The sequence below is a fragment of the Balaenoptera acutorostrata genome, chromosome 8 (genome assembly GCF_949987535.1).
Source record: "Balaenoptera acutorostrata chromosome 8, mBalAcu1.1, whole genome shotgun sequence".
Lineage (NCBI taxonomy): Eukaryota > Metazoa > Chordata > Mammalia > Artiodactyla > Balaenopteridae > Balaenoptera > Balaenoptera acutorostrata.
The window spans coordinates 87,504,856-87,642,333 of record NC_080071.1 but is presented as its reverse complement, the minus strand read 5'-3'; the positions used below and the strand labels follow the sequence as shown (position 1 = coordinate 87,642,333).

The 137,478-nt window shown below is 50.0% G+C and overlaps 4 protein-coding genes across 17 annotated transcripts; all 4 read right to left on the bottom strand.

Annotated features, from left to right (window-relative positions):
* Positions 1-1,316: 1,316 nt before the first annotated feature.
* EFHD1 (EF-hand domain family member D1) lies at positions 1,317-39,401 on the bottom strand. Of its 2 annotated transcripts, none has more exons than XM_007184736.2 (4): positions 39,010-39,401; positions 16,022-16,169; positions 8,957-9,091; positions 1,317-2,622 (listed from the first exon to the last, which is right to left on the bottom strand). In XM_007184736.2, the coding sequence occupies exons 1-4, from the start codon at positions 39,300-39,302 to the stop codon at positions 2,488-2,490; spliced, it is 711 nt and encodes a 236-aa protein (XP_007184798.1). In that variant the 5' UTR covers positions 39,303-39,401; the 3' UTR covers positions 1,317-2,487. The 2 variants fall into 2 exon arrangements, with proteins under 2 accessions (XP_007184798.1, XP_028022961.1); XM_028167160.2 differs by lacking the exon at positions 39,010-39,401 and adding an exon at positions 37,792-37,888.
* A 36,966-nt stretch (positions 39,402-76,367) lies between these two features.
* Positions 76,368-106,411, bottom strand: EIF4E2 (eukaryotic translation initiation factor 4E family member 2). 6 transcript variants are annotated; one of them, XM_057550977.1, is made up of 8 exons: positions 105,450-106,407; positions 98,579-98,693; positions 97,511-97,645; positions 92,922-93,026; positions 91,330-91,482; positions 91,093-91,229; positions 84,086-84,164; positions 76,368-78,951 (listed from the first exon to the last, which is right to left on the bottom strand). In XM_057550977.1, exons 1-7 carry the CDS (start codon positions 105,467-105,469, stop codon positions 84,119-84,121), a joined length of 711 nt encoding a protein of 236 aa, XP_057406960.1. In that variant the 5' UTR covers positions 105,470-106,407; the 3' UTR covers positions 76,368-78,951; positions 84,086-84,118. The 6 variants fall into 6 exon arrangements, with proteins under 6 accessions (XP_057406960.1, XP_057406961.1, XP_057406957.1 ...); XM_057550974.1 differs by lacking the exons at positions 76,368-78,951; positions 84,086-84,164 and adding exons at positions 89,092-89,357; positions 104,960-105,009 and having other exon boundaries at positions 105,450-106,411; XM_057550976.1 differs by lacking the exons at positions 76,368-78,951; positions 84,086-84,164 and adding exons at positions 89,092-89,357; positions 104,960-105,046 and having other exon boundaries at positions 105,450-105,487.
* Positions 106,412-107,220: 809 nt separating this feature from the next.
* CHRNG (cholinergic receptor nicotinic gamma subunit) lies at positions 107,221-112,849 on the bottom strand. Of its 2 annotated transcripts, none has more exons than XM_057550972.1 (12): positions 112,693-112,849; positions 112,356-112,495; positions 112,097-112,141; positions 111,817-111,923; positions 111,116-111,271; positions 110,251-110,348; positions 109,724-109,924; positions 109,434-109,548; positions 109,108-109,222; positions 108,169-108,385; positions 107,826-107,959; positions 107,221-107,542 (listed from the first exon to the last, which is right to left on the bottom strand). In XM_057550972.1, exons 1-12 carry the CDS (start codon positions 112,745-112,747, stop codon positions 107,369-107,371), a joined length of 1,557 nt encoding a protein of 518 aa, XP_057406955.1. In that variant the 5' UTR covers positions 112,748-112,849; the 3' UTR covers positions 107,221-107,368. The 2 variants fall into 2 exon arrangements, with proteins under 2 accessions (XP_057406955.1, XP_007184794.1); XM_007184732.2 differs by having other exon boundaries at positions 111,817-111,926; positions 112,693-112,848.
* Positions 112,850-116,522: 3,673 nt separating this feature from the next.
* On the bottom strand, positions 116,523-128,498 carry CHRND (cholinergic receptor nicotinic delta subunit). Of its 7 annotated transcripts, XM_057550672.1 has the most exons (21): positions 128,382-128,498; positions 128,137-128,296; positions 127,753-127,895; positions 127,344-127,506; positions 126,971-127,134; positions 126,721-126,885; positions 126,579-126,641; positions 126,095-126,201; positions 124,660-124,746; positions 124,276-124,417; positions 123,819-123,863; positions 123,169-123,278; positions 122,838-122,993; positions 122,511-122,620; positions 121,519-121,719; positions 120,296-120,407; positions 120,103-120,217; positions 119,102-119,306; positions 118,894-119,012; positions 117,978-118,202; positions 116,523-116,787 (listed from the first exon to the last, which is right to left on the bottom strand). In XM_057550672.1, exons 3-20 carry the CDS (start codon positions 127,795-127,797, stop codon positions 118,020-118,022), a joined length of 2,292 nt encoding a protein of 763 aa, XP_057406655.1. In that variant the 5' UTR covers positions 127,798-127,895; positions 128,137-128,296; positions 128,382-128,498; the 3' UTR covers positions 116,523-116,787; positions 117,978-118,019. The 7 variants fall into 7 exon arrangements, with proteins under 7 accessions (XP_057406655.1, XP_057406654.1, XP_057406656.1 ...); XM_057550671.1 differs by having other exon boundaries at positions 116,523-118,202; XM_057550673.1 differs by lacking the exons at positions 128,137-128,296; positions 128,382-128,498 and having other exon boundaries at positions 116,523-118,202; positions 127,344-127,575; positions 127,753-127,870.
* Between the last annotated feature and the right edge of the window lie 8,980 nt (positions 128,499-137,478).

Sequence of the window (137,478 nt, the reverse complement as noted above, 5' to 3'; positions counted from 1 at the left end):
GGCTCTAGTTGTCCACAGAGGGAAATGGACATTTGACGTAATTACACTGTTGTCTCCATTCCTTCCTTCCTTCTTTTTTCTTTTCTTTTCTTTCTTTTTTTAAATTAATAGATTTTATTTTTTGGAGCAGTTTTAGGTTACAGAAAAACTTAGCAGAAAGTTCAGAGTTTCATATACCCCTCTCCTCCCTCCCCCTCCAGTTTCACCTATTATTAATATCTTGCATTAGTGTGGTACATTTGTTACAACCGGTGTGCTCATATTGGCACATTATTATTAACTAAAGTCCATAGTAACATTAGGGTCCACTCTTTGTGTTACACATTCTATATGGATTTTGATAAATGTATAATGACCATTATAGCATCATACGGAATGTTTCACTGCTCTAAAAATCCCCTATTCATCCCTCCCTCCCCGCCCTAACCCCTGATAACCCTAATCTTTTCACTCCCTTCATAGTTTTGCCTTTTCCAGAATTTCATATAGTTGGAATCATATACAATGCAACCTTTCCAGATTGGCTTCTTTCATTTAGCAATATGCACTTAAGTTTCCTCCATGTCATTTTGTGACTTGATAGCTCATTTCTTTTCAACAGTGAATAATATTTCTTTTTATCGCTGAATTAATATTCCATTGTATGGATCGACCACAGTTTGTTTGTCCATTCACCTGTTGAAGAATACCTTGGTTGCTTCTAAGTTTTGAACTATGAATAAAGCTGCTATCAACATTCGTGTGCAGGTTTTTGTGCGGACAAAGTATCTCAGCTCATTTGGATAAATACCAAGAAGCACGATTGCTGGATTATATGGCAAGAGTCTCTCCATGCCTTTTTCATATCCACTTCCTCTGGTGGGGAGGTTGGGGTGACCCTACATGGAAAAAGGATGCCTGAGAATTGTAGGTCTTGGGTTTGTGCAGAAACAGAAATTATTCTCCCTGGGGAGCGCTAAGGGTGTTCTTTTAGGCCAGGGGTCTTTACCTAGGTCCCCTAAATACCCTGGAATTATACATGGGAGGGAAGGGTCATTGGCCCTCATCAGAGTTTCAAAGGGTCCAGGAAGCAAGAGAAATTAAGCTGCAGATTTTACCTGCAGCTGAAAGAATCCTCAGTGATGGGAAAGGGAAGAGTAGCTGACAGGCAACCTCAGTACTCAGAATGCCCCGGAGTGAAAGCCAAACCTCTAATCACCATTTCTAACTCTACTTTGGGGACTTGGTGTGAAACAGGAGCCTAGGCTGGACGTGGCCCCCACGGAAAACACCCTTCTCTCCCCTCCAATTCACAGAAGACTAGAAGCACATTGATGTGACGGCAAAGTCCATTTGCACTGTTTATTGAAAAAGAACAGCCGTAAGGTAAAAATGCAGATGTTTTCTTTTTTGTAGAGACAGCAGGTAAAAAAGAGAAGAAATAAATATGATGTTAGAAATTCTTTTATAAAATACAAAAAACCCCTGATATTTGTGAGCAATCCCAAGAACTCATAACATATAAAAAATTATGCTGAAGAACAGCTTCACCCCAGCACCTTAGAGCAGAGGTTGGAAACCAGCTAGATGGTGAGGATGGTCATGACTTTTGGGATTTTGAAAGGCTCTGGGTTTGTCACTTGGGAATGTCAGGGGTCTACTGTAATACAATTTGCATAAAGTCAGAGTTAACAGGAATTCTTCTACTCATTAATATTACTTATAATCATTCTTTCATTCTTACAGTTAAGTAGCACAGTATTTAGGGGTAGGAAAAAAAAGGCTGAAGTGGGAAGAGGAATGAAAAGGATAGATACAGGGGGAATGCTAAGAGGACAGGAGAAAGGTGATGGGAAGGAACAGAATCTCCTATCCTTTCACTATTTTGTGTCATCTCAGCAGCATGCCGTGCCCCCTATTGGAGAGGGGATAGGGAGTGGTCCAGCCTGGCCTGCCTTAAACCTCACCATCATCAGAGGACAGAAGATGCAAAAGCACCCGGCAGGATCAGGCTAAGAATGAGAACAGGGAAGTGGGATGAGAAACAAAGGAGAGAGGGGCATGACGGGAAGAGGCACAGAAAAGGATTACCCAAGACAATGGGCAACATTAACGTCATAGGTCTCCAGGGACTATCTCCTCTGAGGACCACCAAAGAAAGTAGTATCTGTACAAATTAACACAGCAGACCACTCTTTGCTGTGGAGTTGGAAAGAGACAAGGAACAAGCAAAGGTTGCCAAGTAGAGGCACATTCCGGCCACAGAGAAGGGCAGAGGAAGGCGAGCAAGAGAGGGACTTGAGGGGGGCAGTTGGACCCTCTGGGAGGGGCTCCCAAATGGGGATGAGAGCCGCCCCCCGCCACCCCGATGAGGTTAAGGAGTTTGCGCTGGGTGCTGGTTGTGAAGGCTTGTTGGGGCAAAGGGTCAGCAGGGGCGAGGATGCCCGGCCAGCTCTCCCTGGGGCATCTGTGAGGCACAGCTGTGGCCAGAGGTCAAGGTCAGCCCAACTATGTACTGAAAGCGGCCTTGAGTTCCCGGAAGGCTGCCTGGCGGAGCCTCCTCTTCTCTTCCGCCTGCTTCCGCTCATCTTGCTCCGCTTTTAGCTCCGCTTCAAACTTACTGGCACAGTTCAAGGCTTGGACCTGCAGAGGAACAGCGAGGACAGACCAACAGGGTGAGAGAGGAAAGAGAAACCTGGAAAGGGAGCAGCCCATCCGACAGAATTCGCTTGTCTCCAGCCACGTGACCTGGGATCCTGGTCCTGTTGGGGGCCTGACCCCCGCCCAATACTCCCTCCCCTTGGTCTTCCAGTGTTTGCTTTCTAACAGCGAGGACACCGTCACTTTATTTGCTGCTGTGTTACACATGCCCCTTCCTATCTGCTGGGGTTGGCTTTTCCACCTCAGCTTCTTTTTCAGGATTCCCTTAACATCCACGCCTATTGCCCACTTCTACCTTCCACCTTTAATTTCACAGTAATATTCTTTAGTTCTAGGGGAAAACAAAAACCAAATGAGCTTCCTGCAGGCATTTCGAATAGGATTGCATCAATCTGCCTGTGGCAAAGGGATATCTTTATAATGTACAGTTTTCCCTGATTGACTCAGTTTTCATTCAGTACTGGTTGTTTTGGGTTTTCCTAATGTTACCAACTAAAATTTTCAGCTTTCTCTGAATCAATCCTTCTAAATTTACTTCCAAATACTGAATGTTTTTTGTTGGCATTGTGAATGGATATGAATCCATCTTCAATAATACAGTATCAGATAAATCCATCTTATCCTCTATTCTAGGACTGATTCTTCTTTTTTCCTCTCTGTGTGTCTCATCAATTTGGTAGAATTTGCAAACACGTTGGGCATGTACATTATTTTTAATAAAGACTGCTAAACTGCTCTTCAAACAGCTGCTCCAGTTTGCACCCCACCATCACGGAATGCAAGCGCTCATTTCCCAACCTTACCAACGCTTATCATTAACCTTTTTCCTGTTTGCCAATCTGATAGGCAAAAAAATTGGCACCTTCTTTTATTTCCTCTTTGGTGAATTACCCATTTGTATGCTTTGCCCATTTTTCTGTTCAGTTGGGTTTTTTTTCCCTTTAATTTGCAATTCTTTACCTAATTTAGGTTTAGTCCCCCATTGTATATTTTTCTTCAGTTACTTTCCTCTAGTCTTTTGTTTGTCTTTTAACTTCAAGGTATCTCGGGTCACACAAATATTTAAATTTTGATGTCATCAAAAATTTCAACAGATACTGCTCTTTCTTGACTCTGGCAAGAAGTCCAGGTTGGAGTTTACTATCTACCCAGCCTCCCCAAGCATCCATAGAACCCTACAACCAGGGTTCACACTCCCATCCCCTAGTGTGTTGGCCTCGCCCTAGTTTACTTTCTAACCCGAAAAGGATGCCTGACCAATCTTTGCAACACACCTGTCACAGTACCTCCGACTCCCAGGACCTGCACTTCTTTTTTTTAGGACCTGAACTTCTGCCTGACACACTTCACCTCTCCCCTCCCAGTCTGTCAAGTGCTGCCCTTGGACCAAGGACTTTGTTCCTGCTTGCAGGCTGAGAACGTGTTTTTCTTAGAAGTCTCACAAGGACGGTGTCTGGACCCACTGGGAGGTGAGGATTTCCAGTTTGGGCTGGGCCTTCAGTAAAGCTCAGCCCTCCTCCCATCTCTTTCCCCACAGCGGTCATCCAAACAGCCGCAGCCTTTAAGGATCCTGCCACTCTCAGTAGCCCATCTCCTCCCTCATTTAGAAAACACAGAGGAATGCAGTCCGTCCACTCTGGACTCCTCTCCCACCCATTTTATCCCTCCCCCTTTCCCTGTGCTTCTGGAAGTGAGACCCTGGGCGCTTCATTGAACATCTCTAGGCTCAGAGGTGTACCGGCTGGTACCTGCTTGCAAGCCAGTTGTTTGATTTTCAGGAATTTTATGAGGTGGTTATTAAATATAGCCATTGTTAGGGACTTCCCCGGTGGTCCAGTGGTTAAGACTTTGCCTTCCAATGCAGGGGGTGCGGATTCGATCCCTGGTTGGGGAGCTAAGATCCCACATGTCTCACAGCCAAAAAGCCAAAACATAACAAACAGAAGCAATATTGTAACAAATTGAGTAAAGCCTTTAAAAATCATCCACATCAAAAAAATCTTAAGGGACTTCCCTGGTGGCACAGTGGCTAAGAATCCACCTGCCAATGCAGGGGGGGCACGGGCTCGAGCCCTGGTCCGGGAAGATCCCACATGCTGTGAAGCAACTGAGCCCGTGCACCACAATTACTGAGCCTGCGCTCTGGAGCCCGTGAGCCACAACTACTGAGCCCACGTGCCACAACTACTGAAGCCTGAGCGCCTAGAGCCCGTGCTCCGCAACAAGAAAAGCCACAGCAGTGAGAAGCCCACGCACCGCAACGAAGAATAGCCCCCGCTCGCCGCAACTAAAGAAAGCAGTGCACAGCAACGAAGAACCAAAGCAGCCAAAAATAAATAAAATAAATAAATTTATTTTAAAAAAAGGAATCAATAGGCTATATGGAATCTACAATTAAAATAGTATATATTTTATTATTTGCAAATTGTGTGCTACATATCTTTTATATCTGCAAAATATATTTATAATAAACTTAGGCATATATATATATGTATATATATATATATATATACATATATATATATACAGTTTGTCCAGACACCCATTTGCTTAACATTTATCAACAAACCACTGTCTAAGCTTCAATTTCCTCATCTGCAAAGTGGGTCAGTAACACCTACCTCCAGAGTGACTCTGTGTGAGCATTAGATAACACAGGAATCTGAAGCGCTCAGCAGAGGGTCTGGCCAATCATCAGCACTCACATGTTTGTCAGTCACCCCACCTGCCCATTCCTGGCCAGGCCAGAGGAGGGTTGGGGGCCCTTGTAATTACTTTACTTGGGCTCCTTCTTCTCCACATTAAAAGTCTACCTTGGGGCTTCCCTGGTGGCGCAGTGGTTGAGAATCTGCCTGCCAATGCAGGGGACACGGGTTCGAGCCCTGGTCTGGGAAGATCCCACGTGCCGCGGAGCAACTGGGCCCGTGTGCCACAACTGCTGAGCCTGCGCGTCTGGAGCCTGTGCTCCGCAACAAGAGAGGCCGCAACAGTGAGAGGCCCGCGCACCGCAATGAAGAGTGGCCCCCGCTTGCCGCAACTAGAGAAAGCCCTCGCACAGAAACGGAGACCCAACACAGCCAAAAATTAAATAAATAAAAATAATAAAATTAAAAAAAAAAAAGAAAAGACAAAAAAATAAAAAAATAAAAATAAAGAGGCTTGGGTAGGAGGGGCGCTAAAAAAACCCCAACAGTGTACCCTTCGGATGAAGGGGCGGATCTTCCCTTGCCTGAAGTCACCTCGGACTTAACAGTAAAACCCAGCTTATCACTTTTCCTCCATAAACCATTCACATTCACGGGCACGGGTCCTGTCTTGATTTTTTTAAACATCAACCCCTGGCCACACAACTCCAATAACCTCGTGGCATTATACTTTCCACCTCCAATCAAGTGGTCATAAATACTGAGAGTTCTAGGGAGTTGGGGATTCATCCTTATCTCCACCCCAGCCCCTCTGTCACGCTCTTCATCGGACCTGCAATTCTTCTCCAGCCGTCTACGGAGGCCTCCCTGAGTCCAGCCTCCCCCGGGGCAAGTCTGTCCCCACAATGCCCACCGCTGATCACATCAAGGCCCTGCTCTCCAAGCCTGGCTATGCACTGGATCCACCTGCAGAGCCCAGGTAGAGTTGGGTGAGGTCTGGGAAGCTGGTTGGCAGATAATTCTGGTGATCAGCAGTCTGGGGAAGGCCTGACCCTCAGGGGAGCCCAGAGCTCCCTGTCCAACTGCGTCCCGTATGGACAGAGGCCAGCCTCCAAACACTCGCCCCCCGCCATGCCTTGGAGCCTTTGCTCTTGCTGTTTCCACGGCAGGAACGCCTTCCCTTCCCTGATTACAAGGTGAATCCCCATTCATCTCTGAACATCTGTAGCAAATGTCAGCTCCTTTATGGCCTTCTCCCAAACTTGGGCAATAATTCCTTCCATTCGTCATTCATGCAGACATTTCCTGAGGGCCATTATTAGTCAAGCACTGTAATTACAAACATAACACACCTGCCTTTGAATCTGTGGGTGAGGAGGCAGACGTATAAACACAAAAAATTTTATTGTTATTCTTTTCATCTTTTCTCCTTGTTGTAAAAATAATGCACACACATTATAAAACCTTACAAAATTATAGAAAATAAGTTCCTCTGACATCACTATTACTAATACTTTAGTATATAATTATCCAGGTTGTACTTAACTATTTAATGAAATTGGGTTTCAAACATACTGTTTTGCCTAATTCGTTCGGGACATCTGTCCACACATAAATGCAGCTGCATCTCATTCTTTGAGAGCTGCAGGGTGTACAAATGTGTGGGTGCACCACAGTGGACTCAATTCCCTGGTAGTGGAAGTTTTGGTTGTTTCCAATTTTCCTCTGTTATAACAATAGTGTACGAAAATCCTTGTCTATACATCTATGTGCATTTTCATGAGTATCTCTGAAGGATAAAATCCTCGAAGCAGATTTCCAGAGGTGAAGGATATGAAATGTTAACAGCTGGCCCCAAACTGCTCTCCAAAAAGTTGGGTCAATTTATACTCTTACCAAGAGCGTCCAAGAATGCCTTGAACAGATAAATTATAATACTGCTTCCATTCATAATAGAGGCACCCAGAAGAGCATGGACAGTCTCAGCCCCGAGGGTCTGGAAAAGCAGCCAAGAAGAGGCAGCTCTTTAAGGTGGGTTTGATAGAATGAGTAGAGTTCTTGTGGAAGAGGCATTTGGGTGGGACATTCCAGGCAGAGGAAACAGCAGGTATTGAGGCCCAGTTGTGAAAAGACGTGGCAGTACTTGAAGAACTGTGCATAGGGGTGAAGAAGGCTGGAGCTGGGATCAGAGCCAGATTATAAAAGGTTGGGAATGCCCAGATAAGACATTCCCGGAGACTCCATACAGACTTGAGCACTCAGCATATCGAGCTACAGCAGTGTGCTGAAAACACGGTCCTGTTAACTTTGGGTTTCAATCCCAGGCCCGTCCCCAAGGCATCTCGGGAGATCTGCAAGTGGTGACTCAGTCAATGAATAGAGAGGACTCATCCCACCATCCCTCCTCTCTACTCATCATTATCAGTGTGAGTTTCTCCAGAGCTTGATTTGGTGCCTGGCATTTCTGGAACTGAATTGAACCAATGTTAAGTCATGAAGGAAGGGCCAAACCACTTTCAGGATTGGATATACGATGCTGGTGTTGAAGGTGCAGTGACTGGTCCGCCTGTCCCTGAAACTGCCAGGTGACAGCAGTAGGGGATTCAGGCATAAGGAGGCCACCACGATTCACAGTTTACATACTGGCAGAAAGATGATGGACTCTTGTCTCCAAGGCAACGTCACAGAGAAGTGAAGAGAGAGTGCTGCTTAGGGGCCTGAGCAGGCTGGGCTGTATCACCAGGACACTTTGTCTCTGGGCAAACTCCTGGAATAAGCCAAAACTCCACAAGAGTCTGGCTGTCTCCTGCCTGGAGTGGAAGGGAGTCCCAACAGCTCATGTCACATACAGAGTGCTCTCGGTGAGCCAGGAGCTTGCTAAACACTTCATACACATGAGTGCATTTAATCCTCATGGCAATCCCATTATCAACCCCATTATACAGATGAGGAAACTAAGGCACAGACAGGAGACAGGTAAGAGTAGGAGGCAGAATCTGAACCCAGGTAGCCTTATCCACTGCACTCCACTGCTGTGGAGGGGGATTCGGAGGGCTCTCCTGATCGCTCTTTCTGCCGGTGTGCCCTGTGTAGAGGAAAATGACAGCACCCAGCAGGGGTAAAATCACCATAAACGTTCAATGACTGTATGAACTTGTGAATGAATGGAAGCACCCAGAAGGGCTCCAAGACCAGGCACTGGAGATTCCTTCCCAGCTCCCAGCCATTGTCAATGATGCAAATACTTTTTCTGATTCAGGGCAAGCCACCAAGGCACCCTCCTTGAGCCCCATTATTCACTTGTTTACGCACAGGTGTCTACGATGCAAACATGCAGGTAGCTGTTCAAGTAACTCAGCTGAGGTTTGGGGTAAGGAGCGATTCTTTAGGAAAGTCTGGATTCAGAGTCCATCTGGCAGCATTGCATCAGCAAACCTGTTTGAATCTGAAACCAGGATCAAATGCATTTGCCATCTGGCAGTTTTCCTGTTTTGTTTTTAATTTTCAGATGGCACACAAACGCACTCTCATTTCCCTACAATCTCACACGATTAAGCGCTTGCTGTTTCGCTTGTCCTGAGGGAGCTGATGAGCTGGTCGCTGGCTGGGAGCTCCTGCTGGGCAGGGTGAGCAGAGGGAGGGATCGCCCCGCACAGGAAGGAGGCACCTACCTTGGCTTCAAAGAAGTCCTTGGCACCTTTGACGCCCTCCAGGGCAACATCGATCTCAGAAAGCTTCGCCAGCGCCATCAGCCCACTGTCTTCCTGTAGTTCCCCCGCTGCGGCCTTGTGGAATATGAGCAGGAACTACAGGGGAAGGTTGATTAGGGTCAAAGTCAGCATCACCAAGAGATTCGCAACAGTCCCCTCTGGCCTGAGCTAGGGTCATTATAGCCAAGCCTATTAAAAGGGGTGTATATGTGTCCGTGTGACAAATTATTTTGTCAAAGCTGAAAACGTGGGGAATTCCCTGACGGTCCAGAGGTTAAGACTCCGCCCTTCCACTGCAGGGCGCGTGGGTTCGATCCCTGTTCGGGGAACTAAGATCCCAAGTGACCCGTGCCAAAAAAAAAAAAAAAAGAAAGAAAGAAAGACAGAAACCAAACCTGCCTATTTTTCCACAAGGATGTAGGGGAATGGGCACCCTTATATCGAGTTGATGGGAGTGTAACTTGAATCAAAATTTTTGGAGGGCACTTTGGAAATATTTACCAAAGATAAAATGTTTTCACCCTACCAATCATTAATTCCACTGCTGGGAATCTATCCTTTAGAACCATTTACACAATAGTTTAAGAAGCATTGTCTGTAAAAGCAAAAAATTGGCAACATCCTAGTTAACAGCTATGAAAGAAAAAATCCAGTAGACCTGTATGTACTATTTTTTAAAACTAAATAATTCAATATTTCTGACATTTTTTAACCATTCCTATTTTCCGTTTGTGTCCCATTTTTGGTGTTAGACTATTTACCTTTTTTGGTGTTTTCTAAGAGATCTTTATAGAACCTTGTTCCAAATACTTTATGTTTCAAATACATTAGCTCTGTCACTTCCCTTTCAATTTTGTTTACAGCAAAATTTTTTCAAAAATTATCAATCTTTCCTTTTCTCTCACCAATGTTATGCTTAGAAAACCCTTCCTTGCCACCAAGGTTACAGAAACAATTGCCTGTGTTTTTGTCTACTGCCTTTATGACTTTTTTAAAAGCGTAAATATTTAATCTCAAATTTATTCTGATTTGTCATGTGAAGTTTATCATTAACCTTATTTGCTTCCAAATGGTTAGCTAGTAATCCCCACATCATTTATTGAATAATCCACCCCCTTCCTCCAGATTCAAAATGTGACCTGAATGAATTTGTCTTTAAAGCCAACTTGTACTAAGACCTCTGCAAAATAAATTTTTAAATAAATAAATAGGCCAACCTGAAAGAGCTGTCCCTGCCCCTCCCCACCCCCACCTGCACGTCCTTCCATCACCCCCAAGGAAGTTTTATGGCTTTTTACTTCCCTTCTTTAAAAAATTTTTGTGAATTTATCTATCAGACATCTTCTATCCAACTTCCATAATTTATTTTTCCATCTAGAAAGAATAAAAATTGATGTATTCCAAGTCATCCCAGAAAGAGGCTCCTCCAGGTTTTCAAGTGCCTAAAATATGTGTGAAATTTCAGTTTTCAGGGGTTTTTTTCATGACCATCTCCTCTAAAGATTGTCTTCCCCAAGAGGAAAGAACATTAGCTAAAGCAGAGTGAGAGGTAAGACAACTTCAGCACGCTTTTTCCAAATTCCAACTTGTGTCTTTTACTGCCAACGCTCTTAATCCCTAGAGGGAAGCGTGTTTCATTAAGTGAAAGTCTCGGCTTCCACCACCACCACCCCAAAACGCCTTGCCAGAAAGCCTTTCTTTGTAATTCTTGCTTCAGGGGTCCTAACTCCACCGTGGACACCGCCAAATACAAAGCAAGCGGTGAAGCAAGATGTTCCAGGACTTTCAGGTTCACGGAGGCCACCATGGTCAGCTTGACTCTACAGAAACGCCACGTTCACCCACCTGCAGCTTCAAACTCTCTCACTAGAGGCCGGCAGAGACTCAGTTTGCTGCAGACTATCTGAGCCAGAACACTGGCTCCAAAGAAGCCTTGGAAATCAAGCCTACTGAAGGAGGTGAGGCCCCCCAAGAATAGGATGGGGGACAAGGGGGCAGAGGGACGCTTGTGGTCGGGCTCTCATGGAAGAGACTGAAGCAGCCAAGACTTCAGCGCTGCAAACGTGAGCCTCGGGCAGAGAGAAGGAGTAAAATACCCATCCATCCCTCAGTACCCTGCCCATCCTTAAAGCACTTAGTTACAGAAGCCACCCCCCTCCCCATTGCTCCATACGGTAAACACAAAACAGATAGCCCCTCCATACCAGGGAGGCAGCTTAGGAAAGGTGGAGCACTGCCCCCAGCCTAGCAGCAATCCAAGTGACCTGGCGGGGAGGGGGTGTCTCTTCATCTCTGAAACTCATTTTTCTCACATCTGCAGCAGAGATGACAATGTTGGTATTTACAGAAGGACTTAAAGTATTCCTCAAGGGTCCCGGCCACGTGTGCTCACTCTCACTCTGCCAGCTCAGCAGATGACCACCAGCAGCTCTGTCCTAACTTAGGGGTCCCCCCAGCCCCAGCCAGTTAAAAAAGAAAAAAAAAAAAATCCAGCTCAACCTGAAAATGTTCAGCCTTCCCTAAAGCATGCCAGACTTTCCCATTTAATGTATTACAATCACCAATCCCTGAATGACAATTTCTCCAACTGCCCAGCCTTGTTTGTCTCCCTATTTATAGTCCACAAAGACTGGTATGTTGTAGAGAATTGGAAAGTGTCCTAGCTGTGACTCTGAGCAAAGAGGGGGGAGGGAAGGAGAAGCAGAAAACAAAGAAACAGAGAGAACTAACAAAGCTAAAAAGCAGTTTCAGACACAAGCTGTCAAACGCTTCTGATAAATTTAAGGAAATTTTTTTTTGATTGAATTTTTTAAAAGATTTTTTTGATGTGGACCATTTTTAATGTCTTTATTGAATCTGTTACAATATTGCTTCTGTTTTATGTTTTGGGTTTTTTTGGCCGCAAGGCATGTGGGATCTTAGCTCCCCGACCAGGTATCGAACCTGCAGCCCTAGCAATGGAAGGCGAAGTCTTAACCACTGGACCACCAGGGAAGTCCCAAATTTAAGGAAATTTTAAATTTCATGGCTCTGATTGATGACGCTAACACTTGCCCACATTAGTTGGAGCTCTTAGATGGCAAGTGACAGAAACACACTTGTTGGCTTAAGTAAAAAGGAGGTATTCGTTATACAAAAAGGATGTCTCAAAAACCCAAGGGTAAAATGCAGTGACCTGGAAGAGGACTGGAACAGGGAGAGGCAATGTTCTCAGGACTGAAGGCAACATTCCCTTTCGAGCTCTTGTGTCTGGACCACATGGGAGAAAATGGCTGCCCCACACTGAGTTATTCTTATGGGAAGAGCCACCTGCACAGCCCACGTGCAGTACTTCAGCCCCAGTTTCAAATTCCCAGATAGGGAATCCAACTGACCTAGTCTAGCCAGAGGTCCATCCATGGTCCAATCAACCATGAACAGGCAGGGGTGCAACCCAGTACAGCCAGAGCTGCCAGGGACCCACCCCAGAGAGGGTAAGGTGGGAGGAGAAAACAGGACCTACAGTTCTCAGTACTAACATGTAATCTAGTAAACCCCTTATCCAGCCTTTGTACAAAACTACCACACATCTGGTCTTGGAGCAATTCTGCTTTGAGACAGGTGTAATGGAATTAGTAAGGACTACAAGAAAAAGAGGGGAGGATATTAAGGCCTCGCTGTCTGCCTCCAAAGGAGAATGAGGTGGTGAGTGCCTGGAATCGGATTCTAGATCCCTACAGCTATGGACATAGAACTGCTAACTCTGGTCCATCCTTATGACTTCTTCTACATGTCTGCACACGTACATAAACCATAAATGCAAACAATTATATTTTATTTTTTAATTAATTAATTTATTTTCATGATTACTTCTTTTTAAAAATATTTATTTATTTATTTTTGGCTGCGTTGGGTCTTCGTTGCTGCGTGCAGCCTTTCTCTAGTTGCAGAGAGCGGAGGCTACTCTTTGTTGCGGTGCACGGGCTTCTCATTGTGGTGGCTTCTCTTGTTGCAGAGCCACGGACTCTAGGCACGCAGGCTTCAGTAGTTGTGGCTCATGGGCTCTAGAGCGCAGGCTCTGTAGTTGTGGTGCATGGGCTTAGTTGCTCCACGGCATGTGGGATCTTCCCGGACCAGGGCTCGAACCCGTGTCCCCTGCACTGACAGGTGGATTCTTAACCACCGCGCCACCAGGGAAGCCCTAAACAATTATATTTTATATACAGTTTGGAAATCTGCTTTTGTTCCTACTTTTTACATTGTCAACATGTGTTCTCTGGTCATCAAACACTGTGCTATTGAATACATCATCATTTTTAATAGCTCCATATATGCCATCTTCTAAAATGCCCCTCGTGTGCATATATTATTTTCATAATTGGAAGAGAAATGGTTTAAAAGAAAGATCGATTTCCTTGTATGTTGGGGGAAAGTAGCTTTTATTTAGATGTAACTCACTTCAGTTGAGTTAATCCAAAGAAAAAGAAAGGTAATACAAACTCACCAAGCACCTACTAAATGCCAGGTCATGAGGACACCTGTGATGATGGTGGAGCTGTTGACTATGGTGCCTCGTGGCACATGACCTGGATCTAGCCAATCACAGTACCCTGGATGCAATGACTGGTCCAGGAGGTGGGCATGTATCCCTATTAGGGCCAATCAGAAGCCTTCTCCTGAGACTGGTAGGGACTCTGGGATAAAGAAGCCCTCTATCCCCTGGGACAATGTAGCCTGGAGCTGCCAGCAGCCATCTTGTCAAATCTCAGGGACAACACCCTATTTGGAAAGAAAAGATGAGGTGGACACAGAAAAAGGCACATTCAAGATACGGCAAGAGGAAGACCCTGGATTACTTGTGACTAAAGCACTTCCACTTCTTCATCTCCCAGGTATGTAAGCCAATAGTTGTTTGTTCTTTTCTTGTTTAAATTAGCTAGCATTCTCTTTCCCTCACTTGCAATCAAGAGTTCTAACTGATGGAGGCATAGAAAGAGAACTTGGTTCTCGAAACAGTCCTGAGCAAAAGCTATTAACAGCCTTATTTTAAGGACAGAAAAACTGAAGCTGAGAAGTAAAATAACTTGCTCCAGTTATGCAGCTCTGTGTGGAAGATGGAGGTTGGGCTGTAAGCCTCCTTTCATTACACAAACACAGCATCGGCCCACTAGTGGCTTACAACATGTGCAGAAACCAGCAGAGTGAAACACTAAGAGCAGGAGGTTAGGCTGTGGAGTATTAATGGCAAATGCATCTACACGTCCAAATCCTGTACCTCTGGGTACAACTCCTAGAGCTGGGACCACAGTGGGGCTCTGAACTGACAAAAGACTGAATGTGAATGTCACTGAAGGCCTGTAGGCAGGTTGAGGACCCATAACAAAACCCTTTGGAGATGTCCAAGCCTCTGATGTCCACCGTCTGCGCGAAATGGCCAAGCCAGCAGCTAACCAAAAGCTAACTGAGCATCTTGGATGCAGAGAGGGGCACATTTGGGTGGCTCCTGGGTAAAACAGGGGGAGGGATTGTGTCTTAGCTCAGTTGCTGACTTGCACAGACTTTCTAAGCACCCTCAATTTCTGTTCTCCAGAGGTCACAACTTTGCCGTAGAAGTTCTTTCCCCAACCTTACCTCCAAAGCTTCGCCAAGGCATGATCCTTTACCTTCTATACTCCAGGGGTACCCAGATTGGAAAGAGCCAATGCCCAGCACGATGTATGAATGATACGAAGGAACCAAATGAGAGGCGAGGGAGACAGAGAGGCAGCTGGGAAGTTGAATGTGGTGAATGATGGGGAGAGGCTGTAACCCAGGCCCAGCCCTGAGCTGGGACCTAATTTCAGGCAAGTGCTGACCCTTTTGGTCTTCTAGCTCCTTAGCCTTGAAATGAGAAGTCTGGTACCAGATTATCCTGAGCGCTATGCCCAACACAGGTTTTCGTGATCCATCTCCATATCCGCCAGTTCAGGAAAGGAAGAGATGGAAGATTCTGGAGTTGATCTGTGGGCAGTGAGAGGCAGGGCCAGCTGGGGAAGGGACTCATGGCTGCTAGGTCAGCTGCAGAGACCCCCAGGAAGAGCATCCAAAGGCCCTATCTAGCCTGGAAAGATGACCAGTATTTGGCTAAAGTTCTCACTCTCAGAAACCAGGATGCCTGCACTCCACTCTTTCTGGAATAACCAAGGTTAAACACCAGGAGACAAGAACAGTCCTCTCTTCTCTCAACTCCCGAGGGCCCCAAAAGAGACACGACTGAAAATGAGACCACAGCAGCTGGGCTAATGTCCAAGCCTTTAGCCTGGATGGTGTCGCTATAGTTATTCTAATAACAGGTCACTGACATATCTAAAAACCTTTCCGCAAGACTCAAACACACAAAACATGGAATCCCCTTCCTTGTGGAGCTGCATCCTTGTCATGGAAGAAACCCAATGGCCTTGAGATTTATTCCCCACAATAAAAATGGCTGAGGTTTTCGTCCATTGGGGGATCAGGTGACGCCATGTGCTCTTCCAGGAAGATATCTGTACGAACACAATTTCAGGGTTTCAAAGACCAAAAAAACCCATCCTTGGACCTGTTTGGAGGGGAAGGTCCATGGGCACAAAGTAAGACCCTCTGTATAATTTCTTTTTTCTTTCTTTTTTTTTTTACTATTTTTAAATGCTTGTTATAAAATTAACAGTTTAAATATATTTTTTAAGTATAAAATTATAAAACCACCAACACTTTGCACCCACAAACATCCACAATGAATATTTTGGTGAACATCCCTCCAGATTTCTCAGTACTTACCATTTTACCCAAATGAGGTTATCCTACCCACACTGACTTTCAATCTGCTTGCTGAGCATTTTTTCATGCCAGCACTGTGGTTCACTAGCTCCTTAAATTTATTTTAAAAAGCAGAACTGTAGGTTAAATATCCAAGCAGCACTCAAGAGAGGCCAAAGCCATTTTCACTCCAGGGGATGGTAAATCTGCAAGTCCTCTCACTCAGGGCCACCCCCCTCCTCCAGGGTCTCAGGGCCAGCAGGACGCAGGTACCTCACGGAAGCTGAGTTTGCCATCAAAGTCCTCGTCCACCTCCTTGATCATGCTCTTCAGGCCCAGGTGGGTCTGGGGGGCCCCGAGCTTCTCCATCATCAGCTTCAGCTCCATCAGGTCAATGAAGCCATCCCTTCCGGCATCATACCTGTAGGTCAAAGGCAGGGCGCTGGTGAGGGATGGCCATGGCCAGGACCAAAGGACACTTGTTAATCTACCAAATGTATAATGCTTTTGGCCTTATTTACTGAAAAAATGACTCAAAAGACTCCTTCCTTGCAGTGCCCACCTGGGTCACTGCATTGGAAAGGTCCCCTCTCTCTCCTCCAACACCTCTGGGGCTCTGCGGGATATGACTCAAAGTGGGTCTTGTACTGCAGGAGTGTTTTCATGTCTTTCAACTCCTTAATTAGGCCATAAGTTTCTTGAGGATGAAAAACATGCTCGTCTACCTTGATTTTTCCCAGTTTGGGTCAACGAACATCAACTGAACCTCCTGATGCTGGACCATAGAAGAGCTGCTGCAGGGTGCCCCATGCACCCACTCTATTACGTGGAGCAACTGACAGTTCTGGAAGCCTCCCCTTGGTCACCGGCCCCTGGGTCTCCGCCGCTCCCAGTTCCACCAACCCCTCCTGTCATCCTCTGGTCTCCTGTCTCTGGAAACTGCTTCCCGCCCTGGTGCTGGGCTGTGAGTCAGGCCTGGCCCCAGCACTGCGGTTTCATGCTTTGCCCTCCAGCTCACAATCTAGTCTCCAGGTCTGAATGGTCACACCTGTGTGTCACAGATGAGCGGGGTGGTGGCTCTGCCCTCCTGGCCAAGTTTCGACACAGAGCCAGCACCTCTGCTGGCTGTCCCCCCACCCCCCAGCCACCTGCAGGAAACGAGCCCAGCCTCCCCATGGCAGGGGTCCTGGCCCTGCCCTCTACTCCCGAGTGCCTGGTCAGCCCCGTGGAGCCCTCCTCAGCCTTCTGTCCTTCTGCCCCGGTCACTCCACCACCCCCGCCCTTCTCTATACACTTGGGCTATTATGGAGCTTCCTCACAGACTCGCTGGCTCTTTTCCCGTCAAGTCCATCCCATTTTCCGCTCCCCAGAGATCACCTGTTGCTCAGGTATGAACATCATGCTTTCAGAAACAAATCCGTTCATAATAGCCCAAAGGCAGAAACAACCCGAGTGTCCACTGACAGATGAACAGATAAACAAAATGAGATATATCCATACAGTGGGATATTATATATTTACACAATAGAATATTATTCGCCATTTAAAAAATGAAATTCTAATACATGCTAAAACGTGGATGAACATTGTCAACATTATGCTAAGGTTGAAATAAGCCAGACGCAAAAGGACAGACGCTGCATAATTCCACTTATATGAGGTATCTAGAATTCATAGAGACAGAAAGTAGTTACCAGGGACCAGGGGAAGCGGGGCGTGGTGGGGGTTATTATTTCACGGGTTCGAGTTTCAGTTTGGGATGAGGAAAAGGTCCTGGAGATGGGCGGTGGCGAGGATTACACAAGAATGTGAACGTACACTGATCTCAACACTTACACGGTTAAGATGGTAAACGTAAAAATCAAATACATGAACAAACAAAACAGGCTTCTTCACTGTCTATCACCCCCCAGCCCCAGCTCCACAAAAGAAACCATCATTGTTAGGAACCGCAGTACCAGCCGCCAAGAAATGTAGCCTGTGGGCAACCAGAAATCTAACCCTGTGGGCTGGTGGTATTTTGAGGCCCATGTGGTCACGCTGGAGATGAGGCCCAGTACTCCCCAGTGTGCCCTGTTCCAGCCACAGTGGCCCACTCATGCCATTCCTCCCACCCAGAACATACCTCCACCCACCCTCCTCGGTGGCCTTTTCTGTCCCCTGGAAACGCAGAGCTGCCCCTTCTTCCTCTGATCGCTGGCAGCCCTCTGTGCCTCAGCAAACGCCACCTCCTTCAAGCAGGTCTGCGCTCCCGCTGGGCTCCCACTCCCTCCCTGCCTGGAAGGATCACGCTGCCGAGATGCTAAAGGACACAGACAATACCCCTGGAATCCTGTTGGTGAGCTCTGAGGACCCTGAAGGACAAGACAGGTGTTCCAGTGTGGTTTCTAGGAAGCGGGCAGAGTGTATGAATCACAGATGGACCAGCCCAGGATCTAGTATTATCAAGGGATGGCACTTAAAAGAGGAAGCAATGATTGCTACGGGTCGCCTAAAAGTAATTCAAGGATTGGCCTCATTTACTTGGTTTTTAACTTCTTTTTATGGATTTTTTTTGCTTTTTTTGTTTTTGGCATGCATGAGGGATCTTAGTTCCCCGACCAGGGATCGAACCCATGCCCCCTGCAGTGGAAGTGTGGAGTCTTAACCAGTGGACTGCCAGACAAGTCCCCACTTCTTTTTAAAATAACAGCTTTATTGAGCTATAATTTACATACCATAAAATTCACTCGTTTAAAATTGCACAACTCAGTGATTTTTAGCATATTCACAAGGTTGTGCAGCCATCATCACTATCTAACTCCTCAACATTTTCATCACCCCAAAAAGAAATCCATGCCCTGTAGCAGTCGTTCCTCATACCCCTCTCCCCAGCCCCTAGCAACTACTAGTTTGCTTTCTGTCTCTATGGTTTTACCTATTCTGGACACTTCATATAAATGGCATCGTACGATATGCAACCTTCTGTGTCTGGCTTCTTTCACTTAGCATAATGTTTTCAAAGTTCACCCAGCTTGTAGCACATGTCAATCAGTACTTTATTCTTTTTATTCATTGCTGAATAATATTCTATTGTATAAATATACCATATTTTGTTTATCCATTCACCTGCTGATAGATGTTTGTGTTGTTTCCACTTATGGCTGTGACGAATAATGCTGCTATGAATACTCACATACAAGTTTTTTTGTGGACATTTGTTTTCGTTCCCCTTGGGTATATAACCAAGAGTAGAATTGCTAGGTCATATGCTCATTTGCTTTTGAAACAGGGTTGTCAAGCTGGTCCAACAGAAAACTATGATGACTGACCTATTATCTCTACCAGAGTCAGCAAGCCCCCTCTATTAGGCTTCTGGGGAATGCCAGAAGGCATTAGGCTTCTGGGGAATGCCAGGGAATGCCATACAATTCAGCGGCTTGCCTGTTAGGTGTAGGGCCACCTAGGAAGAGTGCTGACTATCAGATTTGCTGGTGACACAAAGCTGGGACAGAATCTAGGCCCAAAGGATCTCAGCAAGCTGGTGACGGCCGGAACTGGGCTCTGTGTGTGGACATGAGAGAGACGGGTATTAGCCAAGCACAAGGAAGACCTTTCTGGCAAAAACAGCTAACACAAGACCTGAGGTGAGAAGAGCTCTTACAAACAGGCCGGAGGGACGGTCTCTGTTACAGGGAGTCCTAGTCAAAGTAAACAGCCTTCTTTAGTGTGGAACTTTCCAGAGCCTTCCATATGGTCACGTGTCTGAAACTTACCAGAGGGAAACAGCACCCAGACTCATCCGACCACACAATCCTCTGTGTTCAGGGATTTTCCACTGGAGGAGGCACGTCTAAGCAATCGAGTGTTCCAAGGAAAACACTTTGGGAAGCGCTCCTCAGGGCAATTCTACGTTAGGCAGGCGGCCCGTTAAACGGCCCCTATGTTCCCCTCCAGGCCGAGAGTGTGAATGAATGTCCTCTGCCCGCTGCTCAGCAAACAGTGCACGTTCCTGCGAAGTTTGCAGAGGAGACTGAAGCCACAAAGGGGGATGCATTCAAGATGTGGATCTTTCGGAGCAAAGGCAGAGGTTTGGTGTCTGAACGCAGAGAAGAAAGGAAGGAAAGTGAAGGGAGAACGAGAGCAGCTGAAAAGCTCAGGGGTAAAGAGAGGGGAGGGGGCCCCAGAATAGGAGATGAATTGGGGCAAGATAAGAAAAGGTCAGGGAACAAGGCAGGAATTTGTCCTCACCCAGCAGGGGCAGGAAGGACCAGGGCTCCCCGCTCACCTGGACCCACAGCTAGCTCAGCCTCCCCAGCACAAATGGCAGTCAAGATGGGGTCATGGCAGAGAGGGGCTCGGAGACCTTATCCCTGGCATTTCTCTGGGGTTCTAACTGAGAAGAGTCAAGAAGGGTTGGAAAACCTCTTTTAGGCCCTCAAGCCGAAACATTCTCCAGGCCTAAGAAAGAGGACAAATATGTGAGAAAGGGCCTTGGCAAAGTCTGGGTGACAGGTTAAAGGAATTCCAATTTCTTTCAATAGGCAGGAAATTTTGGTTTGACCACTTTGGTGAGTATGGGCCTGGGAGCAAAAGCACACCACCTCGGTGGGCAAATCCCAGACAGAAGAAAGGGCCAGGGGACTTCCATGGTGGCACAGTGGTTAAGAATCCGCCTGCCAACGCAGGGGACACGGGTTCGAGCCCTGGTCCAGGAAGATCCCACATGCCGCAGAGCAACTAATCCCGTGCACCACAACTACTGAGCCTGTGCTCTAGAGCCCGCGAGCCACAACTACTGAGCCCACGAGCCACAACTACTGAAGCCCATGTGCTTAGAGCCCATGCTCTGCAACAAGAGAAGCCACCGCAATAAAACCACGCACCGCAACCAAGAGTAGCCCCCACTCACCACAACTAGAGAAAGCCGCTTGCAGCAACGAAGACCCAATGCAGCCAAAAATAAATAAATAAATTTTAAAAAGAAAAAAAAAGAAAGAAAGGGCCAGGTGTCCTGCCAGGAGCACCAGTTTGGCACACGAATAAAGCCAGTGTGTGGACTGAGAGGGGATGTCTCCAAGGCAAGAAGGGCAGGAAAGAAAGGGGTCACGAGTCAGCCACTGCCTCAACTCCCAGGGACTCAGCAAAGACTGCGTCCCTTTGTTCCTGCCTGAAGCACCAGCCAAGCCCATAGTTAAGTCCTGGGAGGACCATAAATTGACCACATTAGTGGTGTCCTCACCCCTCCCCATGGAACTGGGATTTGTAATCCAGAAGTGCATCCTTCCCTCTTTAAAGTGACCATCTCTGAGGGTATGTCCACAGCCACTTCCTCCAGGGCCTGCATAGGCAAGACAGGCAGGAAAAACCTCCCAGGTCCCCCTCATCAACTTCCTGTTTCATCTGCTCCTCTCAGAGAATCCGACTACCATATGTGTTCCGTGCACACAATGGGATTCAAAGCCCCTAATAACTACAACTAGCCTGCTTTGCAGTTCCCAACACATTGTCTCATATACTAACCCTTTCATCTTTACGACAGTCCTATGAAGAATTTGTAATAGCTGCCTGCGTTTACTGTTTATTGAGTGCTCACTAAGTGCCAGGCACTGTGCTAAATCACCTGATTTAATTCAGCGGTGCTGTGAGGTGGCAATGAGTCACCCCATTTGACAGGTCGTGAAAGCTGAGGGGTGCAGTGAAGCCAATTGCTGTGGATCAGAACTAACCTGGAGCTTTCAAGCGGGTGCTCAGCTTCACGTGGGAACAGGGAAGGCAGGAAGGACCACGAACTAAGCTTCTACTATGTGCCCCTTAACTCAGTGGGGAGCCAGGGGATGGGTAGAGTGCATACACAATGTCCCAACAAACAGACCACTAGTTAACTGTGCGATTCACACCTTTTACAATTTACATCTGATGACTTCGGTAGGAATAATTGGAGCCATGTTGCTGAGTCCCACACGTGTGTGGGTTCTGATTCTGGTCTCGGAGTGCGGTATCACCGGCTGCCCTCATACGCAACATTATTCACTTTTGCCCGAGAGAATACCGATGTCTCACAAACATTTGAAGAAACGGTCTCACCAACACAACCCTTCAAATAGATTTGATCTGCTTTAACCCTCCAACACTCCTTTAAGGAACGTCACACTGTCAGGCTGACGAAGAAACCAAGCCCACCTAGGTCAACCAACCGAAGGTCACTAGGCCCAGCGAGGTTAGCCCCGGGGCATCCCCACTTGATGCCCAAGCCCACAGCCCGACCGCAGGGCTGGGCAACACCGCCACCAGACGTAGGTTTGGGGGAAGGAAGACTTGATAGCAGGTCGGTCCTTACAGGATGCCAACGTGGCCCCTCCAGTGACAGTTGACAGAGACAAGGCAGCCAAAGCTGAGGCAGAGAGGTGTCCTGGGGAAGCAAGGTGTTACACGGATAAAGGCCCTTCTGAAAGCTGTAGGACAACTTCAGCAACGCATTCCACCGTGGGTGCGCTTGAAGGAAGCTGGAGGTGAGGACCCCTGGCAGAGGCCCCCAAGGCTGGACCGGGGGCAGAGCACTCACCCTCAACCTGCTCAGAGCCCCTCTCCTCAAGTAACTGCAGCGTGAGGACCCCCTGAGACAAGGCCATCTGTGAACAGGTGACCTTACGCCAAACTTCTGGGCCCGTGGGAGAGATGAATGCGGTCGGATTTGTTTTCTTCATTCTGGAAACCCCTTTGCTTCCAGTCCTTCCACGAAAATTCCATCACATTCCTTGCAATTTGGAATCCAGCCCCATGGAAAGGGAGCAGCACCTAGAAGAACCTGCCCAGGTCGGGCCCACCTGCACTGCCCAGCTGGCAGGGCCACCCACTAGGTGTGGGACCAGGCCCCAGGGGAGTCGGGGAGGGAGCTCCAGCCCTAGGCTCATCTGGGACTCTCCTTCTCCCTACAAACCTGGCCTAAGCTGCATCGCTCTCCCCCTATTTCTTTTTCTTTTTTTTTAAAATAAATTTATTTATTTATTCATTTATTTAATTTTTGGCTGCATTGGGTCTTCACTGCTGTGCGCGGGCTTTCTCTAGTTGCAGTGAGCGGGGGCTACTCTTTGTTGCGGGGCGCAGGCTTCTCATTGTGGTGGTGTCGCTTGTTGCAGAGCACAGGCTCTAGGCGCGCGGGCTTCAGTAGTTGTGGCACACGGGCTTCAGTAGTTGTGGCTCACGGGCTCTAGAACACAGGCTCAGTAGTTGTGGCGCACGGGCCCAGCTGCTCCGTGGCATGTGGGATCTTCCCAGACCAGGGCTCGAACCCATGTCTCCTGCATTGGCAGGTGGATTCTTAACCACTGCGCCACCAGGGAAGCCCTCTCCCCCCCTATTTCTAACCATCAAAATATTTCCTTGCCCCGCCTCCCAGTAGTTTATATCTTTCAGATGCTTGCAGGCTCATTGGAGTTCCCTTAAGCCCTTGGCTCCTCCCCCTACCAACATCTTAGCTCCCTGTACGAGTTTTTTTCTATAATTTAAATTTTAAGCAAGATTTTTCTTATTAAAGGCAATCCAGGATATTAAAAAAACAAAAAACAAGAAACCTCACTCATAACTCCAAGACCCCGTATCCTTGTTTGTTTCCTAGGGCTTCCTTCTAGCCCTCCTCTGGATTGGTGAGCTTTTTCCATGTCTTTGCTTTAAAATGTCCTCATTCCCTTCATCTTCCTAATCTCCAGGATCTGTTAGGGGGAGATTCCAGTCCCATCAGCACTGCACATGGCCCCGCAGACACAGGCCTGGGTGCAAAGCCAGCCCTGCCATTCATTTGGGAGAGACGGGCTGCCGAGCCCACTGCAGGCTGACTATAACTGAGCTGTCTGTGCCTTGCAGAGCTGTAGAGGGGCCAACAGGAGATAACACGCCAGCACTGGCCCCCGGCACCCAGTAAGCAAGCAACGGGAGGGAGCTATATTTAAAAGTAGGACCTGTCTGCAGCCGTGAAGAGGAAGCAGACAACTTCCAGGGCTGCTGCTCTGAAGAGCTGCCCACACCCGCTGGCCTCAAACAGCCTCTACCATCTTTAGCATTCTGGGGGAAACCCAAATCCACAGGCTTCTGTGGCCCCTTGGGCTGAATTGCCAGGAAGCCCTTGATGAGTGACTCTCATCGCCCCGCCTGTCCTGTACGAGAGCATCACAGCTGTCTCCCAAGGGCTCACTTGAAAAGCCTTCCCAACTCAACTGATCGGGGTCATCACTGGTCAGGGGAATGGGGTGGATTGAGGCAGGATGGGCTGAGATCCCTGAACACTGGGCCCACCACCCTGAGTGCCTATGACCTGGGAAAGCCCCTGGCCTGGCCAGAGGGGCCCAGGTGACCCCTAATCCTCACCCCACCGAAGGCCTGCCAGTAAGGAGACAGCAACAAGGGCGCAGGGGCTGGTTTCCAATGTCCGCCCAGTGCTGGTCCATGAATGGCTTGCTCTCTCAGCTCCACTGTGCAGAGCCCCTGGGTTTTCTTGGTTTTCACCTCCCCAGAATAATCTTGCTATCAAGGAAGAAAGAAGCAGGCCAGCCTTTGTCTGCCTGAAACTCAGCCATCAGAAACTCCCCAGGGATCCCCAGGGGGTAGGGGGGTTCTCAGGAGGATTGCCCCAGAAAATGCCTTACTCTTAGTGTTGGGGGGAACCACCTATACCTCAGAGACCCAGAACATGGGAACACACCGGCTTTTCTCCAGAAAGGCCTTGTTTGGGAAACACGCACTGCCTTTTCAGACAGGCAGGCTCTGGCAGCCTCTCAAAGTGTGGTCCCCGGACCAGCAGCATCACGGTCATCCAGGATTATTCGAAATGCAGAATTTCAGGTCCCTTCCCAGATCTGCTGAATCAGAACCTGCATTTGCACAAGTTTCCCCGTGCTGCCCAGGCTCTTTCAACTAGGAGAAGGGCACTGTGCCAGACTATCCCCAGAGCAGGTAGCCCTTCCTGGGGCTTTCCTGCTTCTCCCGTGGGTGTCCCTAACTGTGCCTATCCAGATGAGCCTCAGGGTCCCCCGAGCCCATAGGACTGTTGTTCCTCCGTGCTTCCCTACCTAACCCTTCTCTGAGGTCCTGGTTTCCTGTATTTTGTGTAGGTCCCCCTTAGCTGTCAAATTATCTGCCCTTTCTTTCCTCCCTCTCTCCCTCCCTCTCTTCCTCCCTTTCTCCCTCTCTTTCTCCCTCCCTTCCCTTCTCCCTCCCTCCCTCCCTTTCATCCTTCTGATTTGCTGCAGACTGAGAAACCACATCTCCAAGTGTGTTACAACTGCATGCAAGGTAAGAGAAAGCAGGACCCAGGAAGGGGGACTCTGAGGAATTAAGTACAAAAGCTTGAGCCCAGAGTCGGATTTCCAATCAGGCTGCTCCCAGCCGCCTTTGTGGGATGAACGTCTGGCTCTTCGAGTCACCTGGCTCACATCTACCTGGGGCCTCTCCAGAGCAGAAGAAAAGCACAAAGACCAGTCCCAGCGGGGAGGCAGAGGTACAGACAGTTGAGCTGTGACAAGGCCGGAGCATGGGCAGAGCTGGCTCTAACAGGAGTGAGTGTGCAGAGCCCTGGGAGGGAGCCCCTGTCACCAGTGCAGTCCAGAGGTGCCGGGATGTCCCAGAAGGGGGGAGGGGGCCAGCTCCCACAAGGCATTCTGGGAGAGCTGTGTCTTCTTACGGGTAAGAAGGGCAACCCCCAAAGAGTGTGAAGCAGAGAAGTGACATCAGGTGGCTGTTTCAGAAAGACCCCTCAGCTCGATGTGCAGGATGGATTTAGGGGGGCAGTGGTGGGGGGAGAGTGGAGTGAGCAGTTGGGGGGCATGCAGTAGTCATCGCTGTGGAGAGGTGCAGGGAGAGAGAAGGTGAGCTGGGAGTGGCACTGGAGTGCAGGTGAGCACAGCTTCACCTGTCCTGTGCACAGCCAGTTCTGCGGGGACTTGCTCCTGGGAAATATCCTTCTTTTTCTGGTAAGGGGCCAACACCTTTACAGGCTGCAGGAGACCAGTTGGGTCTCCCCAGCCACAGCCTCCTAGAGTTCTGCACATGGTGTCTGGAAGTTCATAAAGAAAGGGCAGGTGGCAGGGCAGAGCTGAGTGGCCATCCCCACCCCTACAGAGCACCCACTGTGTGCTCAGGGCCCTGCAAGACAGCAGAGGGGATGCAGAGTCAGGCAGCTGCTACCCAGGCTTTTGAGACGAGCAGGGAAATCCTCTTTGTCCCAAATGCCTGCAGCGGGAGTGCACTGCACCTGCCAGGGACTCCCACGCGGATTCAGGAGGAGAGAGAGCACCAAGCTCCCCCAGCCTCGTGCTCCCAGACTGGCTGCCGTAGCTCAGCAGCGGAAAAGACCTCAGATTGGGAGGTTTCAGCTCCACGCAAACTCTCCCACTGATGCCAGCAGCCCAGTGTGGAAACAAAGCCAGCCAGCCCCCATGACCACCCTCCAGAGGAACGTGCCAGTGACAACCAGTTAATAGGCCAGGAGTGCTAAGTGCTTCAGCCACACTGAGGGCACAGATGCCAAGAACCCGCGAGTGACCCGGTAGAGAGGGACAAGCCTTGGAAAGCTTTTGACCTGGCAAGTGTAGCAGGGAACAATTCGTCTATTGGAGCCTTGCTGGGCTCCTCCTGAGGAAGGTGGAGGGCAGCAGGGGCTGGCAGTGCGCTCCTGGGGTCAGACTGTCCTGGTTCAAGGCTCCGGTGACATCCTGTGCTGTGTGTCCTTGGGCGAGTTACTCTCTGGGCTTTGTCCAGTTGCTGCCAAGATTACAGGAAGACAGATAAACTCTCAGCTTATCCGTAAGCTCATCAGTAAGGGCTCACTTTTTTAGTTTTGGCTCATTAAGAGAAATTTCTCATCAAGAGAAGGACCCTAATCCTGGGGTCTCCCCTTGGTCCTTTTGAAATCGGGGCACCTTTGCTGGGTTTGGATAAGTGCAGGCGGCTGGGGACTCGCTTGGGAACAGGGAATGGAGCAAGTGGATCTGGGAATTTAGAGTTACCGGCTATCCATCCAGGAAGGAGGGGGAGAAGGGCATCCCAGGGGACGCCCGCCCTGAGCACACCCTGATGGAGGCGATGGGGAGGCCACAAGGGCTCTTCTGATCAGGGGTGTCGAAATGAGCCAGGGTGGTTCTTTGCTGTAGCAATGGGGAGTCTTCCCCTTGGCTCCCAACACCTCCTATAAAAGGCCTGATGGGCTGGGAAACTGGGCCAGAGGTGCCTCTGGAAACCTAGTTTGCCTGGGAATCCCCAGGAGCCCTGTGGATCTCGGGGGATGGGTGCCCCCCAAACAACCCGGGGTTTCCACCCCCGGACCCAGTCAGGCCTGGTGCAGCCCCGGTAGTGACCCACACTCCCTCGACTCCCAAGCCCAGGAGCCAGGGAGGGAAATGGGCAGGGGGAGGCCCTGAGGGAGGGGGAGGTCGGGGGCTACAGGCCCAGGGGAAGCGGACTGTGGGGGGACTCAGCCGTCCCTCCACATGGAAAGGAAAAGCACCTGGGCTGCCCGCCTCTGGGTCTGCAGAGCCTCCACCCACAGCTTCCCTGCCGGTGGCCCTTCCAGTGTCCTTCCTCTGGGCTGGCACTGCCTTAAATCCAGCAGCCCTGCTAGGGGCCTGGACCTGCAGCTCCTTCAGTGGAAAGAACCTGGGGCTGGAACTGGAGTGACCTAGTTAAGGCTGCGACTGCACACCAAGTGGTCACGCGATCTTGGGGACAACCTGAGAAGGTGGTCACTTTCCTTTTTCCGCATCTCACTTACAGGCAGGTGCCCTGTGTCACGCGGTTGGTGGCACTGCCGGAGGGTACTACACAACCCCACCGAAGGCTCCTATTCCTGACAGCCCTGGGAGCTGGGAAGCTCCACTGGGGTCGTAATTAGGGCCTCAGGGCAGCTCCAGAAGCAGAGCTCAGGCCCCTCTACAGAGGTCAAGGTACCCCTGCCCTGCCTGTGGCCCTGGGTCCAGCCCTGGGGACTGAAGGAAGAAAGAAGTCAGCCACACTCCACCTTAGAGAGCGGACCCTGCTTTCCCAGGGCAAACACCTGGGAGGAGGGGGAGGGGACCCTCCTAAGAATCAACGATAATGGACGGATTGGAAACTGGGGGTTATGGGAGAGAGACTGTGGGGAACCAACAGCCCAGCAAGAATGGGGCCAGGCTGGGGCAACCAGCGAGAGAGAAGAATGCAGTAGCCAGCTGTGACTGGCCTTGAGGGTCAGCGTGAAGAGTCTGAACTTCGTCCCACGGTCCCCATCTGTAAAATGAGGGAGGATAAAAGCACCATCTCATAGTGCTTACGATGTGTAAATGCTGAGAACAGTGCCTGCACACAGTAGGTGCTCTGTAAGCAGTGGCTGTGAGCAGTGGCTGTGCTCAATACAGTTGGCCCTTGTAGGGAAGGGTGTGGGGCACATGAGCCATTTAGGGAGGGGACAGAGACCCTGTCACTGAGGCCAAGATGGACAGAGCTGCACAGGATCAGGGGCCAGCACCTCTCCAAGGCTGAGACAGAGCCCACCATGTCCCTGTGGGCGCAGAGCTGAGCCTGTCAGCAGCCAGATCTTGTTGGTAGAGGGTTGATGACCGGGGACCACGGTCCCAGGCACAGTGTTCGGTGAGAATTACCAGGTGGGGCTGGGGGTCCCCGGGAGCTGCCTAATCCCAAGGCTAGGATCAACTACAGCCCTGGGGTCCCTTGCCATTCTTACCAGGAAGGGGCGGCAGGGCCAGCCTTAGGCATGGGACAGTTCATAAGTCCTGAACGACATCCTTCTACTTCCTGCAAACCTGATCCGAGCTGGCAGAGTGCTAAGGACATACTGTCAGCCAGAGGCAGCCTCATGTAGAGACAGACCACCAGTCCTCGCCTCCAAAATCAAAGAATTTACCTTCATTCAGCAACACGGGGGGGCAGCTAGGCGGAGACTGAAAGAAAATAAAACCAGGCCTGGACACCCTCCAACACACACACCTACCCACCCACGACTTGTACAAAGGCCTCCACACTGAGAGAAGGGCCGTTAGCAGCAGAACATCAGGCGGGCACTGAAAGGAACCAGAGCCATCAGTGCAGGTGACGCGCACCAAAGATGGCGCTGGCCACATGCACTCCCGCCTCTCCACCTGGAGACCCTTCTAAAAGGAGAGGAAATCAGAGGCACTCGACTCATGATGATAAAGGGAATAAGGGAGGTTGGAAGGGGGGCTAGGGAGAAGGGGGAGGGTCCAAAGACTTGAGATGAAGAACTCCTGCTTTAACCACAGGACTCAAGGAGGCAGACACCCAAGGCCAAGGTCTCTGTGCAACCAAGTTAGTTTTTGTTTTCCTTTACATCTGGAGGGCTTTTGTTCTTTGTTCTTCGTTGTTGTTTTTTTTTTGGCCGCACCACGCAGCTTGTGGGATCTTAGTTCCCAGAAGGAGGATCAAACCCGTGCCCTCTGCAGTGGAAGCACAGAGTCCTAACCACTGGACCGCCAGGGAAGTCCCTAAGCCCTTCCTGACCACAGCCCGGCTCAAACACACCTTGGACCACCTCTCAGAAGAAGTAACAACAAGGCAGCCCTTCCAGGGTGCAGAATGTCACCCAGGGATCCCAGTGGCAGGGCACCAGCTGCCCGGCCCTCTTAGTTGGCAGGAGAAGCAGATACATATGTTGTTCCTGCTCCAGCAATAATCTTCCAGAAGCAACTCTGGGGTCCTAGGGCTCTGGGATCACTCTGCCATCCACTTCTGCTTCTGCCTCTTTTTCCCCTGGGGGCTCCCAGTCTGCCCCAGCCAGTGAAACCCCAGGCCACTGACAGGGAGAAAGGCCGAGAAGTGAGGAAAGGGATGAGCAAGACCACCGAAGGCTCACAGGGCTCAGGATTCAGAAGATTCCAAAGCAATTGCCTAGAACAGGGGCCGGCAAACTACAGCCTGCAGGCGAATTCTGCTCACCAAGTCTTATCCAGACACAGCCATGCCAGTTAGTTTAGGTTCCTTGATGTACTGTCTGCGGCTACTTTCGGTCACAGTGGCAGAGTCAGTGGCAACAGAGACGCTAGGGCCCACAAGGCCAAAACAGATTTACTACCTGGCCCTTTACGGACCAAGCTGGCCCAACCCTGGCCCAGAAGGAACTTTGACCGTCGTACAGCCTATCCCCCAGCCTCCCAAGAGCTTCCCAACCCTTCCCTGCTGCAAAACTCTCACTCCACGGAGACAGACCACACCTTCCAATGGAACTCCAGAGAAAAGGGGCTTACCACCTTTAAGACCATTCTTTTTATTTCTCAACAACTCCAACCATGAGAAAGTTCTTTCTTCTCTATGCTGAACCAAGGCCGTGGCTTCCTTTCACTGAACCCTCATTGCCCACCTTCTGCCCCTGAGGTCGAGCAGATCCCCACCAGACTTCAAACTCTCAGCCCCCATCCTCTGGCTCCAAGAGCCTCGGCCCCAAGGCCTTTGGCCCATCGAGGGCCTGAACCCCTTCCCAGTCCTGGCTGGCTGCTCCCCCCTGGCTGTGTCCAGAAAGACCACCACCCCCTGCCCTGAATGCACATCTTCACAGTGTCTGCTAGGCTAGCCGGGGTTTCTTATACATGGGTGGTGGATGGCTTTTCCAGGATTTGCATCCTTCCCTGTCAAGCAGCATCATGTTAAATCCAGCCCATTGTTCAGAGTTCGTAGAGCTTCTCGAGGGCAGAAACCCTTCCAGATCAATCTGTGTAATCCCAGTACCTGGCATGTGCTTCACTGAATGAATGAAAAAACTGAATGAATGAATAGCTCATAGACAGCAGGTGAGAAAGAGGCTCATCATTATCATCATGATGGTATCACAGGGGCAGACATTAGCAAATGTACAGACAGTGCTGGCCATGGGAGCCCAGGGGTGGGAGCGCTGGGAAAGGGGTCACAGAAGGTCCGTGCAGCCTTGGAACCAAAGAAGGATTCAGTGCGGGACTTGGGTCTGTGTCTTGGCAGGCCACTGAGCACAGGTAGAGTTTCATCCTGCAGGATGGCACAGTCCTCGCTCCAACAACTCAGATATCCCTGTATGTAGGCCTTCCAAGGACCATCTAGCATTTAGCACCAGGGGAGTCCTTCAATCACCAACACTGAAGGGACACAGAAGCAGGGGGAGGCTGCAGAGTGTGAGCCTGCAAGAGTGCACCTGATATATAGATATTCATGAAGCAGGAAGCAAATAATAGCAAGCTGTGCAAAACCTAGCGTGTGTGCTGGGATCCTACACTGAGTATCTCTTCCCCAAGTCACGGACAGGCCTGGCAGCCACTAGCTCCAGAGCCCGAGACCTGATTCATTCGACACATCCTTAGAGATCACCGGCTCAGCCACGCCGTGAAACCACACATGATGTAGCCCATGTCCACCGAGCCCCCCAAATTCAATGGAAGATGGTATTTCTATTTACTAGTTAGTCTGGGGGGTGGGGAGGTATCACAGGGCTAAGAGTATAAATAAAGTTAGAGTCCCCTGGACCTTAACGCTTTGAAACTAGGCACTTAACCAATTTTGCAAGAGAGAAAGGAAAAAGAACTTTTTTTTTTTTTGCATTATGTAAGATTTTAATAAGTCACTTGAATTCTCACAAAATGTAATGCTCTGTAATAAGGACGGTGGAGGAGGCTTCCCAGAGAAAGGTGAGGAACAAGGAATGAGGAGAAAGGAAACTCTCTGCAAAGATAAAACTGCCAGGGCTTCCCTGGTGGCGCAGTGGTTGAGAGTCTGCCTGCCAATGCAGGGGACACGGGTTTGAGCCCTGGTCTGGGAGGATCCCACATGCCGCAGAGCAACTAGGCCCGTGAGCCACAATTGCTGAGCCTGCGCGTCTGGAGCCTGTGCTCTGCAACAGGAGAGGCCACCGCAGTGAGAGGCCCGCGCACCGCGATGAGGAGTGGCCCCCGCTTGCCGCAACTAGAGAAAGCCCTCGCGCAGAAACAAAGACCCAACACAGCCAAAAATAAATAAATTAATTAATTAATTTAAAAAAAAAAAAGATAAAACTGCCAGAAACGGTGGCACCTCCTTCCAGCTCCCCCGACATCACACTCTGGGCAAAGAAAACCAGTGCTTAAACCTCTCTAAGAAATAGTTCCCAGTTACAGCGTCTTTCTGCCAGAGACCAAGGCCCCAAACAGAAGCCGGCCTGGGTTCTGGCTGACTGCCCGCCAGGAATTCAGACAAGCCCTGGGTTCTCCTGCTCCACCTTCAAGCAGAACAGTCAAATGTGCAAAATCCAGTGCAGGTGAGGGAATTTCAACTCTAAGGTGGATCACCGTGCACTAAAGACACAGTCAGGAGAGTCAGAAGCCCTCGCCTTTCTCTAAGGGGGAAAAAATCACTTAACTTCCAGTTATTCCCATCCACCTTTCCCTGTGTATAAGGCAATTCACTCAGAAGATACAGATAAAGATCCACCTCCCCAGTAAACCTCCCTAACAGGGCTCCCTTTACCCCTTTGGCAAATTCCCAGCCCTCCAAGTCCACACCCCTTCCTCCCTCCCTCAGAGAAAAGTCTAAGGAGGAGAAAAAGAAACTGGGGGTGGGGGAGATGAGAAATGAAGAGTTCCAGGGCAGCCCTGCCTTTTCGGGGTTCAGCAGTGATGGGGAGTCAGGTCCTGGCAGGGCGTCCATGATGTCATCATTTCCGATTCTGATAAAAAGACAACTTTCCCACAGCCAAAGGCTCCTCTCCCCACCCTCTCTCTGGGGCACTGAAACACAAGCTTCTAGTATGCGGCAAGAACATCACAGCTGCATTTTAAGATGCTGTATTTGGGTCCGCCCTTAAGTGGCTGCCCTCATTACCTCCCTTTGAAAGGGGCCTCTGGATAAGCCCAGGGTAATTAAAATTTCCTGTCTAACCTTGACCGCTCCACCAGCTCGTATTACAGCCCTGGACACACACTGTAGAGTCAGTTTCTTCGGGGCCTTCTCACTCTCCGTTTAAAATCAGGCCACTATTCTCTTGGCCCAGCCTATCCAGTAACACTCTTGGAAACGGAGAGTGAACTTTCTCTGGCGGGTCTGGTGACGCCTCTGGCTTCCCACACTCATTAGAAAATTCTCTCTCTTCTATAACACACCAGGCTCATTTGCGGTAGGTCCCAACAATACAAAGACAAATAAATGACCCCCGCTCCAAGAAGCTGATGTGTTCACAGGCTGGAAAGGATCCAGGGTTTTTTAAACCTTGAAAATGTAAGAGATCCCTAAGTGAAATACTTTTAAATAGGAAAATCAAATTTAAAAGATCAAAGCACGTTTTGCAGTGTCTGCATGAATCTATATAGCCCCGGACAAAAAGAACAGGCGTACTTTGTTCTGGTCAAGTCAGGTTCTGAGTGAACTCCAAGGCGACATCAGAATCTGGATCTAGAAACGGATTAAAAGTGAAATTCTTGCTGAAAGTAAGTGCACTCCTGGCACAAGTTGGGGGTTTTCTATTGGTTTTGTTTTTTGTAGTTAGATGGCAACTCCATTTGAAATAGGGTTAGGCTTTGAGAAGACTGATCCCCCTTCTGTTGAGGATAGGAATCATTCTGGCTTTGGTTACATCCCAGACCTCCTAAATCACCTAAGCAATCTAAAGTGGTTAAGACTCTGACATGTCATGATGCACATAGACAGAGCACCTCTGCCCAGGGGCAGTAATGGGTTGAAGAGGGTCCCCCCCGCCAAAATTCATAGCTATCTAAAACTTCAGAATGTGACCTATTTGGAAATAGGATATTTGCAGATATAATAAATTGAATTAAAATGACGTCACTCTGTGGCATTCCCTGGCGGTCTGGTGGTTAGGACTCAGCATTTTCACTGCCGTGGCCCGGGTTCGATCCTTGGTCGGGGAACTAAGATCCTGCAAGCCACGCAGCGTGGCCAAAAAAAGAAGTCATACTGGATTAGGGTGGGCCCTAAATCCAAGGACTAGTGTCTTTACAAGAAGGCCGTGTGAAGACACACACACACAGGGAGAACGCCATGTGACTATCAAGGCAGGGACTGGAGTGATGCGTCTGTAAGCCAGGGATGCCAAGAATTGCTGGCAACCATCAGAAGCTAGAAGGGGCATGGAAGGGTTCTTCCCTAGAGGCTTTGGAGCGAGCATGGCCCTTCTGACACCTTGATTTCAGATTCCAGCCTCCAGAACAGTAAGAGAATACATTTCTCTTGTTTTAAATCACCAGCTTGTGGTCCTTATTACAGCAGCCCTAGGGCACTCATCCACTCACCCAGAAGTAGAACGAGTAAGTCCCCTCAACAGAGCCCTGGGGGCAGTCCCAGGGGGACTAATTACCCACCAAGCGGCCACTTGGGACTGCCCCCAATTACCCACCAAGCGGCCACGTCTCCGCTCCACAGCTCAAGCTGCAGGTGAAATCAACTTCAAAGGAGAAACCAGACATTGCAAAGTGTTTGTAAATTATTTAACAAAAAGGACAACGCACAATTTGCACATCCACCAAAATTATGGCTGTGAAAATTAGTGCCTGAAACTTACTGGCCTCACCATGGGCCAAGCATTGAGCTAACTGCTTCATATACATGAATTTATCTAATCCCCACAATAAACTCACAAGGCAGGTACTTTTCTATCCCCACTTGACATAAGGGGAAACCGAGGCACAGAGCTTTTCAGTAGTAACTTGCCCAAAGTAACCTTCCAAGTAGCAAGTGGCAGAGTTGGGGTCTGAACCCAGGAAGCCCGCCTCCCAGTTCATGCTCTGAACAGCCTCACAACACTGCTTCTGCAATGGATAGAATGTGGAAAGCATGGAAAACAAGTTGAGATCTTTCACATGATTTTTTTTTTAATTTATGCATAAAAACCAAAGGAAAAAGAAAAAGACACATTTCAGCTGGGGGCAGATGTGTGGCAACGAGCAGCTGCTGACTGGACAGGGTGATGGCAGAGTGACACACCCACAGGGCAGGAAGACGAGTCGGGGAGGGGTGGGCATGCCCAGGGCTTCTCCAGGAAGAAGAGGCAGCTGGGAGGCTCCCACAAAGGGGTCTGCTTGCCCAGCCCTCAGAGAGTGGCCAAAGCATGCGCAGAAAAGGTTCAATGCAAGAGTGCACGTGGGGAGCGGGATGTGAGCAAAACTTAGGTTTTCAAGAGGACCTACCCAGATGTAGTTTTGTTTTTTTTTAATTTTTTTAAGTCATGCCGTTTTTTTAAAAAAGTCAAGTAGGACAGCAGGAAGAGGAAAACATGAAAGAGGGCCAGCAGAAAAGCTGGGCCGGGCTGTGAGCAAAGCTGGGACCTCATGAGTTCGTCAGCTGCGGAGGGCCAGCTACGGGACAGGTGGTACTGCCAGGCCAACGGGTGGCAAATCCCCAAATGCCAAGCCCCACAGCAGCCTTCTCGGGTATGAGGGGGCCCACAGCCTACTGCAGCCTGGGCAAGGGCAGTGGGTGCAGGCAGCCCCCAGGGCTGGCGAGATCGGCCGAGCGGGTCCTGGAGCCGGCTGGCCGCCTGGAGCAAGCTCAAGGCAGCAGGACGGCAGAGAGTCCAGGGGGTGGCAGGGGGCCTGGTCTGACTTAATGACCATAGGGGGCCCTCCGTGAGATGAGGGGTTTGTCCATCAACTAGAGTCACCGCCACGTGCCAGGCACCGAGGATGGATGAGGACCAAAAGCAGAGCTGTGTCAGAGATGTCCAAGTGACAAAATCTCCCAGACTGCGGAGTCCCTGACCCTGGTGGGGTGGGGAGAGCAAAGTTTCAGCTGCCTCCCAGGTGAGGAAACTGGGTGGAAGCACCTGAGGGGAACCCCATCGGGCTCAGCTGGAGGAGGCTGGGTCTGGAAGCTCAGGGGGGGGACCGGGTGTGGGTAGCAGGGCAGCCTGAAGGCACGGCAGGGCGGGAAGGGTTCTAAACATGGACATGGGGCCTGGAGCCAAGGGGGGAGGACAACCTTCAGCAAAAGGCCCCTGTTCCACGTCACATGCTGACTTGGCACTGGCCACCCCCTCCTCTCACTCAGTTCTCACCAAACCCTTGAAAGAAAGGGTTGCCCCCGTTTTACAGATGAAAAGACAGAAGTGGTTAAGCAACTTGCCCTTGATCACAGCTAATGACCCTGGAATGAGGGCTATAGCCCCACTTTCCTCAAACTCATGATGGATAATTGGGTCTCTCTTTTTTTTTTTTTTGGCCACACTGTATAGCATGTGGGATCTTAGTTCCCTGACCAGGGATGAAACCTGTATCCCCTGCAGTGGAAGCACAGCGTCTTAACCACTGGCCCACCAGGGAAGTCCTAAGATAATTGGGTCTTGATACTAGGTTTAAGGGGTGGGGGGGCCTTTCCTAACCACTGTTGGGGGAGATATCGTTCCCCGAGTGGCCCCTGCCCCTGGCAGCCACAGCAGCTACCTGGCCCTCATGGGAAGGTGGTGCTTTTACCAGCAAGAAACTAAGGCTTCGAGGGACTGTGTAGCTTGCCCAGGGTCACAGGTCCGAGGCCCTGTCTGACCCTACGCTTGTGAGGCTCCTCCTGCCACACTGGTGTCTCCAGCCACCACTGGGCCGACTCTAACTCGAGCAGTCTTGCCTCCCCTGCCTTCTAGGACGTGGGGGGAAACCCCCAGGAAGGTTTCTTTGCAATGACTCGTGCCTCAGATGCCACTGCCTCATGACCGGAGCCGCCATTCGTGCCTCAGGACACTGGAGGCTGAAGGCCTGGGCCTGCCCGCAGTCAGGTCCGGGATGGAGCTGTGAAGGCCCTTCACAGTGAGCAGCGCACATCCCCCCTCCTCAGCAAGAGCCCCACCGCCGGTCCCCCTGCTAGTCTCCGGAGGGGTGGGGCACGTGGCTCAGGCCTGGCCACAGCAATTGGTTCAGAGCCAATAAGAAGCAATAGCAAAGCTACAAAAGACACACGCGCAGTAAGGTCTTTGCTGTGGTTACTCTTCCCACTGGACTTGCTGGAGCTGCTGCGGCCATACTGCCACCACCAGGGATAAGCCACCTGAGAATAGAGACAACACAGAGAGGAAGCTGGCTTAACAGAAAGAAATTAAGCTCTGATGGCATCATTTGAGCTCCCTGATCCAGCCATACCTGACACCAGTCCTTTTTCAGTTTTATGAACCCATTAATCCCTTTTTTGTTTATGCCAATTTTGGTTGCAAGTGACAGAAAACCCAACCTTGACTTGTGACTGACACAGTAGCTCTGGAGAAAGAAGTCTCGTGCTCAGGCTGGACTGCCAGCTCTGTGGGACCCCAGACCACACACTGCCTTCCCTTTAGCTTGACCCTCTTCCAGGATCTGTTTCCTCACCAACGCCACCTTGCTTGGTCTCCCAAGCCCCTCTGATTGTGTGGACTCCCTTTATTACTCTTAGGCAGCCAACAAACAAACAAACAAACAAACATCCTTTCAAAGATTGTTCTGCAGGGCTTCCCTGGTGGCGCAGTGGTTGAGAATCTGCCTGCTAATGCAGGAGACACGGGTTCGAGCCCTGGTCTGGGAAGATCCCACATGCCACGGAGCAGCTGGGCCCGTGAGCCACAGCTGCTGAGCCTGCGCGTCTGGAGCCTGTGCCCCGCAACGGGAGGGGCCGCGATAGTGAAAGGCCCGCGCACCGCGATGAAGAGCGGTCCCCGCACCGCGATGAAGAGTGGCCCCCACTTGCCGCAACTAGAGAAAGCCCTCGCACGAACCGAAGACCCAGCACAGCCAAAAATAAATAAATAAATAATAAATAAAATTAAAAAAAAAAAAGAGCACTGCTAAAACCACTGTTATAAAAAAAAAAAAAGATTGTTCTGCAGAAAAAAATAATAGTAATAAAAATAAATGAAAGAAATCTGAATCACCCCAAAGTGATTGGAAGAAGAAGGTCCCCAAGACGCCCTCTCTGAAACCAGCTTGACTGGGAGGAAGTGCTGGGACCTGGGCGCAGCCAGATGGGGAGCAGTATGCCAGGAAAGGCATAACCCCAAATAAATCAAAGGGGCTGTGACGCACCATTCACTATTCTGTCTCTGCCCCAGTGCATTCTTTTGCCTCAACTCAGCCTTCCTTAATGGCCCAAATTAGACCTACCGGGTGTTAACACCAGAGATCAGTGTCTGGAAGCCAGGGACGGGGAAATCAGCGTGTCAGGGAAGCGGAGAAGATGCGGAGCCTCCGGGTACCAGCCTCTGCTGACCTCCGCACAGGGGCTGGGGCTGGACAACAGCCCAGTCTCAGGAAGGGGCCCAGGCTCCCGCCACACAGCGCCGGTCAGAGCGCCTTTAAATAGAACCTCCACGCGGGAGGACAAACACATTCCAAGCGCATTTTAAACCGCCCCAAGCATGACCTGGCCGGCGGCCTCCGCTCCCCCAGGCATTTTTCCGGTCTTGGCCCAATTCTGGAACTAATATTAATAGCTCAGTTAGGAGCTTACGGTGTGCAAAATACTTTCTGGCCTTAAAAGGCAGGGACGATTACTTCCCCCACTCTCCAGATGAAGAAACTGAGGCCCAGGGAGCTGCCAAGCTACAAGGCCGACTACTGGGGGTCTCTCTACGCTGCCTCCACCGCCCGATGGGGCTGACACGGCAGGACCGGAATGAGCCCCCGCCGGACCAGCTGCCAGCTGCCTTGTCCGGTTCCGGAAGGGCGCCTCCTGCCCAAAAGGCAAGAAGGGGGAAAACAGCCAAGGCGACGCTCCCAAGAGGCTCCCCGAACGTGCTCGCTCCAGGAACGTACTGATCTTTCGTGAAGAGTTTAACAAACTCCCAGTTCTCAGTCTCTGTTGGTACATCAACCCCCGCGCGGCAGCCAAGGATAAGTCTCCTCCTTTGTTTTAAAAGATAAAGGACAACGAGGCTAATTTCTCCCTCGGGAGATAAACTTGGCAGGTGAGGCGCGGCGCGTCTCCGTTTCCTAGAAGTTGCGCCCTGGTCAAATCTCGGAGCCAGCCCGCAGAGGGGGCGGGACCCGCCGTCGGGACCCGGGAGCCCCGGACTCGGGCTCGGCTGCCCGAGGGGAACTTCTGACCTGGGTCAGGGAGAACGGCGGCTCCCGCTCTCGGTGTCCCAGACCCCGCTGGATCCCCCCCACCGCGCCGGGATCGGTCGGGGCGCGCTGGATCTGGGGGGCGTTGGGTTAAATGCTAAAGACACCCTTGGAACCCCTGCACTATCCCACCCTGAGTTTCCCCTAAGCGGGGCCCGGGACTCCCAGCCAGAAAGACCAACCCACCGCCACCTCCCCCTCCCTCCCGGGCTCAGGGTCCCCGGGGGCGCACGGCGCAGGACGCGGCGGAGAGCTTACAGTTTGAACATGCTCTCCAGGTCCTTGATGAGACGGCGGCTGAACTCCGGGAACTCGGAGTAGGGGTGGAAGACCTTGCAGCGGCGGGGTCGCGCCGCGCCCTCGTTGATGTCCAGCCGTCGGTTCAGCTGCGCGCTCAGCTCGGCATCGGCTCTGGCGGTGGGCGCCCAGGCGGACGGCTGCAGCTGGGGCTCGGGGACTGGGGCGGCTCGGGGCGCAGGCGGGAGCCCGCCGTCCACCTCCTCCCACTGCAGTCGCCGCTGCAGCTTGCTCGCCAGCTCCTCGCTGGCCATGGCCGCGGTGAATCCGGGGACGCGGGGACTGGGCTGACAGCGCGCTCCTCGCCGACTCGCGACTCTGCGACACTTCGCCAAGACGGCGGGGACCCGGCGGTTGGGTGGAACCGTGGGCGGGGGCGGGGGAGGGGGGAGGGGGAGGGCGGGGCGGAGCCGCGGCTTTAAGGAGGCGCTGGGGCTCGGGGACCGCCCGCCCGGCCAGAGGCCACAGGCCACAGGTGTCGCCGCGTTCCGGGGACGTCGACCCGCTCTCCACTACCCGGGGCTCCAGACCGGGAGCTGAGCGCCTCCCGGGACGACGAGTGGACCCTCGGATCAACTCTGACTTTGCCGCCCGCTCCCAGGGAGCCTAGGGACCCTGTGGTCCCCGGGGGAACGGCACCGGGAAAAGTTTCAGTACCGTTCTGGCGGTTCCTTTCTCGTCCCCCAGAAGTGCCCAGACTGGAGCCGCTCGCGGCGGGGGACAGACTGGGGGTGGGGGGAGCCGAGCGCCTCCGGATGACACCTACGCGCCCCCAAGGCTGCGGGTGGCACCCACTGGTCGCGAGGTCTGGGTGAGGGAGGCACCCGCAGGGGGCGCGGGGAAGGGGAAGCTGAGTTTCACTCACTGAAAAGAAATGTTTCCAAAACATACTAAAAATACTAGAGACAAATAAGCAAACCAAAAAAAGAACAAGCAAGGGAGAGAAACTCGTGGCTCTCCTGGTGACAAGACACCAGCGCCACTTCGGGGGCTCTGGCTTTTTCTGTGAAACGCAAGAAAGCAAAGAAAAAGAAGCTTGAAAATAAAGAAATAAATCAGCCTTTTTAACAAGAGGGTAAAAACAAGTACAGTCGTCACTCCCCTAAGGATGGCTGTTACATCAGCCAAGCCTTGAGAAGAATCTTGTAAACACTGATCCGCCCCTGCTGGGACCACTCTGTTCTGACTGCCTCAGGGACTGCTGACCCAGGGCAGGCCTGCATCACCCGGCTGTGGGTGCCTGAGACCCAGGACCAGCCTTTGGCACGCAGGCATGCAGGGCCCGCACAGGTCCTGCCAGGGATCCTGAGCGTCTGTAGAGGCCTAGTGAAAAAAAAAAAAAAATATATATATATATATATTTTTTAATTAGGGAAAATATTATGTTTTTAAATAAAGTGATCAAATAGAATCTTTTTAACATCCCTACTAAACAATTTTATTCGGTTTTATAAATGGCCTTTTTTACATCAGATCTTATGCTTGAAATGGCAATTGAGGGACCCCTTCAAATACACCACAGGGCGCTACCCTTCCTGACCTGGTGATGGTGACTAGATTTGCTTTTTTTGTCATTTGTGAGCACTTTATGTGACATTATTTCACACACATACACCAAAAAAAGAGATTTAAAATTCTTAACACTCTACATCAACAAGAAACTTTACATGAATAGGCATTAAAAAATGTCAGCAACCGTTTTACATGCTAAAATTTACCACAGTTCACATTAAATTTAAAGACTCTAATAGCTCTTCCTTTTCTTTCATTTATGATTCAAGTATAACGTTGAAAATTCTCATGTTCATGAGAATGGATTTTGAATGCAATTCGACTTTTTCATTTAGGTGCCTCCAAATGAGACAGAGCTTTTAAAAAAAAAACAGTTTTATTTAGGTACAATTGATACACAGAAAACTGCACAGATTTAATGTACACAATTTGATGCACTTGGACATGTGCAAACACCCATGACACTATCACCACAATCAAGGTAATAAACATTTCCATCACCTCCAAAGGTGTCCTTGTGTCCCTTTGGTTTTTGTTTGGGGCATACCTTTGGTGAGAACACTGCACATGAGGTTTACCCTCTTAACAAATTTTCAAGTACACAAGACCATACTGTTAACTACAGGCTCTGTGTTGCGCAGCGGATCTCTAAGGAAGCACTCTGGAGTAACAGACATGTGGCATACGAGCTGTCCCCCAGGCACCACTCAACAGGCACATCACCTACAAGGGGCAGAGTTTGGGGGCTGTGCCCACCAGGCATCCCCAAGCCTCTCTGCCCTGAGGTAAGAGTGGAGGAGGGAATGCCTCCTAACCCCTGGCACCAAAGCAGCAGGTACCCAGAATGCTCACCAGGCAACAACTGGCCACCCCTAGGGAGAAAATTTCAGTATCTCACTAGTGACCCAAAGTGAGTCACAGTCACGGCCAAGACTGGAAACCCTGCTTCCCATCTCCCTTTTTCCAGTGTCCAGCTGGGTGCCTGACAAAGAACTCAAAACGTGATTGCTGAATGATGGGCCAATATCAGTACTACTGTGCAAATATGACCCATGTTTTATAAAATACATTTCTATGTATAGAAAAAAAAAAAAACTAAAGGGAAAGGGACCAAATTATTAACAGTTGTAAATGCTAGGAGTCAAACCATTTTCATCAACTATTTTAATTCTCAGTTCCCTGACTTTTCTACAATGACTATATGAAACTGTTATACCAGAAAACAAATGTTATTGCTTGCAATGGTGAAGTACGAGAGGGTGGATATTGTAGCTGTAGAGCAGGGGAAAGTATTGGGTTGGCCGAAGAGTTCGTTCAGGATTTTCCATAAGATGTAACAGAAAACCCGAACGAACTTTTTGGCCAACCTAATATTTTTGCCTGTGTCATCCCATGAGCGCGTTTATTTCACTAATATTCCTCTGGGATGGCTATAGGAGCTTTTGCATTTCATAGGGAAAATCAAACGTGTTTTACCCGCAAGACTTCTTTTTCAGTTCTCTATTGCTGTGTAACAAACCATCCCCAAACCTATGGCCCAAACAACAAATTTACTTTGCTCATGAATCTGCAATTTGGGCAGACCTTCATGGGGAACTCTCTTCTCTGATACACTTGGCGTAAGCAAGGGCAGCTCTGAGGCTGGGGTCGAGAATCATCTGAAGAGTCATTCCCTCCCAGGTATGGGGTTGATGCTGGCTGATGCTTGGCCCTTGCTTGGAGCTGTTGGCTAGAACACCTACACGTGGCCTCTTGATATGGCCTGCGCTTCCTCACACCATGGTCACTGGGTTCCTAGGGCGGACTTGCAAAGAGGGAGAGTCAGGTAGAAACCGTATCACCTTTTATGAAGTAGGCTCAGAAATCACATAGCTCAACTTTATTGGTCAGAGCAGTCGTGAAGGGGAGAGAACACAAATCTCCACCTCTCAATGGAGGAGTGACAACATCATCGAAGAACAGCCTGTGAGATGGGATATGTACCATTGTGGCCATCTTTGGAAAATACAATTTGCCAGTCCTCCCTCTGAAAATCCCTAAAGGCTTGAGTCTATTGTGGTACTGTGGCATCCAGACAAGAACAGGTATGTCCTTCAGCCCTGATGTGTTGGCACAATTCTCTGGGCCCTCCGGAAGTGCGGCCCTGCAAGTCACAGAGAAGTCAGAATGAAATGAAGTCCAGAAAGGGAAAAGCCCTTCCAAGAGGGCAGAAACCCGGGGCTGCGTCCACCTCTGGAGGCATTCAGTCTTACCTTCGCATTATCAACTTCTTTAATGAGTCAGAATCTCAGGGCTTTGGTATGTTTTGGAGGAAATGGTTTTGTCCTTTAAAAATGAGGTAAACGTTAGTGCCAGGTGCTTCTTCTAAGTCTCTTCACGCCCTAGCTCACTGAATTGAGAATATTCTAAAACTGGAGAGTGGAGGTGGAGTCAAGATGGCGGTGCGGGAAGACGTGGAATTAGCGTCTCCCCACAGCTAGGGCACCTGCTGGCCGCTGTTGGGGGACTGACGCCCAAGGAGATGGGAGAAACCCCACAGTGCACTGGTAAGGGTAGGATGTAGAGGGACTGAGCAGGGAGGAGAAGTGGAGGCCAGACAGGATTGGCATCCCCGAGGCTGGGGAGATCAGCAGGCGGGAGGGGCCCTCCGGGAGGAGCGGAGCGCGAGAGGAGTGGAGGGGGATTGCCCCGCCCACTCGAGCCCAGAAAGCCTGCTGGGCTCCCAGGTGAGGTCCCCTGCCCTCTGAGACCAGGGGTGGGGGGCACGCCTGGGCCCCTTCTGTTCCTTGAGCCTAAGCCCCACACCCCAGGCCCCCAGGGCCTTTTCCAGCCCTGTGGATCCTGAGCATTGGCTCCGCCCACTGCCCAAACCTCGCCCTTGCTTAGACCCCGCCCTCCACAGCCAAGGCCTTTTCTCCCTCCTTTTTTTTCTTTTTTTTCCCTTTTTTTTTTTTTTCTCCCTCCTCCTCCTCTTTACTATTGTGGTACTGTTGTACCTTCCAGTTGTTGACTCATCTATATTTTTATTTTTATATTCTTCCTAACATATCTGTTAGTTTCCTAGTCTAATTTCATTTTTTACTTTGTTATTGTTTTTTTGTTTGTTTTTTTTTTGCCGCCCCAGGCAGCTTGCAGCATCTTGGTTCACGAGCCCAGGGTCAGGCCGAAGCTCCTGAGGTGGGAGCTCCGAGTCCGAACCACTGGACTAACAGAGAACCTCAGACCCCAGGGAATATTCATCGGAGTGAAGTCTCACAGAGTTCCTCATCTCAGCACCAAGACCCAGCTCTACCCAGTAGCCTACAAACCCCAGTGTGGGAAGCCTCAGGCCAAACAACCAGTAAGACAGGAACACAATCTCACTCATAAAAAAATAAATAAAAAATGAAACGGCAAAAAAATATGTCACAGATGAAGGAGCAAGGTAAAAACTGACAAGACCAAATAAATGAAGAGGAAATAGGCAATCTACCTGAAAAAGAATCCAGAGTAATGATAGTAAAGATGATCCAGAATCTCGGAAGTAGAATGGAGGCACGGATTGAGAAAATATAAGAAACGTTTAACAAAGATCTAGAAGAACCAAAGAAAAAACAAACAGAGATGAACAACATAATAACTGAAATGAAAAATACACTAGAAGGAATCAATAACAGAATAACTGAGGCAGAAGAATGAATAAGTGAGCTGGAAGACAAAGTGGTGGAGGAGCAGAATAAAGAAAAAAGAAAAAAAGAATTGAAGACAATTTCAGAGACCTCTGGGACAACACTAAATGCACCAACATTCAAATTATAGGGGTCCCAGAAGAAGAAGAGAAAAAGAAAGGGTCTGAGAAAATATTTGAAGAGATTATAGTTGAAAGCTTCCCTAACATAGGAAAGGAAATAGTCACCCAAGTCCAGGAAGCACAGAGAGTCCCATACAGGATAAACCCTAGGAAAAACACACCAAGATACAAATTAATGAAATTAGAACACTACATAACACCATACACAAAAATAAACTCCAAATGGATTAAAGACTTAAATGTAAGACCAGACACTATAAAACTCTTAGAGGAGAACATAGGAAAAACAGTCTTTGACATAAACCACAGCAAGATCTTTTTTGACCCACCTCCTAGAGTAACGGAAATAAAAACAAAAATAAACAAATGGGACTTAATTAAACTTAAAAGCTTTTGCACAGCAAAGGAAACCATAAACAAGAGAAAAAGACAACCCTCAGAATGGGAGAAAATATTTGCAAGTGAAACAACAGAAAAAGGATTAATCTCCAAAATATACAAACAGCTCATGGAAGTCAATATCAAAAAACCAAACAATCCAGTTAAAAAATGGGCGGAAGACCTAAATAGACATTTCCCCAAGGAAGACATACAGATGGCCAAGAGGCACATGAAAAGATGCTCAACATCACTAATTATTAGAGAAGTGCAAATCAAAACTACAATGAGGTATCACCTCATGCTGATCAGAATGGCCATTATCAAAATATCTAGAAACAATAAATGCTGGAAAGTGTGTGGAGAAAAGGGAACCCTCTTGCACTGTTGGTGGGAATGTAAACTGATACAACCACTACGGAAAACAGTATGGAGGTTCCTTAAAAAAATAAAAATAGAACTACCATATGACCCAGCAATCCCACTACTGGGCATATACCCTGAGAAAACCATAATTCAAAGAGAGTCATGTACCACAATATTCATTGCAGCTCTATTTACAATAGCCAGGACACAGAACCAACCTAAGTGTCCATCGACAGATGAATGGATAAAGAAGATGTGGCACATACATACAATGGAATATTACTCAGTCATAAAAAGAAACGAAATTGAGATATTTGTAGTGAGGTGGATGGACCTAGAGTCTGTCATACAGAGTGAAGTAAGTCAGAAAGAGAAAAACAAATACCATATGCTAACACATATATATGGAATCTAAAAAAAAAAAAAAAAAGGTACTGATGAACCTAGTTGCAGGGCAGGAATAGAGAGGTAGACATAGAGAATGGACTTGAGGACATGGGGTGGGATGGGGAAGCTGGGGCGAAGTGAGAGTAGCATTGACATATACACACTACCGAATGTAAAACAGTTGGCCGGTGGGAAGCAGCAGCATAGCACAGGGAAATCGGCTCGGTGCTCTGCGATGACCTAGAGGGGTGGGATAGGGAGGGTGGGAGGGAGGCTCAAGAGGGAGGGGATATGGGGACATGTGTATGCATATGACTGACTCGTTTTGTTGTGCAACAGAAACTAACAGTATTGTGAAGTGATTATATTCCAATAAAGATCTATTAAAAATAAATAAATAAATAAATAAAAATAAAATTAGAGAGTGATGATGGTTTTACAACTCCATGAATATACTAAAAACCATTGAATTGTATACTTCATAAAGATGAATTTTATGGCATGTGAATTATATCTAAATAAATCTGTTATTTTTTAAATGATGACAATAAGCCATTACATATTAACATGAATAATATAAGTGAGAAGAAAAACATTGTTTTACATTTTTGCATGTCTTTAATCTCTGCCTTAATAGAAGACACTTGGATATCACATCTGCTTCTACATCTGATTTGCTGCAATTTGTTGCTTTGTTTGCAGTATGTGAAGAAAATCCAGGCTTCCACAGATGTCTGGGAATTTAGTTGGATATATAATTGGAAAAGGGAGGAGTATTTGTTCAGTCTTTTCAGATAATTGTGGTTATCATTTTTCTTTGTTACTACACCAAAACTGCTAAGTGATAGTTTCCTGAAGTTTAAATGCAACATGGAAAGTGGAAGCATCCAAACCAAACTCTCCATACTCTGTTACATTGAAATCCATCACTCTACCTTGCACATTTAATGGGGCCTTGATTTAGGCATAACTTTGTACCATTATGCATTGGTCATGTTGACACATTTCACTTATATGATAAAGTCCAAAATTCTAACTTTTGCTTGGAACTCAGATGTTATTATTGATAGCAAATACTACCAATTGTTTCCAGAAGGCCCTCAATTACTTCTTCCTTTTCTCCAGGGATGTCTCCTTGAGGGCAAGTTTCAGGTCTTTATTTTTCTTTGGGAAACCCTTAAAGTGACTCACCTATCTGTCCCCAGGCTGGCTGCATCTTCCCAAAGGAAAGCCCACAGGCACTACCTAAATGGGTTTTCTCACCTTTCTCTCTAGCCCAGGCAGTACAAAAAGAATCCCTAACCACTCCTTGCCCTGCACAGCTGCCAGAGAAATTCCTGGCAGAGAATCAGGCAGAAAAGCTGGGGAGTATTTTAAACCTCAGACTCCAGGTCCCAGGGTGGACCTAGAGGCTCCGACCCTCAAGGGAGGCCTGGTCCCCAGGCTCCTTTGGCTCCAGGCATCCACGTCTGTGGCCTTGGGGACTTGCCAGGGAGCTCCCAGGGGTGTCGATGAGCTCAGACCCAAGTTCCCTGGGTGGCCTCAGCTCCCTGTCTGCTCAGAAAGCAGAGACGCCAGGCTGTAGTAGATGCTGCTGAAAGCGAAAATAATTCACTTTCCTATTTCTCACCTGATGGAGCAGCAAAGAACTATGAGTGGGCGAAAATGAATTCTACAGGGTTGGAGGAGAGGCAAGCCAGACCCTCCCACAGCTCTAGGGACCCCTGGCTGTGACTGTCAGATCACCCACCCTGCCCTCTCTTCTCCCCACGACGCCCATCAGGGATGGCCTTCCCTCCCCCTGCTCACCTAGTCAATCAAGTCTTGGTTCCACCCCCTGAGGCCGTTCAGATCTCTCCCCTTCTTCCTTGAATCCAGCCAGAGCTCGTCTCTCCGGAAGGGCGATAGGGGACAATGCCATCCTCTGAAGCCAACTTAACTCTCTGCCCATCTGTCCTCCATTCGCTCACCCAGGCAGGAGGAACTGGTCTAAAACAGTGCTGTCCAATAGAAATAGAATGCATACTTTTTTTTAGAATGTGTATTTGGTATTTTAAATTTTCTAGTAGCAACATTTTAAAAAGTAAAAGTAAAAGAAAACAGGTGAAATTAATTTTCATAATATATTTTCTTTTACCCAATATATGCCAAATATTATCATCTCGACAGGTAATCAATGTAAAAAATGTTAATGAGATATTTTACATTATTTCCTACCAAGGCTTTGAAATTTGAGGTGTATTTTATACTTACAGCTCATCTCAGTTCAAACTAGCCATATTTCAAGTGCTTGATAGCCACGTGCAGTTGGTGGCTACCATCTCGGATAACTCAGGACTAAGGCAAATCAGAGGGGTCCCTGCTTCCTGGCTCTGACCCTCAGCTGGTGAAGAAGTTCTGCTACTGAGAAGTTCCTGTCTGGCCTCACCTCTGGCCTGTACTCCCACTGATTTGAAATAAAGCCCCCAACACCCCCCCACACACACTCAACTTGTCCCTAAAACAAGGTACTCGGATCCACCCAGATCTGACCCAGTGCTCCATGGACGCTGGACCTGAGAATAATATCCTAAAATAAGACCAAACTGTGCCACTGGTCCCAGTTCCCGGTCTCCTTATTTGTTCCAGTCTGGGGCCCTGTCAGTGGCTGCAGGAAGCTGGTGGGAGTGGGTGGGGCTGCCCTGCCCCTGCAGAGGGGGCACCTCTGAGGTTCAAAGGTTTGCTTGGTTGCCAGGCACCTGATGATAAGAGCATTTCTTAAAGAGTTTGGGGATATTACACTTCATTTGATCCCCCAAGTTCTCTGACAGTCTTTACATGTAGCACAGGGTAAGATAGGCTTTTGGCTATCTTATCTAATAATAATAAACTATTTTGGCTCTTCCGTTTAGACACAGAACCAGGAGCCCTCAGTCATGGGGGCAGAGGTGGAAGGAGGAGAGCAGTTGTATAAATGCTGGCTCTGTCACTCAGCGGCTGTGTGACTTTGAGTTAGTTACTTAACTTCTCTGAACTTCTGTTTTATCATATATACCACAAAGATACAGCCATCGTCAGAGATATTGCAGGTTTGGTTCCAGACCACTGCAATAAAGCGAGTCACATGAATTTTTTGGTTTCCCAGTGCATATAAAAGTTATATTTACACTATACTGTAGTCTATTAAGTGTGCAATAGCATTATGTCTAAAAAAACAATGTACACACCTTAATTTAAAAATACTTTATTGTGGGAATTCCCTGGCGGTCCAGTGGTTAGGACTCCATGCTCTCACTGCTGAGGGCCCGGGTTCAATCCCTGGTCGGGGAACTAAAATCTCGCAAGCCATGCAGCGCGGCCAAAAAAACCCAAAAAACTTTATTGCTAAAAAATGCTAACCGTCCTCTGAGCCCTCAGCGAGATCACTGACCACAGATCCCCATAACAAATATAACAATAATGAAAAAGTTTGACATATCGCGAGAATTACCAAACTGTGACACAGAGACATGAAGTGAGTGAATGCTGCTCGAAAAATGGCGCGAATAGACTTGTTCAAGGCAGGGTTACCACAAACCTTCAATCTGTAAAAAACGCAGTATCTGCAAAGCACAGTAAAACAAGGTGTGCCTATAATACTACCCACAAGACATACAAGGCAGTTGTGATGCCTGATTGTAGGTAAAGCACCTAGCAGGTGTTGAATTAATGTCACCCTTTTGCTACAGGTGCAGCACAGGTGGTGGCTGACGGTGGGGTTGAAGGAAAAGAGCCCGAGCCACAGGGCAGGCCCAGGCCCTCCAGCTTTCGCCAGGGCACCGACTAAGCCTGTTTTTGCGGGGGTGGTGGTGGAGGGGGGGCGGGGGGGCGGGCTGGGGGGAGCGTCTTGCAGCCCTCACCCACATTCCGGCTACGCAGACAAGCAGCTCGGCCCTTCCTGATTTCAAAAGCCTACACTGGCCAGCGTGATTTGGAGACACCAGGGAATCACATCACTTCCACACCAATGATTTCTACTTCGATTTTTTGAAAACCTTGCTCTTAGCAGCTCCTTTACCCACTGCAAACTGGCCGTGCAGCTCAGCGCTTCCTGCCTCTCTCTCAGATAACCCCCCGCTGCCCTGGCTGCAGACTCCTCCAATATTCTTGTGCATTTCAAGTTTTTCAATAAAAAGAAAAACAAACTGATGAAAAATTGGGCAATGGGTATGAGCAAACTTACCTAAACTGGTTTGACCCAGTTCAACTCAGACTTTACTTGGTGGGTTAGCGTTTTGGTCAAAGAAGTTTGGGGTGGGTGTTAACTACTCCCCCACATTCTTGTTATCACTTTGTGAGGTAAGCCAGCCTTAGACCAAATTCTGCTAAACGTAAATATATTTATTAAACTAACATTCCCAGCAAGCAGACATAGAATAGCTCAGACAACCTATTCTGTAAATTTGTTGAAGTCTCAAGTCCTGGCCCTTGGCCCTTTTAGGAAATCCAGCCACACCCTTCACCAGACGCTAACACACATCCTAGAGACCAGATTCCTTGTCTTATTTATAATCAGCATCAAACAACCAGAAATCCTCCTAATTCAATGCCTGAAAACTGGCTAATTAAAAATCAAGCCTTAGGACAGGTTACAAATTTTGGTGGATTCCTATGTCCTATGCAGTATGGCGGGAGGAGGGGACGGATTTTACACTATTTTAAGGCAATCCACATATCTTGAAAACAATACTTTTCATTTCACCAATGAGAGCCCATTTTGAACATTCATCAATTTAGTCAATGAGCCCCTATATTCACCAATTTTTTTTATGAGTCTATTTTGTTTGTGTGTGTGTGTGTTTGTGTCTTTTTTAATTTAATTTTTTTTATACAGCAGGTTCTTATTAGTTATCTATTTTATACATATTAATGTATATATGTCAATCCCAATCTCCCAGTTCATCCCACCACCCCTCCATCTTGCCACTTTCCCCCCTTGGTGTCCATATGTTTGTTCTCTACATCTGTGTCTCTGTTTCTGCCCTGCAAACTGCTTCATCTGTACCATTTTTCTAGGTTCCACATACATGTGTTAATATACGATATTTGTTTTTCTCTTTCTGACTTACTTCACTCTGTATGACAGTCTCTAGATCCACCCACGTCTCTACAAATGACCCAATTTCATTCCTTTTTATGGCTGAGTAATATTCCACTGTATATATGTACCACATCTTCTTTATCCATTCATCTGTTGATGGACATTTAGGTTGCTTCCATGACCTGGCTATTGTAAATAGTGCTGCAGTGATCATTGGGGTGCATCATGTGCCTCCTGGCTTATAGAGTTTCTGCTGAGAAATCAGCTGTTAATCTTATAGGAGTTCCCTTGTATGTTATTTGTCATTTTTCCCTTGTTGCTTTCTATAATTTTCTTTGTCTTTAATTTTTGTCAATTTGATTACTATGTGTCTCGGAGTGTTTCTCCTTGGGTTTATCCTGCCTGGGACTCTCTGCGCTTCCCGGACTTGAGTAGCTATTTCCTTTCCCATGTTAGGGAAGTTTTCGACTATAATCTCTTCAAATATTTTCTCAGGTCCTTTCTCTCTCTCTTGTCCTTCTGGGACCCCTATAATGCGAATGCTGTTGTGTTTAATGTTGTCCCAGAGGTCTCTTAGGCTGTCTTCATTTCTTTTCATTCTCTTTTCTTTATTCTGTTCTGAGGCAGTGAATTGCACCATTCTGTCTTCCAGGTTGCTTATCTGTTCTTCTGCCTCAGTTATTCTGCTATTGATTCCTTCTAGTGTATTTTTCATTTCAGTTATTGTATTGTTCATCTCTGTTTGTTTTTTAATTCTTCTAGGTGTTTGTTCTTTAATTCTTCTAGGTTTTTGTTAAACATTTCTTGCATCTTCTTGATCTTTGCCTCCATTCTTTTTCCGAGGTCCTGGATCATCTTCACTATCATTATTCTGAATTCTTTTTCTGGAAGGTTGTCTATCTCCACTTCATTTAGTTGTTTTTCTGGGGTTTTATCTTGTTCCTTCATCTGGTACAAAGTCCTCTGCCTTTTCATTTTGTCTATCTTTCTATGAATGTGGTTTTCCTTTCACAGACTGCAGAATTGTAGTTCTTCTTGCTTCTCACACCAATGTTTTTTAAAAAATATTTCTGACATCATTAGCTAATTAGCAAGTCAAGCTTCAGTTACTGATCCAAGATATGGGTAACAGGAAGACTTGTATTAGCCACATCTAGAGTGACATCCTTCTGATATCGTGTTGGCTGGTATATCTGGACTATGTGTTCTTTTTTTAAAATTAAGGTAAAATTCACAAAACATTTTGAAGTGTTCAGTTCAGTTCAAATCAAGCAAAAGTAACCTTTAGTGTCAGAAGTTGGGGATGAGGGTAGGGGGAGTGACTGGGAGGGAGCCTAAGAGGGGTTTCTGGTAGTGTTCTATTTCCTGATCTTGTGGGTTACTATAATATATGAGTGGTTCATGTTGGAAAATTGCCTCAAGCAATACCCTCATGATTTGTATTTATGTGTTGTAATTTTTTGTATTTATGTCTGTGATGGTTTAACAGCATGGCCACAAATGATTTGACACACCTCCCATTGAGAGGGTCTGTGTCCCTACCCCTTGAACTTGGATGGGCTCGTGTGGCTGGTGGACCGAAAGAATATGGTAGAAGTGATAGAACATCGCTTCTGAGACTAGGTCAAGAAAGGCCATGCTGCTTTCACCTCACCTGCTGGGAACACTCATTCTTGCAACTCTGAGCCCCTGTGCAAGAAGCCTGGTTACTTTGAGGCTGCCAGACCGCCTGCCACCTGTAGGGCTATAGTCCACAGGCCCAGAGGAGCTTGTCCATCCCATGTGCCACACATGTGAGTAAAGAATCATCTTGGAAGCAGACTCTCTGGCCCAGCTCTTCCAGCCCCAGCCATTGGGGTCACCCCAGCTGAGGTCTCAGATATCTTGGAACAGAGAAGAACCACTTCCCCTGTGCCCAAACTCCTAATTCAGAGAGCGCATGAACATAATACAATGATGGTGGCTGTTTTACATCACTGTTTTTTAAAATTGTGGTTAAAAAAAAAAAACACACACACACACACACAACATAAAATTTATCATCTTAATCATTGTTAAGTGTATAGTTCAGTAGTCTTAAGTATATGTGCAACGGATCCCAAAATATTTCATCTTGAGAAACTGAAACTCTGCACCCATTAAACAACTCCCCTTTCCCCCTCACCCCTGTTCCTGGCAACCAACATTCTACCTTCTGTCTCAATGAATTTGATGACTCCAGAAACCTCATCTAAGTGGAATCACACAGTATTTGTTCTTTTGTGACTGGCTTATTTCACTTAACACAATATCCTCAAGTTTCACCCATGTTGGAGCATGTGCCAGAATTTCCTTCCGTATTAAGACTAAATAGTATTCCATTGTACGTAGAGACCACATTTTGTTGACCCATTCATCCATCAGTGGACACTCGGGTTGCTTCCACCTTTTGGCTATTGTGAATAATAACGCTGCCATGAACACCACTAAGTTTTGAGGTGGTTCGTTACACCATAGCAAAGAGCTGGAACAACATTGCGCCTCAATAAAAGTGTATTTTAAAAAAAAAAAAAAAAGACAATTAAAGATGACTACACTTTAAAAAAGTATTACCCAGCAAAGCATTCTTACAAGGATTAGGCAACATGCAGACGCTCAGGGAATGCAGCCCTGTGACTTCTTGAAAAAACAAAACCCTTCCGTGCTGGAGAGCACCATCCAGAGATAAATCCAAATAAACAAGGCTAGGCATGGAAAAGCTATAGAGGAAGGTCCGGTGGAGAGCACCAAGTCTACTCTATTATAGACACTAAACAAGAGGGGGAATCATGGTTATTCGGTTGAATATGTACACTATAAACCTGGAGGTTTTAAGAAAAATTATGTAAATAATCAAATTATTTATAGCCATATAATTACATATGTAACACTATAGATAGTTATACATATATATACATGAAAAAGGTGGGATTGGGACAGAGCTAATTTCTTCCTCTAAATATCAGAAAATCAATCCATTGTATCTACTACCAAACTATGCAGGGTTTTGGTTTGTTTTGTTTTTAATAATTACAAACACAACAACAACAACAAAGAACGAGTGATTTGTTCGGAAGGGGATTTCCTGTACAGCACTGTCTTCAAGCCCACACCACCCTGAGGTTAGTGGTATTTGCTCACTTTACTGAGGTTCAGAGAAGGTAAGCTCCTGCCCAAAGGCGCACAGCTGGCAGTGGGAGGGGCCCAAACGCAGGGTGTCTCATGCCTGATCCCGACTCCAACCCTCCAACTCCATCCCTGCAGGCTTGGCTGCCCCTTCCCCAGCCTTGGAAAGCTCTCTCTTCTGCTGGAGTAGGGAAAATGTCCAGGACTAGGTCTTAGCGGGCTGAGTCAGCTGCTAATTTGAGAGAACTTGGGAAAATGGCCTTCTAGCTTCAGCTTCATCTCTAAGACAGAAAGAACGATCCTTTGCTTTTCATTCATCAATAACAACAATTGAGGGCATCCTCTGTGCCAGGCCCTGGGTCACAATGGGGCAAAGTGCTGTGATGGAGACAGCCCAAGGAAGTGCTGACACCTCGGGGAGACCTCCGGAGGGAGGAGAGACACTGGAGCTGATAGCTTGGCAAGGACGGGAGGGCGTGCCCACCAAGGAGGGCACAGACAAGGCAGAGAAGTGAGACCCTCGTGGTGGGTGGCAAGTTACCCCTGCCCCTGGTAATCCGGATCCGTTTTCTGCCACTTTCCATTCATTTGCCTGTTCTAGAATTTTATATAAATGGAGCCATGTAGTATGTACTTTTTTGTGTCTGGCTTTTTCCATTCAAATTGATTTTGAGATTCATGTGTATAATCAGTCTGGGTTTCTTCTTACTGCTGAGCGGTAGTGCATTGTATGGATACACCACAATTTACGCATCAGTCATGATGAATGCTATAGACTGAATGTCTGTGTCCCCCCGGAATTCATATGTTGAAACTTGACCCTAATGTGATGGTATTTGAGGGTATTTATGTATTCTGGAGACAAGTCCTTTGCCAAATATATGTATTGTGAATATTTTCTGCCAGTCTGTGGCTTGCCTTTTAATTTCCTTATTGGTGTCTTTTGAAGCTCATGCTTGTTTGTTTGTTTGTTTTAATAAATTTATTTATTTATTTATTTATTTATTTATTTATTTATTTATGGCTGTGTTGGGTCTTTGTTGCTGTGCACAGGCTTTCTCTAGTTGTGGCGAGCGGAGGCTACTCTTCGTTGAGGTGTGCGGGCTTCTCACTACGGTGGCTTCTCTTGTTGCGGAGCACGGGCTCTAGGTGCACGGGCTTCAGTAGTTGTGTCACGTGGGCTCAGTTGTTGTGGCTCGTGGGCTCTAGAGCGCAGGCTCAGTAGGTGTGGCGTACGGGTTTAGTTGCTCCGTGTCATGTGGGATCTTCCCGGACCAGGGTTTGAATCTGTGTCCCCTGCATTGGCAGGCAGATTCTTAACCACTGCACCACCGGGGAAGTCCCTCATGCTTGTTTTTATGTCAATAAAATATCCAGTGGTGATCATTTTGTGATGTATAGAAATATCAAATCACTATGTTGTCTACCAGGAACTAACATTGTATTGTTGGTCAATTATACTTCAAAAACAAACAAAGAAACAAAGTCATAGAAAAAGAGATCAGATTTCTGGTTACCCAAGGTGAGGCGTGGGGCGAGGGAATTGGATGAAGGTGGTCAAAAGGTACAAACTATCAGCTCTAAGATAAGTACTAGGGATGTAATGTAAAACGTGATAAATATAATTAACATTGCTATGTGTTATATATGAAAGTTATTAAGAGTAAATCCTAAGAGTTCTCATCATAAGGAAAAAGGTTTTTTTCTTTTTCTTTTATTTTGTATCTATATGAGATGTTGGATGCTCACTAAACTTATTGTGGTCATCATTTCACGATGTATGGAAGTCAAATCATTATGCCGTACACTTTAAACTTACACAGTGCTGTACGTCAATTATATGTCAATAAAACTGGAAGAAAAAAATATCCAAAAGAGGGAGAAATTCAGTGCAGGGGTGATGCTCCAAGCCCAGCTGATTTGGGCATTACTCAGAAATGAGAATAAAGCAAAGCTGAAATGACACGGACTCTGACGTCCTAACTCATGTCTGGTGTTAATGTTTCCTCATTTGGAGCCCTGGCAGGTAAAGGGTTTTACCTTTTACTGCTCTTCTGGACACCTGGGAGCTGGCCTGAGGAAGCCTGCACCCGGTTGGGAGAGCAGGGCCCCCAATTTCCCAGACAGGCTGCCCCCTGCTGGAGGTCATGGGGAACCACATGGCAGATGGTTCCCTGAGTCACCGGGCTGGTTGGTGGGAACCCCCTGGGCATGGAGGCCTCCTACCTGCCCCTTCTCCGGATGCCAGCAGAGGTTTCCTGAGGACAGTACATCGCTGGGACAGTTCTTGCCTCAGGGGTTTCAGGTTTAGTTCTTGGAATCTCTGAGGTTTAGGAGGACAAACAGAACTGCTCTGCCCAAGGAAGGGAGATTCAGATGCAGAAGTGGCTCCAACCAGCCGGTGAGTAGCTGGGAGCACGGCTGGCCCACCTGCCTCCCTGAGTTCTTTGCCACTGCATTCCAACCGACTGCCACAGGGTGTCTGCATCTGGGGCCTGGCCTTGACACGATTTCTTCATCCCCCAGGTGACTGGAGCCCTCTAGCTATGGAAGATCTTGCCACGAAGGTCATACATGTGATGGGGGGGGGGGGGTCCGGGGGCAGGGGACGGCCCCCTCCCAAGATGCCACTCTGGGCCAGGTTGCAGAGCAGGTGTCCTCATCTGGCTTTAGGGCTCTGGACAGACTCACCGAGGCAGCTGTCTTCTCAGGATGGACCCCCCTGCACTTCCAGGATGCATGTGGGATCAACGGGTCCCTGGAAACCCAGTAGACAGGGTGGGTGTCCTGGTCATACTAGTTCCCTTGTCCCTACAGATGGGGTCTGGAGCCTCCACCCCCTGGGTCTGACTGGGAGGTTGTTGATTCATTTGACAAGATTTACTGGGCATCTACTACGCACAGATTGTCATAGGCACCTGGGCTGCTTACTGCTAGTGGTAAAAATAATAAAAGCTCCCGTTCAACCAACACTTACTCTGTGCTGCATGCTGCACATGGTACTAGGATCTTTACGTATATGGCCTCACTTGATTTCCCAAAAGTCCTGCAGGCTAGGATACGTCTTATTTAATCTTCCCAGTAGCCTGGTAAGTACCGTCACCCTAACCGGAATCAGACTCTCTGGAGATGGAGACTGGGAATATCTGTTTTATTTCCCCCAGCTTGGGGTTACCAAGGAGGCGGATCCTGTGCACCCTAACTTTAAAGATGAGGGTCTGTGCGGTGCAGAACTTGCTCAGGGCGTCTCCAGCCCTGCGGGTCTCCGCACTCGACCCGCCCCTCAGGAGAGACCGCTAGAGAATCAGGAGCAGAGCAGGAGGGAGAGCGTGGGTCCCCCTCTCACTAAAGTTCCAGGTGAGTCCGACTGCGGACTTCTCCACCTCCACCCTCATGCTAGGGTTGTAGGGGGCTGCGAGATCTTACAAGCTTCCAGTTACCAATTCTCTCGTCTACAAGGCAAACTCGAGTATGGGTTTAAAAGTGAAGAGGATTTCAAATCCCGCCAGGCAGGGGATTTAGAACTGAAAGTGCCACCTAGTGGCGGCAGCGAGGAATTACCGCGTCCCTACAAAGCTACAAGAAATTTGCTAAGAGAGTAGACCTTAAAAAAAAAGAAAGAAAAGAAAAAAGAAAATTATGTGAGGTGATGGATGTGTTAATAACTAAACGGGGGATGCTTTCACAATGTATACATATATCAAATCACCACAATGTACACTTTAAATGTCTTACTATTTTATATGTCAATTATACCTCAATAAAGCTAAAATTAAAAAAGAAAAAGAAAAAGATTGTCTGGTTAACGTCGAAAATTACAGCCTTTCAAAACTGAAAGGGGTTTTAAAGAGCACCAACTACAACCCTCCCATTTTCCGTCTGGGGACTGTCTCACTTGTAAGGACGATGCTCTCATGGTCGTCATGAAGAAAGTGAGTGATAACACTTTGGAGAAAGGCCTCTGCTAAGACTAAATCATCAAAAGGAAGCCAGACAGGGGCCCGAATATTATTTACCTGCGCTTGGTATGCTTTCCTGAAGCACACCTAAGGCTGAATCCAGCGAGTTCCGGTTCATCAGGAGTTTGAAGCGCCCTCTTCTGGGTACCAATGGTTTGTCAATGACACTCTTAAAATTTGCTTCGAAGACCAAATAAAATTCATTATGGCCATAGCATTTGTTCATTCATTGAGCAAATGTTTATCATGACACCCTATGCAGGCATTGTGCTTCGTGCTGGAGATTCAAGGAACACACAACCTCAGTTCTTGTGCTCAGGGCATTAATGGAGGAGACAGATATTAATAAAACATTCACATAAATTCACACCAGCTGTGATAACTAGCCAGGATGAAAGAACAGGGAGGTGACAATGTATTACAGGGGACGTGACCTGGGAGGTTAGGGAGGGCTTCCCATAGAAGGTGACATTAGTCCTGAAGTGGAAGTTTGGAATTAAACAAAATGTCAGGCAACAGGGCCTGATGTGGAAAGACTGAGCCCCCATCCAGCCTGGTGCTGAGGTCACTGCAGGGGAAGCTGACCTCAGTGCACTGGTAGCTGGAAACAGTTTACCAAGAGGGGTAAGAAACAGAATCCCGTTTCCAAGTTTCATCAAGGAATGTTAATAGGAGCTCATTTTAGGATGGGAATTTGAAAAGTCCTATCACCTTTTGTCATTTCTGGGTCAGTTAATATAATCTGATTTTTCCTCAGGCTAAAGGCAACCTTTTACTTCTTATTCTTTTTTTTTTAATCATTAAGTCTATTATTTATTTATTTATTTATTTATTTATTTATATTTGGCTGCGTTGGGTCTTTTCGTTGCTGCGTGAGGACTTTCTCTAGTTGTGGGGAGCAAGGATCACTCTTCGTTGTGGTGCGCGGGCTTCTCATTGTGGTGACTTCTCTTGTTGTGCAGCACGGGCTCTAGGCGCGTGGGCTTCAGTAGTTGTGGCACGTGGGCTCAGTAGCTGTGGCTCGCAAGCTCTAGAGCGCAGGCTCAGTAGTTGTAGTGCACGGGCTTAGCTGCTCCGCAGCGATCTTCCCAGACCACGGATCGAACTGTGTCCCGTGCACTGGCAGGTGGATTCACTGTGCCACCAGGGAAGCCCTTTACTTCTTTTTTTTTTTTTTAATTTATTTATTTAGTTTTGGCTGTGTTGGGTCTTCGTTTCTGTGCGAGGACTTCCTCTAGGTGCGGCGAGCGGGGGCCACTCTTCATCGTGGTGCGCGGGCCTCTCACTATCGCGGCCTCTCTTGTTGCGGAGCACAGGCTCCAGACGTGCAGGCTCAGTAGTTGTGGCTCACGGGCCCAGTTGCTCCGCGGCACGTGGGATCCTCCCAGACCAGGGCTCGACCCGTGTCCCCTGCACTGGCAGGCAGATTCTCAACCACTGCGCCACCAGGGAAGCCCTACTTCTTATTCTTATGGCAAGTAATTTTTTTACTGGATGTCAGACATTGTGAGATTTTTGTTTTGGGGTGCTGGGTGTTGTTGTGTCCCTTTAAAGAGTGTTGGAGTTTTTGTGGCAAGCAGTTAATTTATTTGCAGATCACTTTGATCTCTTAAGACTTGTTTTTAAGCTCTTTCAAGATTGGTCTCTCCTTTACCGCCAATTTAACCCACATTTAAGCTGTGGCACTTCTGGGCTCTCTACCCAACACCCTATGCGTTCAATGAAATCTCTTCACTTTGGCGGATGGGAACTCAAGTCCTAGTGCTTATGAGCTTGGGGAATTGTTCAGCTTATGGCTCTGCAGTAATTGTTCTTTCCCTGGAAGGTGTTATTGTCTGGCCCCCCCAAAACTCGGGGGACCCTATGAAGATTTCCAGAGCTCTTCATCAGCTTCTCCCTCCTCCTGCCTGCTCTGTCCTGTCAGTTCTAGCTGTCTTGACCTCCCCAGATTTCCATCTCTGGCGCTTCAACTCAGAAAGATTACTGAGCTCTGCTTGGGTTTCCCTTCTTTGTGCCAGTTTGGATTTTACCTCCAGGCAGAAAGCCTAAGACAGGGTAGGACTCACCTCATTTATTCCCTCTTCTCCTGAGCTGCCTGCTTCCCAAGGCCAACCGAGCATTTTGTCTAGTTATCCAGTTGTTTCTGACAAGAGTGCGTGGGAGGACGGTCTGATGCTCTCAGGGCAGGAAGCAGAAGATTCTATTCTTCACTGGAGCCGGAGCCGGCAGTTCTGTCCTCTAGTTGTTTTAACATTTTAATGTAAAACAGCTTTAAAGTTACAGAAACGTTGCAAGAACAGGACAAAGAACTCCTGTATGTCCTCCAGCTGGAGACCCTATTCACATGTCACCAGTTGCCCCAGTAGCATCGTTTAGAGCAAAGGATCACACATGGCAGCCAGCTGTCTTGCCTCCGCAGTCACTTTCCAACTGAGTCAGCCCCTCAGTCTTTCTTTGACTTTCAGGACTTTACATTTTTAAAAGAGTCTAGGCCAGTCATTTTGCAGAATGGACCTCATTTTGGATCTGTCCAATGTTTCCTCGTGGTTGGACCCAGGTAACGCGTATCACATGCACTGTGTTCTCTCCCTTGTAACCTGGTGGGTGACGCCTGAGGTTTCCTGGTCGCACAGCTGGTGGCAATAACTTAATCCACTTGATGAAAACAGTATGTTTCCGGGTTTTTCCAATGTAAAGTTTCTTTTCTTCCTTTTGTATTTAATAAATGTTTTGTGGGGAGATACTTTGGGACCATGTAAAACCCTGACCCTCACTCCCTTTCACCCACTCATCTTAGCACACTTGCGTGTTTCTTGCTGGAATTAGTTCTTCTATGGTGGCTTCCAGAAGCGATGTTCTCATGTCTGCACTGCTTCTATCCCCGCCATGTCATACGCTAGATTTTAATATGTACCTTAAGGTCGTCTGGGGGGGGGGGGTTTGCTACTTGAAGAATCATTGAAAAGTGAAAGAAATTATCGTGCAGTTAGTCAATTGATGTCTCCTCCGCTGACGAGGAGTCACGGATGAGGGAGCCAGAGGTCCAGAGCAAAAGCGGGAAGGGGGTGAGCTCCATCTAAGCCTGTTGAATTGTGGGTGACAGTGAAATCTGTGTCTAGTGAGAAGGTGGGAAGAGGAGACGAGAGCCTGGACACCCCAGGTGACACCCATGTAGCCCACGCTCAGCCGCCCCCGAAGTCCGGCGCCGCTGGATAAAGCATCGCTGGGGTCTCTTTGGTCCTCAACCGGCTCTGATTCTGTTCCTGCGCCGGGTGTGCGCTGAAATGCAGCAAAGCAGAAAGCGACCGCCAGAGGGCGCTGCCACGCCCCTTACATTCCGCCTTGTTGCCCGAGACTCAAGCGAAGATCTTCCGCTGGCGTCAACCTTTGATAGCGATGGCGGCGGTTCATTGATCCCCACCACTTCCCGGGCACTGCGCTGACTCTCCGGGACTTTATAGTTTATTTGATGCTAAGGGAACCTCACGGCGTAGGAAATCGTTACCTTTCCAGACGACGACCCAAGGCTCAGAGCGGTCTAGTGACTTGCCTGAGGTCACACAGCTAGCAAGCAGCAAAGCTGGCCTGACCCCACAGGCTGTACCCTCCGCACCTGCCCTGCACAAGCGCTTCCAGGGACTAAACTTCCGTGTTGAAGGTGTTTTTCTAGATACTTAGGAGTCATAGACAAAAAAGTCACGTCCCTATGGTAAAGGAGGGTGGGCGTCACAGTCTTCAGGATTTGGTCCCTAATTCTTTAACATGCCCCCAAGACTGGGGGGGGGGGGCGCTGCAGCTTAGTGTTTGGGTGTCTGACTTCATCACCAACTGAGTAAGAAAATGGGGCAAGAGAAAAAAAGCAGGACAGTGAGACATCCAGGGAGCTGGGACACACCCTGGAGGGAGGGGTCTGTTGAGGACATCGAGGTGCCTGGTGCATCCCCACCTCTTCCTATGCTCTGCAATTAATAGATGCCCAGTCTGGTAAATTGCTTCCTTTCCTGGAGCCTCAGCTTCCTTATCTGTAAAATGGGATCACAGAACTTCCCTGGTGGCGCAGTGGTTGAGAATCTGCCTGCCAATGCAGGGGACACGGGTTCGAGCCCTGGTCTGGGAAGATCCCACATGCCGCGGAACAACTGGGCCCGTGAGCCACAACTACTGAGCCTGCGCATCTGGAGCCTGTGCTCCGCAACAAGAGAGGCCGCGATAGTGAGAGGCCCGCGCACCGCGATGAAGAGTGGCCCCCGCTTGCCGCAACTAGAGAAAGCCCTCACACAGAAATGAAGACCCAACACAGCCAAAAATAAATAAATAAATTTAAAAAAGAAAAGATGACTACCATGTTAAAAAAAAAAAAAAAAGGGATCACAATTGTCTGGCTATGAGAGCTTGGAAGGATAGAATGAGATTATGTATTAAAGGCATAACTACACATTGGTTTCAGTGCTGGTAAGAGAATGTATGGGCACCAAGGGGAAATGGCAGCTGTGAGAAACATGCCCAAGGAAACCAACATGTCCAAGAGGGGCACCAAGGTTTCTGAGTCCAATTCATGCAGGCTGAGAGGGGGTTTCTCTGTCTTGAGGACTGTGGGAAATGCGAGACTGGAGATGAAAATGATACAGTTATCTAGCTGGAAAAGCCCAAAGAATCAACCACTTTCTACACAAACACATGCCCTACAAACTCAAAAAACATTAGAACTAATAAGCTGGTTTTCAGTAAAAGGTGGTTATAAAGGAGAAATTTGCAAAAACAATACCCATTCCCTCCACTATATCAGTTTAAAATATAATGAAAAAACATCTACTCTCAATAACAACAAGATATAAAGCACCTTGGAATGAATTTAATAAACATGTATAGGACCTAGATTTAAAGGTAAACAAAAATAAAAGTAAACAATAAAACTTTGCAGAGAGACAGAACAGACTTGATTAGAGAGGGATACAGAGCATGGCCTTGAAAATAACATACGATGTTATTAAAATATTCAGATTTTAATTCCATGCTCAGTTTAATCACTACATAAAAATAAATTCTAATACATGTATGAAAATAGTCAAGAAATTTTTGAAAAAGAAGAATTATGATAGAAGACTTTCTTACTGTTACTAAAACATATTTTTAAACTATGGTTATTAAAACCATGTGTTATAGGCATAGAAATAGCCATTCAGATCCAAGGAACTGAACAGAAAATCCATAAGTGGGCCCACACTAATATGATAATTTAATATGTGATAAGGGAAGCATTTCAAGTTCTTGGGGAGAATGCTTAACAAATGGTGTTTTAAAAAACTTGGCTAACATGATAGACTGAAAATAAGGCTAAATGCCTATCTTATATCTGAAGCCAAATTTATTCCAGATTTATTAAGAATTTAAATGCAAAACAAAAAACAAAACAAAAAGCACCAGTTTTACTGGAAGAAAATATATTATAGGTTAAAGTTTACATAACTTTAAAATAGAACTAAGCAAAAGCTAACATCATAAAGAAAAAAACTGATAACAGGTAAAAATTACCATAAATGAAATTCAAAAACAAATGACAGCCTGGGGAAAATATTTGCAACAGCTATGACAAGAGATTAGTATTTTTAATCTCTAAAGAGCTCTTCAGAAATCAATAAAAAATGTTTATTTTAGTAGAAAAACTGTCTCTGGGCATAAGTAGGCAATTTACAAAAGAAAAAAATACATGAATACCCAACAAATACAATGTCCAAAATAGAATAATATCATTTCTTGCTTATTAAATTGGCAAAGATTTTTTAAAATAATAGTAAGACCTAGAGTAGAGGAGTGTGTAAGAAAACAGGTATTTTCTGGGGCACAGTTTGCCAGTGCATGTCAAAACCCATTCAAAGGCATGTAGAGCATGTTGTGATTCCCAATATCCCTGACATCCCTGTCCTGTACTGTGAAGAAACCAGGGGTGATCATTTTAATCCAACTGGGATAATCTCACCCTCTTGCCACAGCAATTGGCCAGGTAACCCAAACTGGTTTAGGTTTGGCCACTTTACCCTAATCAAGCCAAAGAGACTCAAGGAAGATTTGCTGGGGCTACTGGGATGGAAGATTCCTTGTTCTTTAGCAAGAGCTCCTAGACTTCTGCTCTCCATCCTTTTCTGTAAGGAATGGAATACATTGAGAACCCTGGAAGTGCTGCAGCCATTTTGCCACCATGAGGGATGGTGCCAAGAATGAAGCTGTCCTGAGGGAGGCAGAGTGGAGAGAAGAGGATTGGGTCCTTGATGGTATTGTGGGACCAGTGAATCACAGCAACCCTGAAGCCTGCTCTACCTCTGGACCTTCTGGCTTTGTGTGTCAATAAATCCCCTCTATTGTTTGGTTTGGGTTTCCCTAGAAGCAGGCCTAGAGCAAGGATTCAGTGCAAGGCAACACCAATAGGAGAGTCTGGAAGTGAGACAGGGGAGGGAAGTGTGTTTTATGAAGCCACTTCAGGGAGGCACATCGAGTAAATACGCTTAAATGTAACTGTTATTAAAATTAAGGCAAAAAATAAAATAAAATTAACGCCTTTGGTGACAGCAAAAAGTTGGAAATAAACTAACATCCAACCACAGGGACTATTGAGTACTACACAACAAATTATTACATGGCCATCAAAAAGCCCACAACACGGGCTTCCCTGGTGGCGCAGTGGTTGAGAATCTGCCTGCTAATGCAGGGGACACGGGTTCGAGCCCTGGTCTGGGAAGATCCCACATGCCACGGAGCAGCTGGGCCCGTGAGCCACAATTGCTGAGCCTGCGCGTCTGGAGCCTGTGCCCCGCGACGGGAGGGGCCGCGATAGAGAAAGGCCCGCGCACCGCGATGAAGAGCGGTCCCCGCACCGCGATGAAGAGTGGCCCCCGCTTGCCGCAACTGGAGAAAGCCCTCGCACGAACCGAAGACCCAACACAGCCAAAAATAAATAAATAAATAAATAAATAAATAAGAAAATCCTTTAAAAAAAAAAAAAAAAAAAGCCCACAACACTGCAGAAATGTAACCATTGACAGAAAGATGTTCATGATACATTGTTAAATTAACAGAGGCCATTACAAGACAAAAAGTACAATTGTGCCAGTGTCAGTTTCCTGGTTCTGATACTGTGCGATCTTTGTATAAAATATTACCACTGGGGGAAGCTGGGGGAAGGGTGCTCCCCACCTCTCTGTACTATTTCTGCAACTCCCTGTGAGTCTACAATTATTTCAAAAGAAAATGTGAAAACAAGAAAAAGAGGACCTACAGAATAATCCCATTTGTTAGAGATCTCTAACATGTATATGGTAAAAGTTTCACACTTGGTAGTAAGACTGTTTTTCTGAATAAGTGAGATGATGGATTTTTCTAGATCCTTTTTTTCTTTTTCTTTTTTTCCCCCCATCTCTTTGTACTTTCTGTAATGGAGCAGTTTTAGGTTTACAGGAAAAATTGAGCAAAAATTATAGAGAATTGCCCTCTATCACCCTCCCCAATTTTCCTTATTTTTTAACATCTTATTTAGTGTAGTACACTTGTTACAATTGACAAGCCAATATTGATACATTATTATTAAACAAAAGCCTCTTGTTGTACATTCTATGGGTTTTGACAACTGTATAATAAGTGTATCCACTATTACAGTATCATAGAGAATAGCAGTTTCACTGCCCTAAAAATCCTATGTGCCCCGCCTCTTATCCTCCTATCCCCTCCGCAACCAATGATTTTTTACTATCTCCATAGTTTTACCTTTTCCAGAATGTCATAGACTCACACGGTATGTGGCCTTTTCAGCTTGGCTTCTTCTACTTAGTGATATGCATTTAAGATTCCTTCATGTCTTTTCATAGCTTGATAGTTCATTTCTTTTTATCACTGAATAACAGCCCATTGTATAGTTGTACCAGTTTGTTTATCTAATGAGCATTTTTTTAAATAAAGGGGGAAAGAAAACCCTTCCCTTAGAAAGGGGTATAAAGCACATTTGAGGGAGATGAGGGAGAACAGAAAGGTATGTTCAGAGAGGCACCATATGACATGCTGAGCGCTGGTGAGGACGGAGCACAGCGGGCATGCCAGGGCACAGGCATCAGGTTGCCTGGACTGGAAAGGGGCCTGCGGAAGGAAGGGCACCAGCAGGAGGTACTCAGCGGGAGCCCTGGGCCTCTGGGTCCCGGGAGAGAAGGCGGAGGCATGACAGGTGCAGGAGTGGTTAGATCTTATGTTGCTGCAATGTTGACCTGTGTATTGAGGAATTTCCTGCCTAGCTCATGGTGGTTTTCAAACCACTTGTCTACCCCTTCCTGGCAGCTGCAGTCTGGAAAAGCTCATCACCGAGCCATCGTTTTATAAATATGCTGCAAGAATTTCCCAGGAGGCCAGGGGCTCAGAGCCTGGACATTTAGCACCTTCGTGGCCAAACTGGCAGGCTGCTGGTTGTCGCTGGTGCTAGGGTGTAATTCACCAGCCAACAACAGCCTGAAAGCCTGATGCCACTGCATCCCCAGAACCAGGGTAGCTGCGGGAGGTGGCAGAGTAGCTGTCTCCTCAGTCCTGAGACTCTCATATCCAGGGATGACTGTGGCCTTAAAGGCCATCTGGTCTACCCTTGGGTGTGCCACTGGGATCTCCACAGCAAACCGTCTCTGTCGTCTACCCAGAGGCCCTGGTTTCATGGCACAAGGCCATTTTCCACAGTCAGTGAGACATTTGAAGTCATTCAACTGCCACTGTTCCTTTCTCCAGACTAGAGGACTTCCGTGGCCATCCTCCTCTCCCTCAGACTCTCCATCTGCATTGATTAGCCCTGTGTATAGGCAGCTGAAGCCTCTCTCCTTCCAGGGAATCGAGTTCAGGTTTCCCTAGCTCGGTTGTGAGCACACCTCCTGTTTCCTGCCTGGGTTAGCGCCGGGGGATCCATGATTTTCTGGGCTCTTGTCTGCACCCATGCTGCTGGACCAACCCTTTCCATGCTGGGGACAATTTAATCTTCCTCTATTGATCTCACACTAGTTTCGCCGTGTTCCTTTTATGCTCTGATCATCAATGAAAAGATCCTTTCTATTGCCCATAGTCATTTTGGCAAGCGTCCGCTCATTTGGGACTTCCATCTTACCAACGGTTGTTCTAGAGATCCAGTCTTGGTATGGTGCCCTTTTCCTGCCTTTTCCCCCCGATATGGTTGACCTGTGACCACGTTACCAAGCCTTAACTTGGGAGAAGACAGTCTTACCACTGGCCCATCAGCTGGTGGGGTGCCCCCTTCATTTTGGACTCCAGCCTCCTGTCTTGTGTGGACCACCCAGAGCCCACTGAGGAAGGGGGGGATCAGGTGGGGCTCCTTGATGGGCAAAGTGGGCTATGCCTTCCTGGGGCTCCCACCTTGTCCCCTTTCTGCAGGTCCTTCAGGAGCCACACCTGCTCTCTGGGGCCCCTTTCCTTACCACCTGCTACATTGGGGCTCCTCTTGCTCCTGGTGACGGGGGTCCCATTCATCTTCATAAGCATGACCTTTTATTTTTTTTGGCTGTGTTGGGTCTTTGTTGCTGCGCGCGGGCTTTTTCTAGTTGTGGAGAGCGGGGGCTACTCTTTGGTGCAGTGTGTGGGTTTCTCATTGCGGTGGCTTCTCTTGTTGCAGAGCACGGACTCTAGGCGCGCAGGCTTCAGTAGTTGTGGCTCGCAGGCTCTAGAGAGCAGGCTCAGTAGTTGTGGCGCACGGGCTTTGTTGCTCCACGGCATGTGGGATCTTCCCAGACCAGGGCTCAAACCCGTGTCCCCTGCACTGGCAGGCGAATTCTTAACCACTGTGCTACCACTGAAGTCCCAGCACGACCTTTTCTGACCTGAGCTCATGGAAATATTTCCCTCGTGTCAAGTGGGGCTCATGTTCATTTATTGTCAGTCTGGGAACCTAAAGCACTTACAGTCTGTGTGGTGACATAGGACTAGCACTGGGGAAGGTGGAGCTTTGTGCATGGAAAACAGGCAAAGTATACCTGAGTATCAGGCCTGCGGGCGTACTCCCTGGTGCTGGCACTGATGGAGCTGCCGGAACCTGCTCTGGAGAGCAGGAACCCGGGACTCACCTTAGAGCGAGATCTGGGCATTGAAATCAAGCATCACGCCTTGGGCAAGTTCTTGGGCTTTTTATTTTGAAATAAATTTAGATTTATGCAAGACTTGCAAATATAGTACACAAAGTTCCCATATACCCTTCACCTGGCTTCCCCTAATATTAGCATCTTACATAACCATGGTACATTGATCACAACTAAGAAGTGAGCATTGGTACGTTACTCTTAACTAAACTTCAAACTTTCTTCAGATTTTCCCAGGTTTTCCACTGGTGCCCTTTTTTCTGGTCCAGGATCCCACATTACATTTGGTCATCATGTCTCCTTCATTTCTTCCAGTCTGACAGTTTCAGGATCTTTCCTTGTCTTTCATGATGCTGACACTTTTGAATAGTACTGGTCAAGTATTTTGGTATTTTGTAGAATAGCCCTCAGTGTGGGTTTGTCTGATGTTTTCTCATGAGTAGATATGTTATGGATTTGGGGGAAGAAGACATCAGAGGCGAAGTGTCCTCATCACATATCAGGGTACATGATGCCAACGTGACCCAATGATTCTATTAACCTTGATCATTTGGCTTAAGAGGGTCTCTGCCAGATTTCTCCACTACAAAGTTACTATTTTTTCTTTTCCACACTCCCTAATTAGAAGGGAGTCTTCCTTCCTCCCTCCCTCCCTCCCTCCCTTCCTTCCTTCCTTCCTTCCTTCCTTCCTTCCTTCCTTCCTTTCTTCTGCACCTCGTGGCCTGTGGGATCTTAGTTCCCTGACCAGGGATTGAACCCAGGCCCTGGCAGTGAAAGCGCTGAGTCCTAACCACTGGACTGCCAGGAATTCCCAGGAGTCACTAAATTCAATCCACACTCATGGGAAGGTGAATTAAGCTCTACTTCCTGGAGAACAGGTATCAAACATTTGTGAACATATGTTAAAACCACTGCTGTAATTAATAAATATTTGGGGGGGGGGCGATATCCTGTTTCTCCTTAAAATTGCACACAGTTTTTAGCATTCATCACTATGAATCACTACAGCGAAATAATGGTGACTTCTATTCCCCCCATTCCTTCTATATTCATTATTAGGAATTGTTCTATAAGGAAGATGTCCCTTCTCCCTCATTTATTTATTAATTCAATCATTTATTTGTATTAGTATGGATCCATTAATATTTCTTTTATTCTTTGCATTATAGTGCAATATTACCTTATTTTGTTGCTTAAATTTTTCCAGCTTTGGCTAGTGGGAACTCTTTCAGGTTGGCTCGTATGTCCTTTGTTCGTTTTAATAGACTATGTTTTTTAGAACAGTTTTAGATGTATTAAAAAATTGAGAAGATAGTAGAGAGAATTCCCATATTCTCCACACTTAGTTTTCCTTCTTCTTCTTCTTTTTTTTTCCCCCCTTTCTTTTTTGGCCACACCATGCAGCATGTGGGATCTCAGTCCCTTGACCAGGGATCAAACCCACACCCCCTGCCTGGGAAGCACAGAGTCTTAACCACTGGACTGCCAGGGAAGTCCCCCAGTTTTCCATATTATTAACATCTTACATTACTATGGTACATTTGTTGCAATCAATAAGCCAATATTGACACATTGTTATTAACTAAAGTTCACAGTTTATTTGGATTTCCTCAGTTTCTAGTTAATGTCCCTTTTTAAATCCCAGGATCCAACCAGGGTCAGTCATCTTGTCTCCTTAGGCTCCACTTGACTGTGGCAGTTTCTAGACTCTCCTTGTTTTTGACAACCTTGACAGTTTTGAGGAGTACTTGTCAGGTATATTGTAGGATACCTCTGTAGTGGAATTTGTCTGATTTTTTTTCTTAGGGTTAGACTGTGGTTCTGGGTCTTTGGGAGGAAGACCACAGGGGTAAAATGCCATTTTCATCATATCGTATCAAGGGTACACACTATAACGTGACATACCTGTCGATGTTGACCTGGATCACCTGGCTGACATCATGTTTATCACGTTTCTCTCCTGTAAAGATACTCTTTTTATCCCCTTTCCATACTGTACTCTTTGGAAAGAAGTCACTGTGTACAGCCTACACTTAAGAAGAAAGGAGTTATTCCATAAATTAATTGGAATTCTTCTCCACAGGGGATTTGTCTATTGTCCTCCATCTATTTATTTATTAAATAATTTATTTATATCAGTATGGACTCATGGATATTTATTTTATACTTTGGGTTATAATCCAGTAGGACTTTTTTGTTGTTCAAATTGTTTCATCTTTGGCCATTGGGAGCTCTTTCACTCGGCTCCTGTGTCCTTTTGACATACCTCCATTAATATGAGATTTTGCATGGTTTTTTAAAAATACTTTCCTACTTTCAGGCACTTCAAAATGCTCCAGATTCATCTTGTATTTTTCCTGCCTCAGCCCTAGAATCGGCTGTTTCTCCAAGGAGTGTGGCTCTTTTTACTGAATAATGGTATTTAGATGCTAAGATCTGACTGCAAGGTGTACTTGCTGCTACTGGTGTATCATTGCTTCTGGTCCCTCTCAGAGGATAAAGCCAGGGAATATATATATATTAACACATGTATACACACATATCTATTTTTATTTCTGTATTTATGTATGTGTGTATATTACAGTAAACATGATTTCATACTGATATTTCCTACACTACAGGGTTCCTTCCAGCATCTCATCTGATTTTAACAGGTTTTATTTTTATGGCAGTAATACATGTTGGATGCTGCAGGAAGGCTGTAGTAAACTGCAGTTATCCCCAGTGACTTCATCTTCAGTCTTTCATCTCGACATGCCCTTAACCTGCCAGACACTTTGCTACCTGACATTGGTCTCACCCATCAAGATGAGTCGACATGCTGCCAGAATGACTCTTTTGAGCCCCAGCTTAGGCCTGGATCCACCCTGAGGCTGCACATAATGGAAGCTAAGGACTAGGGAATTAGGTTTGGCCCTGCTCTGGGGCCTGTTAGCATTGTGATCGTTGAGGCATCAGGCAAAGTTTGGGAAACCCATGTGGTTAGGCCTAAGATGACCCGACAGGGTCTCTTGGTCCTCTCGGTCTTGTTTAATTCACGCTCCCCCATTTCAGTATAAAGTAAATTAATAGGGACTTAGTTAGAACAGTGATTCGTTAGAATCTTTGATGCCTGAGCCGCGACACTGGTGAGTATAGTGCACCATTGGGGCTGAGATGAGCGGAGTTAAGAGATGACGTGGGCAAGCTTCACTACCGGCTTTGATCTTCCTCTGACATCAAAGCCCACACGCATCTCCCCTCCTTCGTGGTTCCTTGACCTCCCTGCCCTTCTCTCTTTGCCGTCATCTGGATCGCTCTCTTTCTGGAATCCTGTACCTGCAGCCCTTCCCTTCTGATCTTCTTTGACTCCTACCCCACCTGCTGTTTGGCCTCACCGAGGCCTCCAGCCCTCCCTGTTACTCTGCCGTGATTCACTTTCTTCCCTGCAGGCCTTAGGCCCGTTGGCCAATCACTCCAGTTACTGGTTGCCAGCACCCTTCGAATCATCTGCAAAACTAGAGCAACAATGTATTAATTCCCAGTGAACAAAATTCAAAAGCAGAAGTCAACAGTCTCACCCACTGCTTCAGGATGATGGCTGCCGGCAAGACCAGGGAACCCGATGAGCACGAGCCCTTTGCTGCCTTGCATCTGCTGTAAAATGCTGTCTGTGCACTGTCAGAAGCAGCGCTGTGTGGAATACCACGCAACGACTAAGGCATTTTGTAACTTTGCTTTCAGCAGAAGTTTTCCGGGCAGCCAGCATCTGGGTGCCTGCTCCAAGCCAGCCCTGTTCAGAGATGGAGTAGCCCCTGCTGTCACAGAACCCACACCCAGCAGGAGAGACGGACAAGGGCACTGGCATAGACCCAGGGCTGTGGGAACACAGGAAATGCCTGTAATTCAGACAGAAGTGGTCCTGGAGGGCTCCCTGGAGGAAGTAGCATCCAAAGGGTGATAGAGGTGGGCCAAGTGTGGAGAGATGTGTACGGGCCGCATAGCAGGAAGAACAAGGGCATATCCGGGGCACCCCAGGGACTCAGTCTGGCCAAAATACGACCAGGGAGGGTATTAAAGAAAGAAATACAGGCAGGCCTTCAACAGTACCAGGCTTAGTAGAGTGAGCCACTACATGGGTGGATAGCAGAGGGTGTTACAGGGGGAAGTGGGGGGAGCACACTGATTAGATGAGGGGAAGATGCTGGGGGTTGAGGCGAGACGTCAGGTCACCAGAGGCCGGGGCATAGCGGGAGGCAGGCAGGGAGGAAGAAGGACCAGTCACCCGCGCTATGTGAAGGGTCTTGGAGGCCAAAGGGACAAAGTGGGAACCGTCAGGAGGCAGAGGGTGTGTGCAGGGGGTGGGGGGAATGAGCAGACACAAGTAGCAGCGGGATTAGTGACAGCAAGGAGCCTGGTGATGAGTGAGCAGGCCAGCACTGCAGCCCGGGGGGCCAGAGGGGCACTGCGAGCCGGAGAGCAGGGAGAACAGACCTGAGAAAACAGAGACCCCCGGGAGCCCCGTGCTTGGCGGTGCCAGGCTAGCCCAGCCACAGATGTGCTCAGCCTTTGCAGGACTCTCACCACCTTCCAGGAACTGTCCCGTGCGGGAAGTGAGCGGGGCCCAGGGAGTGCAGAATGAGGCCAAGGTGGAGACGGGCCTCCGGCTCTTGGGCCACCAAGGTTAACAGTCCTCTTGTCAGTGACAGGGGAAGATGGACTGGCCAAGGGACCTCTGATTGATCCACTGCCTTCTTGGGCTCGTGAGAAGAGCCCAAGTTCAACCCGCGTTTCTCTGTCCTTTCACTTTCCTGACTGAGTGTGTGGCAGGTGAGGGGTGTCCCGAGCCCCCCAGCCACACAGATGGAGGTCAGGGTGGAGATCAAGTCCCAGGACACAAAACCTCACTGTCTGTGTTTATGGGGCAGAGGGGCGGGGGGGGGGATTAGGTAGAACATTGGGTGTTTGCTCTCATGGTGGGGGTATTGCTTCCCAGGCGGCTAGTGGAGCGGCTCTGATGAGACAAGGGGCCTGGTGGACTAACATGGAGAGAATGATTTGGGCAGAGCGACTTTGCAGGAATATTCACGATTGTGGAAACTGAACGGAGATGCTGAGGACCTACATGGTGTGGTCTGGTGTGAGGCCAGTACTCAGGCTTTTTTTTTTCTTGGCTGCACCCCATGGCATGTGGGATCTTAGTTTCCCAAGCAGGGATCCAACCCATGTCCCCTGCATTGGAAACGTGGAGTCTTAACCACTGGACCGCCAGGGAAGCCCCACTCAGGCTTTCTTGATGTCAGAAGGATGGTGCAGGATGAGGAAAGGGTATAAAATGTCACCTGACAAGTAAACCACTGTGCCCTCCTGCCCCTCACAGGGACCGCAGGGGAAACTACCCTGCACACTTATTCTCGAGCCTCTGTGGCCAGCTGGGTGGGGCCTCTCACCCCTTGGGACCACCCTGCAACAGCAGGGGTCATTTTATAGCCAAAGGGCCCGGGTGTGCTCTGGAGACCATCGTTCTTATCCATCCAAGTAACTGCAGACTGGGCGAGCCCTCCCTCCCCTGCCCTAGAAGGTTTAGGAGCTTGGGACTCAACTGACCCAAGGTCAAACCCCATCTCTGCCCTTGCATGACATGCATGACTTTCTGCAAGTTGCTGTCTTTCTGCCTGTTTCTTCATCTGTAAAATGGGGACCATAATAACCTACCCATAGGGCTGCTGTGAGACTAAGTGAACTATACACATAAAGCTATCACAGCGCCTGGCACTGAGAGCGTTTAATAACAGGTACAATTTTCTACATGCGATACCAATCTCACCCAGAGGGAACACCTCCAGCATAAAGCCCACCGGTCGTCTCACGTCTGCATTTTCAAAGTCCGGGTGCATGAAGGTTACTGACCCACTGGACTGGGCCCAAACTGACTACATTTGAACCGCAGATCCTCCGGGAGGCCTTCCTTCCTCCCTGGTCCCCCAGGATGCTAGAGCTCCATTCAGTTCTCCCACCACACTCTGCACACCTCACTTGCTGTGTTCTGGAGCTTCTCCCCTCCAGCCTGAGCTCAAGGGTACAGCCCAGACTGCCTATTCGTCTATCACCATAGCCGCGACACTGCCCAGCCACTGCACCCCCCACCCCCAGGAGGCGAGTGTTTATGGATGAATGTTCTGAGGACAGCAGAAGCCTCCTGTGGGCTCTGTTCTCCTGCAGCTGACACATCAGCTAGCTGTACTTCTATGAATTGTTGCAATGGAGATGGGTTATTTGTCCAGGATATTTGAGCTCGAGTCAAAATGATCTTGGAGGTGAGCTCAGTGTAACGGTCACGTGGAACTAGGCTTGGGGGATGTGACACTTAACACCAAACAGGACTGTAGCCAAGGGAAAGTGGACCCCATGGGCAGAGATATGAGATGAGAAATACCAAAATGTGGACAATCCAGGTGGCCAAAGCTCAAAGAAAAGAAACAGGGCTGGATTTGTTCCATTGCCCTTTGGCAACCATGAAAGTCAATGCATATTCTGGATGTGGATTTGCATTCTTTGCCCGTAATGCTTTTCCCATCGTGACCATCTGTGGACTAATGGAATGCCTTATTCACCAGCATGGTATTCCACATGTTACTTTTAATTGAGAAACTCATTTCACAGCAAATGAAGTGAGGCAATGGACTTATGACCCTATGATCCACAGGTTTTACATCCTTCACTGTGGCAGAAGCAGCTGGGTAAACAGATTTGGTATGGCCCATTGAAGACTCAGTTCCGGCGCCATTTGTCCTGAAAGGACAGAGGTGTCTTAGAGGTTGCAGTATATGCTTGCACGAGTCTCTCCCATAACCAGAATCCACGTGCCCAGGAATCAAGGAATAGAGGTGGGAGCGGTTCCTCTCACCGGTCTCCTCAACAAGGAGGTCTGCGCCTACCAGGGGACACAGAAATGGCTCCATTGAACTGCAAGTTGCCGCTCACCTGGCTATTCTGGGCTGTTCTGGACACTGAACCAACAAGCGAATAAGGGGATTATTCTACTGCCTGGGGAGCGTCCTCAAGGGGACACCTGGGCGCTGCTACACAAAAGGGGTAGTGAGGACCGGCTGGAAGCCAGAGAGGCCTCTAGGGCCTCTTTTAGAAGTAGCAAGAATGAATGGAAAACTGTAGTAAATAGAGGCTGGATGGTTAACTCGATCTTTCAGGAATAAAGGTTTGGATCAACCATACCAAATCAAGTATCCTGACCAGCTGAGATCCTCGCTGAGAGCGAAGGAAATAGACTCCGTAGTGGAAAAGGAAGTTATAAGTAAGTATCGGCTCCAGCCTCATGATAGTTACAGACTCTACATAGTCTTGCTTGTTATGTGTAAACACACAAATAATTTTCCTCTTTCCTCGTCATTTCATGCAAGTTTTGGGGAAGTTTTTCCCCTTTAGTTTCGTTGTTCTATGCTCTGCTCAGATGAGCTTGTGACTGAACTGGAGGCATCAGCGTAGCCCAGAGACCCACGCTCACTGCTGAGCATTACATTTCCTGTTTGGGGAGCGGCTAAGACCGTCTTACAATTAGTTGTATGTTGGGCAGAAACCGAGTTGCTTTTGTACTACTACTGAAGTCCAAATACGTGTAGAAGGGTATGTATGGATGCCGGGTGGCTAGAGGGGAGGACTGTACCAATGATTAAGCCCTTCCCTCTCAGTTTCACACTTACTGTTTTTAACTGTTTTTGTGATACTGGGCATAGAACTGGACACAATTCTACTTTGGCAGCTGGCAGACCATTGGATTCCCCCAGCAGGGTGCACTTCAGTGCTGGAGGAAGGAAAAGGGATGAGCTCCAGCCTCACCTCTGCAACGGCGCGTGTTCCCACAGCTTCGGCGCGTGCTCCCACAGCTGAAGCCGGCTGCCACTCCCAACAAGCTCAGACCAGCTTCCTTCCGCCCTCAGACACCAGCACCACATGAGCAAATCCATCCCCAGAGGCACCTCCCCCTGGAGGTGCTACTGCCTCGGTTTTTTCGTGTCTCCTTTAGGCCTTTCTAACGACTGAGTCAACAATTCTACCCTATTGTTAAAATAACTTGCATGGTTTCTGTCTCCACTCGGACTGTGACTGATACACACGGAAAGGAAATTTCTATCTATTGAAATGAAGTCTCGAAACTACAGTTTCAAATCTTCCATCAACAGTCACTGAGGCTCTGCATAAGTTTCATTCTCCCGTGTATTTCACATGGGCACTGGTCATTGGAATGCCCCACGTGTCCATTTTTGGGCTAAATAAAACATTCCAAGCTAAGGCCTGGGGTGATTTCTTACTTCCAAATCTAAACCTTCCTTTGAACTCCCCTCCATTCCAATATTCCTCATCCCAAATTTAGAAGAATTAGAATTAACAACTATATTTTGATATTAAAAATGTAAATTGCTATGGCAACGACTAATATCAATTAGAGAATAGTTTTATGATACACTTACGTCAATGATACTGCAGTGTCTGGACTATCCCACGTTATTTTGTTCTGGAATGTGTTTAAAATGAAGACCCACGCACTGAAGGGCAGAAGCAGTAGTAACAAACGACCAGTGTCCCCATTTCCATTGCATTCAAGAGTCCACAACCAGGTTCTTGCCGATATTCTCCATTTATTACTGCAGTAGACAATTGCTCTGAAAGTGCAACACTGACTCACTCTTGTCACAGACTCTGCTCCTCCACTGGCTAATACCTGGAAATTCATTCTGGGAGCATCGTGGACCACAAGCTTCTCTCTGGGTGGAAAATTATTGTCACTGCCAATGTCACAGGGAAACACACACACACACACACGTGAATAGAGGGATAAGATGAGAAGAGCCCTGGAGAGGAGTGGGGACCAGTTTCTGAGGGGTCCTGGAAACAGCCTGCCTGCGCAAAGGGGACAGTGACGCCCCACCTCCCAGCAGCAACCTGACACGTCTGCTAGGTTGGCTCTGGTGCACCTTTTCCCCTTCGTCTCTAGAACTGGTGATACCGTAACCGTAACTGTGTCCTATCTCAGTGTAGCAGAGGCGCATGGAGTCAAAAAGAATTGAAAAGACCTCGCAAGCTAACGTAGAAAACAGGTGGTTTGGAAAAACTGACTCTTCAATCCCCTATTTAAAGCTGTTAGGCAGATCTGGAGAGCTCTGGGGGTAAGATGCTGCCTAGCAGAAATAACTCTTGTTCTAGCCAGCATGTGTTTGATGCGAAAAAAATAACTTTTGAATACTGCAAAGAAAAGGTTGGGGGGGGAGGCATGAGCAGCTCTAGAAAACACAAGAGATTAAAAAATCTGAACAAATGAGATCAAAAAAAAAAAAAAGTACACACAAATACAGACAATACACCATAGCACTCGGCCTAACGAAACCCTCACTCATGAACACGTTATACACATATGCACCCACACTCACACACTAATCATAGTCAGGCAGATGCCCAAAGGAGGGCAAATCCAAACATCTGCTCTCTTTGGAATTTTCATGGTGAATCTGAGTTTAGGCAAAAGTGAAGACCTCCCTGGGTCTAAACTCGGAAGGCAGCCTTTGCTCCCCATTGTAGCCAATGTTGCTCCTGTATCTGTCGGAGCCCTTCTCAACTGTATGGGCACTAGAATTTATTCTTCACATTCCTGGAGTTTAAGTCACTGCTAGATCTTATCTGATCTAACTTCACCTGTAATGGAAGCACCTCCCTTTTGGCTCTATACTCCCCTGTTCTTTTAGGAAAAAACATCCCAAGACAGTGGTAATTCCAGGGTGTTCAGGAGTTGGAAAGTAGGAAGACAGTAATATAAATACAATAAGGAAATGCCTGTTACTCTCATGATTTCTCTGAGACCAGGTGGCTAAGGCCCCCTGGCCTGCAAGGATAGGTTTTAGGAGAGGCCTTAATTTAAGGTACTGCGATCTCTGCTCACAAGAGCCAAGTAAGACAGCGCTCCTTGGAGGTTGCCGCAGGACTGGTCCTCGGTACTTACTTCAACCCTAGGTGCTCTTTGACCTCTCTGATTTCAGTCCTTCTGGAGTCAGATCACCCAGCTTCTCTGATGTGTGCCTGCCCATTTTTAGAGCCTGCCTGCAGCAGCTGCAAGGTTTCTGTCCGGGCATCCTGGATCGGCACACATCTGCTAACACGTACACTGGGTGATGAGGACTGAGAGCACATTTCTCCAACCACTGCAGACAGGTACAGCCATGCACAGAAAGCCATCCATCGTGGTCACCTTTTCTTCAGGTGTCCCAGTTTCTGGATCATAGAATTCACCATATTGTGTTAATACCTGGCAACGACCAGCTTTTGCTTCCCTTCCTCAATCAGAGGCATGCAAGAACCCACAGAAACAGGCTGGACACACAGGCCCTGCTCATCTGGGAAAACGGTTTCAGAAACTGCCCTCAGCTCCTAATCCTGTACTTGGAACCTCTATTATAACCTAGCTCCTCATGAAACTGGATTCTGCTCCGGTTTAATTTATGAAGTCATACCTTCTAAGCCGCCTTAGTGAAACCAGTGTAGCCCACTGGATTAAACTTCTACGTGCAGCAGTGCCTAAAAGGAAAGCGTCCCACAGGAGGGAAGACTGGAGGGCATAAGGCAGGAGACAATACAAAATCAGTAACACATCTTCCGAAAGTGGTGGGCTTGGGGGAAGAGGGGCGTGAAATAAACAAAATGTCCCAATAATTTAATGGCAGATCTAGAAGACAGCATTTATAGCTATTCCGGGACTCTCCAACAAAAAGCTTTTCCTGGATGCACAGACATTCATAATACTGATCACGCTCAGTCGACAGCTCTGGCTTGTACACGTGGTCACGACGCCCTTCGTACAGCAGAGGAGAGCACGACAGGGTGCCCGGGAGGCATCTGGACAGCACACAGAAAAAGGAAAGGCTGAACTCCCCCAACAGAACCCCATTAAAAAAAAAGTTTGTCTATTACAAAGTCACGTTTTCCATTTTTTCCGCTTTATAAAGTCAGCGATGCTGGAGGGTGTCTAGCGGAATCCGTCCTCCAGGAATGAGTGCAAAAGGGGAGCACAAGGCTCGGGGACGGCCCCTCCGTGAGCAGGTGGAAGGGCCAGCCGGAGGCCTCCCGTCCGCTTCGGACAAACACACACACACAGAAAAGGATTATTGCCAGCTTGTGTACTTTCACAATGTGATTTTTGTATTTCGAAAGCTTGAATTGTCCCTGAAAGAAAAAAATGGGAGAAAAGAGAACATTCAATACACAGGTCGTCTCAAGGCAACACACACACACACACACACACACACACGGAAACCTGGCCTCAGCAGCTCTCGGGCCCTCCTGACACCCCAGGACCTTCCTTCCTTGCTCATCTGATGCCAACACAGCAACCTGCCTCCCAAGTCCCTTCAAACACTTGGACTCAACTGGTTGCAATTACAAAAGGTCAGAAACAACCCAAACACGTGTGAACAAGGGACTAAAAATTAATTAATAGGGGACTAAATATTAATGGGATACTGTGCAGCTTAAAAAAAATGAAAGGAAAAGAAACTCTCTACTAATATAGAAAGATTGCCAAGAGAAACTGATAACATTAAGGTGCAGAACAGAGTGTGGACATGATATGCTACCTCCTGTGTAAGTGAGGGTGGAGGAAATAAGGCCCATATCTGCCTCAAGGAAGTCATACATAATAAAACGCTGTTACCTGGGGTGGTGTGGTGGCAGGGGAAGGGACACTGTGGAAGCTGGTGGAGAAAGAGTGGGACGGAAACCTCTTTCTCTCTTACACACGCACACGCATTTTTTTTTTTTAAATTGAACCACAGATTGTATTACATATTCAAAAAAATCAACCAACCAACCAAAAATCCCTTGGTTCAAAACTTATAGCTGCTTATGAAAGGATATTCCAAGAGGTGAAACCTGAGTACACTTTACTTTAGAAACTTAGCATGTGCACACACGCGTGCATGTGTGTGTGTGTGTAACAGATCTTGTGATGTCTTCTTAGTTGCCTTCTAGTGGATGCAGACAGGTTTGGCCGCCCACTAGTAACCTCTCCTGTTCCAGCCTAGAAATCCAACAACACCTTAGCAGTTCGCATCGCCATTTTTAATCCTCAAATCTCAGGGTTGGAAGGGGCTTTAAAGGTCACTGCATCTACTGCTCTGGCCCAGTGCTTCAGACTTAAATTTGTCTGAAATTTTGAGACAGAAATTCTCATTAACCTGATTTTGGAATGATTTCTTCCATTTAATTTTAATGGAACATTCTAGAAGCTTTGGTTTTAACTGACCTGTCTTAAAATTGCTGCAATTGGTTGGGTATCTGGCAATTGGTCCAGAGTGAATTAATACTGACGAAGGAATATGCTCAGCCCAGCCAAACAGCAGTTTTCTCCTGCTGTTGGCTAACAGATTCTCCTCCATGATGGTGGCAGGCTGACAGTAACTCAGAGCCCTCACTACACAGAGAGTAACTGCAGACAAGTACACTGAGAGGGAAACTGGATGGAGCTGGCGTGGGTGAACTCTGGCTGGGAAGAAACTGATGTTATCTCAAAAGCCCACTGGTATTTTTTTTTTTTTTTTTGTAACTGACATGCATGACCATGCAGCCCAGTGATCAATGCTATTGAGAATTTCAGTGATTTCCATCTAAGGAGTTGAAGACTGAACACAAAGAGAACTTAGTGGGGTAATCATCTTTTTAAAGGGCCTTTCAAAAGGGCAGACCCCACTGAGGGGCCGCAAGAAGCTAGCAAAGAATAAGAATGCATCTGATCATAAGACAGAGAAAAGCAGGCGTAACTGAGGTGTGCTATTTGAGTCCCCCCTTAGGGACGCTGTGCTGTGATAGAGTCTGCACAACGGAGCACACCTCTAATAACAAAGAAGTGGTTAGGAAGAAGGGTTTGCTGCTTCCTTCTTCCCCTTTGATGCCACCTCTGCCCCCACAGATCAACTGGATCACAAAAGTCAATCAGCAGGGAGACTAGAAAGCCAGGGGTGCGGGAAGGTAGAGTCAGAGAATCTTCTGACTGTGGGAGAATTATCTGTCTCATCTGGAGTAAGAGAGATGGCAGGCAACTATCTGGACTCAGCCCTTTCTGCTGTTTAGTGATGTAAAGAAGAGAATCTTTAGGATTAATCATCACCATACGCAGGCCACCTACGTTCTGGAGAACTCCTGCACTGTGCTGGGGCTGGGCCAGAACAAACCCTCCCGGTGGCAGGTAAGCTGAAGGGCTCTATAACACCTTCCCACTAAGATATGTAATACTTATTCTAATTCTGTTGCCACAGATCTCTTCACAGTCAGAAATCTCTAAGAAGTCAGAATCATTCTAAGGGTTATTTGTAAAATGGAAATGGGGAGGGACAGAGTAACAGAGCCAGAAGAATCCAGCTGAGTTTTTCCAGAGTCTGATATAAAGAAAAACAAAGAGCAATGAGGGTGGGCAACAGGCTCCTGACAATGACAGGCTGAAGCAGGCGGGTGGCAGCTGGCGGCTCAGGTCCAGCCTTTCTAAAAAAAAAAAAAAGTGGGTTGAGAAGAGCTTGGTGCCAAATTTAGTCTGAGGAACGTGTTCACCTCAAACCAGCTGGGAACTAATCCTCGGGTATGTCCCTCACCCCAGGCTGCAGGGCACAGAGAGATCAGGAGAAAGGGAGAAGGCAGACAGGGAGTGGCAGAGGCCACAAGCAATTTTTCTTTTTAAAAGATGGGCTTCTCTTCTTTTAAAAGCAAACTAAAATTTAGACAATCTAGACGGAGCTCCGGAAAGCTAGGCCCTCCAGGCACCTAGCAATGTGCAGACTATTGGGAAGGTTTTTGGGTTTTGGTTTTTTCAATGGCTTTCAATGATATAACAGATCGTTTAGAAGGAAATGATAACATTTTTACATCACGGTCTTCAGGGAATCATTCTCTGGCTGTTCAGCTGTCCGGCCCAGGCCAGCTCTGGCTTCCTCCTCTCTCCCTCCCTGCAAAGTAAATAAAATTGCAAACCCCCTAGGTTTACTAGGGCAAACTTCAATCTCTCATCTCTACCGAGTGACCATACCAACTTCATTCGCCATCAAGAGAGACCACTGCTTCTGTGCATGGCAGCCTAGACATGCAGGGACTCAGAATCTACCCCACCTCCCAACCGCCCCAAACCAGCAGCTAACCGGGACTTCTACTGAAGCCATGGTTAAAAGGGCAATGTTTATTTGTAATGGTAATAGAGGTCAAATGACATAGTCCTAAAATATTAGCAGCCACATGTAATGTCACAAAACATCAGACAAATTGAGGAAAAGTATTTGTGGTTCAAGAATGATTGAAATAGCAGTTTTTAATTTCTTCATAGATAATGATCTACTTGGAAGGGAGAAGAGGGAGGGAGGACAAGAAGGCTGAAGTTTGGGGCCTCTAAAATGGCAGCTCAAACCACCACAAGCTGGGTATGCGCATCTTCTTGGAACACCCCTTTTACCACTTACAAGGTTAAATCAATAAAGGTGAAATATGAAGTCCTTCTCAAGTCTGTTAGGACAATGAAGTGAGCTGGGTTTTTTTTGTTTAGACTCTAATACTCCTCTCATTCTCCCAAGTCTGTGCTTCAAGGAGAACACCTAACACATGAATGCGCCCTTCAATCTGCCCTATAAAAAAGATATGGGGGTGGGGCAACAAAAAGAACAAAGAGACTACAAAACGGCAATTATGCAACTTATGCAACTCTATGACTTTTCAAAGCAATTCAAAGATCTTTTTCCTGGGGAATTTAGGGTTAGCTAAGGGGAGAGGGAATAATTTTAAGTCTTCTTCCATTCTGTCTATTCCAATTTCATTTTAAAGCTTTTTTTTTAATGGAACCTAAGATGCTGTTGAATTTTAAAGGTACCACCATTAAGAGGTAAACGCTGCCAATTAAACTGACAAAAACCTTTCCTATCACATTCACTGTAAGCATTCCAATTTTAGGGATATCAAAAGCAAAAAAAAGAAAAAAAAAGAAAAAAAAAGGAATCTTAGGATTAAATATAGTAATGCTATTAAAACAAATCCATTATAGCACCAGGCCTCTGGAAATTTAACTGATTTATTTTGAATATCTGCTGCTTTCCAGCCTACAAATCAATGTATCAGTATTAGAGCTGATACATGTTTTTCATCCATCTCAGAATTCTATATTGACTATACTTTACAGAGAAACTCTTTAAATTGCAACTTTGAAAATCTAATGTTATCATCTGAAAGCTGAATTTATAATAAAGGAATTAAACTACTGAAAAAACAGATATGAGGGCATGAGTGTATAGGAATTCTGGGACTGTTTATTACTCAGACCCCTGGCCACCCGCTTCTGTCCCTCACAGTGTCATGCCATCTCTTTAGCCCAGCTGAGGAATGCCGGTCTCCTTTCCTTGAAGAGGCCTCCCTTCCTCCCCGGGAGAGGGGAGTTCTGAAGCAGCTGCTACAGCTGACATGCTCTTTTCCACCTTAGAAAGTCTCCATTTCTTAGGGGTGGGTTTGGGGCGGGGATGGTTACTGTCTAGGAATGTGCTCTCGGGTCAGGCACATGCAGATACTGTCCTCTTATCCATTCCTCTCATCCAGAATAAATTTACCCAATTCAACTCCTTCTGCTAAAGAGACAGACATGGACTTGGAACTCCCTTAACTGAAATACAAATATTCTTAAAGTGAATGCTTCAGTTGACCCAGCCTTCGCTATCCCAGGGCCTCTCTCTGCCAGCAAACACGTGGTGGTCTAGCCACAATACAACCTGGAACCGTGCCTCCTACGCAGCCCTGACATCTACCCTCAGTTCACTTTAACCGCTGAAACTCAGAAGTTCCATCACTTGTTTCCTCACAACTGACAAACACCACCAGCAAACGAGACATACCTCTCACCTAACCCATATTGTGGCCTGTGGAACTGTCCTATTAGTCACAGAACACTGTCAGACGGCTTAAAAGTGGCCACGTCCGGGCCAAAGAAAATGGATCTCTGGTCCCTTTATAATCATGGAATGTTGGCATCCAAAGACACCAGAGACATGTTAGTCCATGGAACCTCATTTTCCAAATCAGAAAACAGAGGTGTAGAGAGGCTCATCGACCTGCCCAGGGGTTCACCAGGAGACACGTGACCCAGGGAGGATAAGCCAGTGGCTGTGGACTCAGTGGTTTCCTCTGAGACCGCGGCATCAGTCAATGAGGAGCGGCTGGAGCAGGCTCAGCGCTGGCAGAGGCAAGCCTGGGGGCAGGTGGGGAGAGGGCATCCCCTTGGGAAGAGGGGCCTACGGCTGAGAGGTATGTCACAAGGTTACAGAGAAGGTAGACAAGGCCCTACCCTGAGTGTGAGAGACAGAGGGGGAGCGTCCGATCAGCGGCCGCTGCTGTTCACCAGGCCATGAAACTCCTCCCAGGCCCTGGCAAACCAGAGACAAAAAACACAATAGTACATTCAGATCAAAGGCTTTTTAACAAAGAGAGAACAGACAAGATAAACCCACACCCCATTTCAGATACCCTCAAGGTCAAGTGGAGCCCACCGATACCTGGAAGCACAGCAGTGAGGTTCCCCTCCTAGACTTTCCTCTCAGCTTAGCAGGGTGGCCGGCACCTTTCAGGGGCAGCTGGCACTTCTCCTGGCTCACGCTACTGGCTAAGTCTGGCCCTCACTACTCCCTAGAGGATTTGCACGTCCTTCTAGCCACTCCTTCAACAAGTCTACAGGGGAGACCAGTGAGGTCAGAGCTAAGCTCACCCACCATGGGAGACACCTCCAACTCCCTGAGGCGAAGGGCAGCAGTGCTTTCTGCCTTGGGGACGTGAGGACCGGGGGCAGAAGCTATCTTTCTTCATCAGGCCTCACACTGACGGTAAAGGCAGGTACCCAACAGCATTACAATGTCCAAAGACGCAATGAGGAAATTACACCACTTTATCTGCTTTCATATTTCCAACCTTCTGACCCTTCTAAACTCAGACCCAAATTCTTATCAGGTTCTATCTGTTTCTGATAATACCCAAGTAACTATTATCTTAAAATTTAAGTTGTATATGTCACAGCAGCTCAAAATTTCCAAGGGCCAATGCTCAACACAACTTTAATGCTTATTAACTTAATTTAGAAATCGGAGTTAGGAAGGGATAAGAAATGTGACTGAGGGTAGAGTCTCTCGGAATGATGCTCCACAAAGACCAGGGCCTTGGTGACTGCTGGCCAAAAACCGGGAGAAAGCTAGATCCCCTGTGTATCCGGAAGCCCTAACGTACCTCAAGTTTTCTGAGAGGAGCTTATGTCCTTCCTTTTTGCCTTAACCATTTTTCAGCCACTTAGGGACAAAGTGTCAGGTAACTTCCCTGGGAATTATATATAAAATGGGTAATTTGGTGCCTTTAAATCTAAAATTCCTTACTGTCAATTATTCCATTCTTGGTTTAAAGGGGTGATATACCCATGGTGACAACATATAGGGTTTAATGTGCTAAATTATTAGCTCACTACAGGTTTAATATTATGACCACTAAAATATATTTTATCAGTAGGTCTCCTACAGATAGCTTTTCTTTTTTTAAATAGGAAGGGATTAAATACAGAGACCTGGCACAACAAATTCATTCTTCCAGGCAATATTCACATCAGTTTCATTAGTATTTCCCTCTTGTAAACAGCAGCATTTATAAGTTAATGATGTATCTCTCGGATAAGAGATTGATCTGAAGTTAATGGTTTCTTCAGAGAGAGTATTGCCAAAATACTGATACATGTATGTTAACTGAAGGAAAACAGAAGAGCACCCAATAAGCATGCCAGTCTTTATCAATTCACAAACTCAGTTTCCACAGAAAGACATCTGCTTCACAGCTCCTTCTGGAGAGATGGTAACGTGATGAACTTTGAGAGTCCACGAGTGATGTCAGAAGGTCATTTCACTCTTCACTCCAAATGAAGGTAAGGAGAAAGCAAAATCTGACGCTTGGGCAACGACCCAGGAAACCCCTCTCTTGCTCTAAAGGTGAGACTTAAATTCTATTTAAGCAATTTAGGTGTCAACAAGAAATTACATGGCTGTGTTGAAGCTTCACCTCATGTATCCTTTTGTTTCCAGAAAGCCCTACACTAGTCCAAACCAAAGTTCTCTGTGTCAAGAACCTTCAGAAATATGGATGTCAGAGTTCCCCTCTAATCCAGTTTAGTATTAAACTGCCCTCCCATTTTCTTCAGCAGTATTTTCTTCGTATGTAAAAACTTCAACATGAAGAATGTGGGCAAAGAAGTTTCCTCATATGGATTCAGTGGAGATAAAATAGCTGATCAGAGTCACTGGTACAATCGCTGGTTCTCACAGGCCAATGCTTGACTAAGAGGCAAATCAAACGCCTAAAACTAGGTGCGAATGTTCTAGCTATTTTCCATCTGGCATCCCAGGCATATTAGTAATATTAAAACTTGTTTCTTTTAAAGGTAAAGAAAGAACAAGTTAAATGTTAATACTGTCATGTAAATTGAGTTTCTTAAAAAAATATATATTTTTAAATTACCATGAGATTAATAGAGCCTACAGGGCATTCTAAACAGATTCAAATGACAGGATAACAATGAGTCCTTTAAAGACCACTTTTTACCAGCTCACTTACCAGAAAGCAAATTCTGAGAGCAGAGATCTCATTTCTGTGTAACTCTGTACTTGCCCCTACTCTGGCCCAAACCTCAGTTCACAGCCTTGCACTCAGCTGGCCCTCATACTCACGGACGAACTTGGCCTCCTGCTAGTCTGGGCTTTACCTTGAACATCAGCATGGGGAAACATTTCACAAATGCAAAGCCCAGCAATTATGCTGGTATGACCCAGTGCCACCTGGCTATGATTTAGCCATGGCAAGAGAAGGGATGGTTCCTGCCTACGAAGTTCAATGTTTAAATACAATGATATCTAGACGTGGTGAAGTCCCCGTGATTCGACCCATTTCTCCTCTATAATAAATGAATAAAGAGAAGTCACCTACCCTCAGCTCTCTCTGCAGAGGGGCCTGGTCAGTCTTCCCAACACTGTGGCCCACTGAGTGCAGCTGGCCCTGTCTTCCCTCTCCCATTCCAGGCCAGAGGCACGAAGGGACTCAAGAGACTACTCCAAAGAGGAATTTCCTCACAAAAGGCACTGCTGCTCTATATGGCTCTGGGCCCCAAGTCTTATCCTGGTGGTCTCATGATTCTGGGTTGCAAGTCTGGCTCTGTTATGAGATTGTCCTCAAAATGGCAGATACAGTGAAATCACTTGATGCCTGCAAGGACCCAAATCTCTAAAATCTCAGCTACGTTGGCCTCATTAGAAAGAGCCACACCCCTGAGCTAACACTCAATTGAACCAGTTTCACGTTTCTCAGTGGGACCCGCGTGCCCTTAAGGGGCTAACTGTTGGCAGTAAGCAAGGGTACGAGGCAGGACCCGCGCACCCTTAAGGGGCTAACTGTTGGCAGTAAGCAAGGGGACGAGGCAGGACCCGCGTGCCCTTAAGGGGCTAACTGTTGGCAGTAAGCAAGGGGACGAGGCAGGACCCGCGCGCCCTGAAGGGGCTAACTGTCGGCAGTAAGCAAGGGGACGAGGCAGCAGGCAGCACCCCCTCTGCAGCAAAGCAGCTCGTCACGCCCTGTGCGCAGCAGCGTCAGCCTCTCAGGAGCGCAGCAGGGAAAGGCCACAAGCAGCGTGATCAGGGGAAGCCTGGGAAAACCAGAGAGCTGAAAAAGGACACTGGATACTGGACTGAAACAGAGCAAGGTGGAAGTACGCTTGACTGAGAAATCTAAGCCACCTCTAAAAAAATTCCCCTCACCATTTCCAGGAGCCCTAATCTCCAGAGTAGGAGGGAGAGAACTGCTGGCTCTTTCTTCCTCATTTCCCTTGAATTCTCAAGCCCAAGCAGCTGCTGTTCCTTGGCTCAAACAGAGCCACCCCTGTGGGAGAGCCACAAGGAGCAGAACAAAGCAGAACAGTTCCGGTTTCTGTTCAGATGTGGCAAGGATCACAGGGGTCTCAAGGTCAGTTTGGTGCTTTCTGATCAACTCTTCTTTGGAAGGTGACATCAAGCTCATCCCCTGGACCAGTTACATTAGCTGAAATTAAGGTCAATACATGTAACATTATAGTGGAAGGCAAGAGGGAAAGGGCCATAGAAGGTAATTCTTTGACAAACGCTGAAAACAGAGAGAATAGGCATTTCCATACATCAATAAATCTCCATCTTCTAGGTCCTTCAACCAATTTGGGGTACGTAATAGAAAAAAAAGCAATGAACGAACACCTCCAGGATGCTGAGCCCAGGGCGCTTTAGTCCCAGTGTGTGTTCTGTGGGATCCCAGGCCACATGGAGCCCGACGGTCAGTGAGGATGGTAGAGCTCAGGGTGCTGCTGCCATAATGGAAGAGCACAGCCACTCTGGCAAACTCCACGTTATGCCCACAGCCACCTTCACAGGCGCGATCAGGCAACCTGGCCTAGTGCGGGCAAGTGTTTCATTTTTGGTTTTGGTGGTAGCTCCTAAGAAAGCCTAAAGTAACGTAAGGCTTGCTGAAATTCTACATGCAGGTTAGGGGCCTGAAGGCCAAGCTGTAGCACATACACGCCAAGCCACAAAGCACATGAGAGGCTGGTACGTGCTATGTATGGTCAGACGCCCTAAGGAGCACACTCAAGCAGGACAAAGACATCTCCCCACCCCGGGTCCTAATGCACAACAACCCTGGGGACTGGGAGGAAGGGAAGGGCTGGAACCTTGAGACCGTGCAAGCAGGGCTAGCTCGAAGAGGAAGATGATCTGGCTCTAAGGGGAGAGCAGAAGGGAGAAGGCTGGCATAAGAGCTTGTGGCTTGGGCGGCTTTGGCACAGTGAGAAAACCCCATTAACACAAAGCAAGGAAGCTCTATACGTACAGCCGCACACAGACGGAAGCAGGGCTTTACCTCCAAGCAAGAGATTTCTTTGAAGTAAGACAAACAAAGTCAGCAAAGCAAAGGCCAAGGATCCCCCTTTTCCAACCTTATGGACTTTCAAGCTGAACTCTAAATCAGAAATCACTCTGTTCTGGTCATCAGCATGACTAGATGGAAACTAAAACTCAAATACCAAAAAAATGGGGTCTCATTTTGAGAGCTAGAGGTCACCTCATCATGTCGGACCTCAGCAGAGCTGGAACAAGATACCATGTGACGCTACACAGTGGGCTTATGGAAATGAGGCTGCACTCCCCGGATGGCCCTCCACGGAGAAGTCTGTGCCATTCCTTAATACGGTGACAGTCAGGCTGAAAGGCCGCTTCTCTGATGCACCATAAAGAGCAAGAGCATGAGACAAGCTAGTTTAGCACCATTTATTAAGTGATCTCAGCTGTTGTCGTAGCTGCTGCGCGTCAGCCTGTTCTTAAAACATAAAATGCTCTTCCGATTCCTCTTGTCCGGGGCAGAAGGGTCTTCCAGGTAGCACGCCAACAGAACAAGAGACTCCGATGATGCCAGCTTCAGTGATGGTGCCGTCCAGAGAGGCAGAGGGTCATGGCACATTCAACCGCGGCTTCCAGAGGTTTTGAAAAAGGAGCCTTTGGGGGCCCAGCCTGCCTGGCATTCTAGTGGAAGTGTAAAATGTTGGCACGTTGGGAGAGAAAGAGAGGGAGACGCGAGGGAAAAGTAGCATCTAGGTATCAAGGAGGGTTTTCTGGTCCCTGTAGCTGCAGGGCTGGAGTACTAGGCAGACCTCTGGATAAAGCAGCAAGCAGCAGACTAAGGCAATAAGCCCAAAGGCTCTCCTAGACTCTAAGGACTTGTACGTGTTTCTACAAAAGGCAGGAAGAACTGCTTCAGGGTATTAGAGAGGGAGAACAGTGGAGAGGGGAGAGTTGAAATACCTCTTTCCCTTTCCTATCCAGGCGAAAAGGTTGCTTTTGCGGGGGATGGGGGTGGGGAGCATTTGGGAACCTTGAATGTAAGAGTCCTAGAAAAGGTAGGTGTGGGTCTCTCCAGCCTAGACTGAGTCTGGCTGGAGGGCAGAAACTACTTGTATTACAGAACAAAGAATAGGAAAAATCTGCCTAGAGAAAAACAACTCTGACCCGGGACTGCCGAGGCAAGCAATCAGGGTCATGGCTAGCTAGTAACTGTTGGTGGCTACAATGCGCCACACCCAGCCATGTGACACAGACCACCTCCTACGGCAGCATTCCCAATTAAAAACTGGCGCTTAGCTCATTTAAGCCAGTTCCACCCACGGTACGATCTGTAAATTCAGGGGAAAAAGATTCCCAAATGGTCTGCCTGCTAAACACCATGGCTGGGCTCATTACTAGTAATGCTTTTAATAAGCAGGATGGTGATATTATTACTAATGATGACAATGACAGCAGTAATACTTGGCCCTGTAAGCGCATTCTCCATCTGAGGACCTTCAATTACAAAGATTAAATCAGCCTCAAAACAACCCTGTCAGGTAAAGCGTTATTATCCCCCATTTTACCGATGGGGAAACTGAAGCAGAGTGGCAGAGAAACTTTTCAAAGGCACACATTGATATTTTAGAGTCAAAGGAGAGAACTAAACCTCCAAGTCCTGACTCCTAGTTGGCTCGCTCTCCCTCCAGTTGTGAGAAAAATCTAACAGCCACTCCCCACAACGTTTTCACAATAACCTGAATTTATTTATGACATTCAGTCACTGAAGGAGCAACCCTAGCCAGTGATTCTCATTTGTGGACGTCCAGCTCCACTTCCTCGAGTCTTAGGTAGACTGCAAAGCTAATTTCCCCTTTGGCATCCATGCTCCCCTTAGATTCTACTCCCACAGACACGCTACTCTGCTTCCTCTACGAGTTCAGCTCTACACACAAGGAAATGGAGTCATCACTCCTGATACGAAGTCAATTTCCCAGGACAAAGAAAACAGACTGAAGCTAACAGGTTAAAAAGACATGCAAAAGTGGAGTGAGGGGCAGACAGGGAGGAGGGCCTTACTGTTCAGTGAAATTATCTTAAAAAACAGCAAGAAAAAGAAGAGCACTTTGTCTTTCATTTTACGACAGTGGTTAGTGCATGAAAGACAAGACAGCCTGTGTAAATTAAGCCAGCCCAGGCAGTGCAACTGGGATTCTGCAGAAGGGCGCTCTCTCATACAGAGCACCCCACAGTGCAGGTGGACAGGGAACCTCGCCAGCAAAGGACTGCCACAAGTGGCCAGAAGCACTAGGGGAAGACTGGTCTGTCCCTTCTCCTGAAGTCAGTCTCCGTACGACCACATTCCTCTGGGCCCAACTAAGGACCTACTTTTGCTAAACTTAGGGACACGCCCCCCGCAAGCCCCCACAACACATACTTGATGCTGTCGGTGTGGGTTTTGTATTCCATAATGGTGTTGGGAGGTAGGTTAAGCACTCGCCGAAGCGTATCCCGGATGCGGGCTGTGGTGGCTTGGTCGCTGGCAGTCTTATTCCATATTGAAATAATGTCCTCCTACAGGAGGAACGACAGAAAGAATCATCAAAGCAAATCGGAGGCAGTGAGAAGAGTAAAGGCAACATGCGAAAGCAGACCTGCCCGTGGGGTGGCTTACCTGAAACCGGACAGAGACCACAGCCCCACAGATCTCCTCCCCAACCATGAACTGTTCCCCCAACATGGCCAGGATGAGATTCTCCCAGCAACGGGATGCCAAGCCCTTCCGCAGCCGAATAATCCACTTGCCACCATTTTTATTTGCATCATCCTGTGAAAAGAGAGAAAGCATTCCAAGTTAACATATGGTTTCACAGCTCTTTTGCTTTTGCTTTAGGGCCAATGATCCCTTGATCACTAAGAAGTCTTGTTGCTTCCCAATTATTCAACTCTATAGGAAAAAATGGCCAAACGGACCCTTTAAAAATAATCCTCTCTTGGGAATTCCCTGGCGGTGCAGTGGTTAGGGCTTGGCACTTTCACTGCCGGGGCCCCAGGTTCGATCCCTGGTCGGGGAACTAAGATCCTGCAAGCCACTGCATAGCCAAAATGATAATAATCATCATCATCCTCCTCTTTTTTCAGAACTACATCAAAATGAAATGATGTCAGATTTCAAACACAGATCACTCCTTACTTCATTCGCCAGAAGTTTATCAAGAGTCACCATGTCCCAAATACAGACATGAAGCCACAGTCTCTACCTAGATCCAGTCTAGTGAAGAAGATAGACAAGAAAATTAATTACAGCAGTACAGTCTGACAACCACTGCTGTAACAGAGATATGCATAGGAAGTTCAAAAAGAACAAGACAGAAACACCCAAGAAGAGGAAAACATTTAAGCCGGGTCTTGAGGGACACAGGAGTTAGCCAGGTAAAGCAGGTGAAGGGCTCTGCAGGCATTGGGAAGAACAAGGCAGTGTGCAAACTCTGATTGTGAGACAGAGATGCAAAGAGGAAGGTCTAGCTACAGTGAAGGGAGGATTTAGAGATGATGGGTGACAAGTCCTGAAAGGTAATTAGGTGCAAGATCATGTGTGTGATGGAGAGCTGCATAAGATTTTTAACTGGGGTATGTGTGTGTGATCCCGTTTGTCTTCTAGAAAAACACTCTGGCATCAGAATAGAGAAGATGGGTTACAGCAAAGAGATCATAGAGCTCAGCTCTGGGTCTCTAGTTGCTGCTCGTAAGCTTATTTTTACTCACTTTAATCATAAGTACCCTATGGTAATATATTACACACACACAAAACCAGTTCTATGGGAAGAGTAATTTTAAAAAATCCTCTAATGTTGTTATAATACCATTTTAGTGATAAAACAATCTTTGAAAACCATCCACACAGACAAACAATGGAATCAGCGCCTTTTCCTAGAGGTCCCGTTTCCAAAGGACCAAATAGTGATGCAGCTTTCAGAGAAGACTTTAAAATACTTTTTTAGAATTAAAAAAAATTTTTTTTTATCTTTTGGCAGCACCGCAAGGCATGCAGGATCTTCGTTGCCCGACCAGGGATCGAACCTGCACCCCCTGCAGCGGAAGCGCACAGTCTTAACCACTGGACTGCCACGGAAGTCCCGAGAAGACTATAAAATACTTTTAATTTTGACATGGCTTTTAAAAAAAAACAAACCAAACCAAACAAACAAAAAACCCCAAAAACAAAAAACTTGCTCAGAAAAGCAGTCTGAGGCTTTCAGTTCTCACCTCCCACATGGGTTTAATTCCTTCTTTGAAGAGATGGAAGTCACTGTGGCCTGTCAGGTCCCCGGGACGTACCATGTGGCTGTAAAACCTCCAGAACTGCTCCACCTGCAGAGAGAAGATAGCAGAGTGAAAAGATGTTTCTTATGCTTCTTTGAATGAATGTGAGATTTACTTAAGAGAAGAGCATAAACACGGAAGACACTCTGCTAGAGGCTCTACTTTCTGGAGGTTAGGTTTTCATTCGGGGGACTGTGTGGGAAGGAAGGCATGTTAGAGGAAAGCATACTGTGTATTTTGATAAAAGAATAATGTAATATTGTTGATACAAGAATAAACTCTTTAGGTGAGAAATGCCAGCCTCAGCTAGGAGCCTTAGTTGGTCAATGTCAATACAAACTCTCCTGCAGAAGTCACAGGATAATCATCACACGGTGTAAGAGGACCTTGTTTTTACACAATAAAAACCACTTAAGGGCTTCCCTGGTGGCGCAGTGGTTGGGAGTCTGCCTGCCAATGCAGGGGACAAGGGTTCGAGCCCTGGTCTGGGAAGATCCCACATGCCGCGGAGCAACTAAGCCCGTGAGCCACAACTACTGAGCCTGCGTGTCTGGAGCCTGTGCTCCGCAACAAGAGAGGCCGCGATAGTGAGAGGCCCACGCACCGCGATGAAGAGTGGCCCCCGCTCGCCGCAACTAGAGAAAGCCCTCGCACAGAAACAAAGACCCAACACAGCCAAAGATAAATAAATAAATAAATAAAAATTAAAAAAAAAAAAAAACCACTTAAGTCTTGAGACAGATTAAATGCCACATAACCTCAGCCTGAATGTATTTCTTTAGACCCAAATCACTTAAAAAAAAAATACAGTATTATTTTTTTATTTTTTATTTTTTTTTAAATATTTATTTATTTATTTATTTATGGCTGTGTTGGGTCTTCGTTTCTGTGCAAGGGCTTTCTCTAGTTGTGGCAAGCGGGGGCCACTCTTCATCGCGGTGCGCGGGCGTCTCACTATCGTGGCCTCTCTTGTTGCGGAGCACAGGCTCCAGATGCGCAGGCTCAGTAATTGTGGCTCACGGGCCTAGTTGCTCCGTGGCATGTGGGATCCTCCCAGACCAGGGCTCGAACCCGTGTCCCCTGCATTGGCAGGCGGATTCTCAACCACTGCGCCACCAGGGAAGCCCAAAATACAGTATTATTAACTGTGTGCGTTAACTAGTCATTGTGCTGTACATTACATGCCCATGACTTATTTATAACTGCACTTCTTGATCAAAGATGTCTACCATCAAATATAGCATTAGCTACAATGAAATACATTTTATTTCTGTTTAGTTACTGAGCGTTAAGTGACAGAATCAACCACATGCACTACTCCATACCATGGTGCCCTTGATAAGGCCAGGACGGTCCAAAAACCAAGCAGGACTTAGCCTCTCACTTAAGGTTTAAGTCCATTTTCTTAGCTAGAAATTTTCTCTTTGCTCCTCCTCCACAGTCCTGTTAGAAAATTAGACATATTTCTCTATACAATGTATGCTTATTTATATTCATCATGCTATTTCTGTTTCTCTCACTAGTGATTTGCTAGGAGAGATTACTTCCCTATTCCTCTGCAATTCATGGAGAATAGCTACAAAGTACTGGCCAGTGAAGTGCACACTTTAGGAGGAAAGAGAAAATGTGGAACAGTCTGAAGAAACAGTTGGTATTTGCCAAGACACTGCTGGCTCTAAATTAAACATGAAGCAAGATTCCATAATGCGCAGCTGAAAATAGGTACCAAGCAGACAGAGACTCAGGTCATACTCCCAGATCTGGATAGCAACTGAGGAGAAACAGACCTCAGACTGTGTGAAATGGCTGTGCCTTCCATTCCTCTAGAGAGCAGGAACATGGGAAACGTCTCAGGTTACAAAGAAATTAGGAATGAATGCCATCTGTAGGACTTCAATGCAGTGTTTCATCTCAGCCACTGCCTTGCTTAATTACACCCGGTGATTTGGGACAGTGAGTGGTCATATGCATACAATGAGCAATAATCTTTTCCCACCCTAACACAGTGCAAAGAAATGAAGTATGCCTACTAGAAACCTTGGCTCACTGTGAACCAGGACTTGAGGGGGTGGTGGGGACAAAGTACACCAACCACTCCCAATCCTCCAATTGAGCATTGCTTTATTAACCGTTTGGTCTCCACCAATCTTAAAGCCATCCTATATAATCTTATAGCCAGAATCCTATATCCAAACCATGAGATGAAATAGTAAGCAGATTGAGAAAGAGTATTAAACTTTTATCTTTTTTCCTTCTCTTAAGGCAATTTTCATTTTTGGAACTCCCAACTGAAACCAAAAAATAAACATTTAGACCCAGAATATGAAGTGCAGAAAAGACCTCAGAAATCATCTCAACTACCTTCTTCATATTATAATTGAGGAAACGGTTTCAGAACTTGCCCTAGCCCACAAAGTCAAGCAGTAGAACAGATGACACTTGTGATCCCCACGTCCAATGCTCTTTCCATTTCAAGACATGGCTTTCTTAGTTACCTTAACTTCAAGAACTTTTTAAATGTTGTCAAACACTAGGATTGAGGACAAATGGGAAATACTGCTTTGGCATCATTGGTTTTACAATGCAATTATTTCTTTGTGAGGAATTTAATATTGTGAGGCATTTCCCAATGCCTTGAATTACATGACAGTGGTGAGTATAAAGAAGCATTAACCCAAGATGAGCTGATGACAAACTGTTCAACTCAGCATACATGCCCAAAGAAAAGAAAACAAAAACCCTCCTTGAGCAAGTTGGGTAAATTCATATATGCCTTTCTTAAGAGGGAAAGAAAAATGCTAGAAATAGTTATAATTATGCTAAAATAATTGAACAAATTCCTGAATGAAAACTTACTCCCCAGTTCAGTTTCTTCTCTGATCCTCTGAGCGCTTAACCAGTTGTTCACAACATAATGGCTGCCATTTTACCTGTAATGTCTAGCAAGCAATCAAAATTTCCGTGGATTCAGGAATGTTAGGACTACATGGATATTTTTAAGTTTAATTCTACTGTTCTCTCTGCCAAGAATTCCTCTTCTTATCACATGTTCAAATTCTTTAAATTCAATCTTAAACCCATCTCCTCCCAAAGAGGCTTTCTCCAAGCTGAAATTAATTCCTTCCCTCTGAACTCCAAGAGCACTCTAGCCATGCCTTTCTTACAGCACTTCCCACTTGCCTCCCTGTATTGGAAATTCCTGGGCATGTCTTATTTCCCTAAGGGCAAGGTTTTTTATTCATTTTAGAACCCTATTAGTGCCTTGAATTCATTCAACATTTCTTGAACCAAATATGTACCAGTGCACAAGCTATTTTTAATAATTCAAAAAAGCCTAAATTTACTGGTGGTAAGAAAGCACAGGCCAACTAAAACAAGATCTTTCCTTTTGGCTGAAATTATATCAACTCAGCATAGTAATCAGATGATCTGATTATCAGTTATATATGCATATCTGATTAATAATAAACAGATAAATATAGCTTCTTCTAGTAAACAAACATTTTTAAAACTTGGAGCCTCCTGGCATGCATTTTGGTATATGGAAGAGTAAAAGAGTATAGGATTTGGAAGGTGGTTTTTACAGCCTACCCAACTTGAGTTTCTATACTGGTTCCTGCACTTAATCAAGTAAATTATCACAGATTTCAGACTTCAGATCAGATACTTAACCAAGTCTCATTTTTCTCATTTGTAAAATACGGATATCACTGACCTCATAGGGCTATCGTAATGATCGAAGGAAATCACACAAAGTGCCTATTATTGTGTCCTCCTCTTTACTAATTTATCGTAAAATTTATTTTCTATTATAGTTTTCTTTTCCAGTGTCTGCATTTTAAACAGGACAAATACCTCAATAATTTCAAGAAAATAACAAATCCTGCATTTGATTCGGCCCAGAGATCGACTGTACTGCACCTACAAAATATATAATAATCTTCACTGAACAAGACTGGTTTTAGTCGCAGACAGCTTCTCAGGGTGCACAACTCTAGCTACCTGTGAGGGAGATAAGACAGAGTGTGGGCTCTCTGTACTGACAGTACCCACAAAAAATAGACTTCCTTTTCTTTCTGAACACAGAAAAAAGATGCTACTTTATGCATAATCACTAACATATCCAGAACCCTAATGGGAGATTATTAAACACAAAAACTCTAATTTTATTCTCAACTTTATTGTCAAGCTTCATGAGAACAGACACCACGTACTATAAAATTCTGTATCCCCCGTGACACTGCGCACAGTAAGGACTCAATAAGTATCTACTTGAACAAGCCTGTGTTTCTGTATTGTCCCCTTCTGACCAGTTCCACAATTCACATACTTATTGATACTGACGTATGTTACCTATGGACGTGTAATGAGAAATCTAAGAACGAGCCAATCTGACTTCAGAGACTCAGGTCAGTCAACTAAGGAAACCAGAATCCTAAGTATGTTACCAGGAGGGTATATAGACACAACGATGTAAACATAGGCATGAATGTACTACCAAGGCTCACTACATTAAACCACCCAGTACTCACAGAGGCAAAGGTGCCAATCTGTTTGATATTCTGTTCGTAGCTCTGTGAGCTGGTGGGACGGCCAGGGGTTCTCCTGGAGTACCAGAAAGTGTAGTTATACTGCAGGGGGTGCTCCGCTGGCCCAGGGACAACAGCCTGTGAATTAAAGAAGGTGTGTTAATCTGGGCATTTTTCACATGCTCTGAGACTGAGAAAACATTTTACAGTGTCACCCCTTACCACCTCCACACTTAAAAAGGATACATCCTCAATTACCTGCAGTGGGCTCAAGATTCTGCTGACACGGTAAGTTAGTGGTTAACTGACTCTAAGTTCCTGTAACATTCCCTCTATTCTTAATGCTTTCATAACTTTCTAATTCCTATCACAGATATTTACGTTTGTATCTTATCTCAACATATTCCCAGGCCACGTCGGCCTCCTCCATGACACCCTATCACTTGCTGGCTAACGACACTGGGCAAGCTGCTTAACCAGTCTGTGCCTCAGCTGCTTATCTGCAAAGTGGGGAAAATAACAGCCACCACCTCATGGGGCTGCTGAGAGGATCAAATTAATTAACAGATGTAAAGTGCTTAGCACCATGCCTGGCACATAGTAAGTACTCAATAAAGGACAGCTACTAGTATTACTGGTACTGTTAAGTGTAAACTCCTTCATCCACAGTCTCACCTAAAATGGCTGCATCTGGAAGGTACTCAATATTGTGGGATAAATCAGCTCAGACTATTACTAACTAAACAGTCAAAAATTCTAAGTGCTGTGCAGGATTTGAAATACTGAGCAGCAGCTTCTGAAGCAATTAACATCCCTGTTAAACTCCAGGGTTTATCTCCCCTACCTCAGGCTAGGAGAATGTTGGAAAGCAAGGCAGCATCTCAAGATCATGTGGCAAGAGAAAAGTTCTAAGTCCCAAAATGAACTCCAGTGATTCAACAACCTTTTCTGAGAACAAAATCAGATATTACAAAAGAGGATGCCATCAAGTTAATCTGCATCTTCCAGATTTCCCAAGACAACCAAGTCTCAAGTCCAAAGGCAACCACATCTATGCAGCACAAAACTTACCTTCCTCTTGCCGCTGCTCTGACTCTTGTCTCGTTCCGTTTTTTCCTTCTCACCATCTTTCTGTGTGCTGTTTTCTTCATTCTGATCATGGTCCCCACTGTCGTCATCTTTCAATCTAAACGGAAAGGCAAAACAACATTACCCCATGACTGAGCCGATTCCTGCTTATCTAACAAAGCCACCAGGTCAAATGAACTACCATGAAACCAACCCAAAGTCACTCAAAGATACAGGCAATGAGGTGCACATGAGATGAGAGACAGCAAAGGAATGCAGAATGGCAATTAGGAGGATTAAACAAAAATGAAACTGCCCATCAGTTAACTTGTGAATTCCAGAAAGCACCACATTCTAGTTTTCTAAAAGGCTGCACAAAGAAGCGAGAGGTAAACGGTGAAAGGGATTGTTTTCTTTGCCAAAAATAGTCAATAATGAGAAGAATTTCTGGATTAAATAACTGCTTTGGCATTTCAAATGAAGTTAAAAAACTTTTCTTGCCACTTCTTCTAACCATCTTTCCTACCCCTCCCCACTGCTACTGCTTTAGTTTAGGCCTTCTTCCCCTGTCATCTCAATTACATTGCCACCAGCATGCTCTTTCTAAATGCAAATCTAATCATTTAACTTCCATGCTTAAAACTCTCAACTGTCCCTTGCCCTTTGATGTCCACCATGCAGGATAAAGTACAATGAAATGTAAGATCCTCTAGAGTCTGACTCCTGTCAACTGGCATCCTCCTTCCCTCCTCCCACCTGCCCAAGCGACCTATACTCCCCCATCTGTGTTATTTGCAAACACTACCCCCTCGGCCTAAGGTACCACTCCTCCCACATCTGTTTTTCCTACTAGAGGGGGCCCTTAGAACAGTGTCTTATTAATCTTTGTATCTTCAGCATCTAGGACAAGATGCTGCCCTAACATGTAGCACAAGAAGATGCTGAATTGATGTTAAGTGAAAAGAAAAAGAAATTAAAGAAAGGAACGTCTTCTTGCCTTTTAAGTCAAATGTACTTTAGGTGCCACCCTTTCAGGAGCAGTGAAACCACCCTAAGTGTTGTGTAGTGGTTTGCTATGATTTCAAATCCACTTATTTATGACTTAAATGAAGGTATCTTAATCCACCTGCTTAAGACAAAGACAAAAAAAAAAGTTGTTTTTAGAAGTAAAGTTGTTTTGATGTAAGAATGAAGTGTGTCAGGATGTCACCTCATCTGTTGTCATTGATAAGCACTAGCAGCTCACCTGCTGAGTGGCACCGCTGGGCCTTATCAATAAAAACAAAGAAGGAACTATGGCGAGGGGACATTTAGACTATAAATACTGAGAGTGGGTGAGGAAGATCCAAGCGTTTCTGTCCGGGCAAAGCTATCCTTTGCTGATCGTGCTCTCTGGAGATCTTGAGCCACTCGCTCCTGGTTGGCAGTGATGTTAAACCCTACAGCAGTCTCAGGAAGACAAGGGACATTCGTTCCTGCTGTGGTCAAGGTGACTCCTTTAGCAGTGGTGGCAAACTGTGTAGCGGCCCCACAAAGATCAGCCTGCCCATCAACACCAATGCTGTAGTTTCCTAGCAATGTGCTCTAGCAACAAGTGACTTTTATTTTTGAGCTGGCAGCTGGACTTCAGCTGTTGGTTGGCAAAGCCATCTCATCCAGTACCAATTCATATAAAGGTACAACTGAACTAAATTTGGACTTTATTCCTTTCATCTTCCCTTGCCCGGAACAATAGTGTGATTAACCTATCATTGGTTTGGAGTATGGTAAGTTATTTCTTTATCAGCTTAATAAGGGACATCTGCATGCTATTGGCTTATGAAATTACTGTAATTCCCACACTGAATCTGTGGTAAATAAACTACTGGCAAAGAAAATCTGTCTCTGAGCATAATTTGCCACCCCCCAAAACACAATACTAAGGCTTTCAGTGAACCTAAAGTTCACTGGATCCAGACAAAAAGATAAATGGAAGGTGAATTCACAAAGATAGTAAGAATGCTGTTTAGTCTAGAGCTGAACCATTAACTTATAGATCTTTTCTGAAATCACTTTTCCGCCCCTATCCAGTCAAATGGAATCTGGCAATTCTCAGGAAAGGTACTAGAAGTGGTCAAACTGTAACTCAGATACAGGAATACCTCAGAGATATTGTGGGTTTGGTTCCGCATCACTGCAATAAAGCAAATATCACAATAAATTGAGTCACGCAACTTATTTGGTTTCTCAGAGCATATAAAAGTTATGTTTCCACTGTACTGTAGTCTATTAAGAGGGCAATAGCATTATGTCTTTAAAAAGTACGTATCTTAATTAAAAAATACTTTATTGCGAAAAAATGCTAACCACCATCTAATTACACAGGGTTGCAATAAACCTTCAATTTGTTAAAAAAAAAAAAAAAAAGGCAGTATCCGCAAAGTGCAGTAAAATGAGAGGTATGCCTGTATTACCTTACAGATGCAGAAACATGCTGCAAAGTATTTTGTACTGTTTTTCTTTTTGCCCATGAATCCCCAGTGCCTACCACATAAAAAGCGCTCAAACGTTAGAATGGATGGGCTGGGCTCGCGCTGGGGTGCCTGCTGTGCCCACTTCACAGCCCTAGCTGTAGAATATACTCCCGAGACTGTGCACAGTGCCATGACCGCCCCCAACCCCACCCTGGCAACCCCACCCTGGCCAAGACGTGACTGTGAAGGGCGCCAGACTAAAGGGTGGCCCAGCCTGGCCAATAAGCGATGCCTCAGGGGCTTGCTCAAAATTATGAGTCAATTCCTCCCCCAGCTTTTCATCCAGGAGGTGAAAGATCATATGGATTCAGGAACTAGGGCAGTCACATGAGTCTCATACAAGAAAAGCCATGAGGGAATAAAGACAACAAGCAAGAGCACAGAAAGTCAGTAGGGGTAAAGGGAATGAGCAGATGAGCAGAGAGTGGAAAGGAGAATGGTTTTGTCTGTGATGCTGCCATCTCTTTCGCTTGGTTCACCCTCCCTGGACTCCTGGGAGACCTAATGGTGCTTACAATGCCCCTTCCCCTTCATTAAACTTGAGATGGTCTGGTTTCCTTTTCAAGAGGAACCTCTCTAGCATGCAAGTCCCACAACATTTACAAGCACACTGTGTGTTTAAGAATACCTATGGAATACCTGACACACAGTTTGACCTCAGCATGGTACAACAAACTCCTTTCCCTCCAGTGGTCAACCTACTTGCAGTCCCCAACCTCACCCCTCTGTTGTGTTCATCACCTGGTCTCTGCTCAGAGAGCTCCTCTTCCCCTACTTAACTTGTCCTTCAGGATTCAGACTAAGAACCACTTTCTCTCTTTTTTAAAAATATTTATTTATTTATTTATATTTTGGCTGCATTCAGTCTTCGTTGCTGCGCACAGGCTTTCTCTAGTTGCAGCGAGCGGGGGTTACTCTTCGTTGCGGTGCGTGGGCTTCTCATTGTGGTGGCTTCTCTTGTTGCGGAGCATGCGCTCTAGGTGTGCGGGCTTCAGTAGTTGTGGCACACGGGCTCAGTAGTTGTGGCTCACAGGCTCTAGGGCGCAGGCTCAGTAGTTGTGGTGCACGGGCTTAGTTGCTCCATGGCATGTGGGACCTTCCGGGACCAGGGCTCGAACCTGTGTCCCCCGCATTGGCAGGTGGATTCTTAACTGCTGAGCCACCAGGGAAGTCCAGGACCACTTTCTTTTGAAAATATTTCCTGCTCTCTCTCTAGGATGAGTTGGGATTCCCTCTTCTGAACATCCCCATATGTTTGTACTTGTCCCAGCTGTACTGTCATGGCCAGTTTTTTGTCTCCTGATTATGAACATTTCATGAGTTTTTTTTAATTGCTTAGGCCCAAGACAGCTGCTAATTCTCTTCTTTAGGGCATACCACAGGGACTCACATCGTTTCTCTCTTCTCAGTTCCCAACTCCCCACTATATCCTTTGGGGTCCTTTCCATTCAATCTTGGTTAAAGAGGGGCACTGTCACCCCAGCATCTTACATTTTTCTAGCCCCAAGCGAAGCATATAAATGCCTTTCTTTTTAGTGCTTTTGCTGCTAACCACTAGGAAACAGAAAAATAACGAAAATAATTATGCCAGAGAAGAAACAATGCTACTGTGATCCCTGGACCCCACCTCCCGACTCCCTTCTAAGATAGTAAATGGAAACCCTAATGGACCTTCATCTTATGCTGTCATTTCTTGAGGGTGGAGCTAAGCAACCACTCTGCTCTTTGAGCCTACACTTAAGGCAAGTCATTTGCATCCTGTCTTCCAGAGGCTACTCTTACCAGCCTGAAGCTGGATGTGAGCAAAGACACAATCCAGACAGAAAAATCAGTGCTCAATACACTTAGGCAGGCAATTAGCATCTGAAGCTGTCCAGGCTGAGTGGCACCTAATTAGCTCACCAAGCTTCTGCCCAGGTATGTCCTCATACTCTAACTAGACGATTCACTGCAGGTAGGAACTTGGTCTAATTCATCTTTACACGTCCAGCATCAGGCAGTGGCAGAAAGCAAACACGTTTAATGAATGCATTTCTAAAATCAAAGCAATACAAGGCAGACCAGGATGAATGTCGACTAAGTGGTTCAGACAATAATTAAGAATGGGCCAAGGCTAAGAAAAAAAGAATAGGGACAAAATCAAATATGGCATCTACATTTGAAAACCAAGCTCAACACCATAGGGACTGCAGTACAGTGAAAGCATCTTAGGCTTTTACATATGAATAGGATCAATGGCAATGGGAGCTAATGACTTGATGGGGGGGGGTGGTGGCAGCTATTAGTTTAGGTCCATAGAAGGCCACACAGAAAAGGAGACTAGAGCTCCTCTTTAATCTGAGCCCATCAGATTAGACTACAGTACTCAAGTCCAGGCACGGGACTTTTAGGACTCTGGCAAACTGGAACATGTCCTTAGGAGCCATGTGGTGAAGAATGCAGAGACCAAATATGCAGCCGTGGTCTAAAAACTGCACACTTTTTTTGCATGAAAAACAAAGACAACAAAAACAAAACTAAGGGCTGGAGTGCTGTCTTCAATTGCTAATTTCGAACGAAAGACAGCTTTGTTTTTTTCCTGCATAGCTAGAAGACAGATGTTCAGTATAATGAACAGTTAACAATTAGAACTAATTAAAAATGACCCAGGTTAATTTTTGTCAAGATGTGCTTGAACAAATGTTAAACAACAAACCTGGGTTTGAATCTCACCATATGGCCCTTCCTGTTGTTGTGGGCAAGTTATTTATTCTCAGAGAGTCTCATTTTCCTTATCTGTAAAAGGAGGTAACATGAGCCCCTTACAGGGTTGTTAGAATTAGTAGAAATAATATGTGAAAAATAGCAAAATGCCTGTGGAAGCCATTACTGCCACTCTTAAATTAGCTTACTGCAAACCTCCAAATGATCTGGGTAGGGCTGGGCCAGATTACCCATGAAGCGCCTTCTTAAAATGAAATTTTGATTTCTTCAATTCGGCGGAGAAAGGGGTATAGGGTTGGCAGAAAGCTCCACTGAGGCAGGACTTAGAGCTGAAGCTAGGAGTTGCAGGGCTTATGACTGTGCGGGGGAGGAGAAGGTGGTAATTAGTATAGGGATGAGCTCAGCTATGCAGTGGACTGCAGAAGCAAACTCCCAAAGACTTTTTTCAAGTAGCAGAGCCCTCTCAGCAACCAGGAAGCATTCCTGAGGAGCCGCCAGGAGTGCTGGAATCCAGGACCTCGGAATTTGCATACCAGCACTCAAGGTACCGGAAAAACTCCAATTTCCCATCGGCAACAGTGGGTCACAACCTAAACTAATAGTAATTCCACTTTACATTTGTAACTTAAATGTAGTACTTTTTATATCTTAAAGTACCTTTAAGCATTGCCGAATGTGATTTGATGCTTATCACACTCACTGCAGCAGCAGAGCACTAACCACTAATGCGGTTTGGGTAACAGAGGCTCAGAGATTGGGTAACTTTCTTAATGTCAAATAACTGGTAACTGGTGGGTCTGAGACTGGAAATCTAGGTCTTCGGAAAAGAAGACAGATTTACTGGACTACTAGAAGAAAGCCAAGACATAATCTACCTCCAGATACAATCGCTGCAGGGAAATATAAAAAAATATTTTGCATTTCCTTTCTGCACCTCCCAACTGTTTGATGCTGGAACTAGAAATCACACAACAGACAGGGTACATACAGAACTGCAGGAGGAGGCAATAACAAGTATACCCGTTGGGCAAGAAACTGAGCAGCTCTTGGAGAGTGTGTTGGAAGAGGGGAAAAGGAGGGGGAAGAGAACGGAAGCAGGAAGGAGTCTCGGGAAGATGAGAATTCCGTAACTGAGCAGCCACTGCGCTGAGCGCGGCAGCCACGTTACCTCATTGCATCTTCGCAACTCTACGACATGGGCTCTGTTACCGTCCGCACCTTGCGAATGAGAAAACTGAGACTCAGGAGAGATGACCTGCCTAGGCCAGAGGGAATGTGTGAGAAAAGCTGGGTTCAGAAGCAGAGCAGCCAGGCTGCGGAAACACCCAAACCTCCGGTCTCCGCCCCTCCACGCCGCTGGCAACCCGCACCCGCCCGGCAGGGTGTCCGAAAATCTCCTTCCAGGCGGCACGGCCCCCTCCTCCCGCCCGGACCCCGCACTTCGCTCTGGGTCCGTACGACCCTGGGGTCCCTGAGACCCCTGCATCCCTCCTCCCCAACCCCCTCCTCCCCGCCGGCCGCCCAGGCCCGGCCGGCCCGCAGCCCTAACCAGGAAGGGAGGCCGGTGCCGCAGTTTGCACCGCCGGCGGTCCCGGCGGGGGCGGACGCGGGGAACGGTTGGGGGAAGGGGCCCCGGGAGGCGGCCACGCGCCACTCACGCGTCGAACTTGTTGTTCATCCTCTCGCCGCCGCCGTCGCCACTGCCTCACGGAGTGACTTCCGCTCCGCCAGGTCCCTCCGCCTAGGGTCCGACCACTTCCGGTTGCGCGGGGCGCAGCGGAACGTCGGCGCGCTGGCCGGGAAGGGGGCGGGTATGCCAGGACGCAGTCGTCGGGCGGTTCTGCGGAGCTGCTCAGGTTCGGTGGCCACGCGGGCTGCGGGCCTCGGCTCTCCCCCCTGTGCTTGCCCGCCGCCCGCCCGCCCTGCCCAGGGGAGCGCGTGCTGACCCCCTCCCGCGGCGGGCTCCGAGAAAGACAGCTCCGAGTAGCTGACGGCGCAGACTCTGATTCAAGGCTCCCGACTCCAACCCCAGTGGGGCTGCACGATCCTGGACTCTCTCTTAACCTCCCTGAGGCTCTTTCTTCTTTGGTACTGGCCATACTATACTGTAGTACCCGCCTCTTCAGGTTGCCGTGTGGATTGAACGAGATAATCAGTTTCAGGCGCTAGACACAGTAACCCTTCATAAGTGGGGGCTGTTGTTAATCTTTGCTTACTTGTGCCAGGAGCTACAGAGCTGATCTCCGCCTTCTGAGGCAGTCAGGTTGAGAGACTCACTCCAGGTGACTAAGCTAGTAGAGGGGCTTACAGGAACCAGAGATGGTCCCACCGTCATCAAATTGCCTGACGCTCCAAATACTGCTGGTGATTGATCCCCAAAGCCAGCAACCCTGTACTTGGGGGAGGTCCTCTCCCCCCACAACAATGTCCCATTGTCAGGTCTTTATGTGACACTTTAACATTTTTTTATCACTTTCACCCACACCTTTGATCCTGTGATGAGGGGAGATAGGAACTGATATCTGTGCCCATATTTACAGATGAGGAAACAGGCTCAGGGAGCACAAATGACTTGCCCAAGTTGTCTTGTCACCAACAAAACTCAGGCCCCAGTTACACTCTCAAAGCATGGCCTTACTCCCCGCCCCACCCCCACCCCTGAAAGACCCCGGCCCTCATTTCCTAAGTGGGGCAAAGGGAGGCTGGTCAGTGTCTCCTCCCAGCCTCCCTGCCTCCCTGCCTCGCTCTTCCTTGAGACCAGTGCAAATTCCCTGGCCTTTGAGAAGAGAAGGAAGAGGCATCCGTTTTCCAGGCCATAGAACTTTCTTAGAGGGTCTAAGATTGGGTCAGTGTTGGGAATTGTGGACTCCAACCCTTATTTAGCCATCATTGTTCTGGGATGCCCCTCTTACTCTAGGCCCCAATTTGCCCATCCTAAACATGGGGGAATAGTGATTCTTGCTTATCCATAATGCTGTGAGGAGCTCTTAACAATGAAAAAAGATAATAAAACTCATACAATGTTTGGTGATCGATGGCAAAAAAAATGCATCTGAATGGAAAGGTCACTGGTGCACATGAGTATTGGGTGCTTACAGCCCCAAGAAAGTAGGCAGATGCCAGCTGGAGTGGGCTGCTCCCCTTCTTTCGATAGAGCATTGGCTGCTACTCTTCACTTCTCTCTTGACTTCCCTCCTTTAGGAGCCTGCAGGGAACTTGTAAAAGGGAAGGGAGGCCCAGGCCTGGAGGGGTAGGACCTTGCCTAGTTGGGGATAGGATAAAACAGAGTCCTTAGGACTTCAGAAATGATGGGGGTTGATAACACTTTGCTCAAGTGAGGGGAGTGCCAGGAATAGCAAGCCAGTGCCATGTAGGTGCTGATCCCACTAACACACTCTGCCAGCATCCCATCCCCAACCACTCCAGGGCTCCAGCTCTGTCTTTTTATTTCCCCAGCTTTCCTCAGGAACAGTTGGCTCACATGGCCCTGAAGGGTGCTTCCCAAAGAGCATACTCATGACCTCAGCAGCAGAACACAGTTGATAAGACTCCACATGGCTAGCAGCAATTGGTTGGCTCAGTCGGACGAGGGCAGGTAGGAGCGGGGGTCTCCAGGGAATGGCAGGGCAGGCATCCTGTTGTAGTGGGCCATGAGGAAGATTCCAGCAGTGCCACAGACAAAGAGCGAGAGCATGACCAGGAAGCAGACGCGGTCTAGCACTCGGCCCACCAGGAACCACTCCTTGTTCCCCTGAGGGTGAGAGGCAGGGGATGAGATGACCAGCGGTGGCACCAAGCTGGATCCCTGTACCAACCTTGGCCATCCAGCAGGCCTCCGTTCTTCATTTCCTTGAGCCCTTCTCACCTACTTCCAGGCCTCAACCTGGCTTCTTCCACGGGCCTCTGGCCCCACTCGCAGTTCCACTTTTTCCATCCTATTGCCCTACCATGGCCACCCCACTCATCCTGCCCCATCTCAGGTCCAAGTCCCTCACCAGGTACTCAAACCCCAACCCCACCCCTGACTGGCTTACACTGTCAAAGTGGCTCTGCTGGTACCGGGCGCAGGCAATGAGGTTGCAGGCTTCCACACAGGCTTGGATGGCTGGGGCGGCCTGCTTCAGGCTGCCACACCACTCCTGGCTCTGCCCTGACTCCGGGCCTTTCTCTGTGGAAGAGAGAGAGTAAGGTTTGGGAGTAGAATGGAGGAGAAACAGTCTGAGAAAGTGGCCTCTCCTTAGAGACCCCAGCCCCTCTCTCCCCAACCTGGACACTTGCCCAACACTCATCTGCTGTGCCTGGCACCTTGGCCAACAGACCCTTCCTGTCTGAAGTCCTTGGGGAGGAGTGTCCCCAGTGTCACACCCCCTGCCTCACCTAGCTTCTCCAGCGCTGCCCTTACTAGCCCATTGCGCTGGTGCTGCCGGAAGAGGAGTTCACTGCGGGGCAGGCAGAGGGCCACCTCCTCCCCAGCTGTGATTGACCACCCCGTGGAGGAGCCATTCTGTAGCCGGGGCCGGGCGTCCTGCACAGCCGCTGGGGCCAGCGGGCGAACGTGCATCCGCAGCAGCTGGGGCAAGAGCCGCAGGAACACCTGAAGAGGGGATGTCATGGGTGGCTTAGCTTAGCGGCCAGCAGACCTTCCTGGTGGGCGGCCAGGCTGGGCTTCAGAGCAGAAGGTGATGGTCGGCACGAAGGGTTCATGCTCTGGGGGCCCGGAGGCTGCACTTCAGGGGCAGTGGCTTGGCCCTGGTACAGCTTACCTGTTCTGCGCCAGACACTGAACCTGGGCCCCCAAACTTTTGTGCACATAAGAATCACCAGGGCACTTGCTGGAAACACAGGTTCCTGGGCCCCACCCCTGGCCCAGGATGGCTGGGGTAGGCTGGGAATCTGCATTTGTAACAAGGGTCCCAGCTGACTGCTGCAGGTGGGCTGCAGATCACACGGGCACTGGAGCCAGACTGCCTGGGCAGAATCGGGCTTCCTCCACTTTCTAGCCATGCGACCTCAAGTAAACTATTTATCCTTTCTGTGATTGTTTCCTCATATGTAAACTGGAGATGATACTAATACCCACTTCACAGGGGATTTATGAAGATTAAGTAAGTTAGTATACGTAATACACCTGCCACATAGTAAGCGCCTGATGTTATTATTGATCCATTTGGGCATGTGCTTCTAGATGCACATGGGGCAGGTTAGCTGCTGAATGTGGTAGGTGAGGAATATGCCCAGGGACAGGAGTGCAGGGGAAGGTGCATGTAAGCGGAAAGGGCAGGAGGATGCTGGAGTGGGCGGGGGCGGGGAGCTTGCCTTGCGGACCCCTCGAGCCATGGAGTGTGTGTGTGGGGACCGCAAAGACACGTTGAGCACGACCACAGCATTCACAACAATCAGGATGGTCACCACCAGGAGGAAGGTCAGGTACCTGCCGGGGTGGGGTAGGCAGGAGGTGGGGCTGGCCCTTCGACACTCCACCCCGGATAACATCCCCACCCATAGTGGCTGATTCCCCCAGATCCCTTGGGGTGATGGGCTGGCATTGAGGATGATGGGGATGGGGGTGGCAGGAGGGCAGTACCCTGTGTTCCTGAGAAGGGAGGGGAGGAGGTGGGCACAGGCATGAGGACCGGCCTTACTTGCTGATGAGTGGCACCGCCTGGGAGGTCTCGGGCACCTTCTTGGCCACAAGGAAGAGGAAGACAGTCTGGGCCAGGAGCACGTTGATGGCGACGGTACACTTCTGACCACCCGCTGCCCATGACCAAGAGGCCTTCAGAGCGGATCTCAACCTCCCCACCGTGGGGCACCCCCCTCCCCACAAGGAGTCCGTGTCCCCGGTCCCAGGTCACGGTGCCATTCTGCCCTTCCAGCTATCCCTTGTGCCGCCGGCCGGGGCCATGGCTCCCCTCCCGCAGGCACTAGGTACCCTTGGCAGGAAGGAAGTAGATGAGGATGGCCACAGAGGAGATGAGTACACAGGGCGCAATGATGTTGATGACGTAGAAGAGGGGCTTGCGCTGGATAAGCAGGTAGAAGACGACCTTCTGGTGGCCGGCCTCCTCGGCTGCTGCCGCCTCATCCAGCAGCATCTTGGCTGGCCGGTGCCGGATGGCCCACTCTCCATTTTCTGCGGGCAGCAGGCTGGGGTGGGCACAGGGAGTGCGGGCGGGCAGATCCCTGCAGCCCGTGTGACCCAGCTACAGAGCAACCAGCATGTGCCCAAAGGAGCGCCACTGAGGGATGGGAAGAGTGTGGGAGGATGGATGCTTGATCCCCCTCCCGCCAAAACTGGAGTAATTTTCATGGGGAACATCAGAGGTTTGCTGGACCTTTAAATATATGTATTTTGTGGTTTACTGTAGTTTTCATCTTGTGTTACACGGGAGGGGGCGTGATCTCAGGCTGGCCCTGCCCGCACAGCCAGGTCCAGCAGGGGCCTTGGGTGGAGGTTACCTGTGAAGGCCTCGGGGTCTATGAAAATCCACTCGATGGTCTGACCATCTTCCTGGCTCAGCTGCAGATTGATCTCGTTGGTGCTGTAGGTCTGGGACCTGGGAGACGGGGAGGGAAAGAGGATAAATTTGAGTGTGTGTAGACTCACCCATGAGGTCACATAGACCATCACCTGAGGGCAACTGTGGGCCGCTTTGCCTCAAAAAGTGCAGCCAGGAATTTCTGAGTTCTCCACAAAACCCTGGTACGAGATGGGGCAGGGGCGGGGAGTCAGGCTCCTTGGGGTCCGGGGAAGTTTGTGTTGAAGGACCAGGAGACCGCAGCTCAATGTGCTCCCCTGGGGGCAAGAGCCCAGGGCCACCCCGTGTTCCTCCCTCCCACCGTCTCCAGGGCAGGAGGGGCCAATGGTGAGAACAGAGGAAATACAATGTGTACCTCTCGGGTCTGCTTACTGAGGAGGGTCTCAGGAAGACTGTTCCTCTAAAATCCGGGGAAACCCTCTCACAGACCCCCTTTCCCCCTTTAATGGACGAGGATACTGAGAGCGCCGTCCTCTCCGTGGGGCTGTAGGGCATAGCGGTCTAGTGTGGGTGTGCATGTGTGTCGGTGTGTGTGTGCCTTCTCGCCCACCCATCCCAGTCACTGATGTCTCTCCTCCGGGCACAGGCAGGGAAACTGAGGCAGTGAAGGAGGATGAGTGAGGGGACCGAGGCTTAACAGGGAGGGACACGGGCATCTTCAGGCATCTGGGCCTGAGACAGACGCAGAGGCCCCAGGGAGGTGGAGCCAGGCCCCTGGGTCCCCACCCGACCAGGGCCCCTCTTAGAGCGGCTCCCGAAATCCCCACCCCAGCCAATGGCCTTACTGGAAGATGAGGGAGCAGTTCTGCCAGTCGAAGGGGAAGTAGGTGACAGAGATGGGGCAGGAGGAGCGGAAGATGGCGGGCGGCAGCCAGTAGACGCAGCCGTCGGGAGACACGAGCACGTTGCAGTAGAGGGCCACCTCGAATACGCCGTCCACGCTGCGCACAGGCCAGGCCACGTGTGGATGGGGCCCGGGGACACCAACCCTTCCCAGCCCGCCACACCCCTGCCCGGTCTCCTCCTGGCCTGGGGACCACTCCTCCCCCAGCCCCCTCCCCGCCCCCCTTCCCCACCCTCCACGCGCCAGGCTCCCTCGGCCCAGCTCCTAATCGCTGCCGCTCTCCCAAACTCTCTTCATTAATGGTCATGACAGCAACTGACAGCGGTTAAGCTCCCACAGAGTGCCAGAGCCAGAGGGCAGCCCTTCCCGTGCCTGTCCTGTGGGCTCCCGAGAGAGCTGTCCTCGTCCCCACGTTAGAGGGACAGCGGCCCACCCAGGCGGCCCAGCCCGGAGGTGGTGGAGCCGGGTCTGGGGTCAGGTCTGCTGGCCCCGGGCCCTACCCTTAGCCCCCGCGCCCCAGTGCCCGCGGTGTCCCCAGGCTGCACCCTCTGTTCGCCTGCCTCTTTCTCCCAGAGTCCTCTTGTCCTGCTGGGCCCGCCCTTGTGTCTGTCTGTCCCCCCGCTGCCCACGCCGTCTCCTCACTTGTTCTCCAGCACGACGTCCGGCCGCCACACCATGGTGGACGGCACCCGCAGCACCCACAGGCCGTCGTAGTCACGTGGGTCCCAGCGCAGGCGGTAGTCACACCACTGCTGCAGGGGGGAGGGGTTGCCAGGCCCCCCGACCCCCAGGAATGGGGGCCCAGCCCGGGGGGGCAGGAGAGGCAGGGATGGGATGGGAGGGAAACAGGCAGCTGTGAGGGCCTTGGGGCCCCAGGGTGGGAGCTGCTAGAGGAAAAGAGGGCGGCAGGGCGGCTTCTTACCATTTCTATCCAGACGTTGGTGGTGAGGGCCTCCTCTCGCTCATTCTGGGGGTGCAGAACAGAGGGCTAAGCCCCCAGGTGGTAGTCCCTGCAAGACCCCAGCCTCTTGGGCGGCCCCCATGGGAGTTTTCCAGCTCCCTGGTCTCTCCCCGGTGGGCCCTGCCGGCTCCCGGCCACCGGAGCCAGCCCCTTCCTCTCCCCCCGGTCCTAGGGGCAAGGTGGGATCCCCTCCCGCCCCGTCCTACAGGCCTGTGCTCACCAGGGAGATGAGGTTGGTGAGGGTGAGCTTCAGGCTGACGTTGACCACGTCTGAATCGTGCTTGGCGGGCCTCAGGTGGGGGACGTAGCTGTGCATCAGGTCCCCGAGCAGACGCTCCTCCTGGTTCCGGCCCTGGGCTCCTGCGACAGACAGCGGTGAGCCTGGGTACGGGGGCTTTGGGGCAGAATGAGGGGGAGGCCACAGGAGGGTGTGACATGGAGAAGGAGGGAACCGGGTGTGGGGGACAGGCTCCAGTAGCCCCCCAGACCCTCCATCCCCTGAGGCCTTGGACCCCTGCTCCTGGCCCCTCCAGGCCCCAGACCCCCTGTGTCCACACCCAGGCAGACAGCCAACAGTGGCAGAAGGAGCAGCGGCCTCTGGCCCCCGTGCATAGTGCCACAGCTCTCTGCAGTGACAGGGGTGGGACTGCAGCTCCTCAGGACTGGGAGAGAGGGATGCAGACTCTGGGTCTCATGTAACAGCCCACACTCCCTCCCCAGCCAGCCCAGCCAGGCCAGCCCCACCAGCTGTCTGACCACAGCGCTGTCAGCTGTTCCAGGATGGACACAATGCCGGGCTCAGGTTACCCGGGCTGGGGAGAACAGAGGGGCCCTGTCTGCCCCAACAGAGACGGTCCAGCCTCCATCCCCACTCTCAGGCTCAGCCGACCCAGTCCTCCATCCATGTTCCAGCCGGGGGGCTGAGGACACAGCCGGGGACAGATGGGTGTGGGAGAGAAAGGCAGAGTGCTGAGGAAGGGCCCCGACCGAGGACCCTTCCTCCTGCCCCCTCCAGCGGGTCAGGATCTGGGGAGGTGTGAAGGCCGTTGGGTAAGCATGTTTTGTACCTGAGTTTCTCTATGACATGGTCCCTGACATCTTCATGGGTCACTCCACTAGACCGAGACACTGGAGGGTCAAGTGCCTATGGGAGAGATGCACTGGGGCCCCCAGGCAATGACACCTTAATGCAAATGAGGGGGTCAAGTCAGGGTTCTCTGGTCTTTGAGGCATGGAACTCGGGTCTGGTAAGCTTTAAAGGAAGGAGAGCCAAGGAAGATTTGGAACGCAGGCTCCAGGGAATAGGACAGCCCCTGAATAGGGGCTCCTCAGTGGGGCCTCAGTATTTATTAAATCATCCACAGATTTACGGAGTTCCCAGTGTGTGGCAGGACAGCTCTAGGCCAGGGGGACCCAGGGATGAGCCCGAGCCGCTCACAGGATCTCACAGTCCAAGGGGGGCAGGCAGGCAAGATCAAGGTCGTGGCCTCTGTAGAGTCAGATGACGGGACCTAGAGGGGCCAGAAAAGCAGCTCCATCCACACTGTGGTTTGTGGTCAGGGGAAGAGTGGGGCTGAGGCTGATCTAGGAGCCGAGGGCCCTGCTGTCCGCTGGCCACCTGTCTTCTGACCAGCTATTCGAAGCAGACAGGTCAACATGACCCAATACGTGGGCAAGACGGAAAACACAGGTTCCCATATGTGCCGCCCACCCTTCAGCCTCCTGTGGGAGAGGGTGGTGGAGGCCTCTGAGGGCTGGAGGGAAAGCAGCATTTGAGGACGTGTCCCCCTCCCCCCAAGCAAATGGTGTCTGTGGCATTTTAGCATGTGTCAGTAAACTAGAAGTCAGCCCACGTGCCCTGTCCTTGGAGATCCAGATGAGGTTGGGTCAGACCCCAGCCCCCTGCAGCGGGGCCACAAGTCTCTGCTGTCTTCTCCAGGACTTTGTGGTGGGCAGGGGGATGACAGTGGTGGCCCCTGTCTTCCCTGATCTACCTCGGTCCTTGTGTTCGGTCCTGCTCTGGGCTCCACACTCAGTTTTCCTGGACAGGCCCGCCCCCAGTACCCCCGCAGACTTCGCTCTCACCACGCATCTAGCTGTGTAGCCCACTTTCCCTGGAGTATACAAAGCCAATGGCTCCTTCTCCCCACTTTGCCCTCTGGTGTCCCCTGGACTCAACTCCCTCACCCATTTTGCGGAGCAGTATCTCTCCTCCTCTCTGCTCTCCTCCAAGACGGCTCTTTGCCCCAGATAATTAATGGCTTCTGCTAAATCATGGACCACCTATCGCCCTCCCCCTCCACCACCCCAGGCATAGGTAGTCAGATGACGCCCGACATTTCTGACTTTCTCTTTCCCCTTCCCTACAAGTGTCTGGGAGGGAAAAGGAAGACTCTGGAGGTTGAATTCCCTCTGGTAGGAACTGTGCCACCTCCCTCTGGATGCAGATTTTATTTATTTTAAAGTTTTTTTGGATGCAGATTTTAACCCCTGTTTTCTCCCCTCCTCTCTGCTCTGAGAGGTCCCTTTGGTGTTCTCAGGGGGGTGAGGCATCTCTGAGGAGTGGCAGTTTCGGCCCTGGAAGGGTTAAGGGGGGAAGTATGGGGCCCATTAAGACAGGGGCCCCCAACTCAGGCTGCGGACCGGTACCGGGCCATGCGCTGTTAGGAACCAAGGCCGCACAGCAGGAGGTGAGCGAAGCTTCATCTGCCACTCCCCGTCACTCGCATCACCTCCTGAACCATCCCACCCCACGCAGCCACCGGTCCGCAGAAAAACTGTCTTCCACGAAACCGATCCCTGGTGTCAAAAAGGTTGGGGATCGCTGCATTAAGAGAAAATCTGTAGTCCTCACTCACTAACAACTTTGCCGCCTTCTACTCCAGAGGCTGGACAAGCAAAATGCTTGTTTCCCAGGCTCACTTGCAGATGGGGTGGCCGTGTGATAACATCTTGACCAATGGAGTGTCTGCTGAAGTCAGCTGAGGGGCTTCAGCGTTTTCTTCCTGATAAAAGGGTCAGAAATCGCTTTCCCCTTTCCTGCCTTGAACATGACGTGAAGTGTGGAGCTGTGGCAGTCACTGTGCTACCTGAGGCAACAAGCCGGAGGACAAAGCCAGCACGCTAAGAGGGAGGGCTGGGCAGAGAGCACAGAGCCGGGTCCCTCATAGCTTTGTGGGGCAGCTGAGCCAATGCAACAGCCACCATCTTGAGATTCTTACTATGTGAGAAAGAAAGAGGAAACATTATTCTTTTAAACCACGGTTCTCTGGGTTTTTCTGTTCCTTACAGCCCAGTGCATTCCTGATGGATTCATCGCCCTTTGAAAGAGGGTGGGTAGCCCTGCTGGCCTGGGGAGAGTGTGTAGGGACTCCCTCTGGCTTCATGGGAAGCTGGCCCCTGTGGGTATGACGTCCTTGGGAGGGAAAGAGGTGGGGTTCCATGTCACCCAGAGGGTGGACCAGTCCTGACAGCACCCTGGGGCTGGAGTGTTGGGGAAGTGGGTGCTGTCGGGGGACCCACTGTGACCCTGGGAACCTGCTAAAGAGGCACCCTTGGTCTAGTGGGGCATTGGGGGTTGTCTTCTCTGGAAGGTTTACAGCCACCTGAGCAGGCTTGACACACTGAGGCCTCACCAGTGGACTGTGTAAAACCTGCTGCCAACAGCGTCACCGTGTGGCGAAGCAAAGCAACGACAGTGGTTGAGGGATCAGATCTGGGCCCTCTTGTCTCTGGGCACGAGACAGGGACACCCCCAGAGTTGGTGAAAAATTCCAGGGAAGACCCGGACTGCCTGCTCATCTGAAGGGTGTAAGTCTAAGCTAGTTTTCCTATTCAGAGGGGAAAAAATTAAAGACTTGTACCTTGAAGTTTCAGAAGGTTCATATTGGAAAGCAGAAGTAAGTAGGGTCAGTTTTGGTTTTAAATGGTTTATCTTTTCTTCAGTTCCATGGGAAAACCAAACATTTTGCCTTCTATATACCTGAGCTCATGAGGTCACTGATTCCCTCTGAGGGACGTGGGTTCAGCTGGGAGACTCAAGCCTGCACATCAAGGAGGTGAAGAATCAGGTCCTCCAACCTGCTCCACTCCCCTGTCAGTCACCACACCAGGCTTGGATGCAGGAGGCCCTTGTGAGGGCCCCAAGGGCCTGTCCTCAGTGACTGAGGCCCACGAATGAGGAATGAGATAAATAACCACCCCTAAAATTTGCAGGACACATGTAACTACCTTTACTCTTACTAGCAAATTTGATCTTCAAGACGCCTCATGAGCTGGACTTATCCACACTTTGCAGATGAGAAAACTGAAGCTGAGAGATGAGAGGTGGTTCGTCCAAGGTCACACTGCTAGTGTAACAAACCACCCCAAAGCTTTGTCTCTTAACATGACAAACGTTTAATATCTCACACAGTTTCTGAGGGTCAGGAATCCAGGAGCAGCTTAGCTGGGTGGCTCTGGCTCAGAGGCTTTTGTGGGGCTGTGATCTCATCTGAAGGCTCCACTGTGGCTGAAGGAGCCACTTCAGCTGGATGATCCATTTCCAAGGTCACTCACAGGGCTGTTGGCCGGAGGCCTCAGTTACTTGCCATCTGGACCTCTCCACAGGGCTGCTCATCATGCCCCTGGCTTCCGCAAAGTCAGAGAGCCAACTAAGAATGAATGAGGGAGGGAGAGCAAGAGAGAGAGAAAGAGAGAGAGAAAGAGAGTGGCTGCAATGTCTTTTATGACCTGATCTTGGACGTGACACAGTGTCACTTCTGCCTCCTTCTATCAGTCACACAGACCAATCTTGGTACTGTGTGGGAGGGTATGAATGCCAGGAGGTGTGGCTCACTGGGGCCACCTTGGAGGTGGGCTACCACACAAAACTACATCCTCCGGCTCCTGCAGCCTCAGCCCTTGGCCTTTGGGATAGGACTGGCGGGGGCTCCCTTTGGGGTGGAGTTGCCAGATTTAGCAAATTAAAATACAGGATTCCCAGTTAAATTTGAATTTCAGGTAAACAATGAATCATTTTTTAGTATAAGTATGTCCCAAGTCTTGTCTGGCAACCCTATTTTGGGAAGGAGGAGTAGGTGCTCAAGGGGACAAGCCTGGGGGGATTGCTGAGTTCTGGGGCTTTAGGATGGTGCATGTGACCTGAGGTTGACAGGCTGACCTCTGGCCTCTGTGGATGCTGAACCTGACCCTTCCACCCCCATCCTCAGCTTCCCGGGGGGGGAAGATAGAGTGGCCAAGGCAGAAAGGGCTGGGGAAGGCCATTCTGCAATCCTGATGCTCCTGAACCCGCCAAAAAACTCCTTCCCTAGTGGGCCTGGAGAGAGAGGCATCCCCAACCTCGGCTCCAGGTGGGGCCTCAGAAGCTCAAGACTAAGGGGTTGGCGGAAGGAGGCGGCTGGAGGAGCCGGGAAGTAAAGGCCCAGGACCCCACCTGTTCCACCCCCACTTGGGGGAGGGGGAGGCAAGAAGATGTCTCTGCCTTCCTGACCCCTCACAGAGGGGTCCCAAAAGGCCAGCCTGAGTGGCATCCTCCCTGGTCCCTGAGCCACCCCTCTGCCTCCCCCCAGATCGTCCTGCCCCACCCCCAGCCGACGTCCACTCTCAGGCCTTCTCCGGTGGCTCCTGGCTTTATGTGCAAAGGAACCACTGTTGAGAATTAGGGCTTCCCCCTCCCTCCCTTGACCTCAGCTCATCTCTGCCCCAGCCTGGCAGGACCAACTGGGCTCAAAGTCTCAGGGCTGGAAATTGGTCTGCCCAGGAAGAGCTGGTTGTTTCCCAGACACCCCTGTCCACACAGCTATCCACCCCACCCCCTGTACATCCCTTTCAGGCCAACCACCTGCCCTGGTTGTTTGGCCAGGCCGGGGAGGGCAGGCCCACTCTAGATGAAGCGCTTGTCCTGCTCCCGGTAGGAGAAGGGGTCCCCAGGGAAAGGCTGAGGTGGAGGCTGGTTGTAGGCTCCCTGCAGGAAGATCCAGGCTGTGCCCACCACCATGATGGGTGTCACCACAAACAGGCAGAGTCGGTCCACTGTGCGGGCTATCCGATTCCAGCAGTCCTTCTCCTGGGGGCAAGGGTGACAGAGACAGTGGGGTAAGAAGGGCCCTCAAACCACAGACTCACACCCCAAGCTGGGGCCCACGGCCTCGGCGTATCTGTGGGGTCTGCCTCGGGCTTGCAGCAGATGGGATGTGCTGCCATGTCCCCAGCAAGGGCCCAGGCCCACCTCCAGCCACAGGCGGGGCTGGTCATTCTGTCTGTCCAGGAGACAGAGAGCAGGCCCACAGACTCCCTCCCAGCCTCTCAGTGCTGCCACTAGCCTGTATGTGAACTAGAAAAATATGCCCCTTTGTCAGGGGAGAATTTTTTAAAGTTGTATAGTACTGAACAACCATATAAGGCTGCCTTTTAAGTGTCTGGCTTTGTCTGGAGTATCAGGCTGGGAGTTGAGCAGGGACAGAAAATGATTGGCAGCTGGGAGAAGAAAGGGACCCTAAGGGAGGTCCAGAGTGTGGCCCCAACAGGGCAGAGCTGTGTGCCTGTGTGTATATCTGAGTGTGTGCCTGGCCCCGCACGCGGCTGTGGGATTTCAGGCAGGGGATCCCCCTCCCCGAGAGGCCTGGAATCTGCACCCACTGTGAACTCCGTCTAAGTTGGTAGGTATCTCTGAGGCGAACTGTGCCCCCTTAAGATAGGATGTGCTTGATCAGTGCACTACTCGAACATCTGTACACAGCAACCCTGTGGCTACTCACCTCATTGTAATTGTTCTGGTCCTTCATGTGGTTGACGATGAAGTTGGCCCCATCCACAGCTGGCTTCAGCTCACTGAAGAGCTCCTGCTGGGCCTGCTCAGAGCCTACTGGGGGCCGACCTGTGGACACCAGGCCAGAGGTGGGCATGGGGCCTGCCCTCACCCCATCTCCCACGGATGGGCCGAACTCCAAGCCATTAGGGACCCACGTGCGGTGGTGAGGCGCCGGGCCAGCCCATGACGCTCTGACTGCTTCTCAAACATGAGGTCACTTCGGGACTTCAGCGAGAAGTACTCCTCTGCCTTGGAGATGTAGCCCAGCGAGCTGCTCCTCCGGATCAGGGTGCCAGGGCTGGGCCCATCCTCTGCCGGACGGGACATGTGCAGGACCTCAGGCAGGGTCTCCAGGAAGAGCTATGGCAGGTCAGAGGGGCCACTTTACAAACGTGGGTCACCTTCACACATCCAAACATCTGTGACTCCATTCCTGGCTTGCCACAAAGTGCTCCCCAGTCTGACGCTGTCATTTATTCTTCTGATCCCCTACTCATGGACAATTAGGTTGCTTCCAACTCTCTCATTATAGCATGGAGAAGAACTCATTTGTTGAAAATGAATTATATATGAAAAAAAAAAGTAAGAAAAATGCCCCCAACGCAGAGCTAAGACCAAAAAAGTTGCTAAACTATCCTCAGCTGTCCCCAAACAACCAGGTGGCCCTGCAGAGGCCAGGAGGCAAGGACAGTCCCCTTCCTGGGCACCCTGCCCCCACAGTGCTCACCTTCCTTTGAATCAAGGTATAACAAACACACAGTTGACTCAACAAATCTTAAGCATGTAGCTAGGTGAAATTTTACAGATGCATTCATCTGTGTAAACACCTCTCAGGTAAGATAAGAACTGTATCTCAAAAATGTTCCCTCCTGCCTCACCCCCATCAATTCCTCCCCACACCCAGAGGGAACAACCATCCTGACTTCTAGCACTAAAGATTGCTTTTGCCTGTCCTTGAACTTCACAGAAAGGAAACCTTACAGTCTCTTTAGCATGGGGCTTCTTTTATGTAATATCCAGCCTGGGGCGTGGGGGGCAGCAGGGGCACTTTTGCTGCCAGGTAGCACCCCCTGTCGTGTGTACCGCTGTGGCTTCACCCGTCTCCCTGCAGCGAGGCACGTGAACAACCTCCAGCTTTTGGCTGTCGAGCCCTCACCTTCTTGACTCCCTCAGACAGCACGTGGGTGCTGGGCGTGCGGAAGTGGATGTTGAGTACGATGACACAGATCACCACGACCATGGTCACCAGCACCATGCCGAAGAGCAGGAACCTGCGGGCACAGGTGCAGCCTGGAGCCCCCGCCCGGGCGAGGAGCGGGGTGGGTGAGGCAGGCAGGGACGGCACTCACTTGCCGATGAGGGGGACGGCCATGGACGTGGCCGGCAGCCTCTTAGAGATGAGCAGTAGGAAGACAGACTGGGCCAGGAGCACCGAGATGGCCATTGATGTCTTCTCGCCACCTGGGGAGCCCATCCTTAGCTGTGACCTCTGGCCCAGGGCCTGGAGGGTCCCACGGTGGCCCCTGCACTACTGTTCACAATGCCATGGTGCCCTGGGCTAAGGAGCTGCCACTTACTGCTAGGTGACCTTGGGCAAGCAGACTAACCTCTCTGTGCCTCAGTTTCCTCAACCATTAAAAGCTGGGAGGCCAAAGTGAGAGAGTGTGTGTTAAATGCTCAGACGCTGCCTGGCACTGGGTGAGAGCTCAAGGAACCCCTGCTTTCCTCGTTAGCCAATCCCCTGCCACTCAGCCCTCCTAAATCACAGAACTTCTCTGTCCCTCCCCCGCACAGGAAGCCCCAGGGCATCCTCACACCCAGATGACATTCCTGCTCTCAGCCCTTTGCTCCGAGACCCCAGCCCAGCACTGCCCTGCTCTTCCCACCTGCGCCCCTGAGCGTGCTGTGCAGTGCTGGCCCCTGTGGTCTTGGGTCCATGGCCCTGCCCCAGCGCTGCTTCTCGGTCTGCAATGCACCTCACAGCCAGGTTCCAGCTCCCACCCCACCGCCCCCAGGCTGCACTCCTAGTCTTGTAGTTTCTACCCTGTCTGTCAGGGTCCGGGGTGGGGTCACATTTGTCTCTGGAACTCACTGTGCCCTGCTCGTAGTAAATGTCCTGGAGCCAAGTGACCACAGATGACATGTGCCCTTCTAGAACCAGGTGTGTGTAGATTGCACGCCCCATGCCCTGGCTTCCCAGAGACCTTGTTATCCACCCATTGGCCCAACAGCCAGGCCCACGGTCACACAGTGGTGACCACACAGGCCCGATCTCTGCCCTGACAGAGGGACACTTTTGTAGTTCTCCCTAGGGTCCTTGGGAAGCCCATCATGAGAGGCAGAAGGGAGGTCCAAGAGGGATGGAACCCCCAGGGGCCCTGTCCACTTGGGGGATGTCTGACAGGGTCACAGAGCCCTCCCGCTGACAGGCCACGTGCCCCTCGTTCCTGGACCCCGGGCAGGGAGCACCAGGAGTGGTGACCCCCAAGTGGCTCCCAGGAGGAAGTGAGGGGCAGGGCGGGGGTGGCCGAGCTCAGGGGCCCTCGGGGAGGGGGCCGGGGGCTGGGCTCACAGTCTGCAGGCAGGTAGAAGACCAGGTTGATCATGAAGGAGATGAGCACGCAGGGCACCAGGATGTTGATGACGTAGAAGAGCGGCTTGCGGCGGATGATGAGGTAGAAGGTGACGGCCTGGCGGCTGGGACTGTCCAGTGAGGCACTGGGGTCCACGTTGATCCTGGCCGGCCGGTGCACTATCTCCCACTCCCCGTTCTCTGAGGGTGGCACATGGATGCCTTGGGGTCAGGCCAGGCAATGGGGCCGGGGGTGGGGTGGGGTGGGGGGCGGGCCTTGGGGCAGGCCGGGGGGTGGGGGGTGGGGGCTGGGTGGAGTGAGCCAGCCCAGAGGCGCAGCCAGGCCTGTTGGCAGGGGCCTGAGGGGCTTGGGAGTGGGGTGGGGGCACGGAGGAGTGTTCACGCTCTGTTTCTGGGTATCTTTCCCTGGGGGTTGGGATGGAAGTTTCACTCTACAAGGGGGAAGTTTTCCTCTGGGACCGATTTTTTTTTTTCTCCTTGGAAAAAATAGAAGTTGAGGCCATATGTGGTTCAAATAAGGAGGCTTGGGGATAACAAGGCAGTGAGAGTAAGAACCCTCCTCCCCATGATGTACCAGCCTTGGGACCAGCGGGATGTGGGTCTCCTCTGACAGACAGGGGCAGGCGGTAGGGCCCAGTAAGAGATCTGAGCCTGGTCACAGAGAGGGGAGGGGACAACATACACACCATCAGGATGACAGCCAAAGCCCCAACCGTCCCCTGGGCCCTCTGGGGCGAGGAAGGCTAACCAGCCCCCTCATCTGTCGGCCACACCATCCCCAGGGACCCTGCTCAGACCGGGAAGGGTCTGGCCTGTCTGTGTCTATCTGCACGCCTGTGTCCCTGTGTGTCCATGTCCTAGGTGTGTGTACACACACGTGCATCTCTGGGGTGGGGATGTCACTGTGACTGTATCCGTGGTGGTGGGGGGGTCTGAGGGGCCAGCCCACCCAGCAGCTGCTGCTCCGGCACCTGTGAAGCCCTCGGGGTCGATGATGATCCACTCCACGGGGTAGTAGCGGCCATCCTCTTCATCCTGCTTCAGGCTCAGGGTGATCTCCTTGGCCGTGTACTTGAGTGAACTGGGGAGGGTAGTGGGCAGAGGGTGGTCCTCAGCCGCTGGCTGGTACCACCGATGGGGGAAAGGCTAGCGTAGGGGGTTCACGGGTGGAGGGGGCCACGGTGGGGCTGGGAAGCTCTAATCCGGACAGAGCAGGGGCCTCTGCCTGAGGGTGTTTACCTCCCTCAGCCCCTGGCGGGGTGCCCTGGGGGGAGGGGTGGCTGGAGAAGTGGGTGCACCTGAACTTGAGGGAGCAGTTCTGCCAGTCGAAGGGGAAGTAGGTGACGGAGATGGGGCAAGAGGAGCGGAAGATGGCGGGCGGCAGCCAGTACACGTAGCCTGAGGGGTAGATGAGCACATTGCAGGAGTAGGAAATCTGGAAGGAGCCGTCATTGCTGGGGGACAGGGACAAGGGCCACAGTGAGTGCTGGCCAGCTGGGAACTGGCCGAGCTGGGGGAGGCAGAGGAGGGCGGGCAGTCAGAAGCTTGGGACTGGAGGGGGAGGCTCAAGATGCCTAAGGGAGGGAGGCAGAGCGGTGGACGGGAAGCCAGGGGGGGCTGCGGCTCAACTTGTTCTCCAGCACTATCTCTGGGAGCCACACCATGTCAGAGGGCAGACGCAGGACGCTGATGTTCCCAAAATCTTTGGCATCCCACTTCAGCCGGCTGTCTGTCCAGCCCTGGAAGCCCAAAAGAAATGTCAGCAGTGGGCTCTGCTGTTGTCCGGGCTCCCCCGTTCCCCCCGCTCCCCGACCAACCACTTCCCTGGGGGAAGACTGGACAGGGTCTGGGGCTGGGACAAAAGAGGTTGGGGGAGGTGAGTACAGAGTCAGGACTCAGGTCTGTTGTGTACAGCCGTGTAGGATGTGCACTGCACCGCTAAGGCAGCACTATTTCCCTTGTGGACATAGAAGACTTACGTCTGTATTAGGAGTTTCTGACAGGTAGCACACAGTGTCTTCTAATAAAATCAAGATACTGTGACAATTTTCCCTAGGTGAAGATTCTAATCCACAGAAGCCTCTATCTGGGCTTGTGGCAGCACCAGCTGATGGGAAGGGCAGTCGGGCCCGGGGTTTGTCTGTAGGCAGGAACCAGTCCCTCCCGGAGGACAGTGTCTGACTGAGGCAGGTTGGGGATCCCCAAGCAGAAGCGAGCACAGGCGAACCTGGGCCCTGCACCCTCCCCACCCCCAGCTCTGTGCAGGATGTTCTCCTTACATGCTCAATCCACACGTTAGTGGTGAGGGTCTCTTCAACTTCTTTCTGTAATCAAACAGGAGGACTGTCCCGCCGGGGCCTGCACCTTTTCACCAGGCACCTACTCTCGGCTGCCACCCAGGGGAAACTGCGACAATGGCCTGCCCCCAGCATTCAGGAGTGGATGGATAGACCAGGAAGCAGGGTGGGCATATGGCCTCTCACGTGTGTCATGGGTGTGAAACGGGGGCACCCAGAACTGAAGCTGGAGGGAACGGGGCATCCTCAGCCCAAGGCCTGTGGGCAGCACACAGAGGCATGAAGAGGGCCCGAGCACGTTTCCCAGGGAGAGGAGCTACCAGAGGCCGGGATGGGGCCTTGACCTTCCTCCATGGCCATCCCAGGCCGGGAGACAGCCAGGCCTCCAGGAAGCCATCCCTGCCACTGTCCCCCAGCCCAGCCAGGAGGGGCCACTCACCAGGGAGATGAGGTTGGAGAGGGTGAGGGCCAGGGTGACGTCCACAGTCTCCTCTTTGTGCGCCGTGGGCCGCAGCTCCTTGTCGTACTGCTTCTCCTCAAACAGGTGCCGGATCAGCCGCTCCTCCTCGTTCAGGCCCCAGCTGCCTGGGGAGGGTCGGGGACAGGGGCCCGGGAAGGACGCCGCCCTGAGGTCCTGCTGGGCCTGGAGCGGGCCCCGGGGGGTTGGCCCCTCCAGGGAGGAATGGCAGTGGGAAGTGGGGAGGTGGGCCTGACACTGGGAGAGGGAGCCCCACGTAGGAGGGGACGGGAGGGGAGCATGCCGTGGGGGACCTGGGTAGGGGTCCTGAGGGACCCTCCAGGGAGGGGTGATGGCCACTCTTACCACACACGACCAGGGCAGCCAGCAGCCCCAGCGTTAACACGGGCCCCTCCATCCTGTTCCTCTGACTGGGTCTTGGGTCGGCCGCTCCTGTCGGCAGGGCTGGGGAATGTGGGCGGGTGGCCGAGGGGACAGGTGCAGGGTGGGGGGTGGCACCAAGGGAAGAGGCCGCCGGAAGCGCAATCTGACACCTTGAGGCTCTGTGGCAGGCTGGAGAAACTGGGGCAGGTGATGCGGGCGTGGGGACAGGGACTGGCCAGCCAGGCAGGAGCCCAAGGACACGAGGCGAAGATCCCAGGCTGGGACTCCCCACCGCTAGTGGTGAGGGTGGGGGCCGGGTGGAGAGGCGGGACATTGGGGGCGGCACTCGTCAGCCATGGACAGCAGGGTGGTGACAGGCGGCGGTACTGCCATTTCTTGGGAGGTCGACCGATACGCTGAGATGGGGGGGTTCTGCCGCCCCTCTCCAGTGTCTTTGTGACCTCTATCAACTAACTGCTTCTGGAGGCTGGGCCCTAACCCCAGAGATCCCATGTCCACCCACCCCAGTCCCATCCTAAGAAAGCTCTGGAGTGGTCTCCGTAGATCATAAATAATGTTTATTAAAGCAGTTGTGATCTTCCGATGGTACATCTGGGGAGGTACGTTGGGCCCAGGACCCCTTCCCCCAAGCCCCCGCCCGCACCCAACTCTGGCCATGACGGTTTCTCATCATGTTCCCTGGACCCTCCGCAGGCCCTGGGAGCAGTAGTCCTGACCAGGGGCTGCGGATGGAGACACGGCTCAGGGCCACCTGGCTGGGGGAACCTGAGGGCTGAGTGGGCGGTGCCCCTTCCTCCCCAGCCCTTGGCCCTGCCTTGAACCCATCCGGGGTCCCTAGGGCTCTGCCTCCGCCAGGGCTGCCAAGCGGAAGGCCTGTAGGGCCTGCACCAGCAACCGGGGAAGGCTTTGTGCCAGCGTGGCTGGCTCCAGACCCACCAGACCGCCAAAGACCACGTGCCGGCCCCCCAAGCCTGCCCAAACCCAGGCTCGGAAGAGCCCGGTCAGTGTCTTGGAGCCCAGGTCTGCCAGGACCTGCAGAGGGAGGAGACAACTCAGGGGCTCACAACCCCACTCTTGGTCCCCTTCCTCCTTGCCCCCAGAAACTCTCACTCAGACCCACCCCTTCCCCAGTCCCCTCCCCCAATCCTGCACACTTTCTGCTCGCTTGGACACCTCCACAAGCTCCTCCACTCACACCTCCCCCCACTCCTTCACACCCACCTAGCACCCAGCTCACACATAGCTGCCCTCCCCATCCCCTTCCCCTTGGGCACCACCCACTACCTCCACCCCAGGCTGCTGGGGGAGGGTCTCTCCTGTCTCCCTCCGCATCAGGGCTGACCCAGGTTAGCCTTCCGAGGCCACTGCGAAGGGTCTGGGAAGCCTGGGAACCCACCTCGTGAAAGTCCATGGCCAGGCGCTCGGAGGGGACCTGCAAGATCCAGGCATGGGTGCCCTGGAGGGCAGCCAACTTCTGCCACAGGGGCTCCAGCCCAGGGCAGCCTGCAGGAAGGGGAGAGACTTTGGGAATACGAGGGAACTGACACTAGCATGGAGCCGGGGTGGTATTCCCACCGGTGCCTCTGGACCCCTCCCAGTGGGCAGATTTCTCCTCCCGCTACAGATGGGGCGGCCGAGGGGCAGCCAAGGCTCAGAGAGGTTAAAGGATAGCACAAAGCCCAGCATCTGTTGACACTGATGAGGGCCCAAAGTCACAAGTTCCCCCAAAGAATCATCCGCCCTGCTGTGAGGGAGGGGGAGAGCGGGTCTGCCCGCGGGGTGAAACTGCCTCCCAGCGCAGACCCCGGGAGAATCCCCTACGGCCCTCGGCCCGCCCTTGGCCTACTCCACTGGCGACCGCCGGCAGGGGGCGTCATTACCGTTCGCTTCCCCGCGCTGCTCCGACCTCCGCTTCGGGAGCCCAGGGCCTGCCGTCCGCGATCCTGGGGAGCTGCAGGGTTAGGGGAACGCCTCGGCCGCGCTGGGGTGGGGCGGGGGCTGGGCTGCGAGGGCTTGGGGTACCTGAGTGCAGCCGCTGCTCGCGGGAGGGGTGCCTGGAAGGATCCCGGAGCGACGGAGCCGGCCGAGCCAGGGCCGGGGCCAGGGGCCGCGCCCCCGGGCGCGGGCCGAACAGCTCCTGGGCGCCCCGCAGCAGCTCCAGTAGGGTGTGCGCCAGCGAGCGCAGCTCTGCGGGCGGGACAAGGGTCCGACCGGTTGTCAGACGTGGGCCAGACCCTCGGGCCCCCGGCCCAGCCCCAGGAACGGGACTGACCACATCGCCGCCGGCGCTGCAGGCACTGCTGGTGCGCCAGGCGCGCACAGGCGCCCGCGGGCCCCGGGCACAGGTGGGCGTAGAAGGCACAGGGCGGGGCGGCATCTGCCAGCGGCTCCTCCGACGGGTCCCAAGCCAGAAGCTCCCTGCAGCTGGGCTCGCGGCTGAAGGGGGCGGCTGCGAGGGGCGTCAGGGGCTAGCCCACTCCACCCCCGCTCCCCGCTTTAGGCCCTAGCCCCCAAAGCCCTCCCCGGGAGGAAGATAGGCTTTCCCGACGCAGGAGGCTGGGGGTGGCGGCAGGGTGGAAACGGGCTCGTCCCCGGGCAGTTTGCCGGACACTCTGGGGAGGGGGGAATAGGGTCGGGGCGCTCACCGCTCATCTGCTCCTGGAGCCAGTCCTTGAACACAGCCACACGGGTGTAGACCCCAGGCTTCCCTGGCTCCCCGCATCCGTCCCCCCAGGAGGTGACTCCGTACAGTACCTCCCTGGGGCGGGGGCCAGGCTCAGAACAGGTCAGGGGGCCTCCAGAGTCACCCTGCGAGGATCCGAGCCAAGAGAGAGGGCACTGCATCGATCCATGTCACCCTCAATGACAGCCTTATGCCTGGCAGGGTAAAGCAGCTCTGAGCTCTACTGGGGTTACCACTCTTGGACCCATTTTAGAGATGAGGATATAGGGGCTCAGAGAAGTTGAGTGACAGCCTGATTGTAGAAGGAAAGGAGGCCGTCCCGCCCCTGAGGAGTGGCCCACTACTACCCTCCGATCAGTCGGGGCTCATACCTGGCACGAGTCAATGCCCCCGGCCAGGTAGCCGGCACAGAGCATGCTGCTGGGGCGCAGCCCTGGCCCCAGGGCCCTTCTGCAGGTGTCGGCGCTGAGCAGGGGCACACGGGCTTCCCTCACCGCCTCAGCCTCAGGCCCATCTACAGGGAAGCAGTGGAAGGGGCTCAGGCCTGAAGGGCAGGGGTCCTGCTTCTAGGGTCTCCCTCCCCCCACTGCCCTCCTTGACTCCCCCCCCCCTTTGCGAGATGGGCAGCATTTTGTGAAGACAGCTGGGTGTAGGTCACAATTCTTACACCCCAGCCTTCTCAAACTCCATCACCCCAGCCCCCCAATCTTCCCACGCACACGCGCGGCTCACCCAGGCCCTGCCCTGCCTAGTACCTTCGATGAGGGCACCCCAGCCCGCGATGGCGCAGGCGGTGCCTGCGGGGGGCTCCTGGGGCTCTTGGGGCAGGCACACGGGGCGCGCCGCCCCTGTCGGGCTCACCGGCGTCCACAGCTGCACCAGGGCCAGGTCGTTGTGGAAGGTCCGAGGGTCAAACTGGGGAGGGGGTGGCGGCGCAGCGTCAGCGCGGGTAGGGGTGGGGTGCTGTTCCCAACTCAGGGCCTGGGGGCTGCCCTCTCACCTTGGGGTGGGGCAAGATGCGGTTCACCGGCACCTCCTCCGCCTGCTCCCCCCGGGGCCCCTCGGCCAGCGTCACCGTCCACAGAAGCTCGTTCGGGGCGCTGCGGCGCGAGCGGCGGGAGACACGCAGCACAGGGATGCAGAGAGGTCCCCTGGAAACCCTGCCCTCCGCCCACGGGCACCACCCTGCGAGCCCGCGCGCACCACCCTGCGAGCCCGCGCGCCGGGCTGTTTCTCCGCCTGGGGGCGGGGAGGGCGGGCCCGGGAGAAGCCGCGACGCCGAGTGGGGAGAAGGCCCGGGACGGTGAGCCCCCGGAGAATCCGCGCCCTGGCTGGGCGGCCCGGGCGCCTTGAGGCGGGAAAGGGGACGGCCGCCGCCAGGGGGCAGCAGAGACCGGTCCTCGCGCTTGGTGCCCGCCAGCCGACCCCGGAAGAGCGGGAACCCGCATTGGGGATGCGGGCTGGGCAGGGGCCTGGGGCCCGACGTACCCCGCGAAGCAGTGCGCCGCCGTGAGCACCCAGGACGCCGCCACCAGGACGCCGCCGCACAGAGGCTGCCCGCCGAGTTGCAGCCTCACCAGCCAGGGCCAGGCCCCGGGCGGTGCCGCGCTGCCCCCCACAATGCGGCCTTGCGCCCGCGTCACGTTGACAGCGCCCGGGCGTCTCTCACCACACGGCCCTAGAAAGGCCGAAGCGGCGTCAGGAGGAACGAGTCCCGCTCATCCTCACCACTGAGACCCCTCCAGGGTCCACCCTGTTCTCAGCCCTGCCCGCCTCGAGCCTTTTCAGCCTCACCTGGCTCAGGTGGATCCTGGAGGAGGGGGGCGCGAGGCCCGGGGCGCCCAGGTGCTGCTGAGAAACAGACCTCTGAGCCTCGCGGACGGCCTTCAACTCTTCTCCACCCCAGGCTGAGCCAGAGCCCTCCCGCCACCTCACCCGGCACCCCATGCACACCTACCCCCCCCTTACCCTGCCCAGTAGCACTCAGGGTCTGTTTCAGCTGCCATAAACTTCTCACTGTTCACCAAATGAGCCCAGACTTATTTGTTCCTGCCCTCCTGCCTTTGCACGCACTGTGCCCGTGCCTGGTGTGCCCTTTCCACTTGAGGAGACCTTCCTGAGCATCATCTTGGTTGCAGCCTCACCCAGTCTCTGTCCCCAAGAGGGGGTCAAGTCTGAAGGGAGGGGACGGGGTGGACGGGAGAACGGGCCCAGGGAAGTCAGCGCCAGCTCACCAGGGCATGGGGGGGTGTGATTGGCACAACTTCGGCACTCATGCAGTCTGTGCTGGATCTCCATCACCACCCGATTTACTGCCCACTGGGCGCTCCTCTGGGCAGCCTGCAACACTTTCGTCCCCTGGGCTGACAGAGCTGCTAGGACATGGGGCACAAGTCATGCACCGTGGGGGAAGAGCTCCTCCGCCTTGCCCCAGCCCTGAGCCCTGCCTTGGGAGACCCGGTGGGGAAGCAGGTTGGGCTCCAGGAGCCCTGGGACAGAATGGGGAGGTCAGAGAGCCCCATGGCCCCAGGCCCCAGCACACAGAGCAGACGGTCTCAGATTCTCAGCCCGAGATATCTCTGTAATTTCAGCTGAGCTGGGCTGGAATCTTTGAAAACGGCTTTTCCTTAAAAACCTTGAAAAACAGCACCCCAAAGGTATAGATATTACAGAACTCAGGCTTACTGACACAAAATAACCATGGCCGAGTTGCCCACCTTGGGGTCCAGATAGCCAAGGGGATGCCGCCCTGGGCCCCTTCCTCCCTGCTAAACCCAGAACCTTCTGGAAAGCACGCCTTTTGGCAGTGCTGCCGGCTCCCCTTCCCCTTCCACCCTCGTCCTCCCCTTTCCTCTCCCACCTGTGTCTTAGTTCCTGGCCCCTTCTCCCAGCAGGGTGGGCAGAAAGGGCCAAAGGTCCTTGTGAGTTGGGAGGGCAAGCTCACGTCCCCCTGCCCGAGACCCACTTGCTCTGTGCTCCTCCCGCCTCGGCCTCTCCCTCAGAGCAGCCTGGGCTCACCTTGCAGGGTGCTGGGGGGCACGCGCGTGTACAGTGGGTGCCCGCGGGCAGACCGTGGGTCTGGGAGGGGCAGCAGCAGCAGCAGCAAAGCCAGCAGCATGGTGACCGGGAGCCCCGGCAAGCGGCCCTGTGCTCTCTTCCCCTCGGGGTTCACCCTCCAGGCGTTATCCTTTGCTGCCTGCCCCTGGGCGCTCAGTTCTTGTTCCTCAAATCATCTGGTTCTATTCTTTTACATCAAAATCACCGGCTTCCCTTGGTCTGTTCCTCACCTGGCCCTTAACTCCCAGGAGCCCACAGGGGAAATGGGGCTTGGGGGGCTATATAGAGGACAGACTGGGGGGGAACACGGGAGGGGGGCCAGGGTTGGGGGGAGGGAACGGGGTAGTGGGCTCGACCCTCACCTTTGAAGTCTCATCATCCGGGCTCTGAGGCCCCCCTTCTGTCAAAGGAGCCCTTGTTTCTGCGGCTCCATCAAAGGGGCCTGGACAGGCCAGAAGAGCTGACGGTTGGGCTGGGGGCCAGGCAGAGGGGGGCTGGTGGGCAGGGGCTGGCCCTGTCTCCAGGGCTCAGAGCGGGGGGCGGGGGGCGGGATTCCCATCTGCCCCTCTTCCCCGAGGAGTTTACAGCTATGCTGGGGGCAGACGGTCCTGGAGGGAGGAGACAGGGGGTGTCTGAGGGTCCTCAGCAGCCCCAACCCCTGAGGAGGTGCCCGAGCTCCCAGCCTCTCTGCCCCTAATTGCTTGGCAGTGTCCCTCCCCAATGTGGCCATTTCTAAAGATGATCAAAGCGCCCTAATTAGCGCAGTAATTGCCGCACTGGGGGTAGTGGGGTGGGAAGAAGCAGAGGCAGGCGGACGCTGGAGTGGCCCAGAGAGGAAGGCGGGAGATGAAAGGCCCCACCAGTGGCCCAGTTTGGGAAGGACAGGCCCCAGCCGCTTCTGCTGCTCTCCCAGACCCCCTGCCCCTGCGCAGGGCCCACTTGGCCTGCCCAGCATTGTTCTCAGTTGCTATGACCCTGATCTGCCAGGAGGGAGTCTTCTGGAGTTTCACGGGAAGGGCCACAAACGGGCAGCTCTCCTGGGACCAAGTCCCCACCTGGGGCAGAGAGAAGGTGCTCTTCTGCCCCTCAGAGAATATCCTGGGGCCAAAAAAAGAATCCTGGTGCCCCAATGCATGCTGGTGACCCCAGGGTGGCTTTGGCAGGCCTGGTCCTTTTTCAGAATGGATCTCTCATGATGTCACCTCGGTAATATTGTCCTTTCTTCTCCAGCTCTTGCTCCGTCTGCCCAGGTGAACGTGCCCTGGTGGGAACCTCTCCCCGCTTTAAAAGACAGAACTGCAGACCTGCAGAGATAGCCGGAGTCAGGGGTCCCACGGGGGTGGTGGGTGAGATGCAGAGAGGGGGCAGCCAAAGCCAGCAGCTTCTCCAACCTCTTCCTTCTGTGCCACTGTGGGCAGCAAAGAATAAGCGTGACTTCTTTTTTCCTCCCTGAAATTCTCTTCCTACCTGGATGGCTGCGAAGACCCATCATTCTGGTTCTCCCCAACCTCTCTGGGCACTGACCACAATGAGGCTCCTACCCCCTGGAACTTCACTGGGTTAGCCCACCCACCCAGTGGTGTGCTGGGGTCAGCTCAGACTGGCTCCTGAGAGCCAACTGTCAGCATCTCTTCCCAAGTCTGCATTTGGTGACATCACGTTGGTAGCTTGAAATCAGCCATGTTTGGGAGTATTTACACCATGGGAATCAGCAAATGCTACAAATCAGAGCTCTTTTTTCCCCCAGAGAGCCAGTCCTTTGGCATTTATCAGCACACCACTGTACACACAACTTTTTCCCTCTCACCGATTACCACCACACCTCATAAAGGTGATACCTCTGATTCAGGAATGCCATGAAAATACTGTCTGAGTGTGGATTACTGTGAGTGAATATTGTGAAGTTGGAAACTGTATTCATCAGAATATCTATACATCTAGATAGGATGTATATCTAGATGGGGAACCCATAGGCGAATGGGGTTTGGGGCTTTTAATCTGTAATCTCCAAATTCTTGGCAAGAGGGTGTTAGTTCAACAGATCCTGTATTTGAAACATAAACAAAGGTTTGAGAAAGTGTCCAAAGGAAAATTATCTGTGGGACTTCCCTGGTGGTCCAGTGGCTAAGACTCCACGCTCCCAATGCAGGGAGCCCGGGTTCAATCCCTGGTCAGGGAACTGGATCCCACATGCCACAACTAAGAGTTCGCATGCCGCAACTAAAGATCCCGCATGTGGCAACAAAGATCCCTCATGCTGCAACTAAGACCCAGAACAGCCAAGTAAATATATAAATTTTTTTTTTTAAAAAGGAAATTGTCTGTGGTTCCAAGAGAGAGCCATCAAGGTAAGGGACCCAGAAAGCAGAGAGGTGGGTGGGAAAGCCTAGCAGGCCTCGATGGAGGCCAGCAGCTCAGAAGCATCCTCCAAGCTCTGCCCATAGGTTCTTGCGTTCAAGATAAAGAGATCAAGGCCCAGAGCAAGCCCCTCACGACGGAGGACACTTTGCCTGGGGAACTCCTCGGGGAGTACACTTCTGCCCATTCAGCACCTAAGTCCCTCAGCTGCTTGGATTCTGCCAAAGCCAAGTGAAGCAGGCCAGGGCACCAAGACAGAGCCTTCCCGCCCTGCCTCCTGGCTTCCCTGCTGCCTCCACTGGTCTGTAAGGAGGGGGAGGAGCAAGAAAACCTGGAGCTGCTGGTCTAGGTACTGCTCCTTCCACCCCCAACTCCCCTCAGGGTAAAAGCCCCACCCCTGCCAAAGAACAATGAGGGACCTCACAGCACAGACTGCAATTCCGCTCAAGCCCCAGAGCTTGAGCTCTGCCTCAAGCTCCTCTGCCACTCCTGTACCCATGACTGGGTCACGAGCCCACCCCTCTCCTCTGTCTAGACCCCGCCCCAAGTCCAGGTCAACTTCATCCACTTCCACAGGCCACCTCTTGAGAACCACGTCTAAATCCACATTTCATGAAATGATTGTGTTTCTTATTGGTGACGGGTGCACTTGTTCCTTACCTACATCTCTCGTTGGAATGTGACGGGGAGGCCTTCCGGCCACTGTCCCAGCTGTTCCTCTCATCTCTGTCTCGTCACCCCCTTGTATCTTCTTTAGAGCAGTCACTTCTCTGTTGCAAGCTGTCCAGCAGGGCTCTTGCCTGTTTCAGAGGCTCGGTCTCCACAGTCTAGTTGAGTGGGCAGTTCCCCCCTCTCCCTGCCCCACTGCAGGGCTCACTGCCGGACCCCTGTCCGAATCCATGCTCCCTCACGGCCCCTCCTCCAAGTGGATCAGACAAAAGGACAGGGGAGGTGGACCTCTGGGGTGGCACAGTGTTGGTGGAGAGAGTGTTTCCCTCACAGCTCCAACCAAGCGGGAAGGAGGGCTGGAATCCCCGGAGGAATCAAGGAAACCCTTGCTTAGGAATCAGGGAGCCGGGAGAGGGAGAGACTGGCATTTCAGTGCCCAGTGGAGGTCAATTCAGCCAGAGGACTCGCTGACCAGCTGGGGCCTCCAGAAGTGCTGAGTGGGGAGGGGCCCATACCCACTACCACCTCTGAGGTTCCTGGTCCCTAAGCATTTACAGAGGGCCTTCCACTTGTGCCCACAGGCCTGAGGGTTGGCCCCAAGTGTGAATGAGACTGGTGGCTTCAGGCTTTGGACGGGTATGAAGGGAGTGATGGGTATGATGCTGCCAGCTGTATGTTGCTATCACCCGTGTCGGGCAGGCAGGACCAGCTGCACAATTTGCTGGGGTCCCAGTGCAAAATGAGAACGTAGGACCCTTTGTTCAACAATTGTTAAGAATTTCAAGATGGTGAACATTAAACCAAGTGTGAGGCCTTGCTGAGCTCGGGGCCCTGTACCCAGGGACACTGCCCTGAGGGGCCCTTCCGTCAGCTGGCAGGTTGGACCCCTGGCACTGCTCGTTCTCAGTGAAAAGGAGCTACGGTAGCCTTAGGGTCTCGACTCTGGTTCTCCCTGGCCCAGGCGAATCAGGAGCAGATGGCCCTTTCCTTCTCCCTATCCCAACACTGAAGAACGGAAGGTGAGGGGAGACCCCTAGTCACCCTCCCACCCCCACTAGAGCTCCTGAAGCTCCTCCCAAGCTCGGGGAGGGGAGAAGTGATTTTATCAAGCCAGAGCCTGGAGTTTCAACGGACAATGCCCCGAAGGAGAACGCTCAAACCTGGGGGGAGGAGAACGCTCAGAATCTGGCCCCGTGTTGGGAAGAGAGCTGCCCCTTGCAGTGGGAAAGTGACCTCTGCCTGGCACAGTCGAGAGCAGTGCCTGGAAACCTTAAATTGTTTCAAATCTACGTCCTGCTGTGTCGAGATTCCCCAATAAGCTGGTGAGAGCCATCTGCTGCTGCGAGCTCGGTCCTTTGATGTCTGTCCGCTGCGGGGAAGTAGGGCTTTCCATCTCACCCCGGTGGTCTCCCCAGCACCTAGAACAGAGCCTGACACACTGTATTTGCTGAACAAATGAAGAAATGATTACTGGCCCCTGTTCTTGGTCCAGGGACTGGCACATTCAACTTCCATCTGTGCAAAGCAGTCCCGGGTCCCTGGGTACCCCTCCTCCCCTGTCAGCTTCTCCCCATCAGCTCCCTTTCCACGCAGGGGGTGGGGCCTGGACGGTGGCCCATTCTCGATCAGGCCCGCATTCACTCTGCCCAGTCCCATCCCTCTCCCTTGGAGTGTGGGTCAGGGGGAAGCAAAGCACGGTTGGGGGCCGGTAGGAACCGGCACTTCACACGGTTATCAGTTATCTCTGAACTCAGACAGAAGCGGCTCGGGGGGCCATCCAGCCAGCAGGCGTCAGAGCTGGGTTCACCCCCTCTCCTGCTGCTCCCCTGTTCTTTCCTCTTTGCCTCCTTGTTTTTTCTGGGACTGGGGGCAGGATAACGGTCCAGGGTGTGGGAGGGATGCAGAAGGGATTCAAGGCTCTGTTGGTGACATCTGCAGCTCCTGCTTTCTCAGCCTCCCCTCCAGGCCCCAGTCTCCAGCCTGGGAGGGGAGCCGGCCTTGTCTGCTGACCCTTCTGCCCTGAGTGCCCTCGGAGGCCATAGCTGTTCCACGTCATCCATTCCGCAGGTAGGGGCAAAGTCTCAGCCCCAACCTCCCACTTCAAGAAGAGGGAGGGAGAGAACCTTGGACCTTTTTGTCGATATCTCTGGAAACCCCCAGCAGGCTCTTGATGTGGGCCAGCCCCGCAGTCTCTCTGCTGGCACGGAGCCCTCTCTTGTATTCAGAGGAAGACGTAGGGGGGCCCTGGACCTCTGGAAATGGTGAGGAGAGACCCGGGCACTTGCCACCCTGGGGCAGAAGCTGCCTCTTCAGGTCTCTACACTTATCCTCTGGGGGAGGACCTTACCCTACCTCCCCCATCAGGGTCCTCCGTGCCATGGATGTGCTCGCCCCTCCCCCACTCTAACCACCCTGACCTCCTGGACCATGCCTGGACCATGGGAGTGGACAAGAGGGCAGCCGGAGGGGAACTAACCCAAGAGCTGACCAGGCCACCTTTGAGAGCAGTGTCCCAGGACATGATAGTGGGATCCGCAGCTATGCCTGCCACCTCTGCTGGCCAGAAGTGGCCGGCTAGGCAACAAAAGCGACCACGAGCTGGCTTCTGACTCATTGGAATTTGAGGAGAGGTTGAAGTTGGGCTCTCCTTGGGATGACAGGCTGCTCCGGCCATGATTCAGGTCTCAGGCCTGTGGTTCTGACTGTACCTCTGGGTGACTTTGGATGAGTCACTTTCCTGTTGTGAGTTGGATTTTGTTCCCCAAAATATATGTTGATGTCCTAGCCTCCAGTACCACAGAACATGATGTTATTTGGAGATAGAGTTGTTGCAGACGTAATAGGTTAAGTGAAGGTCATACTGGAGTAGGGTGGGCCCTTAATCCACTACGTCCTTACAAAAGAGAAGAGACACACGGGGAGAAGGCCATGTGACAACGGAGGCAGAGACTGGGGTAGCTGCAAGCCGAGGATTGCCGGCAACACGGGAAATAAGAGAAAGGCGTGGGGGCTTCCCTGGTGGCGCAGTGGTTGAGAATCCGCCTGCTAATGCAGGGGACACAGGTTCGAGCCCTGGTCTGGGAAGATCCCACATGCCACGGAGCGACTGGGCCCGTGAACCACAACTACTGAGCCTGCGCCTCTGGAGCCTGTGCTCCACAACAAGAGAGGCCGCGATAGTGAGAGGCCCGCGCACCGCGATGAAGAATGGCCCCCACTTGCCACAACTAGAGAAAGCCCTTGCACAGAAGCGAAGACCCAACACAGCCAAAAATAAATTAATTAATTAATTTAAAAAAAAAACAAAAAAAAACTCCACCTCCTAATACCATCATCTATGGGGGTTAGGATTTAAAAAAAATAAAATAAAAATAAAAAATAAAAAGAGAGAGAAAGGCATGGAACAGATTCTCCCAAACAGCCTTTGAAAGAGCATGACCTTGCCAACCCCTTGATTTTCTTGGCCTCTGGCTTCCAGAACTGTGAGAGAATAAATTTCCACCCAGTCTGTGATAATTTGTGATGGCAGCCCAGGAAACTCATACACTTCCCTGTCTCTCAACCTCATGTTCCCAGTCTGGGAAATGGGATAATAACATCCATCCGGAAGGGAGGATTAAAAGGACACCTGTTAGGTTTCCTGCAAAGGGCTGGCAGGGATTGTCATCATTTTTCTAGATCAGCACTTTGTAAACGTTGGGAATCCATAGGAGGCTGTCTCCCTGCGTGAACGTGGTGAGGACTCAAGGGCCTGATCCTGGAAGGCAGCAAGGGAGATGTTGGCGCCTAGAGAACTGGAGAGAATGGGACCTGGGGAAGCGGCAGGGGGAGGGGCGCTCCAGGTCCTGTGTGGCCTGGTGCTCAGAGGGTGTCTGAGTAGGGCGGTTCCCCTTGCCCCACGGGGCCTTCCTCATGCACTGCCTGTCCCTTCAGCTTGTCAGCTTTACTTGCTGCTCTGACTTCTCCCTCGCTTTGGGCTGAATTTGAGTGCTTTTTTGGCCGCACTGCACAGC

Coding starts and splice junctions, on each gene's coding strand:
- EFHD1 (XM_007184736.2), bottom strand. CDS start 39,302: ATGGCCAGCGAGGAGCTGGCGAGCAAGCTGCAGCGGCGACTGCAGTGG. Junction 16,170..39,009: donor CTGGAGAGCATGTTCAAACT/GTAAGCTCTCCG, acceptor TTTGACCTACAG/GTATGATGCCGGAAGGGATG. Junction 9,092..16,021: donor GCAAACTCAGCTTCCGTGAG/GTACCTGCGTCC, acceptor CTTCCCCTGTAG/TTCCTGCTCATATTCCACAA.
- CHRNG (XM_007184732.2), bottom strand. CDS start 112,747: ATGCACGGGGGCCAGAGGCCGCTGCTCCTTCTGCCACTGTTGGCTGTC. Junction 111,927..112,096: donor CCAACGTCTGGATAGAAATG/GTAAGAAGCCGC, acceptor TCCCCCCTGCAG/CAGTGGTGTGACTACCGCCT. Junction 110,349..111,115: donor AACTGCTCCCTCATCTTCCA/GTAAGGCCATTG, acceptor CCCGTCTCCCAG/GTCCCAGACCTACAGCACCA.
- CHRND (XM_057550671.1), bottom strand. CDS start 127,797: ATGCTCTGTGCCGGCTACCTGGCCGGGGGCATTGACTCGTGCCAG. Junction 127,507..127,752: donor GGGGCATTGACTCGTGCCAG/GTATGAGCCCCG, acceptor GGATCCTCGCAG/GGTGACTCTGGAGGCCCCCT. Junction 122,994..123,168: donor GAGATAGTGCTGGAGAACAA/GTTGAGCCGCAG, acceptor CCTGTCCCCCAG/CAATGACGGCTCCTTCCAGA.
- EIF4E2 (XM_057550973.1), bottom strand. CDS start 105,469: ATGAACAACAAGTTCGACGC. Junction 93,027..97,510: donor AGATTGGCACCTTTGCCTCT/GTGAGTACTGGG, acceptor TTCTCTCTGCAG/GTGGAGCAGTTCTGGAGGTT. Junction 91,230..91,329: donor TGGTCTCTGTCCGGTTTCAG/GTAAGCCACCCC, acceptor TTCCTCCTGTAG/GAGGACATTATTTCAATATG.